This window comes from Ranitomeya imitator, chromosome 5 (genome assembly GCF_032444005.1).
Source record: "Ranitomeya imitator isolate aRanImi1 chromosome 5, aRanImi1.pri, whole genome shotgun sequence".
Taxonomy (NCBI): Eukaryota; Metazoa; Chordata; class Amphibia; order Anura; family Dendrobatidae; genus Ranitomeya; species Ranitomeya imitator.
This window is the reverse complement of record NC_091286.1, coordinates 674105714-674249892: the sequence shown is the minus strand read 5'-3', so window position 1 is coordinate 674249892 and position 144179 is coordinate 674105714. Positions and strand designations below refer to the sequence as shown.

At 47.7% G+C, this 144179-nt stretch overlaps 1 protein-coding gene across 1 annotated transcript; it reads left to right on the top strand.

Moving 5' to 3' along the window:
* Positions 1-41185: 41185 nt before the first annotated feature.
* LOC138638766 (cytochrome P450 2K1-like) lies at positions 41186-117818 on the top strand. Its single transcript, XM_069728334.1, has 11 exons — positions 41186-41301; positions 74865-74960; positions 76596-76791; positions 88614-88776; positions 100044-100193; positions 107584-107744; positions 110366-110542; positions 113146-113287; positions 115146-115330; positions 115834-115975; positions 117388-117818. Exons 1-11 carry the CDS (start codon positions 41198-41200, stop codon positions 117564-117566), a joined length of 1695 nt encoding a protein of 564 aa, XP_069584435.1. The 5' UTR covers positions 41186-41197; the 3' UTR covers positions 117567-117818.
* Positions 117819-144179: the final 26361 nt, after the last annotated feature.

Genomic DNA, 144179 nt, shown 5'->3' with positions numbered 1-144179 from the left:
CATTGCTTCAATCTTAATGCTCTCGTTTAGTAGTTGTTGGAAACTACACTGCATTAGGCCTACACATTTGGTATGGGGTGCAGAGACGGTGTGTTCCACTCCAAGGTGTTCCCCAGGTTTCCTCTCCATTGCTTCAATCTTAATGCTCTCGTTTAGTAGTTTTTGGAAACTACACTGCATTAGGCCTACAAATTGGGTATGGGGTGTAGAGAGACGGTGTGTTCCACTCCAAGGTGTTCCCCAGGTTTCCTCTCCATTGCTTCAATCTTAATGCTCTCGTTTAGTAGTTGTTGGAAACTACACTTCATTAGGCCTACACATTTGGTATGGGGTGTAGAGACGGTGTGTTCCACTCCAAGGTGTTCCCCAGGTTTCCTCGCCATTGCTTCAATCTTAATGCTCTCGTTTAGTAGTTGTTGGAAACTACACTGCATTAGGCCTACAAATTGGGTATGGGGTGTAGAGAGACGGTGTGTTCCACTCCAAGGTGTTCCCCAGGTTTCCTCTCCATTGCTTCAATCTTAATGCTCTCGTTTAGTAGTTGTTGGAAACTACACTGCATTAGGCCTACACATTTGGTATGGGGTGTAGAGAGACGGTGTGTTCCACTCCAAGGTGTTCCCCAGGTTTCCTCTCCATTGCTTCAATCTTAATGTTCTCATTTTGTAGTTGTTGGAAACTACACTGCATTAGGCCTACACATTTGGTATGGGGTGTAGAGACGGTGTGTTCCACTCCAAGGTGTTCCCCAGGTTTCCTCGCCATTGCTTCAATCTTAATGCTCTCGTTTAGTAGTTGTTGGAAACTACACTGCATTAGGCCTACACATTTGGTATGGGGTGTAGAGAGACGGTGTGTTCCACTCCAAGGTGTTCCCCAGGTTTCCTCTCCATTGCTTCAATCTTAATGTTCTCATTTTGTAGTTGTTGGAAACTACACTGCATTAGGCCTACACATTTGGTATGGGGTGTAGAGACGGTGTGTTCCACTCCAAGGTGTTCCCCAGGTTTCCTCTCCATTGCTTCAATCTTAATGCTCTCGTTTAGTAGTTGTTGGAAACTACACTGCATTAGGCTTACACATTTGGTATGGGGTGCAGAGACGGTGTGTTCCACTCCAAGGTGTTCCCCAGGTTTCCTCTCCATTGCTTCAATCTTAATGCTCTCGTTTAGTAGTTGTTGGAAACTACACTGCATTAGTCCTACACATTTGGTATGGGGTGTAGAGACGGTGTGTTCCACTCCAAGGTGTTCCCCAGGTTTCCTCTCCATTGCTTCAATCTTAATGCTCTCGTTTAGTAGTTGTTGGAAACTACACTGCATTAGGCCTACACATTTGGTATGGGGTGCAGAGACGGTGTGTTCCACTCCAAGGTGTTCCCCAGGTTTCCTCTCCATTGCTTCAATCTTAATGCTCTCATTTAGTAGTTGTTGGAAACTACACTGCATTAGGCCTACACATTTGGTATGGGGTGTAGAGACGGTGTGTTCCACTCCAAGATGTTCCCCAGGTTTCCTCTCCATTGCTTCAATCTTAAAGCTCTCGTTTAGTAGTTGTTGGAAACTACACTGCATTAGGCCTACAAATTGGGTATGGGGTGTAGAGAGACGGTGTGTTCCACTCCAAGGTGTTCCCCAGGTTTCCTCTCCATTGCTTCAATCTTAATGCTCTCGTTTAGTAGTTGTTGGAAACTACACTGCATTAGGCCTACACATTTGGTATGGGGTGCAGAGACGGTGTGTTCCACTCCAAGGTGTTCCCCAGGTTTCCTCTCCATTGCTTCAATCTTAATGCTCTCATTTAGTAGTTGTTGGAAACTACACTGCATTAGGCCTACACATTTGGTATGGGGTGCAGAGACGGTGTGTTCCACTCCAAGGTGTTCCCCAGGTTTCCTCTCCATTGCTTCAATCTTAATGCTCTCGTTTAGTAGTTGTTGGAAACTACACTGCATTAGGCCTACAAATTGGGTATGGGGTGTAGAGAGACGGTGTGTTCCACTCCAAGGTATTCCCCAGGTTTCCTCTCCATTGCTTCAATCTTAATGCTCTCGTTTAGTAGTTGTTGGAAACTACACTGCATTAGTCCTACACATTTGGTATGGGGTGTAGAGACGGTGTGTTCCACTCCAAGGTGTTCCCCAGGTTTCCTCTCCATTGCTTCAATCTTAATGCTCTCATTTAGTAGTTGTTGGAAACTACACTGCATTAGGCCTACACATTTGGTATGGGGTGCAGAGACGGTGTGTTCCACTCCAAGGTGTTCCCCAGGTTTCCTCTCCATTGCTTCAATCTTAATGCTCTCGTTTAGTAGTTGTTGGAAACTACACTGCATTAGGCCTACAAATTGGGTATGGGGTGTAGAGAGACGGTGTGTTCCACTCCAAGGTATTCCCCAGGTTTCCTCTCCATTGCTTCAATCTTAATGCTCTCGTTTAGTAGTTGTTGGAAACTACACTGCATTAGGACTACAAATTGGGTATGGGGTGTAGAGAGACGGTGTGTTCCACTCCAAGGTGTTCCCCAGGTTTCCTCCCCATTGCTTCAATCTTAATGCTCTCGTTTAGTAGTTGTTGGAAACTACACTGCATTAGGCCTACACATTTGGTATGGGGTGCAGAGACGGTGTGTTCCACTCCAAGGTGTTCCCCAGGTTTCCTCGCCATTGCTTTAATCTTAATGCTCTCGTTTAGTAGTTGTTGGAAACTACACTGCATTAGGCCTACACATTTGGTATGGGGTGTAGAGACGGTGTGTTCCACTCCAAGGTGTTCTCCAGGTTGCCTTTCCTGAGCTTCTATCTTAAGGCTCTTGTTAAATAGTGGTTAAATGGAACAACTGCATTTGGCGTACTAGTTGGTTTGGGGCCTACTAACAGTGTCTGCCGCTCCTTGCTGTTCTCCTGGTTTCCTGTCCTGAAATTCCATTTTCAGGCTCTCGTTAAGTAGTTATTAATGTTAGACTGCATTTGGCCTACTAGTTGGTTTGGGGCCTACTCTCGGTGTCTGCCACTCCTTGCTGTTCTCCTCCACTGAACAAAGCTGTGCTGCCTGTTTACTACGGTTGCCAATTTTGAACTGCATTTCGACTACTTACTGATTTGGGCCTACTCTCTGTGTCAGCCTCTCATTCCAGTTGTCCTCTTCTGCAATGCCCCCTGGTTAGTCCTGTGTTACCAATTTGTAACTGCATTTAGCCAACTTTATTCTTTGGGCCTATATCTGTGTTTCCTCCTCATCCTGCCCATTGCACAGCCAGTGATAGATGAGTCTGCTGGTACATTGACCCATAACGCAACATTCCCCGTGCACGCTACACAACAAGATTGTGACCCTGCTGAAAGTCAGGTTCCTCTTCCCGCATACCATACCACCTTACACGGGGACAAAGAGGAAGGTGCAGATGAAAGTGCAGGTTCCTTCATCAGGTGGGGGGAGGAATACTAGTTGGCGACGTCACTGGCACAGGGCCTCTCAGTACGCAAAAGTGTTGCTGCCGGTGGGAGGCGCCCCCGCCGTGCAAACACACCGCTGTACTTTGAGGGGCCCTGTGCCAGTGCCAATGCCAACGAGTGGGCCCCCCTGCTTGCTCAGGATCACAGCACTTGCAAAGTTGAAATACTTACCTCTCCCTGTTCCACTGCCATGACGTGGTCCAGATTTCCTGGGCCCACTAATTACTTGAACCAGCCCTACCCACCACAACTTTAGCCAAATGACCCCCAATTTCAAATGCCTTCCAATTATTATAAGGTAAATTACGATTGACAAGCTTCTGTAACAAGAATGGATGTTTTTGCCATTAAAATGGGCAGTGTAGGTGTTTTCCTGGCCTCCACTCACTGCCGACTATGCTCCCCCATTGACTTGCATTGGGTTTCGTGTTTCGGTCGATACCCGACTTTTCGCGATAATCGGCCGATTCCACTCGAATCGACTTCTAAGATAGTCGGGTTTCGCGAAACACGGCTCGACTCTAAAAAGGTCAAGGTCGCTCAACCCTAGTGGAGGAGTAAAAGGAGGAGGAGACACAGATATAGGCATGTCATGCCCTTCTAAAATCAAGAAAGGCTGGAGTAAAAATCTAAACTCACTCTACCAACACTCAAACGTCTTGAAAAATAAAAATAAAAAAAGAAATATCTTTAGGTAGAATGGCGGCGGGTCCATTCAGAACACTTTCCTTAGAAGACGTAGTGGTACACCCGTTGAGAGTTGTGACAAAGATTGAACGCAATACATTCGGACTAATCCACCATTTGTCATATGCAAGGGGCAGGTCAGTAAATAACAACATCGACGCGGAACCAAGTACAGTACTATGTACTGTACCTCCTTTGACGAGGCAATCAGGTGGGTCAAGAAGTTGGTAAGGGGCACCCTAATGGCCAAAACAGACCTTGAGGGGGAGTTCCGGTTATTACCTGTGCCTCCGAATAGTGTCCTTCCATTCGGCTGCTTCAGTGAAGGAGCATACTACATAGATCGCTGATTGCCCATGGGGTGCTCCTTATCCTGCTCACTATTTGAGGCGTTTAGTTGCTTCCTCGAATGTGTTGTCCTGGACGTTTGTAAAGCGGCACATATTATCCATTACCTTGATGACTTCTTATGCCTGGGCCCAAAAGATTCGCCACAGTATGAAAACATGCGGTAGTCCACCTGTGAGAAGGAGAGAGCTGGAGGGAGAGTGGACACCCCAGAGCCAAGGGGTTAGATTGAGAAAGAAAGAAGGCGGTGTAGCTTGCTTCATGGGTGGGGTACTCTGCTGAGTAGCAGAAATTTCTGCTAGGCCCAAAAGGATTTCCTGGGCCAAATGCCGTTAAAAACAGTACTAAGGTAAACAGGCAGTGTAGCTTGCTTCATGGGTGGGGTACGCTGCTGAGTAGCACCAAATTCTACTAGGCCCAAAAGGAATGCGTGAATTGGTAGTCAAGGCTGGTTCTGTAGTGCCAGTAGGCCAAGCTCCCCCTGTAGGACTGTTGGGGTTCGGTAACTGCGGCTGCCTCGCGGCCTAGCTGTTCTCTCCTGTGGACCTTCGGTTCCACCACCTGGTTCCAGCACCGTCAGCTGGTTCCGGGCCGAGCCTTTGGCTTAGGTGCCTCCTCCTGGGTATCCGAGTTCCGCCAACGCCAGGCGGTCCTTGGTAGTGCTTTTAAGCGCGGGCACCTACAGCTTAGTAACCGGGTTCCAGCACCGTCAGCTCGTCCTCGGTCGTGCCATTGGCTCTTGCACACTGGGGCAACGCATCCGGGTTCCAGCACCGCCAGCTGGTTCTCGGCAGTGTTTTTGTCACAGGTACTCCCTCGTGCCAAGCCTGGTTCCAGCACCGTCAGCTGTTTCCGGGTAGTGTCAAGGTCACTGCGATGCCTATGCTTGCCCCGTCGTGTTGCGGTCGGGTTAGCCAACTCCAGGGTGCCTCCAGTTTAAGATCTTCCTATGTGGGCTGCGTGAATTGGTAGTCAAGGCTGGTTCTGTAGTGCCAGTAGGCCCAGCTCCCCCTGTAGGACTGTTGGGGTTCGGTAACTGCGGCTGCCTCGCGGCCTAGCTGTTCTCTCCTCTCCTGTGGGCCTTCGGGTACACCACCTGGTTCCAGCACCGTCAGCTGGTTCTCGGCAGTGTCTTTTGCTCTTGTACCTTCTGCTCCCCATCCTGGTTCCAGTACCGTCAGCTGGTTCCGGGCAGAGCCTATGGCTTATGTGCCTCTTTCTGGGTATCCAAGTTCCACCAACGTCAGGTGGTCCTTGGTAGTGCTTTCAGGCACGGGTACCTCCTGCTTAATAACCGGGTTCCAGTAACGTCATTTGGTCCTCGGTAGTTCCATTGGCTCTTGGACCTTCGGCTACCCATCCGGGTTCCAGTACCGTCAGCTGGCTCTCGGCAGTGTCTTTTGCTCCTGTACCTTCTGCTCCCCATCCTGGTTCCAGTAACGTCAGCTGGTTCCGGGCAGAGCCTTTGGCTTAGGTGCCTCCTTCTGGGTATCCGAGTTCCGCCAACGTCAGGCGGTCCTTGGTAGTGCTTTTTAGCACGGGTACCTCCTGCTTAGTAACCGGGTTCCAGTAACGTCAGCTCGTCCTCGGTAGTTCCATAGGCTCTTCATGAGACGACTATGTTGCCCTGTCACGAACGCTATACCACCGACCGACACGGTGACACAGACGAAGTTGCACACGAGCTGGAAGAGGAGGTAATAGATGACCCAGTTGTTGACCCCGATTGGCAGCCATTGGGGGAACAGGGTGCAGGCGGCAGTAGTTCTGAAGCGGAGGTGGAGGAGGGGCCGCAGCAGGCATCAACATCGCAACAGGTTCCATCTGCCGGGCCCGTATCTGGCCCAAAACGCGTGGCAAAGCCAAAACCTGTTGGAGGACAGTGTGGCCATCCGGTTAAAGCTCAGTCTGCAATCCCTGAAAAGGGATCCGATGCTAGGAAGAGTGCAGTCTGGCATTTTTTTAAACAACATCCAATTGATCAGCGCAAAGTCATCTGTCAAAAATGTTCAACTAGCTTAAGCAGAGGTCAGAATCTGAAAAGTCTCAATACAAGTTGCATGCATAGACATTTAACCACCATGCATTTTCAAGCCTGGACTAACTACTAGTGTTGAGCGATACCTTCCGATATCGGAAAGTATCGGTATCGGTTAGGATTGGCCGATATTCAAAAAATATCGGATATCGCCGATACCGATACCCGATCCCAATGCAAGTCAATGGGACCAAAATATCGGAATTAAAATAAACCCTTTCTTTCCTTGTAGGTTCATTCTACATGAAGGAAAACAACTAAGAATAATGTAGGATGTATGGGGGAGGTGGCGGAGACATTAAAGGCAATGAGGATTAGTCCAATCAAATAGAATAGCATGATTTTTTTTTTTTTTTAAAGACGTTCGGATTGAAAAAGATATTGACTATGTAAATTTTTTTTATTTTGTCAGATATTGATGTTTCACTATTCCACGACCTTCCCCTTCTTTTTTTTCCTTTTCCCACACTTTCATCTTCATCATCATCAGCATCTTTGACATCAACTTCTTCACCTTATTCATCTTCTTCTTCATCTTCTACCTATATTTTTTTTTTATTACATTCTTCATATTCATTTTCTTCAACTATTATTATTCTTCCTATTCTACATATTCTTTTTATTCCACTGTTATTATTCTTCCTATTCTACTTCTTCATCATATTCTCATTTGTGACAGGCATTCCCGTAGTTGTTATCTATAAAAGTTGGAAGATTACACCTTCCGTTCTGCCAGTCACAAAAGTTACATTTGTCCGCGTTCAGTTTGGCCTGCAGCATCAGGCTTTATCCAGGGGCACCACGAGGAGGAACGGACTCACCCCCATACACTGCTTAGTCTTCTTCTGCATATAATTGAGATAATATCTTTTGCTCTGATATTAAGTCTTATGCTTAATGTTCTTCTGCTCTTTGTTCTGCAGCCTCTTGTTCTTCTGCTTCTCGGTCTTCCATGTTGTCGTCTCCAGGGTCGTCGTCTCCAGTGTCGTCATCTCCGCCGTCGTCGTCTCAGCCGTCGTCGTCTCCGCCGTCGTCGTCTCCGCCGTCGTCGTCATCGGGGTGGTCTTCCGGGTCGTCGTCATCGGGGTGGTCTTCCGGGTCGTCGACGTTAGGGTCTTCAACTTGGAAATGTAGCAGAAGGTACAAGAAGGCTGAGAAAATGCCAAGAACCAGCTGATGGAACTGGAACTCGGATGGCTACCCGAAGGTTCAAGAGCCTATGGAACTACCGAGGACCAGCTGACGTTACTGGAACCCGGTTACTAAGCAGGAGGTACCCGTGCTAAAAAGCACTACCAAGGACCGCCTGACGTTGGCGGAACTCGGATACCCAGAAGGAGGCACCTAAGCCAAAGGCTCTGCCCGGAACCAGCTGACGTTACTGGAACCAGGATGGGGAGCAGAAGGTACAAGAGCAAAAGACACTGCCGAGAACCAGCTGACGGTACTGGAACCCGGATGGGTAGCCGAAGGTCCAAGAGCCAATGGAACTACCCAGGACCAGCTGACGTTACTGGAACCCGGTTACTAAGCAGGAGGTACCCGTGCCTGAAAGCACTACCAAGGACCACCTGACGTTGGTGGAACTTGGATACCCAGAAGGAGGCACCTAAGCCAAAGGCTCTGCCCGGAACCAGCTGACGGTACTGGAACCAGGATGGGGAACAGAAGGTACAAGAGCAAAAGACACTGCCGAGAACCAGCTGACGGTGCTGGAACCAGGTGGTGGACCCGAAGGCCCACAGGAGAGGAGAGAACAGCTAGGCCGCGAGGCAGCCGCAGTTACCGAACCCCAACAGTCCTACAGGGGGAGCTGGGCCTACTGGCACTACAGAACCAGCCTTGACTACCAGTTCACGCAGCCCACATAGGAAGCTCCTAAACTGGAGGCACCCTGGAGTTGGCTAACTCGACCGCACCACGACGGGGCAAGCATAGGCGTCTCAGTGAAGTTGACACAACCCGGAAACAGCTGACGGTGCTGAAACCAGGCTTGGCACGAGGGAGTACCTGTGACAAGAACACTGCCGAGAACCAGCTGGCGGTGCTGGAACCCGGATGCGTTGCCCCAGTGTGCAAGAGCCAATGGCACGACCGAGGACTAGCTGACGGTGCTGGAACCCGGTTACTAAGCTGTAGGTGCCCGCGCTTAAAAGCACTACCAAAGACCGCCTGGCGTTGGCGGAACTCGGATACCCAGGAGGAGGCACCTAAGCCAAAGGCTCGGCCCGGAACCAGCTGACGGTGCTGGAACCAGGTGGTGGACCCCAAGGCCCACAGGAGAGGAGAGAACAGCTAGGCCGCGAGGCAGCCGCAGTTACCGAACCCCAACAGTCCTACAGGGGGAGCTGGGCCTACTGGCACTACAGAACCAGCCTTGACTACCAGTTCACGCAGCCCACATAGGAAGCTCCTAAACTGGAGGCACCCTGGAGTTGGCTAACCCGACCGCACCACGACGAGGCAAGCATAGGTGTCTCAGTGAGCTTGACACAACCCGGAAACAGCTGACGGTGCTGAAACCAGGTTTGGCACGAGGGAGTACCTGTGACAAAAACACTGCCGAGAACCAGCTGGCGGTGCTGGAACCCGGATGCGTTGCCCCAGTGTGCAAGAGCCAATGGCACGACCGAGGACTAGCTGACAGTGCTGGAACCCGGTTACTAAGCTGTAGGTGCCCGCGCTTAAAAGCACTACCAAGGACCGCCTGGCGTTGGCGGAACTCGGATACCCAGGAGGAGGCACCTAAGCCAAAGGCTCGGCCCGGAACCAGCTGACGGTGCTGGAACCAGGTGGTGGACCCCAAGGCCCACAGGAGAGGAGAGAACAGCTAGGCCGCGAGGCAGCCGCAGTTACCGAACCCCAACAGTCCTACAGGGGGAGCTGGGCCTACTGGCACTACAGAACCAGCCTTGACTACCAGTTCACGCAGCCCACATAGGAAGCTCCTAAACTGGAGGCACCCTGGAGTTGGCTAACCCGACCGCACCACGACGAGGCAAGCATAGGTGTCTCAGTGAGCTTGACACAACCCGGAAACAGCTGACGGTGCTGAAACCAGGTTTGGCACGAGGGAGTACCTGTGACAAAAACACTGCCGAGAACCAGCTGGCGGTGCTGGAACCCGGATGCGTTGCCCCAGTGTGCAAGAGCCAATGGCACGACCGAGGACTAGCTGACGGTGCTGGAACCCGGTTACTAAGCTGTAGGTGCCCGCGCTTAAAAGCACTACCAAGGACCGCCTGGCGTTGGCGGAACTCGGATACCCAGGAGGAGGCACCTAAGCCAAAGGCTCGGCCCAGAACCAGCTGACGGTGCTGGAACCAGGTGGTGGACCGCAAGGCCCACAGGAGAGGAGAGAACAGCTAGGCCACGAGGCAGCCGCAGTTACCGAACCCCAACAGTCCTACAGGGGGAGCTGGGCCTACTGGCACTACAGAACCAGCCTTGACTACCAGTTCACGCAGCCCACATAGGAAGCTCCTAAACTGGAGGCACCCTGGAGTTGGCTAACTCGACCGCACCACGACGGGGCAAGCATAGGCGTCTCAGTGAAGTTGACACAACCCGGAAACAGCTGACGGTGCTGAAACCAGGCTTGGCACGAGGGAGTACCTGTGACAAGAACACTGCCGAGAACCAGCTGGCGGTGCTGGAACCCAGATGCGTTGCCTTGCCTATTAAAGATTGTCTTCCTAGAGCCCCAACTAGCGGTGTTGGAGCAAAGGGTAAGCAGGGGGAGATGAGTGTAGGCCGAAGCCTGCACTGGAGGCAGCTTTGTGTCTGCGTTGCGTTTGCAGGACACTTTGCCGGCTACACACTGGGGGAACAGCTGGCGTTGCTGAACCCCACTAACACAATGGCATGTGTTTTTCTCTGTGCAGCTAGCACTTGCGGGCAAAAACTAGCGATGTTAGAGCCCGTATTGAAGCAGGAGGAGGAGGAGAGGAGCAGATTGTAGGCCGAAGCCTAGTTGAACCAATTTCAAAGGAAACCTTTAACCCCCCCCTCAGGTGTTACAAAGTACAAGAGACACACCTTGTGCAGTATTAATGCTGCACAAGTGAAAGGTTGCTCTATTAATTTGTCTACTTGCACACGCTGAATGAAAGACATACACAATTTACCCCATTCTACAGTCAAACTGTAGTGGATGCGTGACTTGGTTTTTTGATGAGACGCAGCACAGGTGTCCAAAATAACGCCTTGGTGCTTGGCGCAGCTTCCTGAGCGTTGTTATTTGCTGTACAGGAGTCTGCGCTCTTGTGTTATCCCTTGGCAATGCCCTGTTAGCGCTGCCCATCTTATGACATCATTTCATGTTGGCCCGTGCGGTTAACGATGGCCATAAATCTCAGACCCCCAGTGTCTTTTCATAAAGCCACACTGCGGTGCTGGGATTCGTGGCCTTGAGCAGTAAATATTTTGGCCGCTCACACACGTCCTTACACCTGCTTCAGACTGGGCGGCCTCTGCTGATCCCTTCTCGCATGCCGCGGCCATGAGGCTGCACAGTCTGAAGAAGGCGGAAGGAGATGAGTTAAGACAGGCGAAGATATGCACTGCTCGTGCCCATCAATCACACCCTCGCAGTCAAAATAATTAAGACAACGAGGAGCATTTTATTCAGGCAGGGCGGACGAACAGGCGCAAGTAGCCAACCAATGATGTCAGAAGACGGGAAGCGCTACCAAGGGGGGTGCTGCGTATCATTAGAAAGGAAAGTCACACCTCAGGGACAGTGGAATGGTCTCAAAGAGACACATTTTGTACGTGTTGAGTTCCACGTGGGCAAGGAGAAAACATCAGCCACCTTGTACAAATGCAGCAGTACTGCTGTACAAGGTGGCTGTTATACATAGAAACACCTGGGGGTGGGGGCCAGGCTCCCTTCAATTTCAGTTCATGTGCCTGCGTGGCGTTTGCAGGTCACGTTGCAAGCTGCACAGCAGGGGAACAGCTGGCGGTGCTGAACCCCACTAACACATTGGCTGGTGTTTTTCTCTGTGCAGCTAGCATTTCCGGGCAAAAACTAGCGGTGTTTGAGCCCAAGGTCAGCAGGAGGAGGAGCAGAGGAGCAAAGTGTAGGCCGAAGCCTGCACTGGTGGCAGCTTTTGGTCGGTTGTGCCAGCGTGGCTTGTGCTGGACACGATGCCGGCTACACAGCGGGGGAACAGCTGGCGGTGCTGAACCCCACTAACACATTGGCTGGTGTTTTTCTCTGTGCAGCTAGCATTTCCGGGCAAAAACTAGCGTTGTTAGAGCCCAGGGTCAGCAGGAGGAGGAGAGGAGCAGAGTGTAGGCCGAAGCCTAGTTGAACCAATTTCAAAGGTTACCTTTAACCCCCCCCTCAGGTGTTACAAAGTACAAGAGCCACTCCTTCTGCAGCATTAATGCTGCACAAGTAAAAGGTTGCTCTATTAATTTTTCTACTTGCACAAGCTGAATGCAACACGTAGACTATTTAGCCCATTATACTGTTAAACAGTAGTGGAGGCGTGACTTGTCTTTTTAAAGAAAAGCAGCACAGGTGTCGAAAACAACACCTTTTTGCATGGGCGCAGCTTCCTGAGCGTTGTTAGTTGCTGTACAGGAGTCTGCGCTCTTGTGATCCTTTGGCCATGCGCTGTGAGCGCTTCCTGTCTTCTGACCTCATTTCATGTTGGCCGTTGCGGTTAGCGATGGACATGAATCCCAGACCCACAGTGTGTTTTTAAAAAATCACACTACGGTGCTGGGATTCGTGCCCTGGTGCACTAAATATGTTTGCCGCTCACACATGTCCTTACACCTGCTTCAGACTGGGCGGCCTCATCTGATCCCTTATCGCCTGCCGCGGCCATGAGGACACCCAGTCTGAAGAAGGCGGAAGGAGATGAGTGAACACAGGCAAACATATGCACTGCACATGCCCATCAATCACACCCTCGCTGTCCAAAAAAATAAGACACCGAGGGGCGTTGTTTCGAGCAGGGGAGATGCACAGGCGCAGCCAGCTAACCAATGATGTAAAAAGACGGGCAGCGCTAACAAGGGTGGTGCTGCGTGTCATTACAAAGGAAAGTCACACCTCAGGGACATTGTAATGGTCTCTAATGAGACACATTTTGTACGTGTTGAGTTCCACGTGGGCAAGGAGAAAAAGTCAGCCACCTTGTACAAATGCAGCAGTACTGCTGTACAAGGTGGCTGTTATACATAGAAACACCTGTGGGTGGGGGGCAGGCTCCCTTCAATTTCAGTTCATGTGCCTGCGTGGCGTTTGCAGGTCACGTTGCAAGCTACACAGCAGGGGAACAGCTGGCGTTGCTGAACCCCACTGACACATTGACTGGTGTTTTTCTCTGTGCAGATTGCATGTCCGGGCAAAAACTAGCGGTGTTAGAGCCCAGGGTCAGCAGGAGGAGGAGGAGAGGAGCAAAGTGTAGGCCGAAGCCTGCACTGGTGGCAGCTTTTGGTCGGTTGTGCCAGCGTGGCTTGTGCTGGACACGATGCCGGCTACACAGCGGGGGAACAGCTGGCGGTGCTGAACCCCACTAACACATTGGCTGGTGTTTTTCTCTGTGCAGCTAGCATTTCCGGGCAAAAACTAGCGTTGTTAGAGCCCAGGGTCAGCAGGAGGAGGAGAGGAGCAGAGTGTAGGCCGAAGCCTAGTTGAACCAATTTCAAAGGTTACCTTTAACCCCCCCTCAGGTGTTACAAAGTACAAGAGCCACTCCTTCTGCAGCATTAATGCTGCACAAGTAAAAGGTTGCTCTATTAATTTTTCTACTTGCACAAGCTGAATGCAACACGTAGACTATTTAGCCCATTATACTGTTAAACAGTAGTGGAGGCGTGACTTGTCTTTTTAAAGAAAAGCAGCACAGGTGTCGAAAACAACACCTTTTTGCATGGGCGCAGCTTCCTGAGCGTTGTTAGTTGCTGTACAGGAGTCTGCGCTCTTGTGATCCTTTGGCCATGCGCTGTGAGCGCTTCCTGTCTTCTGACCTCATTTCATGTTGGCCGTTGCGGTTAGCGATGGACATGAATCCCAGACCCACAGTGTGTTTTTAAAAAATCACACTGCGGTGCTGGGATTCGTGCCCTGGTGCACTAAATATGTTTGCCGCTCACACATGTCCTTACACCTGCTTCAGACTGGGCGGCCTCATCTGATCCCTTATCGCCTGCCGCGGCCATGAGGACACCCAGTCTGAAGAAGGCGGAAGGAGATGAGTGAACACAGGCAAACATATGCACTGCACATGCCCATCAATCACACCCTCGCTGTCCAAAAAAATAAGACACCGAGGGGCGTTGTTTCGAGCAGGGGAGATGCACAGGCGCAGCCAGCTAACCAATGATGTAAAAAGACGGGCAGCGCTAACAAGGGTGGTGCTGCGTGTCATTACAAAGGAAAGTCACACCTCAGGGACATTGTAATGGTCTCTAATGAGACACATTTTGTACGTGTTGAGTTCCACGTGGGCAAGGAGAAAAAGTCAGCCACCTTGTACAAATGCAGCAGTACTGCTGTACAAGGTGGCTGTTATACATAGAAACACCTGTGGGTGGGGGGCAGGCTCCCTTCAATTTCAGTTCATGTGCCTGCGTGGCGTTTGCAGGTCACGTTGCAAGCTACACAGCAGGGGAACAGCTGGCGTTGCTGAACCCCACTGACACATTGACTGGTGTTTTTCTCTGTGCAGATTGCATGTCCGGGCAAAAACTAGCGGTGTTAGAGCCCAGGGTCAGCAGGAGGAGGAGGAGAGGAGCAAAGTGTAGGCCGAAGCCTGCACTGGTGGCAGCTTTTGGTCGGTTGTGCCAGCGTGGCTTGTGCTGGACACGATGCCGGCTACACAGCGGGGGAACAGCTGGCGGTGCTGAACCCCACTAACACATTGGCTGGTGTTTTTCTCTGTGCAGCTAGCAGTTCCGGGCAAAAACTAGCGGTGTTTGAGCCCAGGGTCAGCAGGAGGAGGAGGAGAGGAGCAAAGTGTAGGCCGAAGCCTGCACTGGTGGCAGCTTTTGTTCTGTTGTGCCAGCGTGGCTTGTGCTGGACACGTTGCCGACTACACAGCAGGGGAACAGCTGGCGTTGCTGAACCCCACTAACACATTGGCTGGTGTTTTTCTCTGTGCAGCTAGCATTTCCGGGCAAAAACTAGCGGTGTTTGAGCCCAGGGTCAGCAGGAGGAGTAGAGGAGCAGAGTGTAGGCCGAAGCCTAGTTGAACCAATTTCAAAGGTTACCTTTAACCCCCCCTCAGGTGTTGCAAGGTACAAGAGCCACACCTTGAACAGCATTAATGATGCACAAGTCAAAGGTTGCTCTATTTAATTTTGCTCCTTGCACACGCTGAATTAAACACGTACACTATTTAGCCCATTATACTGTCAAACAGTAGTGGAGGCGTGACTACTAGTCTTTTTAAGGAGACGCAGCACAGGTGTACAAATTTACACCTAGGTGCTGTGCGCAGATTCCTTACCGTTGTTATTTGCAGTACAGGAAACTGCGCTCTTGTGTTATCCCTTGGCAATACCCTGTTAGTGCAGGCCGTCTCATGACCTCATTTCATGTTGGCCGGTGCGGTTAACGATGGCCATAAATCCCAGACCCACAGTGGCTTTTCCTAAAGTCACACTGCGGTGCTGGGATTCGTGGCCTTGTGCAGTAAATATGTTCGCCGCTCACACATGTCCTTACACCTGCTTCAGACTGGGCGGCCTCAGCTGATCCCTTATCGCATGCCGCGGCCATGAGGCCGCACAGTCAGAAGAAGGCGGAAGGAGGGGAGTGAAAACAGGGGAACATATGCACTGCTCGTGCCCATCAATCACACCCTCGCAGTCAAAATATATGAGACAACGGGGGGCGTTGTGTCGGGCAGGGGGGACGCACAGGCACAGCCAGCCAACCAATGATGTCAGGAGACGGGCAGCGCTAACAATGGGGGTGCTGCGTGTCATTAAAAAGGAAAGTCACACCTCAGGGACATTGTAATGGTCTGTAATGAGACACATTTTGTACTTGTTGAGTTCCACGTGTGCAAGGAGAAAAAGTCAGCCACCTTGTACAAATGCAGCAGTACTGCTGTACAAGGTGGCTGTTATACATAGAAACACCTGGGGGGGTGGGGGGCAGGCTCCCTTCAATTTCAGTTCATGTTCCTGCGTGGCGTTTGCAGGAAACGTTGCCAGCTACACAGCAGGGGAACAGCTGGCGGTGCTGAACCCCACTAACACATTGGCTGGTGTTTTTCTCTGTGCAGCTAGCATGTCCGGGCAGAAACTGGCGTTGTTTGAGCCCAGGGTCAGCAGGAGGAGGAGAGGAGCAAAGTGTAGGCCGAAGCCTGCACTGGTGGCAGCTTTTGTTCTGTTGTGCCAGCGTGGCTTGTGCTGGACACGTTGCCGACTACACAGCAGGGGAACAGCTGGCGGTGCTGAACCCCACTAACACATTGGCTGGTGTTTTTCTCTGTGCAGCTAGCAGTTCCGGGCAAAAACTAGCGGTGTTTGAGCCCAGGGTCAGCAGGAGGAGTAGAGGAGCAGAGTGTAGGCCGAAGCCTAGTTGAACCAATTTCAAAGGTTACCTTTAACCCCCCTCAGGTGTTGCAAGGTACAAGAGCCACACCTTGTGCAGCATTAATGCTGCACAAGTAAAAGGTTGCTCTATTTGTTTTGCTCCTTGCACACGCTGACTAAAACACGTACACTATTTAGCCCATTATACTGTCAAACAGTTGTGGAGGCGTGACTTGTCTTTTTAATGAGACGCAGCACAGGTGTCAAAATTTTCACCTAGGTACTGGGCGCAGATTCCTGAGCGTTGTTATTTGCTGTACAGGAGTCTGCGCTATTGTGATCCCTTGGCCATGCGCTGTGAGCGCTTCCTGTCTTCTGACCTCATTTCATGTCGGCCGTTGCGGTTAGCGATGGACATGAATCCCAGACCCACAGTGTGTTTTCAAAAAATCACACTGCGGTGCTGGGATTCGTGGCCTTGTGCAGTAAATAGGTTTGCCGCTTACACATGTCCTTACACCTGCTCCAGACTGGGCGGCCTCAGCTGATCCCTTATCGCCTACCACGGCCAGGAGGCCGCACAGTCTGAAGAAGGCGGAAGGAGATGAGTTAAGACAGGCGAACATATGCACTGCTCGTGCCCATAAACCACACCCTCGCTGACAAAATAAATATGACAACGAGGGGCGTTGTTTCTAGCAGGGCGGATGCACAGGCGCAGCCAGCTAACCATGATGACAAAAGACGGGAAACGCTACCAAGGGGGGTGCTGCGTATCATTACAAAGGAAAGTCACACCTCAGGGACAGTGGAATGGTCTCAATGAGACACATTTTGTACGTGTTGAGTTCCACGTGGGCAAGGAGAAAAAGTCAGCCACCTTGTACAAATGCAGCAGTACTGCTGTACTAGGTGGCTGTTATACATAGAAACACCTGGGGGGTGGGGCCAGGTTCCCTTTTAATTTCAGTTCCTGTGCCTGCATGGCGTTTGCAGGTCACGTTGCCGGCTACACAGCAGGGGAACAGCTGGCGTTGCTGAACCCCACTAACACATTGGCTGGTGTTTTTCTCTGTGCAGCTAGCACTTCCGGGCAAAAACTAGCGGTGTTTGAGCCCAGGGTCAGCAGGAGGAGGAGAGGAGCAGAGTGTAGGCCGAAGCCTGCACTGGTGGCAGCTTTTGTTCTGTTGTGCCAGCGTGGCTTGTGCTGGACACGTTGCCGACTACACAGCAGGGGAACAGCTGGCGGTGCTGAACCCCACTGACACATCACCTAGTGTTTTTTCTGTGTAGACAACACTTCCAGGTGGCAACTGACAGTGTTGAAACCCAGGGAATCAAAGAGGAGCAGAGTGTAGGCCGAAGCCTGCAGTGGAGCAAGTTGAAAGGGAACCTTTAACCCCCCCCCCAGGCATTTGTTGCTGAAAGAGCCATCTTGTACAGCAGTAATACTGCACATGGAAAATGGTTGTTCCGAAAATTATGCTCCTTGCAAACGCTGAAGTACACACTCATATAATGTGTCCCCTCACACCGTCAAACCATCCCGGAAGTGGGACTTTCCTTTGTAATGTGACACAGCACAGCCGTCATTCCAACCCCCTTGGTGCCGGGCGCCACCTCCTCAACGTTGTTTGGTTCTGTCACGGAGCCCGCGCTGTAATGTTATCCCTTGGCCATGCACAGTTAGCGGTGCCCGTCTTCTGACATCATGTAGGTGTCAGGCTGGCAGTGCCTGTGCGTCCAAGCTGCCCGAGATCCAACCTTGCAGTGTCATCTAATGTAGTCCCACTGCGGGCCAGGGATCCATGGGCATGCGCAGTGCATATCATCGCCTCTCACTCACCTCCTTCCTGCTTCTTCAGACTGTGCGGCGTCACGGCCGTGGCATGCTATTAGGGATCAGCTGACGCCGCCTAGTCTGAAGAAGCGTGAAGAAGGGGAGTGAGAGGCTAGTATATGCACTGCGCATGGCCATGGATACCAGGCCCACTGTGGGATCACATTAGACGACACTGCGAGGTGTGATTTTGGGCAGCGTGGACGCACAGGCGCAGCCAGGACGACAACAAATGATGTCAGAGGACGGGCAGCGCAAACTGTGCATGGCCAAGGGATAACATAACAGCGCAGGGACCATGACGGAATCAAACAACGCTAAGGAGGCAGCGCACGGTGCCAAGGGGGTAGCAATGACGGCTGTGCTGCGTCACATTACAAAGGAAAGTCCCACCTCCGGGACGGTTGGACGGTGTGAGGGGACACATTACATGAGTGTGTAGTTCAGCGTTTGCAAGGAGCATAATTTCAAGAGCGACCTTTCCCTTGTGCAGTATTAGTGCTGCACATGGTGGCTCTTTCAGTAACAAACGCCTAGGGGGGGGGGGGACAGGTCCCCTTACATTTTAGTTGTGCCAGCATGGCGGTCGCATGACACGTTGCCGGATACACAGCTGGGGATCAGCTGACGTTACTGAACCCCAATAACAGAGGAGCGACTGTTGACTGTGCACACAGCACTTCCAGGCACCAACTGGCGGTGTTAGAGCCCAGGGACAGCAGGAGGAGCAGATTGGAGGTATTGCCGCACACACAGCTGGGGATCAGCTGACGTTACTGAACCCCAATAACAGAGGAGCGACTGTTGACTGTGCACACAGCACTTCCAGGCACCAACTGGCGGTGTTAGAGCCCAGGGACAGCAGGAGGAGCAGATTGGAGGTATTGCCGCACACACAGCTGGGGATCAGCTGACGTTACTGAACCCCAATAACAGAGGAGCGACTGTTGACTGTGCACACAGCACTTCCAGGCACCAACTGGCGGTGTTAGAGCCCAGGGACAGCAGGAGGAGCAGAGGAACAGAGTGTAGGCCGAAGCCTGATTGGAGCAAGTTGAAAGGAAACCTTTAACCCCCCCCCCAAGACGTTTGTAGCTGAAAGAGCCATGTTGTGCAGCACTAAGGATGCAAAAGGAAAAGGTTGCTCTTTTAATTATGCTCCTTGCAAACACCGAAGTAAACACTAAAAATGTGTCCCTTTATACCGTTAAACCGTTCCGGAGGTGCGAATTTCCTTCGTAATGGGACACAGCACAGCTGTCATTCCTATCCCCTTGATGCCGTGCGCTGCCTCCTCAGCGTTGTTTTAAGCTGTCACGGAGCCTGCGCTGTTCTGTTAGCCCTTGGCCATGCCCAATTAGCGCTGCCTGTCTTCTGACATAATTTGGTGTCAGGCTGTCAGTGCCTGTGCGTCCACGCTGCTCCAGATCCCACCTCGCAGTCTCATCTAACGTAATCCCACTGCGGGCCTTGGAACCATGGGCATGCACAGTGCATAACCTCGACTCTCACTCCCCTCCTTGCCTCTTCTTCAGACTGTGCGGTGTCACGGCCGTGGCATGCTAGGGATCAGCTGACGGCGCACAGTCTAAAGAAGGCGGAGGGAAATGAGCGAGAGCCCGAGGGGAAGATATGCACTGCGCATGCCCATGGATCCCAGGCCCGCAGTGTGACTCAATCAGAAGACACTGCGAGGCGGGATCTCGGGCACCGCGGCCGCACAGGCGCAGCCAGCCTGACACCAAATTATGTCAGAAGACAGGCAGCGCAAATAGGGCATGCCCAAGGGATAACAGAACAGCGCAGGCTCCGTGACAGCTTAAAACAACGCTGAGGAGGCAGCGCATGGCACCAAGGGGGTAGGAATGACGGCTGTGCTGCGTCACATTACGAAGGAAAGTCCCAGCTCCGGGACGGTATAACGGTATCAGTGAACACATTTTATAAGTGTTAAGTTCTGCGTGTGCAAAGAGCTAAAAAAAAAAAAGCTACCTTTTCCTTGTGCAGCATTACTGCTGCACAAGATGGCTCTTTCAGTAACAAACGACGGGGGGGGGGGGACAGGTTCCCTTACATTTAGGTTGTTGTGCCAGCGTGGCGGTCGCAGGACACATTGCCGGCTACACAGCTGGGGATCAGCTGACGTTACTGAAACCCAATAACACTGGGTCGTATGTTTTTACTGTGCAGCCTGCACTTCTGAGCCGCAACTGGCGGTGTTGGAGCCCAGGAATAGCAGTTCAGGTGGTAGAAAGATGAACACAGCAGGAGACCTGGATGACACCCAATTACTTAATCAGGCAGAGGAGTGGAAAATTCCTGCGAGATCCAGGCCTGGTTCATTTTCAGGAAAGTAAGCCGGTCAACGTTATCGGAGGATAGTCGCATGCGACGGTCTGTTAGTACACCACCTGCGGCACTAAAGACACGTTCCGATAAGACACTAGCCGCAGGGCAAGCCAGCACCTCCAATGCATACTGGCTTAGCTCTGGCCATGTATCCAGCTTAGAGACCCAAAACTTGAACGGGGAAGAGCCGTCTGGGAGTACAGTAAGAGGGCAAGCCATGTAGTCTGTCACCATCTGACGGAACCGTTGCCTCCTGCTGACTGGAGCCGCCGGTGATGGTGTAGACATTTGGGGCGGGCACACAAAAGTGTGCCAGAGTTGTGCCATACTGGGCTTGCCTTGGGCAGAGGCACTGCTTCTGCTCCCTCTTTGGGCAGAGCCTCCCCCACTGCCTCGACGCACTGAGCTGCTTTGTAAAGCACTAGCAGCACTCCTCTCAGTTGGACAGGAGAAGATGATGGAATTCACCAGTGTGTCGTGGTACTCCCGCAATTTACGCTCCCGGGTCAACGCAGGGATGAGGTTTTGGACGTTGTCCCGGTAGCGAGGATCGAGGAGGGTGAACACCCAATAATCAGGCATGTTGAGAATGTGGTCGATGCGGCGGTCGTTTCTCAGGCACTGCAGCATGAAATCCACCATGTGCTGCAGAGTGCCAACTGGCCCAGAAACGCTGTCCCCTGCTTGAGACATGATCTCTGCCCGCTCGTCATCACCCCACCCTCGCTGTACACACTGACCACTGGACAATTGTGTCGCTCCCTCCTCTGGACGGAGCTCTTCCTCCTCCATTGACTCCTCCTCATCCTCCTCACAAATTGGCCCCTGCGTACCCCTTTGTGAGGAACCACGTGGCGCTGACTCTCCAGAAGCTGATGGAAAAGGTGACTCCTCATCCTCCACCTCTTCCACCACATCATCCCTTAACCCTTGCAAAGTTTGCTGAAGCAGGCAGATAAGGGGGACAGTCATTCTGACTAGTGCATCATCTGCACTTGCCATCCGCGTGGAATAATCAAAAGGACGCAAAACCTGGCAGACGTCCTTCATAGTGGCCCACTCTGTGGTTGTGAAGTCTGATCGGCGCTGACTGCGACTTCTTTGCGCCTGATGCAGCTGGTACTCCATAACTGCTTGCTGCTGCTCACACAACCGCTCCAACATATGTAACGTGGAATTCCACCGGGTAGGTAGGTCACATATGATGCGGTGTTCCGGAAGGCGGAATCGGCGCTGCAGAGCAGCAATGCGGGATCTGGCCAAGCTGGAACGCCGCAAGTGAGCACACTCTAGGCGGACCTTGTGCAGCAGGGCATCAAGATCCGGATAGTCCCTCAGAAAACTCTGCACAACCAAATTGAGCACATGTGCCAGACATGGGATGTGAGTGAGGTTGCCAAGGGCCAAAGCTGCCACCAGATTTCGGCCATTGTCACACACTACCATGCCTGGCTGGAGATTCGCTGGCAGTAACCACACATCGCTCTCCTGCTTTATGGCATTCCAGAGCTCCTGCGCTGTGTGGCTTTGATGCCCCAATGAAACTAGTTTCAAGACGGCCTGCTGACGTTTGGCCACGGCTGTGCTCATGTCGGTCATAGGTAAACGTTCACGGGTCCATGTGGGGGTGGACTGTGACGGATCCTGCAGAGAGGAATCAGAGGAACTGGTGTAAGAGGAGGAGTCGATGCGTACAGACTGGATTCCTGCAATCCTTGGAGTGGGCAGGACACGTCCTGCGCCACTCGCACGATCTGTACCTGGCTCAACAACATTAACCCAATGGGCAGTGAGGGAAACATATCGCCCCTGTCCATGCTGACTGGTCCACGCATCGGTGGTGAGGTGGACCTTGCTACTGACGGCATTCAGTAGCGCATGTTTTATGTTTGCCTCAACATGCCTGTGCAGGGCAGGGACAGCCTGCCTGCTGAAGTAAAAGCGGCTGGGCACCTTGTACTGTGGGACTGCCAATGCCATCAAGTCACGGAAGCTGTCAGTCTCCACCAGCCTGAACGAGAGCATTTCCAGGGACAACAGTTTGGCAATGCCTGCATTCAGAGCCTGTGCTCGGGGGTGGTTGGCCGAGAATGCCCGCCTTTTCTCCCATGCCTGTACTACCGATGGCTGTAGAGTAGACTGGGAGTGTGAGGATGACTGGGAAGGTGGTGCTGTGGGTGGAATTATACAAGGTCTCTGGGAGGAAGCCAAACCAGCTGTGCGTGAGCTGGAGGAAGAGGCAACACGAGCTGAAGAGGTGGTAGCTGCCGCTGTTGGTTGGCCTACATCTTCAGTGTGTTTCTGTAACTCCACCGCGTGCCTGGTCCGCACATGTTTCCACATATTTGTGGTATTGAGGTTGCTGACATTTTTCCCTCTTTTTACTTTATGATGACACAGCTTGCATTTGACAAAACAAATGTCATCTGCAACTGTGTCAAAAAAGGACCAGGCACTGCAAGTCTTGGGAGCGCCCTTTTTGGCTTTGGAAAGAGACAGGCTCCTAACGGGTGCCAAAGTGGAGGCTACAGGCTCCGCAGTCTTCCCCCTCCCTCTCCCTCTTTGGCCCGTAAGAGGAAGCTCTTCCTCTGAGCTGCTCCCACCACCTTCCTGTTCCTCACTCCACGATGGGTCAAGGACCTCATCATCTCCACTACCCTCTGCCACCAACTGCTCCTCCTGGGTAGTCTCAGCAGCACAGTACGCACGAGAAAGCGGCACCTGAGTTTCATCATCAGATGCGTACTGCGCTGTGGTCACCGGAGGCACTGGCCCACCTGCCTCTTCAGAGTCAGAGAGAAAAAGGTGTTGGGCATCACTGCACACTGCCTCTTCTTCCATTTCTCCAATGCTGCTTGGCTGGCCCCCTGTTTCCAAGCCAAGAGATTCAGAGAACAGAAGTAGAGACGGCTCCTGTCCTGGGCTCTCTGACTGCCTGGCCAATTTGGCAGGTGGTGAAGAGACAGATGGCTGCTCTCCAGTGCTCTGTGCCTGAGAGGATGTGGCACTAACTGAAGTCGATGCCGAGGCATTAGCTGCCATCCACCCGACAACGGCTTCAATTTGGTCTTCACGCAGCAGCGGTGCACGGCGCTCTCCGACAAAGCTGCGCATGAAGGACTGTTCCCTGCTGAAACTGAGTGACGACGAGTCACCGGCGCCCGCAGCAGGCACAGAATCACCACATCCTCTCCCTGCTCCTCTCCCTGCTCCGCGCCCACGCCCACGTGCCTTACTCCCTGCCCTCTTCATCTTGGTTGACAGATAAAGATAAGCAGAAAAGTACTAAGGCCTTAGTGTGCTTATTCCTGTAATGCTCCTCCTAACAGGTGTAAGAAACACTAATGTTGTAAATTGTGGACTAAACTTTATTATTTTTCAAATGTGGCCTACACAAGTGTTAAGTTGTGTTTGGTGAACTTAACTTTTTTTTTGGTGCAGATCGGGCTACAGAGCTAGTTTAAATCACACGGAGACCGTGCAGACAGCCGTAAACGGCGCTGCAAGGCCAAAAAACCCTCCTCTAGGTTATCCTATATAGTGTTTTTCCACTATTTAGCTGGATACAAGTGGAAAGACACTAATAGGAATTTTTTTTTTCAAATTTTAAACTGGCTGCACTATTTGAAAAAAAGGAAATTGTTTTTCAAGGTATGAGGCAGTAACGCACCCTGAGCTGAATCCAACCGGCTATGGCTGCACACAGACTACAGGGCGAGCTGCGCTCACACAGAGACCGTGCAGACAGCCGTAAACGGCGCTGCAAGGCCCCCAAAAAAACCTCTAGGTTATCCTATGTAGTGTTTTTCCACAATTGAGCTGGAGACTGGTGGAAAGACACTAATAGGAATTTTTTTTTTTTTAAATTTTAAACAGGCTGCACTATTTCAAAAAAAAGGAAAATTTTTCTCAAGGTATGAGCCAGTAACGAACCCTGAGCTGAATCCAACCGGCTATGGCTGCACACAGACTACAGGGCGAGCTGGGCTCACACGGAGACCGTGCAGAGAGCCGTAAACGGCGCTGCAAGGCCAAAAAACCCTCCTCTAGGTTATCCTATATAGTGTTTTTCCACTATTTAGCTGGATACGAGTGGAAAGACACTTATAGGATTTTTTTTGGTCAAATTTTAAACAGGCTGCACTATTTGAAAAAAAAGGAAAATTTTTCGCAAGGTATGAGCCAGTAACGAACCCTGAGCTGAATCCAACCGGCTATAGCTGCACACAGACTACAGGGCGAGCTGGGCTCACACGGAGACCGTGCAGACAGCCGTAAACGGCGCTGCAAGGCCAAAAAACCCTCCTCTAGGTTATCCTATATAGTGTTTTTCCACTATTTAGCTGGATACGAGTGGAAAGACACTAATAGGAATTTTTTTTTTCAAATTTTAAACAGGCTGCACTATTTGAAAAAAAGGAAAATTTTTCTCAAGGTATGAGCCAGTAACGAACCCTGAGCTGAATCCAACCGGCTATGGCTGCACACAGACTACAGGGCGAGCTGGGCTCACACGGAGACCGTGCAGACAGCCGTAAACGGCGCTGCAAGGCCCAAAAACCCCCCTCTAGGTTATCCTATGTAGTGTTTTTCCACAATAGAGCTGGAGACTGGTGGAAAAACACTAATAGGAAATTTGAGAAAAAATGTGCAGCAGGCTGCACTAAGAGCAAAAAAGAACAACTGTGTGAGGCAGTGTGAACCCCCCCTGAGCTGAATACAACCGGGTATATGGCTGCACACAGACTACAGAGTGAGCTGCACACACACACACACACACACAGAGACCTTGCAGAACGCTGTTAAAACAGCGCTGCAAGGCAAGAGCAAGGTGAACAGTGAAGAACACACAGCGTTTTGCTAAATTAGCCTTTGGAAAGGAAAATAAAGCAATTAGCAAGCTCAACTGGCCCTCAGTTAGAACACAGCGTCCTGTCCCTAACTGAAATCACAGCAGAGTGAGCGCAAAATGGCGGCAGCGCTTTTTTATAGTGCAGAGTGACATCATTTCAGCAGCCAATCCCAGCCTTGCCAGTACTTACATGCCCACCATGCTAAACAGGATGTGCCCACACTTTCATTCATTCCTCATTGGCTGCTGCGTTCAATTTGAATTCTGGGAACTTCCGATTCCGGTATCCGATACGCGGGAAGTATCGGAATTCAGTATCGGAATTCCGATACCGCAAATATCGGCCGATACCCGATACTTGCGGTATCGGAATGCTCAACACTACTAACTACCAAACGTCCCTTAAGGTTGTAGCACCCTCGGCCAATGAAGCTAGTCAGCAACGCAACATCCCTTCCGTCACTGTAAGGCCACCATTTTCCGCACCACCGGCAGTATCTGTGCAGGTTTCTTTGCCAGCCAAAAGCAGTCAGGGTCAGGGAATCACCAGTTTTGTAGGAGGAAATATTGCATCTAGGGCACCGGCTGAAACAATACCGTCTCCAACGGTCTCTCAGTCTGCCATGTCCACCGGCACACCCGCTAGTTCCACGATCTCCAGCTCTCCAGTCCAGCTCACCCTACATGAGACTCTGGTTAGAAAAAGGAAGTACTTATCCTCGCATCCGCGTACACAGGGTTTTAACGCCCACATAGCTAGACTAATCTCGTTAGAGATGATGCCCTACCGGTTAGTTGAAAGCGAAGCTTTCAAAGCCCTGATGGAGTACGCTGAACCACGCTACGAGCTACCCAGTCGACACTTTTTTTCCAGAAAAGCCATCCCAGCCCTGCACCAGTATGTTAAACAGCGCATCGTCCATGCACTCAGGCAATCTGTGAGTACAAAGGTGCACCTGACTACAGATGCATGGACCAGTAGGCATGGCCAGGGACGTTACGTGTCCATCACGGCACACTGGGTGAATGTGGTGGATGCAGGGTCCACAGGGGACATCAATTTCAGGACAATTGTGCCTAGCCCACGGTCTAGGAAACAGTTGGCTGTAGGCGTTCGCACCCCCTCCTCCTCCTCCTCCTCGTCCTCCTGCAGAAGCGAGAGCTCTTCCACAGACCGCAGTCGCCCAACCACTCCATCGGCAGCAGACACTGTTGCACACCAGTTGTCCCATTATGGGCCAGCTACTGGCAAGCGTCAGCAGGCTGTATTGGCTATGAAGTGTTTGGGCGACAACAGACACACCGCGGAGGTTCTGTCCGAGTTCTTGCAGCAAGAAACGCAGTCGTGGCTGGGCACAGTAGATCTTGAGGCAGGCAAGGTAGTGAGTGATAACGGAAGGAATTTCATGGCTGCCATCTCCCTTTCCCAACTGAAACACATTCCTTGCCTGGCTCACACCTTAAACCTGGTGGTGCAGTTTTATTGAAAACTTATCCTGGGTTCTCCGACCTGCTCCTCAAAGTGCGTGGACTTTGCTCACATATCCGCCGTTCGCCTGTACACTCCAGCCGTATGCAGTCCTATCAGCGGTCTTTGAACCTTCCCCAGCATCGCCTAATCATAGACGTTGCAACAAGGTGGAACTCAACACTGCACATGCTTCAGAGACTGTGCGAACAGAGGCAGGCTGTTATGTTTTTGTGGGAGGATACAAATACACGGGCAGGCAGTAGGATGGCAGACATGGAGTTGTCAGGTGTGCAGTGGTCGAAGATACAAGACATGTGTCAAGTCCTTCAGTGTTTTGAGGAATGCACACGGCTGGTTAGTGCAGACAACGCCATAATAAGCATGAGCATCCCCCTAATGCGTCTGCTGATGCAAAGTTTGACGCACATAAAGGATCAGGCGTCTGCACTAAAGGAAGAGGAAAGCCTTGATGACAGTCAGCCATTGTCTGGTCAGGGCAGTGTACAGGACGAGGTAGCGGGCGAAGAGGAGGTGGAGGACGAGGAGGATGATGGGGATGAGTATATTGTTAATGAGGAAGCTTTCCCGGGGGCACTGGAAATTGGTTGCGTGGCAAGGCCGGGTTCTGGTTTTTTGAGGGACACAAGTGACGTAGATTTGCCTGAAACTGCCCCTCAACCAATCACAACCGCAGATTTGACAACTGGAACTTTGGCCCACATGGCGGATTATGCCTTACGTATCCTCAAAAGGGACACACGCATTACGAAAATGATGAACGATGACGATTACTGGTTGGCCTGCCTCCTTGATCTTCGCTATAAAGGCAAATTGCAAAATATTATGCCACATGAGAACTTGGAACTAATATTAGCAACCAAACAATCAACTCTTGTTGACCGTTTGCTTCAGGCATTCCCAGCACACAGCGCCCGTGATCGTTCTCACACGAGCAGCAGGGGGCAGCAGAACAGAAGTGTTAGAGGTGCAGAAATCTGAAGTGGCGTTGGACAGAGGGGTTTTCTGACCAGGTTGTGGAGTGATTTTGCTATGACCGCAGACAGGACAGGTACTGCTGCATCAATTCAAAGTGACAGGTGACAACATTTGTCCAGTATGGTTACTAACTATTTTTCATCACTTATCGATGTTCTACCTCAACCGTCATTCCCATTTGATTACTGGGCATCCAAATTAGACACCAGACCAGAATTGGCAGAATATGCATTGCAGGAGCTTGCTTGCCCGGCAGCTAGTGTCCTAACAGAAAGAGTATTCAGTGCTGCAGGTTCAATATTAACCAAAAAAAGGACTCGTCTGGCTACCCAAAATGTTGATGATCTAACATTCATTAAAATGAACCACAACTGGATTTCGAATTCTTTTGCCCCACCTTGCCCGGCCGACACCTAGCTTTCCTATGAAAAGCTCTTGCCTGTGGACTACTGTGAATTACTTTTCTAATGTCTTAATTTGCTGCAGCTGATTGTCCATCATACGACATGTTTACACCTCCCTAAATGGCCAAACTCCCCACACGGGGCCGTGGTATCGCGACTTGGCGCAAGCACCCGTGAAAGTGCTGTTTGTCTGAAGAGGTGGGTGTGCCCGCTTTTGGTCGACAGCACTGCCACTGGGTCCCTCATAGTACAATAAAGTGTCTCTGGCGGTGGTGGTGCGCACCCAACGTCAGACACACTGTTGTAACATGAGGGGCCCTGGGCCTGTACCGCCGGCCACAAGAGAGTTCACCCACCCCCAGGTCAAACATTGCTCTACCACTTCCACATTTATCTCTCACACTTCCACCAATGTTTAGTCTATGCGCTGACATCCTTCCATTCCTGCCACTGACAATACCATTGTGTTGACATGTATGATGGTACTTAACATAGTCATGGGCAGTGTCCTCTATTTACCACAGTAAATACTTTGCGTTAAATTAGTAGGTCTGAAACTACGCAGAGGATCCCACCCCTGTACCTAATGATTGCACCCTTTAGTGTTTTCGTTTTGTTTTAATGCGAGACATTCACATTTATTTATTGTTTTGGACTACTAACTGGCAGACACTCATTACAATCGGCCTCCGCTGACCTGACCACTGCTGCCCGTGTACCCCTGGAACCAATTATAAAGTGCCTACAGCCAGTCTAATATTATTATGTTAGGCCTTCGAAGCCTGTCTGCGGTCCCTCCTTCCACTAGGCCTCCACTGACCAGACCACTGCTGCCCGTGTACCCCTGGAACCAATTTTAAATTGCCTAAAGCCAGCCCAATTTATTATGTTAGGCCTTCGAAGCCTGTCTGCGGTCCCTCCTTCCACTAGGCCTCCACTGACCTGTCTACTGCTGCCCGTGTACCCCTGGAACCAATTTTAAATTGCCTACAGCCAGCCCAATTTATTATGTTAGGCCTTCGAAGCCTGTCTGCGGTCCCTCCTTCCACTAGGCCTCCACTGACCTGTCTACTGCTGCCCGTGTACCCCTGGAACCAATTTTAAATTGCCTACAGCCAGCCCAATTTATTATGTTATGCCTTTGAAGCCTGTCTGCGGTCCCTCCTTCCACTAGGCCTCCACTGACCAGACCACTGCTGCCCGTGTACCCCTGGAACCAATTTTACATTGCCTACAGCCAGCCCAATTTATTATGTTAGGCCTTCGAAGCCAGTCTGCGGTCCCTCCTTCCACTAGGCCTCCACTGACCTGTCTACTGCTGCCCGTGTACCCCTGGAACCAATTTTAAATTGCCTACAGCCAGCCCAATTTATTATGTTAGGCCTTCGAAGCCTGTCTGCGGTCCCTCCTTCCACTAGGCCTCCACTGACCAGACCACTGCTGCCCGAGTACCCCTGGAACCAATTTTAATTTGCCTACAGCCAGCCCAATTTATTATATTAGGCCTTTGAAGCCTGTCTGCGGTCCCTCCTTCCACTAGGCCTCCACTGACCTGTCTACTGCTGCCCGTGTACCCCTGGAACCAATTTTAAATTGCCTACAGCCAGCCCAATTTATTATGTTAGGCCTTCGAAGCCTGTCTGCGGTCCCTCCTTCCACTAGGCCTCCACTGACCTGTCTACTGCTGCCCGTGTACCCCTGGAACCAATTTTAAATTGCCTACAGCCAGCCCAATTTATTATGTTAGGCCTTTGAAGCCTGTCTGCGGTCCCTCCTTCCACTTGGCCTCCACTGACCAGACCACTGCTGCCCGTGTACCCCTGGAACCAATTTTACATTGCCTACAGCCAGCCCAATTTATTATGTTAGGCCTTTGAAGCCTGTCTGCGGTCCCTCCTTCCACTAGGCCTCCACTGACCTGTCTACTGCTGCCCGTATACCCCTGGACCCAATTTTAAATTGCCTACAGCCAGCCCAATTTATTATGTTAGGCCTTCGAAGCCTGTCTGCGGTCCCTCCTTCCACTAGGCCTCCATTGACTTGTCTACTGCTGCCCGTGTACCCCTGGAACCAATTTTAATTTGCCAACAGCCAGCCCAATTTATTATGTTAGGCCTTCGAAGCCTGTCTGCGGTTCCTCCTTTCACTAGGCCTCCACTGACCTGTCTACTGCTGCCCGTGTACCACTGGAACCAATTTTAAATTGCCTACAGCCAGCCCAATTTATTATGTTAGGCCTTTGAAGCCTGTCTGCGGTCCCTCCTTCCACTAGGCCTCCACTTACCAGACAACTGCTGCCCTTGTACCCCTGGAACCAATTTTACATTGCCTACAGCCAGCCCAATTTATTATGTTAGGCCTTCGAAGCCTGTCTGCGGTCCCTCCTTCCACTAGGCCTCCACTGACCTGTCTACTGCTGCCCGTGTACCCCTGGAACCAATTTTACATTGCCTACAGCCAGCCCAATTTATTATGTTAGGCCTTCGAAGCCAGTTTGCGGTCCCTCCTTCCACTAGGCCTCCACTGACCTGTCTACTGCTGCTCGTGTACCCCTGGAACCAATTTTAAATTGCCTACAGCCAGCCCAATTTATTATGTTAGGACTTTGAAGCCTGTCTGCGGTCCCTCCTTCCACTAGGCCTCCACTTACCAGACCACTGCTGCCCTTGTACCACTGGAACCAATTTTACATTGCCTACAGCCAGCCCAATTTATTATGTTAGGCCTTCGAAGCCTGTCTGCGGTCCCTCCTTCCACTAGGCCTCCACTGACCTGTCTACTGCTGCCCGTGTACCCCTGGAACCAATTTTAAATTGCCTACAGCCAGCCAAATTTATTATATTAGGCCTTTGAAGCCTGTCTGCGGTCCCTCCTTCCACTAGGCCTCCACTGACCTGTCTACTGCTGCTCGTGTACCCCTGGAACCAATTATAAATTGCCTACAGCCAGCCCAATTTATTATGTTAGGCCTTCGAAGCCTGTCTGCGGTCCCTCCTTCCACTAGGCCTCCACTGACCTGTCTACTGCTGCCCGTGTACCCCTGGAACCAATTTTAAATTGCCTACAGCCAGCCCAATTTATTATGTTAGGCCTTCGAAGCCTGTCTGCGGTCCCTCCTTCCACTAGGCCTCCACTGACCTGTCTACTGCTGCCCGTGTACCCCTGGAACCAATTTTAAATTGCCTACAGCCAGCCCAATTTATTATGTTAGGCCTTTGAAGCCTGTCTGCGGTCCCTCCTTCCACTAGGCCTCCACTGACCAGACCACTGCTGCCCGTGTACCCCTGGAACCAATTTTACATTGCCTACAGCCAGCCCAATTTATTATGTTAGGCCTTCGAAGCCTGTCTGCGGTCCCTTCTTCCACTAGGCCTCCATTGACTTGTCTACTGCTGCCCGTGTACCCCTGGAACCAATTTTAATTTGCCTACAGCCAGCCCAATTTATTCTGTTAGGCCTTCGAAGCCTGTCTGCGGTCCCTCCTTCCACTAGGCCTCCACTGACCTGTCTACTGCTGCCGTGTACCACTGGAACCAATTTTAAATTGCCTACAGCCAGCCCAATTTAATATGTTAGGCCTTTGAAGCCTGTCTGCGGTCCCTCCTTCCACTAGGCCTCCACTTACCAGACCACTGCTGCCCTTGTACCACTGGAACCAATTTTACATTGCCTACAGCCAGCCCAATTTATTATGTTAGGCCTTCGAAGCCTGTCTGCGGTCCCTCCTTCCACTAGGCCTCCACTGACCTGTCTACTGCTGCCCGTGTACCCCTGGAACCAATTTTAAATTGCCTACAGCCAGCCCAATTTATTATGTTAGGCCTTCGAAGCCTGTCTGCGGTCCCTCCTTCCACTAGGCCTCCACTGACCTGTCTACTGCTGCCCGTGTACCCCTGGAACCAATTTTAAATTGCCTACAGCCTGTCCAATTTTATTATGTTAAGCCTTCGAAGCCTGTCTGTGGCTCGTTCTTTCTACTACTCCTACACTGACCAGACTACTGCTGCCCATGTACCCCTGGAACCTATTTAAAAGTGCCTACAGCCCAATATTTTATTATGTTAAGCCTTCGAAGCCTGTCTGCGGCCCGTTCTTTCTACTACTACTACTACACTGACCAGACCACTGCTGCCCGTGTACCCCTTGAACCAATGTTAAAGTGCCTACAGCCCAATATTTTTTTATGTCAGGCCTTCGAAGCCTGTCTGCGGCCCGTTCTTTCTACTACTACTACACTGACCAGTCTACTGCTGCCCGTGTACCCCTGGAACCAATGTTAAAGTGCCTACAGTCCAATATTTTTTTATGTTAGGCCTTCTAAGCCTGTCTGCGGCCCATTCTTTCTACTACTCCTACACTGACCAGACCACTGCTGCCCGTGTACCCCTGGAACCTATTTAAAAGTGCCTACAGCCCAATATTTTTTTATGTTAGGCCTTCGAAGCCTGTCTGCGGCCCGTTCTTTCTACTACTACTACACTGACCAGTCTACTGCTGCCCGTGTACCCCTTGAACCAATGTTAAAGTGCCTACAGCCCAATTTTTTTTATGTTAGGCCTTCGAAGCCTGTCTGCGGCCCGTTCTTTCAACTACTACTACACTGACCAGTCAACTGCTGCCCGTGTACCCCTGGAACCTATTTAAAAGTGCCTACAGCCCAATATTTTTTTATGTTGGGCCTTCGAAGCCTGTCTGCGGCCCGTTCTTTCTACTACTACTACACTGACCAGTCAACTGCTGCCCGTGTACCCCTTGAACCAATGTTAAAGTGCCTACAGCCCAATATTTTTTATGTTAGGCCTTCGAAGCCTGTCTGCGGCCCGTTCTTTCTACTACTCCTCCACTGACCAGACCACAGCTGCCCGTGTACCCCTGGAACCTATTTTTAATTGCATAGAGCATCCTTTTTTTAATAGTAGGCGTACAAAGTCTGTCTGCGGTCCACTATTGAAATTGTCCTCCACTGCCCAGAGCAATGCTGCCTGTGTACCCCTGTAACCTTTTTTAAGCTGCAGTGAGCCACATTTTTGGTTTAAGGCCTACTACCTGTGTCTGTCTGCGCCACTCAATACAGCTGTGTTCCTTTGAAAAAAGCTGAGCGTCAATAGTCTTGTTTTCAGCCTCTAGGAATTTTAAAACTGCATTGGGGCTACAACTTTGGTAGGGCCTACTAACGGTGTCTGCCGCCACAAGGTGTGCCCCAGGTTTCGTCCACATTGCTTCGATCTTCCTACTCTCGTTTAGTAGTTGGTGAAAACTACACTGCTTTAGGCCTACAAATTGGGTATGGGGTGTAGAGAGACGGTGTGTTACACTCCAAGGTGTTCCTCAGGTTTCGTCCACATTGCTTCGATCTTCCGACTCTCGTTTAGTAGTTGTTGAAAACTACACTGCATTAGGCCTACAAATTGGGTATGGGGTGTAGAGAGACGGTGTGTGACACTCCAAGGTGTTCCCCAGGTTTCCTCTCCATTGCTTCAATCTTAATGCTCTCGTTTAGTAGTTGTTGGAAACTACACTGCATTAGGCCTACAAATTGGGTATGGGGTGTAGAGAGACGGTTTGTTACACTCCAAGGTGTTCCCCAGGTTTCCTCGCCATTGCTTCAATCTTAATGCTCTCATTTAGTAGTTGTTGGAAACTACACTGCATTAGGCCTACACATTTGGTATGGGGTGTAGAGACGGTGTGTTCCACTCCAAGGTGTTCTCCAGGTTGCCTTTCCTGAGCTTCTATCTTCAGGCTCTTGTTAAATAGTGGTTAAATGGAACAACTGCATTTGGCGTACTAGTTGGTTTGGGGCCTACTAACAGTGTCTGCCGCTCCTTGCTGTTCTCCTGGTTTCCTGTCCTGAAATTCCATTTTCAGGCTCTCGTTAAGTAGTTGTTAATGTTAGACTGCATTTGGCCTACTAGTTGGGTTGGGGCCTACTCTCGGTGTCTGCCACTCCTTGCTGTTCTCCTCCACTGAACAAAGCTGTGCCGCCTGTTTACTACGGTTGCCAATTTTGAACTGCATTTCGACTACTTACTGATTTGGGCCTACTCTGTGTGTCAGCCTCTCATTCCAGTTGTCCTCCACTGCAATGCCCCCTGGTTAGTCCTGTGTTACCAATTTGGAACTGCATTTAGCCAACTTTATTCTTTGGGCCTATATCTGTGTTTCCTCCTCATCCTGCCCATTGCACAGCCAGTGATAGATGAGTCTGCTGGTACATTGACCCATAACGCAACATTCCCCGTGCACGCTACACAACAAGATTGTGACCCTGCTGAAAGTCAGGTTCCTCTTCCTGCATACCATACCACCTTACACGGGGACAAAGAGGAAGGTGCAGATGAAAGTGCAGGTTCCTTCATCAGGTGGGGGGAGGAATACTAGTTGGCGACGTCACTGGCACAGGGCCTCTCATAGTACGCAAATGTGTTGCTACCGGTGGGAGGCGCCCTGGCCGTGCAAACACACCGCTGTACTTTGAGGGGCCATGTGCCAGTGCCAATGCCAACGAGTGGGCCCCCCCTGCTTGCTCAGGATCACAGCACTTGCAAAGTTGAAATACTTACCTCTCCCTGCTCCACTGCCGTGACGTGGTCCAGATTTCCTGGGCCCACTAATTACTTGAACCAGCCCTACCCACCACAACTTTAGCCAAATGACCCCCAATTTCAAATGCCTTCCAATTATTATAAGGTAAATTACGATTGACAAGCTTCTGTAACAAGAATGGATGTTTTTGCCATTAAAATGGGCAGTGTAGGTGTTTTCCTGGCCTCCACTCACTGCCGACTATGCTCCCCCATTGACTTGCATTGGGTTTCGTGTTTCGGTCGATACCCGACTTTTCGCGATAATTGGCCGATTCCACTCGACTCGACTTCTAAGATAGTCGGGTTTCGCGAAACACAGCTCGACTCTAAAAAGGTCAAGGTCGCTCAACCCTAGTGGAGGAGTAAAAGGAGGAGGAGACACAGATATAGGCATGTCATGCCCTTCTAAAATCAAGAAAGGCTGGAGTAAAAATCTAAACTCACTCTACCAACACTCAGACGTCTTGAAAAATAAAAATAAAAAAATAAATATTTTTAGGTAGAATGGCGGCGGGTCCATTCAGAACACTTTCCTTAGAAGACGTAGTGGTACCCCCGTTGAGAGTTGTGACAAAGAATGAACCCAATACATTCAGACTAATCCACCATTTGTCATATTCAAGGGGCAGGTCAGTAAACGACAACATCGATGCGGAACCAAGTACAGTACTATGTACTGTACCTCCTTTGACGAGGCAATCAGGCGGGTCAAGAAGTTGGTAAGGGGCACCCTAATGGCCAAAACAGACATTGAGGGGGCGTTCCGATTACTACCTGTGCCTCCGAATAGTGTCCTTCCATTCGGCTGCTTCAGTGAGGGAGCATATTACATAGATCGCTGATTGCCCATGGGGTGCTCCATATCCTGCTCACTATTTGAGGCGTTTAGTTGCTTCCTCGAATGTGTTGTCCTGGACGTTTGTAAAGCGGCACATATTATTCATTACCTTGATGACTTCTTATGCCTGGGCCCAAAAGATTCGCCACAGTATGAAAACACGCGGTAGTCCACCTGTGAGAAGGAGAGAGCTGGAGGGAGAGTGGACACCCCAGAGCCAAGGGGTTAGATTGAGAAAGAAAGAAGGCGGTGTAGCTTGCTTCATGGGTGGGGTACTCTGCTGAGTAGCAGAAATTTCTGCAAGGCCCAAAAGGATTTCCTGGGCCAAATGCCGTTAAAAACAGTACTAAGGTAAACAGGCAGTGTAGCTTGCTTCATGTGTGGGGTACGCTGCTGAGTAGCACCAAATTCTACTAGGCCCAAAAGGATTTACTGGGCCAGATGCCATTAAAAATAGTACTTAGGTAAACAGGTGGTGGGTGGCTGGGATACTCTACTGACTAGCAGACACTGAAGCTTTGGAGCAGACCTCTTAATCCCAGGCCATAGTATAAGTAAACAACTCTGCAGACGACCCCACCCACCAGGAATTGACGATGGCAACGTCATGTAAAACTCAGCAAAGGGACTAAATAAAAGAGTGTCCATTTTTTCCAAAAATTCAGCCACAGACACCACTTAAGTGGCATCAATTTTGCCAGAGTTTTTTAAAATGGTTGGTGAGGTAATTTTCAAAAATCATCAAACTTTTAGCCTCCCCAAGATGACACAGGGGTAGAAAAGTCCTTGCGGATCCAGGAGGATTTGTTCATCTTGACGAACGTTAGTCTGTCTGCATTGTCACTGGACAGCCGCATGCGCTTATCTGTCAGCACACCACCAGCAGCGCTGAACACACATTCAGAGAGAACGCTGGCTGCGGTGCACGACAAGATCTCCAAGGCGTGAGTGGCGAGCTCAGGCCATTTTTCAAGATTGGAAGCCCAAAATGAGCGAGGGCCCAGTTCCACGGTCATGGCATCGATGTTAACTTGGAGAAACTCTTGTACCATCCTCTCTAGGCGTTGGCTATGCGTCAGACTTCTTGTCTCCTGTGGCCTTGCAAAGGATGGTCTAAAAAAAAATCTTGAAACGATTGGAAAAAATTACCACCAGATATGATGTTACTGTTACAGTTTGAGTGATGACTAGATAGTCCCACGAATGGCAAGGTAGAACTCAGAGATTCACTACATGCACCACTGGTGTTTTGTGGAAAAGCAGATGTTAGATTCTGTAACAGTCTCTGCTGATACTCCTGCATGCGTGAATCCCTTTCTATGGCAGGAATCTAAGAGTGTGGCAACCCAGTAGTCGGCATTACTTCAGATTCTAACAATCCGAGGGTCATGCTGCAGGTAGTGCAGCAAGAAGGCGCTCATGTGTCTTGCGCATCTAGGAGGACCAAGTCCTTGTTGTCTTGGTGGTGGCGAGGTGAGAATCATGCTTCCTTCATCTGCTCTCTCCCTCCAACCTCGCACACAGAAATTTGATCAAGGTCTCCCTCATCTGATGAGTCTTCCATGCCCAGCGCCAGTTCGTCCTCCACTTCTTCCTCACCTCTCGCACCTTCCTCAACAGTTTGGCTGCTACCATGCACCCTCGGTAATCCCCAGCCTTCAATGCCAGCCGACTTGGTGCTGCCAACCTTCTTGACCTTGGAGATATGATCCCTTCCGCATACGACTCCTCCTGTTCCTCCTCCTCCTCCTCTTGTTCCACCACCTGACTCCGAACACTGTGTTAGGTGTGCTCCAGCATGTAAATCACTGGAATGGTCATGCTGATAATGGCATCGTCAGCACTAAACATCTTTGTTGCTATTTCAAAACTGCAGAAGGGTGCATAGGTCCCTGATCTGAGACCACTCCTGCAGCGTGATTAGCCCCACCTCTTGATCTCGTTGGCCCAGGCTATACGTCATAACGTATTGCACCAGGGCTCGTCAGTGCTGGCACAGTTGCTGCAACATGTGCAGAGTTGAATTCCACCGTGTGGGCACATCGCATTTCAGACGGTGAACTGGCAGGCCCAACGACTTCTGTAGAGATGCAAGTCGTTGAGCTGTGGGATGCGAACGGCAGAAGTGAGCACACAACAAACGTGCCCTCTGCAAAAGCCCATCTGGACAACCAGGTTCAAAATGTGAGCCATACAAGGCACATGTGTGACATTGCCCCGGCGAAGGGCCGCACCCAGGTTTGCAGCATTGTCACACACAGCCTTCCCTGGCTGCAGGTTGAGTGGAGACAACCATTGATAGAACTCGGTCTCCAGAGCTGACCACAACTCCTCAGCTGTGTGACTCACATTTCCCAGACATTTCAATGTAAACACTGCCTGATGCCATTGAGCCCAGGTGAGAGCATAGTGAGGAGGTGTGCAGGATTCCTTCTGCGCAGTTACAACATGGGTGGCATTACCAGACAGGCTTTGGGTGCAGGTGGAGGACCGAGAGGAGGTTGAGGAGGCAGAAGCAGTGGAGGAACTTCTAGATACAGAGGATCAATGAGCAACTCGTGGGGACGGCAAGACTTGGACAGCAGCCCCTTATCCTGATGTCGCCGTAGTTACCCAGTGCCCAGTCACCGACATGTAACGCCCCTTTCCATGTCTACTCGTCCAAGTGTCTGTGGTGAAATGCACCCTGTCACACATAGAGTTTCTCAAGGAAGCAGTGATGTTGTGTGCGACATGCTGGTGTAGCGCAGGCACAGCTTTCTTTGAGAAGTAGTGGCGACTGGGCATCTGGTACTGGGGCACTGCGACGGACATAAGGTCTCGAAAATCCTCTGTGTCCACCAGGTGGAAAGGCAGCATTTCTGTAGCCAACAGCTTGCAGATGGAGAAATTCAACCTCTTAGCTTTGTCATGGCTAGGAGGAAATGGTCTTTTACTTGTCCACATCCAAGGGACTGAGGGCTGGTTGCTGTGCTTAGACGGAGTTGAGTAGGGTGTCCCCGGAAAACTGCTGGTCTGTGAGGAAGGTGCAGGCAGAGATGTTATATTGCCTTGATCAAAATGTGGTGTCGATGTCGGAGAGCGCTCAACACCAGCAGGTGTTTCCACTTGCAAATGTCCTGACGACCTGCCAATCACACTGGCTGTTGCGGTAAAGAGGTGGAAGGTCTGCATCCAAAACCATGTGCGACTGCTGCCCCCAAAGTCACAGAGGAAGAAGAGGACGTGGATGCACTTGATGGGGCAGACGGTGGTTGAGCCAGCCCACTAGGCCGCATTGTAGCACAGTGAGCTTCCCACTGCAACTTATGCCTCATATCCATGTGACGGTTCATGCATGAAGTACACAAGCTAGTGATTTTTTGGCCTCTACTGAGATTTTGTTGACAAATCTTACAGACAACATGAGTTGGTTCATCCTTTGCGATGTCAAAAAATGCCCAGGTTATGCAAGGCTTAGAGCCCGTGCGACCTGAAGAGCCACCATGACTTCTGGTCTGAGGCACAGTTGGTGTTGAGGATGCAGTTGTTGACATGCTTCCAGTACTCCGTCTCTGTCCAGGAATGCAAACCATTACCTCATCGTCAGACTCGTCACTAGCATCCCCCTCCACCTCCTCTGCTGGCCTCATGGACTGGCGGACTGGGGGTCGACAGTAAGTGGGGTCTACATCCTCGTCATCATCATCCTGTGTGTTCTCACACCCGTCGTCCTCAGAGCTAACCTCTTCCTGCCCCGACCAAAAAGTCAAGTTTTTTTCCAATCAGGTATCTCAGTCTCATCATCATCTTCCTCATTGTCTCCACCAACAGGAGTTGCAGTTTTGGAACGAGGGTCTACATTATGCTCAGAACCTTCTTCATCTGGGCCTGGATCTGACTCACAAAGATTCTGGGCTTCAGTGCAGATTATTTCCTCATCTGGACTCACAGAAGCTCTGGAGCTGACCTCTGATTCCCAGGCTATAGTATGCATGAACAGCTCTACAGACTCAACCATGTGTGTTACCCCATGCTCTGATGGGCGGCTGGAGACTTGGGAGCTGTGAGGAAGCAAGTGCGATTGGGGTGACAACTCTGATGACTGGAGTAGTTGTGATGTTGAAGTTGACATGGAAGAGAGCCCACATGAACGAGCACTTGATATCTGTTCAAGCACCTGCTGTTTTTGTGCCTCATCTAGAATTTTTGGCGATGCTTGTAGCGATGGTCGTAAGAAAGGGATCATATCAGATTGTCCACAAAAAGAAGTAGACATCTTACTTTAGCTGAAAGATGGTCTTTCTTCTACAGATGTTACTGTTGCTTGACCACCTACCCCACAGACGCAACCTTTTTTTCCCTTTCCAACACGCCTAATCCCCTTTCCACCAGCAGCAGGCCTTTAGCCACTCATTTTAGTGCTTAACCAATTGGCAACTCTGTATCTGTAGTTGTTGGCACAACAACTAATGGATGAAAACCAAGCAGAACTGAGTGCCCAAACGATGGTACTAGGCCCAAAACTATTAACTGGATTAGATGCAGTGAAAATTGAGATACACAGGCGGTGTAGTTAGTTTCACTGGCGGGCTACTCTGCTGATGTGCAGACACTGCTCCTATGCCCAAAACTAATAACTGGATTAGATGCAGTGAATATTGAGATACACAGGCGGTATAGTTTGTTTCAAAGGCAGGCTACTCTGCTGACGTGCAGACAATGCTCCTAGGCCCAAAACTAATAACTGGATTAGATGCAGTGAAAATTGAGATACACAGGCGGTATAGTTTGTTTCACAGGCAGGCTACTCTCCTGACGTGCAGACAATGCTCCTAGGCCCAAAACTATTAACTGGATTAGATGCAGTGAAAATAGAGGTACACAGGCATACCGTAATTATCCTAACCATTGAGTTCCTTCTGAAGGAAATCAAGGATTTAGAGGAACAGATTAATTCCACAAAGCAGAAACTGAGCAGCAGCCTTATGGCGGAGACGTTAGAGAGATTTTTTCTGAAAATGGATAAAACCATAGAGGATGTCCGGATTTAACTTCAGGAAAGGAATAGATAAAAATTTCTCCGTGACACTGAGAACTATCATCGGAACCAAGTTTATAAATGGCGCGATGCCAGTTATCCAAGGGAGAGACATGGCTATAGTCGCGGGTTTTCCTCTACCTCCTCTGGTTCCAGTTTTTGTACCCCCCCCCCCTCCCTTTCTTAGAGCAGATGTGAGGCAAAACATCTAGAGGCCGACAGGGATGGGCAGTAGACAACATTCCAACCAACAACACTCGAATACGTACACGGTCACAGGTAGGGAAATCAACTGGCATATAATCCTGACAATGACATTTGTTTCAATGGTGCAGCGGCAATATTCAAGTATAACCCTTCCTAGATGCCTCTAAAGCAGATAACAGCGCTTTTACTATAGAGAGGAAAATATTTGGCCCTGAAAATATCTCTGCTCTCCCTCCTATATCAACTCTTCATGGAACTGATTCCTGAACACAGTGTGACTCCATGACACAGAACGACCGGCCAACCACCGTAATGCTAGCATCCAACATGGCTACGTATTACCTGGTATGGTGGGCAATCCTACATGTTGATTGGTTGTCACGAATATATACAATATTTAGTGCAGAGCTTTTCTAGTTGAGCTCTAGTCGAGAGGGCTCCTTCTCCACGTGCGATATGTCTACCCCTGCCTGTCCAGGTGCAAAATACATTACAAAACAAAAAGACTTTGAAAACACCTTGGTGTTAGGGAACAGGAAACAAGAGTGGTTACACAACTTATGTTTCAGCATTCCCCTACAATGTGCTGTATTCTGTAACATGAGAGCCAGGGAGGAGTTGTATAACTTATCTGCGCACAGTGCAAAGTGCTGGAAACAGATTCACCTACAGCGAGGAGCAAGGATTCATTTTTTTCAGAGCCGGTAAGTGACTGCGCCAGAGGAACAGGATGAGTTCTGTATCCGTAACTTGGTGTTTTAGGCTCGGATGGGCAAATGTTGCAGAGCTGTTTGATTTGGTATCTGTAGCACTCACAATATACACACAGTAATATCTTAGATAAGATCATAAAGTTTATAACCCTCAATCTGTGACAAATCACTCAAACTGAGCTTTACGATATCAGACCATCTCGGGTCTAGTACGCAGCTGCTAACGAGTATATTAAGATATAGTTGATGTACCAGCAGGATTTTTTTTTTACAATTAGTCTTTGTCTCATTTATATTTGTTCTGCTTTTTGGTAAAGTGCTTTTGCTTCTTGGTTAAGAAAAAAAATGTACAAAAAAAAAAAATCTTAAAACAAATCAGCATGTGTGATCTATGTAAATAGGGAACACGCTCTTCTAAATTGTACCCATTGCTACCCATAAACTATCAATATGGATCCAATAAGCTGCATTCTGAAAGTAAAAAAAAAATACATGTCTAAGTAAAACTGAGCTTTAAAAAAAGATTTGAAAATTTATTATAAACCTCATACTCTTTAAGAAAAAAAAAGCGGAATTAGTGTGGATCCGTATGACACAATAAGGCCGGGGTCACACTAGACCGTAATACGGATGAGTGCAATGCGATAAAAAATCGCATAGCACTCGTCCCAATGTTAATCAATGGGGCAGCTCCCATCATCCGATATTTTCTCGGCCGTATTCAGGATCCGAGTGAAATCGCAGCATGCTGCGATTGTCAGCGTTTCTCGGCCGAGAATCACCAATGAAAGTCTATGGAAGCCCCAAAAATACGGATTACACACGGACCAGCAGTGTGACTTGCGAGAAATACGCAGCGCTGTTACAGAGAAAAGCCGGCAATTCAGTGCGGTGTACAGTAAAATCACACTGACATCTTACAGTAGAATAGGTAGAATAAATATGTACACATAGAATATGTATATATATATATATATATATGTCAGTGAGACACATATATGTATATATATTCTTACTTCATACAGCCGCGAAATAGCAAAAAGCCGGTAATTCAATTACCGGCTTTTGCTTTCTCCTTCCTAAAACCCGACATGATATGAGACATGGTTTACATACAGTAAACAATCTCATATCACCATTTTTTTTTGCATAATCCACACTACTAATGTTAGTAGTGTGTATGTGCAAAATTTGGCCGTTCTAGCTATTAAAATAAAGGGTTAAATGGCGAAAATGGGCTCCCGCGCAATTTTCTCCGCCAGAGTAGTAAAGCCAGTGACTGAGGGCAGATATTAATAGCCTGGAGAGGGTCCATGGTTATTGCCCCCCCCCCCCGGCTAAAAACACCTGTCCACAGCCACCCCAGAAAAGGCACATCTGGAAGATGCGCCTATTCTGGCACTTGGCCACTCTCTTCCCATTCCCGTGTAGCGGTGGGATATGGGGTAATGAAGGGTTAATGCCACCTTGCTATTGTAAGGTGACATTAAGCCTAATTAACCCCTTCATGACCCAGCCTATTTTGACCTTAAAGACCTTGCCGTTTTTTGCAATTCTGACCAGTGTCCCTTTATGAGGTAATAACTCAGGAACGCTTCAACGGATCCTAGCGGTTCTGAGATTGTTTTTTCGTGACATATTGGGCTTCATGTTAGTGGTAAATTTAGGTCAATAAATTCTGCGTTTATTTGTGATAAAAACGGAAATTTGGCGAAAATTTTGAAAATTTCGCAATTTTCACATTTTGAATTTTTATTCTGTTAAACCAGAGACATATGTGACACAAAATAGTTAATAAATAACATTTCCCACATGTTTACTTTACATCAGCACAATTTTGGAAACAAAATTTTTTTTTGTTAGGAAGTTATAAGGGTTAAAATTTGACCAGCGATTTGTCATTTTTACAACGAAATTTACAAAACCATTTTTTTTAGGGACCACCTCACATTTGAAGTCAGTTTGAGGGGTCTATATGGCTGAAAATACCCAAAAGTGACACCATTCCAAAAACTGCACCCCTCAAGGTACTCAAAACCACATTCAAGAAGTTTATTAACCCTTCAGGTGCTTCACAGCAGCAGAAGCAACATGGAAGGAAAAAATGAACATTTAACTTTTTAGTCACAAAAATTATCTTTTAGCAACAATTTTTTTATTTTCCCAATGGTAAAAGGAGAAACTGAACCACGAAAGTTGTTGTGCAATTTGTCCTGAGTACGCTGATACCTCATATGTGGGGGTAAACCACTGTTTGGGCGCACGGCAGGGCTTGGAAGGGAAGGAGCGCCATTTGACTTTTTGAATCAAAAATTGGCTCCACTCTTTAGCGGACACCATGTCACGTTTGGAGAGCCCCCGTGTGCCTAAAAATTGGAGCTCCCCCACAAGTGACCCCATTTTGGAAACTAGACGCCCCAAGGAACTTATCTAGATGCATAGTGAGCACTTTGAACTCCCAGGTGCTTCACAAATTGATCCGTAAAAATGAAAAAGTACTTTTTTTTCACAAAAAAATTCTTTTAGCCTCAATTTTTTCATTTTCACATGGGCAACAGGATAAAATGGATCCTAAAATGTGTTGGGCAATTTCTCCTGAGTACGCCGATACCTCATATGTGGGGGTAAACCACTGTTTGGGCACATGGTAAGGCTCGGAAGGGAAGGAGCGCCATTTGACTTTTTGAATGAAAAATTATTTCCATCGTTAGCGGACACCATGTCGCGTTTGGAGAGCTCCTGTGTGCTTAAACATTGGCGCTCCCCCACAAGTGACCCCATTTTGGAAACTAGACCCCCCAAGGAACTTATTTAGATGCCTAGTGAGCACTTTAAACCCTCAGGTGCTTCACAAATTGATCTGTAAAAATGAAAAAGTACTTTTTTTTCACAAAAAAATTCTTTTCGCCTCAATTTTTCCATTTTCACATGGGCAGTAGGATAAAATGGATCATAAAATTTGTTGGGCAATTTCTCCCGAGTATGTCGATACCTCATATGTGGGGGTAAACCACTGTTTGGGCACACGGCAGGGCTCGGAAGGGAAGGCGCGCCATTTGACTTTTTGAATGGAAAATTAGCTCCAATTGTTAGCGGACACCATGTCGCGTTTGGAGAGCCCCTGTGTGCCTATGCATTGGAGCTCCCCCACAAGTGACCCCATTTTGGAAACTAGACCCCCCAAGGAACTTATCTAGATGCATATTGAGCACTTTAAACCCCCAGGTGCTTTACAGAAGTTTATAACGCAGAGCCATGAAAATAAAAAATAATTTTTCTTTCCTCAAAAATGATTTTTTAGCCTGGAATTTCCTATTTTGCCAAGGATAATAGGAGAAATTGGACCACAAATATTGTTGTCCAGTTTGTCCTGAGTACGCTGATACCCCATATGTGGGGGTAAACCACTGTTTGGGCGCACGGCAGGGCTCGGAAGGGATGGCACGCCATTTGGCTTTTTAAATGGAAAATTAGCTCCAATCATTAGCGGACACCATGTCACGTTTGGAGAGCCCCTGTGTGCCTAAACATTGGAGATACCCCAGAAATGACCCCATTTTGGAAACTAGACCCCCAAAGGAACTAATCGAGATGTGTGGTGAGGACTTTGAACCCCCAAGTGCTTCACAGAAGTTTATAACGCAGAGCCATGAAAATAAAAAAAAAAAATTATTTTCTCAAAAATGATCTTTTAGCCTGCAATTTTTTATTTTACAAAGGGTAACAGGAGAAATTTGACCCCAAAAGTTGTTGTCCAGTTTCTCCTGAGTACAATGATACCCCATATGTGGGGTTAAACCACTGTTTGGGCACATGCCGGGGCTCGGAAGTGAAGTAGTGACATTTTGAAATGCAGACTTTGATGGAATGCTCTGTGGGCGTCACGTTGCGTTTGCAGAGCCCCTGATGTGCCTAAACAGTAGAAACCCCCCACAAGTGACCCCATTTTGGAAACTAGACCCCGAAAGGAACTTATCTAGATGTGTGGTGAGCACTTTGAACCCCCAAGTGCTTCATAGAAGTTTATAATGCAGAGCCGTGAAAATAATAAATACGTTTTCTTTCCTCAAAAATAATTATTTAGCCCAGAATTTTTTAATTTTCCCAAGGGTAACAGGAGAAATTTGACCCCAATATTTGTTGTCCAGTTTCTCCTGAGTACGGTGATACCCCATATGTGGGGGTAAACTACTGTTTGGGCACATGCCGGGGCTCGGAATTGAAGTAGTGACGTTTTGAAATGCAGACTTTGATGGAATGCTCTGCGGGCGTCACGTTGCGTTTGCAGAGCCCCTGATGTGCCTAAACAGTAGAAACCCCCCACAAGTGACCCCATTTTGGAAACTAGACCCCGAAAGGAACTTATCTAGATGTGTGGTGAGCACTTTGAACCCCCAAGTGCTTCATAGAAGTTTATAATGCAGAGCCGTGAAAATAATAAATACGTTTTCTTTCCTCAAAAATAATTATTTAGCCCAGAATTTTTTATTTTCCCAAGGGTTACAGGAGAAATTGGACCCCAAAAGATGTTGTCCAGTTTCTCCTGAGTACGCTGATACCCCATGTGTGGGGGTAAACCACTGTTTGGGCACACGTCGGGGCTCAGAAGGGAAGTAGTGACTTTTGAAATGCAGACTTTGATGGAATGGTCTTCGGGCGTCACATTGCGTTTGCAGAGCCCCTGGTGTGCCTAAACAGTAGAAACCCCCCACAAGTGACCCCATTTTAGAAACTAGACCCCCCAAGGAACTTATCTAGATATGTGGTGAGCACTTTGAACCCCCAAGTGCTTCACAGACGTTTACAACGCAGAGCCGTGAAAATAAAAAATCATTTTTCTTTCCTCAAAAATGATGTTTTAGCAAGCATTTTTTTAGATTCACAAGGGTAACAGGAGAAATTGGACCCCAGTAATTGTTGCGCAGTTTATCCTGAGTACACTGATACCCCATATGTGGGGGTAAACCACTGTTTGGGCACACTTCAGGGCTCGGAAGTGAGGGAGCACCATTTGACTTTTTGAATACGAGATTGGCTGGAATCAATGGTGGCGCCATGTTGCGTTTGGAGACCCCTGATGTGCCTAAACAGTGGTAACCCCTCAATTCTACCTCCAACACTAACCCCCCCACACCCCTAACCCTAATCCCAACTGTAGCCATAACCCTAATCACAACCCTAACCACAACCCTAATTCCAACCCTAACCCTAAGGCTATGTGCCCACGTTGCGGATTCGTGTGAGATATTTCCGCACCATTTTTGAAAAATCCGCGGGTAAAAGGCACTGCGTTTTACCTGCGGATTTTCCGCGGATTTCCAGTGTTTTTTGTGCGGATTTCACCTGCGGATTCCTATTGAGGAACAGGTGTAAAAAGCCGCGGAATCCGCACAAAGAATTGACATGCGGAAAATACAACGCAGCGTTTCCGCGCGGTATTTTCTGCACCATGGGCACAGCGGATTTGGTTTTTCATATGTTTACATGGTACTGTAAACCTGATGGAATACTGCTGCGAATCCGCAGCGGCCAATCGGCAGTGTGGGCACATAGCCTAATTCTAAAGGTATGTGCACACGCTGCGGAAAACACTGCGGATCCGCAGCAGTTTCCCATGAGTTTACAGTTCAATGTAAACCTACGGGAAACAAAAATCGCTGTACACATGCTGCGGAAAAACTGCACGGAAACGCAGCGGTTTACATTCCGCACCATGTCACTTCTTTGTGCGGATTCCGCAGCGGTTTTACAACTGCTCAAATAGAAAATCGCAATTGTAAAACCGCAGTGAAATGCGCAGAAAAAAACGCGGTAAATCCGCAGCGGTTTAGCACTGCGGATTTATCAAATCCGCAGCGGAAAAATCCGCAGAGGACCAGAATACGTGTGCACATACCGAAACCCTAACCCTAGCCCTAACCCTACCCCTAACCCTAGCCCTACCCCTAACCCTAGCCCTAACCCTAGCCCTAACCCTAGCCCTAGCCCTACCCCTAACCCTACCCCTAACCCTACCCCTAGCCCTAACCCTAGCCCTAACCCTAACCCTAACCCTACCCCTAACCCTAACCCTATTCTAACATTAGTGGAAAAAAAAAATTTCTTTATTTTTTTATTGTCCCTACCTATGGGGGTGACAAAGGGGGGGGTCATTTATTATTTTTTTTATTTTGATCACTGAGATATAATCTATCTCAGTGATCAAAATGCACTTTGGAACGAATCTGCCGGCCGGCAGATTCGGCGGGCGCACTGCGCATGCGCCCGCCATTTTGGAAGATGGCGGCGCCCAGGGAGAAGACGGACGGGACCCCGGCTGGATCGGTAAGTATGATGGGGTGGGGGGGGACCACAGGGGGGGGGGATCGGAGCACGGGGGGGGGAATCGGAGCGCGGCAGGCGTGGAACGGAGCACGGGGGGCATGGAACGGAGCACGGGGGGGCTGGAACGGAGCATGGGGGGGGTGGAACGGAGCACAGGGGGGGTGGATCTGAATGCAGGGGGGGGTGATTGGAGCACGGGGGGAGCGGACAAGAGCACGGGGGGAGCGGAGCACTGGATGGAGGGGAGCCGGAGCAGTGTACCGGCCAGATCGGGGGCTGGGGGGGCGATCGGTGGGGTGGGGGCACACTAGTATTTCCAGCCATGGCCGATGATATTGCAGCATCGGCCATGGCTGGATTGTAATATTTCACCCGTTATAATGGGTGAAATATTACAAATCGCTCTGATTGGCAGTTTCACTTTCAACAGCCAATCAGAGCGATCGTAGCCACGAGGGGGTGAAGCCACCCCCCCTGGGCTAAACTACCACTCCCCCTGTCCCTGCAGATCGGGTGAAATGGGAGTTAACCCTTTCACCGGATCTGCAGGGACGCGATCTTTCTGTGACACAGCATATGCGTCACAGGTCGGATTGGCACCGACTTTCATGACGCATACGCTGTGTCACAGGTCGGGAAGGGGTTAATAATGGAGAGGCGTCAATTATGACACCTATCCATTATTAATCCAATTGAATGAAAGGGTTAAAAAAAACACACACACATTATTATAAATTATTTTAATGAAATAAAAACAAAGGTTGTTGTAATATTTTTTTTAACGCCCAATCCAATCACTGAAGACCCTCGTTCTGTAAAAGAAAAAACATAATAAACCAACAATATACTTACCTTCCACAGATCTGTAAAGTCCAACGATGTAAATCCTTCTGAAGGGGTTAAAACATTTTGCAGCAAGGAGTTCCGCTAATGCAGGCTGCTCCTTGCTGCAAAACCCCGGGGAATGAGGCTAAATATAGATCAATGATCTATATTTAGCTTCATTTGCGGTGAGGCGCCCTCTGCTGGCTGTTCATAGATCGTGGGAACTTACCTAGAAAGCTCCCACATCTTCCAGATGTGCCTTTTCTGGGGTGGCTGGGGGCAGGTATTTTTAGCCAGGGGGGGCCAATAACCATGGACCCTCTCCAGGCTATTAATATCTGCCCTCAGTCACTGGCTTTACTACTCTGGCGGAGAAAATTGCGCGGGAGCCCACGCCAATTTTTTCCGCAATTTAACCCTTTATTTTAAGAGCTAGAACGGCCAAATTTTGCAGATACATACTACTAACATTAGTAGTGTGGATTATGCAAAAAAAATGGTGATATGAGATGGTTTACTGTATGTAAACCATGTCTCATATCTAGTGTTGAGCATTCCGATACCGCAAGTATCGGGTATCGGCCGATATTTGCGGTATCGGAATTCCGATACTGAATTCCGATACTTCCCGCGTATCGGATACCGGAATCGGAAGTTCCCAGAATTCAAATTGAACGCAGCAGCCAATGAGGAATGAATGAAAGTGTGGGCACATCCTGTTTAGCATGGTGGGCATGTAAGTACTGGCAAGGCTGGGATTGGCTGCTGAAATGATGTCACTCTGCACTATAAAAAAGCGCTGCCGCCATTTTGCGCTCACTCTGCTGTGATTTCAGTTAGGGACAGGACGCTGTGTTCTAACTGAGGGCCAGTCGAGCTAGCTAATTGCTTTATTTTCCTTTCCAAAGGCTAATTTAGCAAAACGCTGTGTGTTCTTCACTGTTCACCTTGCTCTTGCCTTGCAGCGCTGTTTTAACAGCGTTCTGCAAGGTCTCTGTGTGTGTGTGTGTGTGCAGCTCACTCTGTAGTCTGTGTGCAGCCATATACCCGGTTGTATTCAGCTCAGGGGGGGTTCACACTGCCTCACACAGTTGTTCTTTTTTGCTCTTAGTGCAGCCTGCTGCACATTTTTTCTCAAATTTCCTATTAGTGTTTTTCCACCAGTCTCCAGCTCTATTGTGGAAAAACACTACATAGGATAACCTAGAGGGGGGTTTTTGGGCCTTGCAGCGCCGTTTACGGCTGTCTGCACGGTCTCCGTGTGAGCCCAGCTCGCCCTGTAGTCTGTGTGCAGCCATAGCCGGTTGGATTCAGCTCAGGGTTCGTTACTGGCTCATACCTTGAGAAAAATTTTCCTTTTTTTCAAATAGTGCAGCCTGTTTAAAATTTGAAAAAAAAAATTCCTATTAGTGTCTTTCCACTCGTATCCAGCTAAATAGTGGAAAAACACTATATAGGATAACCTAGAGGAGGGTTTTTTGGCCTTGCAGCGCCGTTTACGGCTGTCTGCACGGTCTCCGTGTGAGCCCAGCTCGCCCTGTAGTCTGTGTGCAGCCATAGCCGGTTGGATTCAGCTCAGGGTTCGTTACTGGCTCATACCTTGAGAAAAATTTCCCTTTTTTTCAAATAGTGCAGCCTGTTTAAAATCTGAAAAAAAAAATTCCTATTAGTGTCTTTCCACTCGTATCCAGCTAAATAGTGGAAAAACACTATATAGGATAACCGAGAGGAGGGTTTTTTGGCCTTGCAGCGCCGTTTACGGCTGTCTGCACGGTCTCCGTGTGAGCCCAGCTCGCCCTGTAGTCTGTGTGCAGCCATAGCCGGTTGGATTCAGCTCAGGGTTCGTTACTGGCTCATACCTTGAGAAAAATTTTCCTTTTTTTCAAATAGTGCAGCCTGTTTAAAATTTGAAAAAAAAAATTCCTATTAGTGTCTTTCCACTCGTATCCAGCTAAATAGTGGAAAAACACTATATAGGATAACCTAGAGGAGGGTTTTTTGGCCTTGCAGCGCCGTTTACGGCTGTCTGCACGGTCTCTGTGTGAGCGCAGCTCGCCCTGTAGTCTGTGTGCAGCCATAGCCGGTTGGATTCAGCTCAGGGTGCGTTACTGCCTCATACCTTGAAAAACAATTTCCTTTTTTTCAAATAGTGCAGCCAGTTTAAAATTTGAAAAAAAAAATTCCTATTAGTGTCTTTCCACTCGTATCCAGCTAAATAGTGGAAAAACACTATATAGGATAACCGAGAGGAGGGTTTCTTGGCCTTGCAGCGCCGTTTACGGCTGTCTGCACGGTCTCCGTGTGATTTAAACTAGCTCTGTAGCCCGATCTGCACCAAAAAAAAGGTTAAGTTCACCAAACACAACTTACACTTGTGTAGGCCACATTTGCAAAATAATAAAGTTTAGTCCACAATTTACAACATTAGTGTTTCTTACACCTGTTAGGAGGAGCATTACAGGAATAAGCACACTAAGGCCTTAGTACTTTTCTGCTTATCTTTATCTGTCAACCAAGATGAAGAGGGCAGGGAGTAAGGCACGTGGGCGTGGGCGCGGAGCAGGGAGAGGAGCAGGGAGAGGACGTGGTGATTCTGTGCCTGCTGCGGGCGCCGGTGACTCGTCGTCACTCAGTTTCAGCAGGGAACAGTCCTTCATGCGCAGCTTTGTCGGAGAGCGCCGTGCACCGCTGCTGCGTGAAGACCAAATTGAAGCCGTTGTCGGGTGGATGGCAGCTAACGCCTCGGCATCGACTTCAGTTAGTGCCACATCCTCTCAGGCACAGAGCACTGGAGAGCAGCCATCTGTCTCTTCACCACCTGCCAAATTGGCCAGGCAGTCAGAGAGCCCAGGACAGGAGCCGTCTCTACTTCTGTTCTCTGAATCTCTTGGCTTGGAAACAGGGGGCCAGCCAAGCAGCATTGGAGAAATGGAAGAAGAGGCAGTGTGCAGTGATGCCCAACACCTTTTTCTCTCTGACTCTGAAGAGGCAGGTGGGCCAGTGCCTCCGGTGACCACAGCGCAGTACGCATCTGATGATGAAACTCAGGTGCCGCTTTCTCGTGCGTACTGTGCTGCTGAGACTACCCAGGAGGAGCAGTTGGTGGCAGAGGGTAGTGGAGATGATGAGGTCCTTGACCCATCGTGGCGTGAGGAACAGGAAGGTGGTGGGAGCAGCTCAGAGGAAGAGCTTCCTCTTACGGGCCAAAGAGGGAGAGGGAGGGGGAAGACTGCGGAGCCTGTAGCCTCCACTTTGGCACCCGTTAGGAGCCTGTCTCTTTCCAAAGCCAAAAAGGGCGCTCCCAAGACTTGCAGTGCCTGGTCCTTTTTTGACACAGTTGCAGATGACATTTGTTTTGTCAAATGCAAGCTGTGTCATCATAAAGTAAAAAGAGGGAAAAATGTCAGCAACCTCAATACCACAAATATGTGGAAACATGTGCGGACCAGGCACGCGGTGGAGTTACAGAAACACACTGAAGATGTAGGCCAACCAACAGCGGCAGCTACCACCTCTTCAGCTCGTGTTGCCTCTTCCTCCAGCTCACGCACAGCTGGTTTGGCTTCCTCCCAGAGACCTTGTGTAATTCCACCCACAGCACCACCTTCCCAATCATCCTCACACTCCCAGTCTACTCTACAGCCATCGGTAGTACAGGCATGGGAGAAAAGGCGGGCATTCTCGGCCAACCACCCCCGAGCACAGGCTCTGAATGCAGGCATTGCCAAACTGTTGTCCCTGGAAATGCTCTCGTTCAGGCTGGTGGAGACTGACAGCTTCCGTGACTTGATGGCATTGGCAGTCCCACAGTACAAGGTGCCCAGCCGCTTTTACTTCAGCAGGCAGGCTGTCCCTGCCCTGCACAGGCATGTTGAGGCAAACATAAAACATGCGCTACTGAACGCCGTCAGTAGCAAGGTCCACCTCACCACCGATGCGTGGACCAGTCAGCATGGACAGGGGCGATATGTTTCCCTCACTGCCCATTGGGTTAATGTTGTTGAGCCAGGTACAGATCGTGCGAGTGGCGCAGGACGTGTCCTGCCCACTCCAAGGATTGCAGGAATCCAGTCTGTACGCATCGACTCCTCCTCTTACACCAGTTCCTCTGATTCCTCTCTGCAGGATCCGTCACAGTCCACCCCCACATGGACCCGTGAACGTTTACCTATGACCGACATGAGCACAGCCGTGGCCAAACGTCAGCAGGCCGTCTTGAAACTAGTTTCATTGGGGCATCGAAGCCACACAGCGCAGGAGCTCTGGAATGCTATAAAGCAGGAGAGCGATGTGTGGTTACTGCCAGCGAATCTCCAGCCAGGCATGGTAGTGTGTGACAATGGCCGAAATCTGGTGGCAGCTTTGGCCCTTGGCAACCTCACTCACATCCCATGTCTGGCACATGTGCTCAATTTGGTTGTGCAGAGTTTTCTGAGGGACTATCCGGATCTTGATGCCCTGCTGCACAAGGTCCGCCTAGAGTGTGCTCACTTGCGGCGTTCCAGCTTGGCCAGATCCCGCATTGCTGCTCTGCAGCGCCGATTCCGCCTTCCGGAACACCGCATCATATGTGACCTACCTACCCGGTGGAATTCCACGTTACATATGTTGGAGCGGTTGTGTGAGCAGCAGCAAGCAGTTATGGAGTACCAGCTGCATCAGGCGCAAAGAAGTCGCAGTCAGCGCCGATCAGACTTCACAACCACAGAGTGGGCCACTATGAAGGACGTCTGCCAGGTTTTGCGTCCTTTTGATTATTCCACGCGGATGGCAAGTGCAGATGATGCACTAGTCAGCATGACTGTCCCCCTTATCTGCCTGCTTCAGCAAACTTTGCAAGGGTTAAGGGATGATGTGGTGGAAGAGGTGGAGGATGAGGAGTCACCTTTTCCATCAGCTTCTGGAGAGTCAGCGCCACGTGGTTCCTCACAAAGGGGTACGCAGGGGCCAATTTGTGAGGAGGATGAGGAGGAGTCAATGGAGGAGGAAGAGCTCCGTCCAGAGGAGGGAGCGACACAATTGTCCAGTGGTCAGTGTGTACAGCGAGGGTGGGGTGATGACGAGCGGGCAGAGATCATGTCTCAAGCAGGGGACAGCGTTTCTGGGCCGGTTGGCACTCTGCAGCACATGGTGGATTTCATGCTGCAGTGCCTGAGAAACGACCGCCGCATCGACCACATTCTCAACATGCCTGATTATTGGGTGTTCACCCTCCTCGATCCTCGCTACCGGGACAACGTCCAAAACCTCATCCCTGCGTTGACCCGGGAGCGTAAATTGCGGGAGTACCACGACACACTGGTGAATTCCATCATCTTCTCCTGTCCAACTGAGAGGAGTGCTGCTAGTGCTTTACAAAGCAGCTCAGTGCGTCGAGGCAGTGGGGGAGGCTCTGCCCAAAGAGGGAGCAGAAGCAGTGCCTCTGCCCAAGGCAAGCCCAGTATGGCACAACTCTGGCACACTTTTGTGTGCCCGCCCCAAATGTCTACACCATCACCGGCGGCTCCAGTCAGCAGGAGGCAACGGTTCCGTCAGATGGTGACAGACTACATGGCTTGCCCTCTTACTGTACTCCCAGACGGCTCTTCCCCGTTCAAGTTTTGGGTCTCTAAGCTGGATACATGGCCAGAGCTAAGCCAGTATGCATTGGAGGTGCTGGCTTGCCCTGCGGCTAGTGTCTTATCGGAACGTGTCTTTAGTGCCGCAGGTGGTGTACTAACAGACCGTCGCATGCGACTATCCTCCGATAACGTTGACCGGCTTACTTTCCTGAAAATGAACCAGGCCTGGATCTCGCAGGAATTTGCCACTCCTCTGCCTGATTAAGTAATTGGGTGTCATCCAGGTCTCCTGCTGTGTTCATCTTTCTACCACCTGAACTGCTATTCCTGGGCTCCAACACCGCCAGTTGCGGCTCAGAAGTGCAGGCTGCACAGTAAAAACATACGACCCAGTGTTATTGGGTTTCAGTAACGTCAGCTGATCCCCAGCTGTGTAGCCGGCAATGTGTCCTGCGACCGCCACGCTGGCACAACAACCTAAATGTAAGGGAACCTGTCCCCCCCCCCCCCCCGTCGTTTGTTACTGAAAGAGCCATCTTGTGCAGCAGTAATGCTGCACAAGGAAAAGGTAGCTCTTTTTTTTTAGCTCTTTGCACACGCAGAACTTAACACTTATAAAATGTGTTCACTGATACCGTTATACCGTCCCGGAGCTGGGACTTTCCTTCGTAATGTGACGCAGCACAGCCGTCATTCCTACCCCCTTGGTGCCATGCGCTGCCTCCTCAGCGTTGTTTTAAGCTGTCACGGAGCCTGCGCTGTTCTGTTATCCCTTGGGCATGCCCTATTTGCGCTGCCTGTCTTCTGACATAATTTGGTGTCAGGCTGGCTGCGCCTGTGCGGCCGCGGTGCCCGAGATCCCGCCTCGCAGTGTCTTCTGATTGAGTCACACTGCGGGCCTGGGATCCATGGGCATGCGCAGTGCATATCTTCCCCTCGGGCTCTCGCTCATTTCCCTCCGCCTTCTTTAGACTGTGCGCCGTCAGCTGATCCCTAGCATGCCACGGCCGTGACACCGCACAGTCTGAAGAAGAGGGAAGGAGGGGAGTGAGAGTCATGGTTCCAAGGCCCGCAGTGGGATTACGTTAGATGAGACTGCGAGGTGGGATCTGGAGCAGCGTGGACGCACAGGCACTGACAGCCTGACACCAAATTATGTCAGAAGACAGGCAGCGCTAATTGGGCATGGCCAAGGGCTAACAGAACAGCGCAGGCTCCGTGGCAGCTTAAAACAACGCTGAGGAGGCAGCGCACGGCATCAAGGGGATAGGAATGACAGCTGTGCTGTGTCCCATTACGAAGGAAATTCGCACCTCCGGAACGGTTTAACGGTATAAAGGGACACATTTTTAGTGTTTACTTCGGTGTTTGCAAGGAGCATAATTAAAAGAGCAACCTTTTCCTTTTGCATCCTTAGTGCTGCACAACATGGCTCTTTCAGCTACAAACGTCTTGGGGGGGGGGGGGTTAAAGGTTTCCTTTCAACTTGCTCCAATCAGGCTTCGGCCTACACTCTGTTCCTCTGCTCCTCCTGCTGTCCCTGGGCTCTAACACCGCCAGTTGGTGCCTGGAAGTGCTGTGTGCACAGTCAACAGTCGCTCCTCTGTTATTGGGGTTCAGTAACGTCAGCTGATCCCCAGCTGTGTGTGCGGCAATACCTCCAATCTGCTCCTCCTGCTGTCCCTGGGCTCTAACACCGCCAGTTGGTGCCTGGAAGTGCTGTGTGCACAGTCAACAGTCGCTCCTCTGTTATTGGGGTTCAGTAACGTCAGCTGATCCCCAGCTGTGTATCCGGCAACGTGTCATGCGACCGCCACGCTGGCACAACTAAAATGTAAGGGGACCTGTCCCCCCCCCCCCCTAGGCGTTTGTTACTGAAAGAGCCACCATGTGCAGCACTAATACTGCACAAGGGAAAGGTCGCTCTTGAAATTATGCTCCTTGCAAACGCTGAACTACACACTCATGTAATGTGTCCCCTCACACCGTCCAACCGTCCTGGAGGTGGGACTTTCCTTTGTAATGTGACGCAGCACAGCCGTCATTGCTACCCCCTTGGCACCGTGCGCTGCCTCCTTAGCGTTGTTTGATTCCGTCATGGACCCTGCGCTGTTATGTTATCCCTTGGCCATGCACAGTTTGCGCTGCCCGTCCTCTGACATCATTTGTTGTCGTCCTGGCTGCGCCTGTGCGTCCACGCTGCCCGAAATCACACCTCGCAGTGTCGTCTAATGTGATCCCACAGTGGGCCTGGTATCCATGGCCATGCGCAGTGCATATACTAGCCTCTCACTCCCCTTCTTCACGCTTCTTCAGACTAGGCGGCGTCAGCTGATCCCTAATAGCATGCCACGGCCGTGACGCCGCACAGTCTGAAGAAGCAGGAAGGAGGTGAGTGAGAGGCGATGATATGCACTGCGCATGCCCATGGATCCCTGGCCCGCAGTGGGACTACATTAGATGACACTGCAAGGTTGGATCTCGGGCAGCTTGGACGCACAGGCACTGCCAGCCTGACACCTACATGATGTCAGAAGACGGGCACCGCTAACTGTGCATGGCCAAGGGATAACATTACAGTGCGGGCTCCGTGACAGAACCAAACAACGTTGAGGAGGTGGTGCCCGGCACCAAGGGGGTTGGAATGACGGCTGTGCTGTGTCACATTACAAAGGAAAGTCCCACTTCCGGGATGGTTTGACGGTGTGAGGGGACACATTATATGAGTGTGTACTTCAGCGTTTGCAAGGAGCATAATTTTCGGAGCCACCATTTTCCATGTGCAGTATTACTGCTGTACAAGATGGCTCTTTCAGCAACAAATGCCTGGGGGGGGGGGGTTAAAGGTTCCCTTTCAACTTGCTCCACTGCAGGCTTCGGCCTACACTCTGCTCCTCTTTGATTCCCTGGGTTTCAACACTGTCAGTTGCCACCTGGAAGTGTTGTCTACACAGAAAAAAACACTAGGTGATGTGTCAGTGGGGTTCAGCACCGCCAGCTGTTCCCCTGCTGTGTAGTCGGCAACGTGTCCAGCACAAGCCACGCTGGCACAACAGAACAAAAGCTGCCACCAGTGCAGGCTTCGGCCTACACTCTGCTCCTCTCCTCCTCCTGCTGACCCTGGGCTCAAACACCGCTAGTTTTTGCCCGGAAGTGCTAGCTGCACAGAGAAAAACACCAGCCAATGTGTTAGTGGGGTTCAGCAACGCCAGCTGTTCCCCTGCTGTGTAGCCGGCAACGTGACCTGCAAACGCCATGCAGGCACAGGAACTGAAATTAAAAGGGAACCTGGCCCCACCCCCCCAGGTGTTTCTATGTATAACAGCCACCTAGTACAGCAGTACTGCTGCATTTGTACAAGGTGGCTGACTTTTTCTCCTTGCCCACGTGGAACTCAACACGTACAAAATGTGTCTCATTGAGACCATTCCACTGTCCCTGAGGTGTGACTTTCCTTTGTAATGATACGCAGCACCCCCCTTGGTAGCGTTTCCCGTCTTTTGTCATCATGGTTAGCTGGCTGCGCCTGTGCATCCGCCCTGCTAGAAACAACGCCCCTCGTTGTCATATTTATTTTGTCAGCGAGGGTGTGGTTTATGGGCACGAGCAGTGCATATGTTCGCCTGTCTTAACTCATCTCCTTCCGCCTTCTTCAGACTGTGCGGCCTCCTGGCCGTGGTAGGCGATAAGGGATCAGCTGAGGCCGCCCAGTCTGGAGCAGGTGTAAGGACATGTGTAAGCGGCAAACCTATTTACTGCACAAGGCCACGAATCCCAGCCACGCAGTGTGATTTTTGTGAAAACACACTGTGGGTCTGGGATTCATGTCCATCGCTAACCGCAACGGCCGACATGAAATGAGGTCAGAAGACAGGAAGCGCTCACAGCGCATGGCCAAGGGATCACAATAGCGCAGACTCCTGTACAGCAAATAACAACGCTCAGGAATCTGCGCCCAGTACCTAGGTGCAAATTTTGACACCTGTGCTGCGTCTCGTTAAAAAGACAAGTCACGCCTCCACAACTGTTTGACAGTATAATGGGCTAAATAGTGTACGTGTTTAATTCAGCGTGTGCAAGGAGCAAAATTAAATAGAGCAACCTTTGACTTGTGCATCATTAATGCTGCACAAGGTGTGGCTCTTGTACCTTGCAACACCTGAGGGGGGGGTTAAAGGTAACCTTTGAAATTGGTTCAACTAGGCTTCGGCCTACACTCTGCTCCTCTCCTCCTCCTGCTGACCCTGGGCTCAAACACCGCTAGTTTTTGCCCGGAAATGCTAGCTGCACAGAGAAAAACACCAGCCAATGTGTTAGTGGGGTTCAGCACCGCCAGCTGTTCCCCTGCTGTGTAGTCGGCAACGTGTCCAGCACAAGCCACGCTGGCACAACCGACCAAAAGCTGCCACCAGTGCAGGCTTCGGCCTACACTTTGCTCCTCTCCTCCTCCTCCTGCTGACCCTGGGCTCTAACACCGCTAGTTTTTGCCCGGACATGCAATCTGCACAGAGAAAAACACCAGTCAATGTGTCAGTGGGGTTCAGCAACGCCAGCTGTTCCCCTGCTGTGTAGCTTGCAACGTGACCTGCAAACGCCACGCAGGCACATGAACTGAAATTGAAGGGAGCCTGCCCCCCACCCACAGGTGTTTCTATGTATATCAGCCACCTTGTACAGCAGTACTGCTGCATTTGTACGAGGTGGCTGACTTTTTCTCCTTGCCCACGTGGAACTCAACACGTACAAAATGTGTCTCATTAGAGACCATTACAATGTCCCTGAGGTGTGACTTTCCTTTGTAATGACACGCAGCACCACCCTTGTTAGCGCTGCCCGTCTTTTGACATCATTGGTTAGCTGGCTGCGCCTGTGCATCTCCCCTGCTCGAAACAGCGGCCCTCGGTGTCTTATTTTTTTGGACAGCGAGGGTGTGATTGATGGGCATGTGCAGTGCATATGTTTGCCTGTGTTCACTCATCTCCTTCCGCCTTCTTCAGACTGGGTGTCCTCATGGCTGCGGCAGGCGATAAGGGATCAGATGAGGCCGCCCAGTCTGAAGCAGGTGTAAGGACATGTGTGAGCGGCAAACCTATTTAGTGCACCAGGGCACGAATCCCAGCACCGCAGTGTGATTTTTTAAAAACACACTGTGGGTCTGGGATTCATGTCCATCGCTAACCGCAACGGCCGACATGAAATGAGGTCAGAAGACAGGAAGCGCTCACAGCGCATGGCCAAGGGATCACAATAGCGCAGACTCCTGTACAGCAAATAACAACGCTCAGGAATCTGCGCCCAGTACCTAGGTGCAAATTTTGACACCTGTGCTGCGTCTCGTTAAAAAGACAAGTCACGCCTCCACAACTGTTTGACCGTATAATGGGCTAAATAGTGTACGTGTTTAATTCAGCGTGTGCAAGGAGCAAAATTAAATAGAGCAACCTTTGACTTGTGCATCATTAATGCTGTTCAAGGTGTGGCTCTTGTACCTTGCAACACCTGAGGGGGGGGTTAAAGGTAACCTTTGAAATTGGTTCAACTAGGCTTCGGCCTACACTCTGCTCCTCTCCTCCTCCTGCTGACCCTGGGCTCAAACACCGCTAGTTTTTGCCCGGAAATGCTAGCTGCACAGAGAAAAACACCAGCCAATGTGTTAGTGGGGTTCAGCACCGCCAGCTGTTCCCCTGCTGTGTAGTCGGCAACGTGTCCAGCACAAGCCACGCTGGCACAACCGACCAAAAGCTGCCACCAGTGCAGGCTTCGGCCTACACTTTGCTCCTCTCCTCCTCCTGCTGACCCTGGGCTCAAACAACGCCAGTTTCTGCCCGGACATGCTAGCTGCACAGAGAAAAACACCAGTCAATGTGTCAGTGGGGTTCAGCAACGCCAGCTGTTCCTCTGCTGTGTAGCTTGCAACGTGACCTGCAAACGCCACGCAGGCACATGAACTGAAATTGAAGGGAGCCTGCCCCCCACCCACAGGTGTTTCTATGTATATCAGCCACCTTGTACAGCAGTACTGCTGCATTTGTACGAGGTGGCTGACTTTTTCTCCTTGCCCACGTGGAACTCAACACGTACAAAATGTGTCTCATTAGAGACCATTACAATGTCCCTGAGGTGTGACTTTCCTTTGTAATGACACGCAGCACCACCCTTGTTAGCGCTGCCCGTCTTTTGACATCATTGGTTAGCTGGCTGCGCCTGTGCATCTCCCCTGCTCGAAACAACGGCCCTCGGTGTCTTATTTTTTTGGACAGCGAGGGTGTGATTGATGGGCATGTGCAGTGCATATGTTTGCCTGTGTTCACTCATCTCCTTCCGCCTTCTTCAGACTGGGTGTCCTCATGGCCGCGGCAGGCGATAAGGGATCAGATGAGGCCGCCCAGTCTGAAGCAGGTGTAAGGACATGTGTGAGCGGCAAACCTATTTAGTGCACCAGGGCACGAATCCCAGCACCGCAGTGTGATTTTTTAAAAACACACTGTGGGTCTGGGATTCATGTCCATCGCTAACCGCAACGGCCGACATGAAATGAGGTCAGAAGACAGGAAGCGCTCACAGCGCATGGCCAAGGGATCACAATAGCGCAGACTCCTGTACAGCAAATAACAACGCTCAGGAATCTGCGCCCAGTACCTAGGTGCAAATTTTGACACCTGTGCTGCGTCTCGTTAAAAAGACAAGTCACGCCTCCACAACTGTTTGACAGTATAATGGGCTAAATAGTGTACGTGTTTAATTCAGCGTGTGCAAGGAGCAAAATTAAATAGAGCAACCTTTGACTTGTGCATCATTAATGCTGTTCAAGGTGTGGCTCTTGTACCTTGCAACACCTGAGGGGGGGGTTAAAGGTAACCTTTGAAATTGGTTCAACTAGGCTTCGGCCTACACTCTGCTCCTCTCCTCCTCCTGCTGACCCTGGGCTCAAACACCGCTAGTTTTTGCCCGGAAATGCTAGCTGCACAGAGAAAAACACCAGCCAATGTGTTAGTGGGGTTCAGCACCGCCAGCTGTTCCCCTGCTGTGTAGTCGGCAACGTGTCCAGCACAAGCCACGCTGGCACAACCGACCAAAAGCTGCCACCAGTGCAGGCTTCGGCCTACACTTTGCTCCTCTCCTCCTCCTGCTGACCCTGGGCTCAAACAACGCCAGTTTCTGCCCGGACATGCTAGCTGCACAGAGAAAAACACCAGCCAATGTGTTAGTGTGGTTCAGCACCGCCAGCTGTTCCCCCGCTGTGTAGCCGGCATCGTGTCCAGCACAAGCCACGCTGGCACAACCGACCAAAAGCTGCCACCAGTGCAGGCTTCGGCCTACACTTTGCTCCTCTCCTCCTCCTCCTGCTGACCCTGGGCTCTAACACCGCTAGTTTTTGCCCGGACATGCAATCTGCACAGAGAAAAACACCAGTCAATGTGTCAGTGGGGTTCAGCAACACCAGCTGTTCCCCTGCTGTGTAGCTTGCAACGTGACCTGCAAACGCCACGCAGGCACATGAACTGAAATTGAAGGGAGCCTGCCCCCCACCCCCCCAGGTGTTTCTATGTATAACAGCCACCTTGTACAGCAGTACTGCTGCATTTGGACAAGGTGGCTGACTTTTTCTCCTTGCACACGTGGAACTCAACAAGTACAAAATGTGTCTCATTACAGACCATTACAATGTCCCTGAGGTGTGACTTTCCTTTTTAATGACACGCAGCACCCCCATTGTTAGCGCTGCCCGTCTCCTGACATCATTGGTTGGCTGGCTGTGCCTGTGCGTCCCCCCTGCCCGACACAACGCCCCCCGTTGTCTCATATATTTTGACTGCGAGGGTGTGATTGATGGGCACGAGCAGTGCATATGTTCCCCTGTTTTCACTCCCCTCCTTCCGCCTTCTTCTGACTGTGCGGCCTCATGGCCGCGGCATGCGATAAGGGATCAGCTGAGGCCGCCCAGTCTGAAGCAGGTGTAAGGACATGTGTGAGCGGCGAACATATTTACTGCACAAGGCCACGAATCCCAGCACCGCAGTGTGACTTTAGGAAAAGCCACTGTGGGTCTGGGATTTATGGCCATCGTTAACCGCACCGGCCAACATGAAATGAGGTCATGAGACGGCCTGCACTAACAGGGTATTGCCAAGGGATAACACAAGAGCGCAGTTTCCTGTACTGGAAATAACAACGGTAAGGAATCTGCGCACAGCACCTAGGTGTAAATTTGTACACCTGTGCTGCGTCTCCTTAAAAAGACTAGTAGTCACGCCTCCACTACTGTTTGACAGTATAATGGGCTAAATAGTGTACGTGTTTAATTCAGCGTGTGCAAGGAGCAAAATTAAATAGAGCAACCTTTGACTTGTGCATCAATAATGCTGTTCAAGGTGTGGCTCTTGTACCTTGCAACACCTGAGGGGGGGGTTAAAGGTAACCTTTGAAATTGGTTCAACTAGGCTTTGGCCAACACTCTGCTCCTCTACTCCTCCTGCTGACCCTGGGCTCAAACACCGCTAGTTTTTGCCCGGAAATGCTAGCTGCACAGAGAAAAACACCAGCCAATGTGTTAGTGGGGTTCAGCACCGCCAGCTGTTCCCCTGCTGTGTAGTCGGCAACGTGTCCAGCACAAGCCACGCTGGCACAACAGAACAAAAGCTGCCACCAGTGCAGGCTTCGGCCTACACTTTGCTCCTCTCCTCCTCCTGCTGACCCTGGGCTCAAACAACGCCAGTTTCTGCCCGGACATGCTAGCTGCACAGAGAAAAACACCAGCCAATGTGTTAGTGGGGTTCAGCACCGCCAGCTGTTCCCCTGCTGTGCAGCTTGCAACGTGACCTGCAAACGCCACGCAGGCACATGAACTGAAATTGAAGGGAGCCTGCCCCCCACCCACAGGTGTTTCTATGTATATCAGCCACCTTGTACAGCAGTACTGCTGCATTTGTACGAGGTGGCTGACTTTTTCTCCTTGCCCACGTGGAACTCAACACGTAAAAAATGTGTCTCATTAGAGACCATTACAATGTCCCTGAGGTGTGACTTTCCTTTGTAATGACACGCAGCACCCCCATTGTTAGCGCTGCCCGTCTCCTGACATCATTGGTTGGCTGGCTGTGCCTGTGCGTCCCCCCTGCCCGACACAACGCCCCCCGTTGTCTCATATATTTTGACTGCGAGGGTGTGATTGATGGGCACGAGCAGTGCATATGTTCCCCTGTTTTCACTCCCCTCCTTCCGCCTTCTTCTGACTGTGCGGCCTCATGGCCGCGGCATGCGATAAGGGATCAGCTGAGGCCGCCCAGTCTGAAGCAGGTGTAAGGACATGTGTGAGCGGCGAACATATTTACTGCACAAGGCCACGAATCCCAGCACCGCAGTGTGACTTTAGGAAAAGCCACTGTGGGTCTGGGATTTATGGCCATCGTTAACCGCACCGGCCAACATGAAATGAGGTCATGAGACGGCCTGCACTAACAGGGTATTGCCAAGGGATAACACAAGAGCGCAGACTCCTGTACAGCAAATAACAACGCTCAGAAATCTGCGCCCAGTACCTAGGTGCAAATTTTGACACCTGTGCTGCGTCTCGTTAAAAAGACAAGTCACGCCTCCACAACTGTTTGACAGTATAATGGGCTAAATAGTGTACGTGTTTAATTCAGCGTGTGCAAGGAGCAAAATTAAATAGAGCAACCTTTGACTTGTGCATCATTAATGCTGTTCAAGGTGTGGCTCTTGTACCTTGCAACACCTGAGGGGGGGGTTAAAGGTAACCTTTGAAATTGGTTCAACTAGGCTTCGGCCTACACTCTGCTCCTCTACTCCTCCTGCTGACCCTGGGCTCAAACACCGCTAGTTTTTGCCCGGAAATGCTAGCTGCACAGAGAAAAACACCAGCCAATGTGTTAGTGGGGTTCAGCACCGCCAGCTGTTCCCCTGCTGTGTAGTCGGCAACGTGTCCAGCACAAGCCACGCTGGCACAACAGAACAAAAGCTGCCACCAGTGCAGGCTTCGGCCTACACTTTGCTCCTCTCCTCCTCCTGCTGACCCTGGGCTCAAACAACGCCAGTTTCTGCCCGGACATGCTAGCTGCACAGAGAAAAACACCAGCCAATGTGTTAGTGTGGTTCAGCACCGCCAGCTGTTCCCCCGCTGTGTAGCCGGCATCGTGTCCAGCACAAGCCACGCTGGCACAACCGACCAAAAGCTGCCACCAGTGCAGGCTTCGGCCTACACTTTGCTCCTCTCCTCCTCCTCCTGCTGACCCTGGGCTCTAACACCGCTAGTTTTTGCCCGGACATGCAATCTGCACAGAGAAAAACACCAGTCAATGTGTCAGTGGGGTTCAGCAACGCCAGCTGTTCCCCTGCTGTGTAGCTTGCAACGTGACCTGCAAACGCCACGCAGGAACATGAACTGAAATTGAAGGGAGCCTGCCCCCCACCCCCCCAGGTGTTTCTATGTATAACAGCCACCTTGTACAGCAGTACTGCTGCATTTGTACAAGGTGGCTGACGTTTTCTCCTTGCCCACGTGGAACTCAACACGTACAAAATGTGTCTCTTTGAGACCATTCCACTGTCCCTGAGGTGTGACTTTCCTTTCTAATGATACGCAGCACCCCCCTTGGTAGCGCTTCCCGTCTTCTGACATCATTGGTTGGCTACTTGCGCCTGTTCGTCCGCCCTGCCTGAATAAAATGCTCCTCGTTGTCTTAATTATTTTGACTGCGAGGGTGTGATTGATGGGCACGAGCAGTGCATATCTTCGCCTGTCTTAACTCATCTCCTTCCGCCTTCTTCAGACTGTGCAGCCTCATGGCCGCGGCATGCGAGAAGGGATCAGCAGAGGCCGCCCAGTCTGAAGCAGGTGTAAGGACGTGTGTGAGCGGCCAAAATATTTACTGCTCATGGCCACGAATCCCAGCACCGCAGTGTGACTTTAGGAAAAGCCACTGTGGGTCTGGGATTTATGGCCATCGTTAACCGCACCGGCCAACATGAAATGAGGTCATAAGATGGGCAGCGCTAACAGGGCATTGCCAAGGGATAACACAAGAGCGCAGACTCCTGTACAGCAAATAACAACGCTCAGGAAGCTGCGCCAAGCACCAAGGCGTTATTTTGGACACCTGTGCTGCGTCTCATCAAAAAACCAAGTCACGCATCCACTACAGTTTTACTGTAGAATGGGGTAAATTGTGTATGTCTTTCATTCAGCGTGTGCAAGTAGAATGAAATAGAGCAACCTTTCACTTGTGCAGCATTAATACTGCACAAGGTGTGTCTCTTGTACTTTGTAACACCTGAGGGGGGGGTTAAAGGTTTCCTTTGAAATTGGTTCAACTAGGCTTCGGCCTACACTCTGCTCCTCTCCTCCTCCTCCTGCTTCAACACGGGCTCTAACATCGCAAGTTTTTGCCCGCAAGTGCTAGCTGCACAGATAAAAACACACGCCATTGTGTTAGTGGGGTTCAGCAACGCCAGCTGTTCCCCCAGTGTGTAGCCGGCAAAGTGTCCTGCAAACGCAACGCAGACACAAAGCTGCCTCCAGTGCAGGCTTCGGCCTACACTCATCTCCCCCTGCTTACCCTTTGCTCCAACACCGCTAGTTGGGGCTCTAGGAAGACAATCTTTAATAGGCAAGGCAACGCATCCGGGTTCCAGCACCGCCAGCTGGTTCTCGGCAGTGTTCTTGTCACAGGTACTCCCTCGTGCCAAGCCTGGTTTCAGCACCGTCAGCTGTTTCCGGGTTGTGTCAACTTCACTGAGACGCCTATGCTTGCCCCGTCGTGGGGCGGTCGAGTTAGCCAACTCCAGGGTGCCTCCAGTTTAGGAGCTTCCTATGTGGGCTGCGTGAACTGGTAGTCAAGGCTGGTTCTGTAGTGCCAGTAGGCCCAGCTCCCCCTGTAGGACTGTTGGGGTTCGGTAACTGCGGCTGCCTCGCGGCCTAGCTGTTCTCTCCTCTCCTGTGGGCCTTGGGGTCCACCACCTGGTTCCAGCACCGTCAGCTGGTTCCGGGCCGAGCCTTTGGCTTAGGTGCCTCCTCCTGGGTATCCGAGTTCCGCCAACGCCAGGCGGTCCTTGGTAGTGCTTTTAAGCGCGGGCACCTACAGCTTAGTAACCGGGTTCCAGCACCGTCAGCTGGTCCTCGGTCGTGCCATTGGCTCTTGCACACTGGGGCAACGCATCCGGGTTCCAGCACCGCCAGCTGGTTCTCGGCAGTGTTCTTGTCACAGGTACTCCCTCGTGCCAAGCCTGGTTTCAGCACCGTCAGCTGTTTCCGGGTTGTGTCAACTTCACTGAGACGCCTATGCTTGCCCCGTCGTGGGGCGGTCGAGTTAGCCAACTCCAGGGTGCCTCCAGTTTAGGAGCTTCCTATGTGGGCTGCGTGAACTGGTAGTCAAGGCTGGTTCTGTAGTGCCAGTAGGCCCAGCTCCCCCTGTAGGACTGTTGGGGTTCGGTAACTGCGGCTGCCTCGCGGCCTAGCTGTTCTCTCCTCTCCTGTGGGCCTTCGGGTCCACCACCTGGTTCCAGCACCGTCAGCTGGTTCCGGGCCGAGCCTTTGGCTAAGGTGCCTCCTCCTGGGTATCCGAGTTCCGCCAACGCCAGGCGGTCCTTGGTAGTGCTTTTAAGCGCGGGCACCTACAGCTTAGTAACCGGGTTCCAGCACCGTCAGCTGGTCCTCGGTCGTGCCATTGGCTCTTGCACACTGGGGCAACGCATCCGGGTTCCAGCACCGCCAGCTGGTTCTCGGCAGTGTTCTTGTCACAGGTACTCCCTCGTGCCAAGCCTGGTTTCAGCACCGTCAGCTGTTTCCGGGTTGTGTCAACTTCACTGAGACGCCTATGCTTGCCCCGTCGTGGTGCGGTCGGGTTAGCCAACTCCAGGGTGCCTCCAGTTTAGGAGCTTCCTATGTGGGCTGCGTGAACTGGTAGTCAAGGCTGGTTCTGTAGTGCCAGTAGGCCCAGCTCCCCCTGTAGGACTGTTGGGGTTCGGTAACTGCGGCTGCCTCGCGGCCTAGCTGTTCTCTCCTCTCCTGTGGGCCTTGGGGTCCACCACCTGGTTCCAGCACCGTCAGCTGGTTCCGGGCCGAGCCTTTGGCTAAGGTGCCTCCTCCTGGGTATCCGAGTTCCGCCAACGCCAGGCGGTCCTTGGTAGTGCTTTTAAGCGCGGGCACCTACAGCTTAGTAACCGGGTTCCAGCACCGTCAGCTGGTCCTCGGTCGTGCCATTGGCTCTTGCACACTGGGGCAACGCATCCGGGTTCCAGCACCGCCAGCTGGTTCTCGGCAGTGTTCTTGTCACAGGTACTCCCTCGTGCCAAGCCTGGTTTCAGCACCGTCAGCTGTTTCCGGGTTGTGTCAACTTCACTGAGACGCCTATGCTTGCCCCGTCGTGGGGCGGTCGAGTTAGCCAACTCCAGGGTGCCTCCAGTTTAGGAGCTTCCTATGTGGGCTGCGTGAACTGGTAGTCAAGGCTGGTTCTGTAGTGCCAGTAGGCCCAGCTCCCCCTGTAGGACTGTTGGGGTTCGGTAACTGCGGCTGCCTCGCGGCCTAGCTGTTCTCTCCTCTCCTGTGGGCCTTCGGGTCCACCACCTGGTTCCAGCACCGTCAGCTGGTTCCGGGCCGAGCCTTTGGCTAAGGTGCCTCCTCCTGGGTATCCGAGTTCCGCCAACGCCAGGCGGTCCTTGGTAGTGCTTTTAAGCGCGGGCACCTACAGCTTAGTAACCGGGTTCCAGCACCGTCAGCTGGTCCTCGGTCGTGCCATTGGCTCTTGCACACTGGGGCAACGCATCCGGGTTCCAGCACCGCCAGCTGGTTCTCGGCAGTGTTCTTGTCACAGGTACTCCCTCGTGCCAAGCCTGGTTTCAGCACCGTCAGCTGTTTCCGGGTTGTGTCAACTTCACTGAGACGCCTATGCTTGCCCCGTCGTGGGGCGGTCGAGTTAGCCAACTCCAGGGTGCCTCCAGTTTAGGAGCTTCCTATGTGGGCTGCGTGAACTGGTAGTCAAGGCTGGTTCTGTAGTGCCAGTAGGCCCAGCTCCCCCTGTAGGACTGTTGGGGTTCGGTAACTGCGGCTGCCTCGCGGCCTAGCTGTTCTCTCCTCTCCTGTGGGCCTTGGGGTCCACCACCTGGTTCCAGCACCGTCAGCTGGTTCCGGGCCGAGCCTTTGGCTAAGGTGCCTCCTCCTGGGTATCCGAGTTCCGCCAACGCCAGGCGGTCCTTGGTAGTGCTTTTAAGCGCGGGCACCTACAGCTTAGTAACCGGGTTCCAGCACCGTCAGCTGGTCCTCGGTCGTGCCATTGGCTCTTGCACACTGGGGCAACGCATCCGGGTTCCAGCACCGCCAGCTGGTTCTCGGCAGTGTTCTTGTCACAGGTACTCCCTCGTGCCAAGCCTGGTTTCAGCACCGTCAGCTGTTTCCGGGTTGTGTCAACTTCACTGAGACGCCTATGCTTGCCCCGTCGTGGGGCGGTCGAGTTAGCCAACTCCAGGGTGCCTCCAGTTTAGGAGCTTCCTATGTGGGCTGCGTGAACTGGTAGTCAAGGCTGGTTCTGTAGTGCCAGTAGGCCCAGCTCCCCCTGTAGGACTGTTGGGGTTCGGTAACTGCGGCTGCCTCGCGGCCTAGCTGTTCTCTCCTCTCCTGTGGGCCTTGGGGTCCACCACCTGGTTCCAGCACCGTCAGCTGGTTCCGGGCCGAGCCTTTGGCTAAGGTGCCTCCTCCTGGGTATCCGAGTTCCGCCAACGCCAGGCGGTCCTTGGTAGTGCTTTTAAGCGCGGGCACCTACAGCTTAGTAACCGGGTTCCAGCACCGTCAGCTGGTCCTCGGTCGTGCCATTGGCTCTTGCACACTGGGGCAACGCATCCGGGTTCCAGCACCGCCAGCTGGTTCTCGGCAGTGTTCTTGTCACAGGTACTCCCTCGTGCCAAGCCTGGTTTCAGCACCGTCAGCTGTTTCCGGGTTGTGTCAACTTCACTGAGACGCCTATGCTTGCCCCGTCGTGGGGCGGTCGAGTTAGCCAACTCCAGGGTGCCTCCAGTTTAGGAGCTTCCTATGTGGGCTGCGTGAACTGGTAGTCAAGGCTGGTTCTGTAGTGCCAGTAGGCCCAGCTCCCCCTGTAGGACTGTTGGGGTTCGGTAACTGCGGCTGCCTCGCGGCCTAGCTGTTCTCTCCTCTCCTGTGGGCCTTCGGGTCCACCACCTGGTTCCAGCACCGTCAGCTGGTTCCGGGCCGAGCCTTTGGCTAAGGTGCCTCCTCCTGGGTATCCGAGTTCCGCCAACGCCAGGCGGTCCTTGGTAGTGCTTTTAAGCGCGGGCACCTACAGCTTAGTAACCGGGTTCCAGCACCGTCAGCTGGTCCTCGGTCGTGCCATTGGCTCTTGCACACTGGGGCAACGCATCCGGGTTCCAGCACCGCCAGCTGGTTCTCGGCAGTGTTCTTGTCACAGGTACTCCCTCGTGCCAAGCCTGGTTTCAGCACCGTCAGCTGTTTCCGGGTTGTGTCAACTTCACTGAGACGCCTATGCTTGCCCCGTCGTGGGGCGGTCGAGTTAGCCAACTCCAGGGTGCCTCCAGTTTAGGAGCTTCCTATGTGGGCTGCGTGAACTGGTAGTCAAGGCTGGTTCTGTAGTGCCAGTAGGCCCAGCTCCCCCTGTAGGACTGTTGGGGTTCGGTAACTGCGGCTGCCTCGCGGCCTAGCTGTTCTCTCCTCTCCTGTGGGCCTTCGGGTCCACCACCTGGTTCCAGCACCGTCAGCTGGTTCTCGGCAGTGTCTTTTGCTCTTGTACCTTCTGCTCCCCATCCTGGTTCCAGTACCGTCAGCTGGTTCCGGGCAGAGCCTTTGGCTTAGGTGCCTCCTTCTGGGTATCCAAGTTCCACCAATGTCAGGTGGTCCTTGGTAGTGCTTTCAGGCACGGGTACCTCCTGCTTAGTAACCGGGTTCCAGTAACGTCAGCTGGTCCTTGGTAGTTCCATTGGCTCTTGGACATTCGGCTACCCATCCGGGTTCCAGTACCGTCAGCTGGTTCTCGGCAGTGTCTTTTGCTCTTGTACCTTCTGCTCCCCATCCTGGTTCCAGTAACGTCATCTGGTTCCGGGCAGAGCCTTTGGCTTAGGTGCCTCCTTCTGGGTATCCGAGTTCCGCCAACGTCAGGCGGTCCTTGGTAGTGCTTTTTAGCACGGGTACCTCCTGCTTAGTAACCGGGTTCCAGTAACGTCAGCTGGTCCTCGGTAGTTCCATAGGCTCTTGAACCTTCGGGTAGCCATCCGAGTTCCAGTTCCATCAGCTGGTTCTTGGCATTTTCTCAGCCTTCTTGTACCTTCTGCTACATTTCCAAGTTGAAGACCCTAACGTCGACAACCCGGAAGACCACCCCGATGACGACGACCCGGAAGACCACCCCGATGACGACGACGACGACGACGGCGGAGACGACGACGGCTGAGACGACGACGGCGGAGATGACGACACTGGAGACGAAGACCCTGGAGACGACAACATGGAAGACCGAGAAGCAGAAGAACAAGAGGCTGCAGAACAAAGAGCAGAAGAACATTAAGCATAAGACTTAATATCAGAGCAAAAGATATTATCTAAATTATATGCAGAAGAAGACTAAGCAGTGTATGGGGGTGAGTCCGTTCCTCCTCGTGGTGCCCCTGGATAAAGCCTGATGCTGCAGGCCAAACTGAACGCGGACAAATGTAACTTTTGTGACTGGCAGAACGGAAGGTGTAATCTTCCAACTTTTATAGATAACAACTACGGGAATGCCTGTCACAAATGAGAATATGATGAAGAAGTAGAATAGGAAGAATAATAACAGTGGAATAAAAAGAATATGTAGAATAGGAAGAATAATAATAGTTGAAGAAAATGAATATGAAGAATGTAATAAAAAAAAAAATAGGTAGAAGATGAAGAAGAAGATGAATAAGGTGAAGAAGTTGATGTCAAGGATGCTGATGATGATGAAGATGAAAGTGTGGGAAAAGAAAAAAAAAAAAAAGAAAAAAAAGAAGGGGAAGGGCGTGGAATAGTGAAACATCAATATCTGACAAAATAAAAAAAATTTACATACTCAATATCTTTTTCAATCCGAACTTCTTTAAAAAAAAAAAAAAAACATGCTATTCTATTTGATTGGACTAATCCTCATTGCCTTTAATGTCTCCGCCACCTCCCCCATACATCCTACATTATTCTTAGTTGTTTTCCTTCAGGTAGAATGAACCTACAAGGAAAGAAAGGGTTTATTTTAATTCCGATATTTTGGTCCCATTGACTTGCATTGGGATCGGGTATCGGTATCGGCGATATCCGATATTTTTTGAATATCGGCCGATCCAAACCGATACCGATACTTTCCGATATCGGAAGGTATCGCTCAACACTACTCATATCATGTCGGGTTTAGGAAGGAGAAAGCAAAAGCCGGTAATTGAATTACCGGCTTTTTGCTATCTCGCGCTAGATGAAATATTAATATATATACATATATGTGTCTACTGACATATATATATATATATTGACAGTATATATGTTTTTTTTTTGGTCACATGGATCCCTTGTATTGCCGGATGTCGATTTTGCAAGCCTGCGATAAAAACATGCAGTAGGGATGCCATACGGATGTCACACGGATGTCACACGGATCATTTGATGCGAGAAAATCGCATCCTCGCACTGCACACGGATCAATGTTTTGGTAACATTTGTGCGATTCTCGTCCATCAAAAACGGTCCGTTTTTTTATACGTTGTGTGTGTCCCCGGCCTAAAACAGTGTTCCACAAGTCCAGTCCTCAAGAGCGACCAACAGGTCATGTTTTCAGGATTTCCGTAGTATTGCCAAGGTGATAATTGCATCCCCTGGACAGGCAAGCATTCACTGACCTGTGTAATACTAAGGAAATCCTCAAAAGATGACCTGTTGGTGGCTCTTGAGGACCAGATTTGGGGAACACTGCAATAAGCCCATTTTGAGCTCTTATGCATCTGACTAAATCATCTAATTGGGACATCAGCATCATTATTGTCGGTGGGTACTAACATGGCGTTGGCTGACTCCTCTGGGGGAGGGTATTGTGATGGGGGTATTACTGGGGATAGACTTTAACGTCACTATTGTGTAAACAGCAATGTTGGTACTGGGGGGTGCTGATCGAGGGCGGACATGTCATTGGTGCATCCTATGTAGCCCCCAAGAGACAAGGGGCCCACATCAGCTCCAAAACAAGGGCCCGTATACTGTTCTTGCACAGCACCCTCTTCTGTCTGTGTCCACTAGTGGTGCTAGTACTATGTGCAACCCCCCAAAAATACTTGATTATTATTTATTAGTCCAAAGTTTGGCACGGTTACTGTTGTAGGACATAAAGGTCCTCATTGTCTTCCGAGTCTCCACAGTAAAATCAAAACCACATAAAAAAAAATACCCGCCCCAAAAAAACAACAACTATATTTACCAACACAGGTCAGACAACCAATGCACTTACAGCGGGCACTAGTGTAAAATATTGATGGAAACCACTCACACTCCTACCAATTCACAGAGGGGGTGGTCCCGCTAGTAGTAGAATTGCCCACGGATATTTTTTTTATAGAACACTGGTCACACAGATGTTGTGTGCAGTGTCAGGCTTATAGACTATTAGTGGTGCCCATACTAATAAATCAGGCAGCTGCCCAGCAGTAAATAAGTGCACCCCACTGGGACAGGCACCCTAGTTTACAACCCAATACTGATGATCTTGGCTGCATTCCGAATAAAAAAAAAACACAGTTAAATAAAAATAATATGCAGTAAAATACTAAATATGCATGAAGTATTTTGTCCAAAATATGAACGCTCGCAACTCATGCTAAGAACACGTTCACTATTTGGTCAGTATTTCATATCAGTACTTGTTGCCAAAACCAGGAGTGGGTCAAACATGCAGAATTGGTTCACTTGCTTCTAATATACCATTTTTTCTGATTGGTCAGTATTTTTTCTTAGTGTTTGTAAGGCAAGATCAGATGTGGAACAGATGCTGATACTGTGACTGTAGCCTAAGGCTACTTTCACACTAGCGTTTTTTTCCAATACGTCGCAATGCGTCGTTTAGGGGAAAAAACGCATCCTGCAAAGTTATCTGCAGGATGCGTTTTTGCCCCATAGACTAACATTAGCGACGCATTGACACACGTCGCAACTGTCGTGCGACGGTTGCGCCGTGTTGTGGCGGACCGCCGGGAGCAAAAAACCTTACATGTAACGTTTTTTGCTTCCGACGGTCCGCCATTTCCGACCGCGCATGCGCGGCCGGAACTCCTCCCCCACCTGCCTGCACCTCACAATGGGGCAGCGGATGTGCTGGAAAAATGCATCCGCTGCCCCCGTTGTGCGGCGCATTCACTGCTTGCGTCGGTACCTCGGCCCGACGCACTGTGACAGGCCGAGTACGACGCTAGTGTGAAAGTAGCCTAAGGCCAGGGTCACACTAGACCGTAATACGGATGAGTGCAATGCGATAAAAAATCGCATAGCACTCGTCCCAATGTTAATCTATGGGGCAGCTCCCATCATCCGATATTTTCTCGGCCGTATTCAGGATCCGAGTGAAATCGCAGCATGCTGCGATTGTCAGCGTATCTCGGCCGAGAATCGCCAATGAAAGTCTATGGGGGTGAGAAAAAATAGCACAGCACACGGACCATCAGTGTGACTTGCGAGAAATTCTCAGGCATTGGGCAGGTGACAGGAAAGGCTCAGCCATTATTTGCTCATTTTGCAAGTGTGTGAGAAAATCTCACCATACGGATGCCATACGGATGTCACACGGATGTCACACGGATCATTTGATGAGAGAAAATCGCATCCTCGCACTGCACACGGATCACTGTTTTGGTAACATTTCTGCGATTCTCGTCTGTCAAAAACGGACCGTTTTTTTATACGTTGTGTGTGTCCCCGGCCTAAGGGTCCGTATTGTCTTTTGAGCTCCTAGGAGCAAAAACACAGCAAAGAGGACATAAAAAAAGTATCAAAAACCATAGCAGGAAAAAGGCCGCTGTATTTATGAAACACACGTGAGAAAACAAAGGGGCTCACAGGATGCAGCGGGTCCCCCTTCATAAAGGTGGAGGCAACACAGGTGCAAAATACTGATGATGCAACCACTAGGGTGACTATACTGGTGGGGTGCACTTATATAGTGCTGGGCAGCTCCCCCTGATCTAATAGTATGGGCACCACTGATGTGCTGGAAGCCAGACACAGTGAACTACTTTTATGTGTGACTTCAACCATACTCAAGATTCATCCGTGAGCAATTGTAACACAAGGAACCATCCCCCAAATTGATTGGCAAGTTGTTTGCACCTGTGTTGCCCCTACCTATACCAGAGGGGCTGCTGCTTCCTGTAACGCATTAGTTTCCTGACCGGTTTTGGTAAGTATGGTTGTCTTTTATTCTGCTATTCTTTTTGAAATTCTGATGTCCTTTTGCTGTATACTATTATTGTGGGGGTGACACTATAACATTGTAAGTTACAATCTGTATGACACTATTAATTTAGAGACAATAACTGTGTGGCAATATCTTCCATCAGTAGTGAAGCTTCACATGTGGAAATATTAGTAAATAATGCCTTACTGACATACGACATACTGGTATGTCATATGCCAGGTCCCTGATGTGAGCTTGAACTTTTCCTAGCACATGATGGCTGATTTAATGAGCCATCATGGGCCTCTAACAGCTGTGGGTAGAGTAGAGCTCTGTCCACGGCTGATAACCTATGAAGTGCCCCTATCTATCAATGACTGCGACAAATTCACTCCATGATTTTTTTTTATTTTTTTTTCTTTTTCAGGCTCTCTTGCTATATCCAGGGTGCGGAGCAGCAGCCGGCAGGAGTTTCTTATTCACCTTTTCTCAGTGTTGTGCCCGGACCACACAACTCGCCCAGGTGAGTACGTTCACTACTGAGATTTTGATTTGGTCTAGTTGATCTGCGCAATATATATCTAATGCATGACGGCATTCTACGTGCCCAACGGTGCACCCATGATGTGATGGTGGGGTGCTAATGGGTTATGACACATGGGGAGGGGGTCTGTTAAACGACTCTTTGCCTGTCATTACAACACTCCTGTGAAAGCTGGCCTGTCACTGGCGTCCATACAAAAATTGTGATTTTTTTTTTTTTTTTTTTTTAAATCTGTACATATCTGTGCTGAAGCTCCTGTGTATTGCACAAGCAATCAGATTATACCAGCTTTGTGGACTATTAAGTACAGTGAAATTAAAAAAAAAAAAAAAAAAAAAAATTCACCCACCTTTAGCCTCATTAAAAATAAAACAATTAAAAAATACATAAAAAAAAACACATTTGATACCACTGTTTGTTTAAATTCTGTCATAACATAAAATAAGTGTTAGATCTTGGAAAATGGTGACACAACAAAAGTTTTTTTTTTATTTATTTATTTATTTTTTTCCCAACTTCCCCCCCCCCCCCCACCCACTTAGTTTGAAAAAAAAAAATTAAATAAATAAAAAAAATGTATGTTTGATATACGGTAATCTAGGTAATCGTACCGAACAAGAGAATCACATTGTTGGGGCAATTTTACCATGTAATGAGCATGGTAAGAGAGTGTTGCACTATTTTCAACAGAACATTTTTGCTCTGTGATTCCAGTGCATCGTATGATAAAATGAATAGAGGAAAAAAGGCAAAAGACAAAAATAACAAATAGCCCTAGGGGTGATGAGGTTAAAGATGTGTGGATGACAACCTTCAGAGATAGAGTTTGTGTTTGGGAGAAACTCGTTCTACTGGTCTGGGTTGGATGGAGAGAATGGGGAAAGTTCAGAACTACAGAGAAGTCATCACTGGCTTTAATTGATTTAATTGCAGTGCGTTCCTAGTTTCATTGTTATCTACATAATGACTGTTGAGAACTGGTTGGGGCCACTATATGGACAGTTGCACTACTGTTTCTAGAAGATAGCCTTCATATTTTCATAACTTTTTTATGAATGAAAAAAATGAATGAAGAATAGAATTTAACAGATCACTTTAACCCTGCTGTTATCTTCGGTCAAAAATGACCGACCTTGAACTTCAATATTCTTTAAAATATTCAAGATGCGGCTCTGAGACCCGTGGCCGGCCGACCGACCCATCCTCATTTAAGTCAATCAACCACAAGTTTCAGAACCGCATCTTGAACACCCCAAAAAATACCAAAGTTAAAAATCGGTCTCCCCAGACCGAAAACAACAGCAGGGTTAAGCAAAAGGATTCCCCAGTCAGTTCTTTGGCCGTTGACGGGAGCGAAGTGAATTTCTTTATCTTCCAGGAGTCCTGACTCAGTTTATGACTAGCTGGGCCGTAGAGATGTCAACTGTGTCCCACATAGATGACGTTTTGCCAAGCCAGCAAATCAAAAGCCGGGAACCTAGAAGCCAATGGGACTTTCACACAGCTCCTGTCCACAGCCAGAGAGCACAGACATGGCTTAGGGTTGCTCAAAGCGATCCATTCATCTCTAGTGAAGAAATTATGGATTGGTTAATATTTTTTTTTTTTTTTCAGGACTGACTCCACCATGTTGGCTATTGATCCTTTCACGGTTCTTGTAGCGATTTTTGTGGGTCTCTATTTAATAAAAATGTTCAAAGGGTCAAACGGCAATAGTTACAAAAATTTCCCACCTGGACCCAAACCCTTGCCGATCATTGGTAACATGCACATCTTAAACCTGAAGAGGCCGTACAAGACTTTCCTAGAGGTATTATAATATTAATATGTAATGTATATGTAAATTTATATTACACAAACATGGCAAATAAGTTTGGACTGTAATCTACAGGTTTAAAAAAAAAAAAATAGATCTGCTTATGCTTCTGAAGTTTTGAGTATACTTCAACATTTTTACTAAATATTTTGTACAGTAAGTTTATTTTATAGTCATGTCATCTCCCATTCCATGTATGAACCTGATGGACTTGTGAACCATACTTACTATGTAACTATATGCACTGTATATGTCTAATTACATAATCCGACAAAATATTCCCTCTCCTATCCCGGTAGTACTGATGTTCTTTTTAACCCTTTCCTGATATTCGCCATACATGTAAGGTACCCATTTATGAAGCCAGTAGAATTCCGCCAACCTCTGGCAGTGACACATATGGTGCACAATCTTGGATTACAGCAGCCATCACCCCACCCCTTTCTAACGTGATTTTAGGATGCCTATGGGTTGCCACAGTAGCCAGGGGCATAAAAAAAAGCTCCCCCCACTCTCCAAAAGAAGGCCATGATGTACTCGTATGTTCAAGTCCCTTTAAGGCCTGTTTCACACGTCAGTGTCTCCGGTATGTGTGAGGTGACAGTTTCCTCACGTACCGGAGACACTGACACACGTAGACACATTAAAATCAATGCATCTGTTCAGATGTCATTGATTTTTTGCGGACATTGTCTCCGTGTGCCAAACACGGAGACATGTCAGTGTTCGTGGGAGCGCACGTATTACACGGACCCATTAAAGTCAATGGGTCCATGTAAAACACGTACCGCACACGGACGTTGTCCGTGTGCAGTCCATGTGCCGTGCAGGAGACAGCGCTACATTAAGCGCTGTCCCCCCCCCACTGGTGCTGAAGCTGCCATTGATATCTTCTCTGCAGCAGCGTTTGCTGTAGAGAAGGTATGAATAATCGTGTTTAAAATAAAGATCTATGCGCCCCCCCGCTGTTCTGAAAATACTCACCCTGCTTCCTGTTCTGGCCACATCTTCTTCTGCTGTTTCAGCGGTCACGTGGTGCCGCCGATTAGTCATGAATATGCGGCTCCACCTCCCATAGGGGTGGAGCCGCATATTCATTACTGTAAATGAGCGGCCCCATGTGACCGCATACAGGAGAAGATGCGGCCAGAACAGGAAGCAGCGCCAGCCAGCGAGGGAGCTGGGTAAGTATATTCAGAACAGCAGGGGGGGCGCACAGGGGGTGGGAGGGCGGGGGGCACATAGATCTTTATTTTAAACACAATTATTCATATCTTCTCTACAGCAAACGCTGCTGCAGGGAAGATATGAATCGCGGCTTCAGCACCAGATGCTGGTACGTGTGGTACCCAGCACGGTGCGTGTGGTACCCAGTGGGCACACGGGCTGCACACGTGTGCCACACTGATGTGCCACAGAAACGTAGGGGCCCACGGACACGGATAATTCCGGTACCAATTTTTTTTTTTTTTTTTTTCCGATACGGGTATTATCTGGACGTGTGAAACCGGCCTAAAAGGACAACATAAAGTTTTTGAAACTCTAAGCAAAAAATGTAAAAGTTAGATTATTCCTCTTTACCCTCATTAAAAAATTAAAAATGAAGATGAACATGAAAAAGAGCATCTTCAAAATATAAAATTATTTAAATTGCATGCTGAATGACATGACAAAAAAAAACACTTGCTGTTTTTATTTGTGAGATCTGCTAAAAGTGCAAAAAAAAATGCGAGAAAAACATTGCAGGCACCCCAAAATAATCTATACATTAGAGATGAGCTGATCAATCCGTGAAGGATCGACTTTAATTTCATGAAATTTTCAGGTTCAAGTGAATTCGAACACTCTGACTTGATTCTTGGGTATTGCCAAAATAAATGCTAGGCGTATTTTTGCATACTGCTGAAGAGTCAGAGCAAGCTGATGAGATCAAGCTCAGCCAAGTGGGCTTCCTTACAGTTCCCGGCAGCTATTCCATTACATGGTCTAGCCCAGCCAACCAGGGTAGGCAATTGTTTTCTCATTCTGTGAACACTTATACAAGGATTCAAGTGATAGGCAAGTGCTATAATTTTATAGTCACTCAGTGTGAATGTTCATTGACCAATTTGTGATACATTGCTGGAACTGGACCTTCATAGCTGCATTTTTTTTTAAATTTATTCACACATTAAACAAGGAGGAGCAGTATTCAACCCCTCATTACTAATTGTGCTGCTTAAACCAAATCTTAAATCCAAGCCTTTTGTCACAGAAAATATTTTCTGTTTTGCACATTTTCCCCTCCCCCCCCCCCCCCCCACCCCCCCCCATGACAGCACAAAGAGAGGGAGTTTGCCCTTCAGAGAAAGGAAGCTTACAGATACAAAGGGAGGTACCTCTCCCTTACATCAGTTGCTTTCCTGTCCCTTACAGAGAGACTTCAGTATGGCGTACTTGAGGAAAAGAAGGCAAGAAGAGACGGTGTCCAGGCCAGACCAGTACTGGCAGCGGGGATCCCCTGCTATGGCTAGTGTGCTGTCCTTAATCCGCGACCGCTGGGCCAAGTGGTCATTCAGGTTATCTGGGGGGGGAGGGGAAAGCAGCTGCCACACCGTATTCCTGTGTCGAGCTTCCAGACTGCGAATGCGCAGCACGCTGATGACGAGGCCGGCAGGTCATATGACCGAAGGAGGAACTTCCGGTAATGGAACCGGTAGAGGCACAGGAGACACGGCAAGAGTGTCATTTAAAAAGGGAGCGGGGCAAGACACTCCCTGCAGTAGAGGTGGTCCTCTGTAGCAATGGAGGTGCAGGATGAACTGCAGCAGCAGCCAGGAAGGAGATGGAACAACCAGGTGGCATTGGATGTTCAAGCAGCCATTCTACCCAGCAGAGCAGGAGCTCCAGCACAGTGGACAAGTCTCCAGCCTCAAAAGGCCCATCTGTGGACCCTATTCCTCTTTCAAAACCGGTACTCGCGGCTGCTTCTGATGAGTGGTGATCATGAAAGTTCACTTTGTAATTGGGGTCCACTTTCTCTTTCATTTATCCAGGGAGGAGAAAGCTTAACTAAAACCAAGCATAGAAGCTGCTCCATGTCTAAAGAGAATTTGCCTGTCACCTGGGATAAAAGACTCTGCCATTCATGCATAGAGCAGGTGCTATGTGAGGCGACTCCCAAATTTTGCCTCTGATTTAAGATGAGAAATTAAAATGGTGGTTGAAATCACCTTTAAATCCCTCACAAGCAGGTAGAATAAAGAAACAAAAGGCTAGCAGGCGCCCTGAATCTGAATCCGCTACTTCCAAGGAGAGAGACTTGGGTTCATCAGATGCTTCCTCATCCTCAGAGGAAGAAATGGGGGGGGGGGGGAGGTCTCCATTGTTTCCCAGTAGAGGAGATAGAGGGTCTAGTTAAAGCAGTGAGATCCACTATGGGAGTAATGGACCCTTCCCAGAAAGGACAGTACAGGATGTTTGGGGAACTGGGACAGAAAAAGCATAAGTCATTTTCCCTAATTGAAAATATACAGGCCCTAATTAAAAAGGAGTGGGATAAACCAGATAGGAAAAACTCCTTTTGTACCGTCCCTCGAGAGGAAATAATCTTTTGAAGATTCATCATCCACATCCTGGGATAAAGCCCTAAAATTAGATGCAGCAGTAGCAAAGGCTTCCAAGAAATTTGCTCCCCCCTTTTGAGGACATGAGTCTTGAAAAACCCGCTGGACAAAAAGGCAGATTCCCTCCTTTAAAGATGCATGGGAAAAATCAGGAGGCAGTTTAAGACCTGCTATAGCAGCAACCTGCACCTCCAGATTTCTAATATGGCTAGACCAATTGGAAAAAAAACAGCTCCGGGATAGGGTATCCAGAGAAAGGCTAATGGTCCATTCCCTTAATGTAGGGAGCTGTGGCTTTTCTGGCTGACTCATCAGCCAACTCTGTTCGACTGGCGGCCAAGTCCTCAGCTTTCTCTTATCAAGCCCATAGAGCACTTTGCTTAAATGCTGGCCTGGGGACATACAGATGAAGCCAAAATTATGTTCCATCCACTGTAAAGGAAATTTTCTATTTGGAGCAATACTCAATGATATCCTTCAAAAGCAAGGGATAATATAAAGGGGTTCCTAAACCTGTTCATCCCTACATAAAAGATCGTTATGGTGTAAAAAAAATTTCTGCAGGAGGCCTCCTAGTGAGCAAAATAGATGAGAAGAGGGGAAAAAAAGAAAGGCAGAGGGTTTCTTTTTGGGAGTTCCTCTCATGATGGATATCCCTCCAATTGATGGTACTTCCCAGGTGGGGGTCAAACTGACCCTCTTCCTTCCGGCCTCGAAAAAAAAGATTTCCAGCAGTCCCTGGATTCTAAGCCTAATCAAGTCAGACCTAAGGATAGACTTACGTTCGTTTCCACTCCCAAATTTTGTAGTAATTCCTCCTCTACTGTCCTCTCCAGAGGATGAACGGGCCTTGGAACAAGAGTTCTTGATTTCTAGTGAACAAATCTGTCCTCCAGGAGGTGCCCCAGATTCCCACTCCCTTACCCCTGGGAAAGAATGGGAGAATTCCACTTGCCATTTTTTGTTGTGTACAAACCAGACGGATCCTTCCAAAAAATTATAAACTTGAAAAAACTGAGCAAGTATGTGATATTCGGACATTCAAGATGGAATCAATAAAATCAGCCATCAGAATATTGTTTCCTGATTGTTTATGACAGTCCTGGACCTGAGGGATGCACACTATCAAATCCCCATATAGCAAAGACTATCAAAAGTTCCTCAGGGTTGCAGTCTTCATAGGGGAGAAATAAAATTCTTCCCCTTGGCTTGTTAGTGGCCCCTCGCCTATTTACCACGCCGATTGCGGAAGAAATGGCACATCTGAGGGAACAGGACATCTCGATCATCCCTTATTTAAATGATTTCCTAGTGATGGGTAACTCGGTCCAACACTAGAGGGTTAAACTTGACCTCTTTAGTGAACCTAGGTTGGCTTTTCAATCTAAAACAATCAAAGAGAGAGCCAAAGATGATACAGGAGTTCCTGGGGCTTACGTTGGACTCCCAGAAACAAGTGTCGCCTTCCAGAAGACAAAGAGGAAAAGCTTGCAAGGCAGGTATTGAAGGCATCACAATAACCATCCATGACTTTGAGAAAAGCCATGTCCCTCTTAGGTTCCCTAACCTCCTCTTTGCCAGCAGTTCGGTGGACCCAAATACTGTCTACAAAAACTTTGCCCATTTCTTTCCACAAACCCAGGGAACAATCTGACCAAAGGGGTCCCTTGGGTGACCACAGTGTCTCGAATAGTCACCATGGATGCAAGCTCCACAGTGGGGGGCTCATCTGACAACAGGGTTACTCAGGGGGTCTGGATGATTCAGCAGGTGTCTTTTTTTTTTTTTTTTTTTTCCTTGAACCAGAAAGCTATTAGCAGTCAGTCGCGCCATGATAGTTCATAAATGCCCTTTAGGGTCGACACAGTAGCCTATCTGAACCATCAGGGGAGAACTAGGTCACGGGCCTTGATCGACATAACTCAGTTACTCCAATTGCCGGAGAGCAATCTCCTCTCTGATGGCGCTCCACATTCGGGAGTAGAAAACCACAACGCAGACTCTTGGCTGCACTCAGTTGAAACAGGGTGAATGGGTACAAAGACTCCATTTTCAGCCAAATTGTGTGAATATGGGATGTCCCAATCATTGATCACTTCGCCAGCATCGACAACAGGAAGATAAAATCATTTTGCTTCATAGATCGTAGAGGGAACCCTCATGCACTAGATGCCTTTTTATGATTCCGTGGAATCCTAGCCAGGCCTATGCCTTCTCACAGTCATCTTGATCCCAGCAGTTCTAGGGAAGATCAGGGAAGACAGGGCAAGAGTAATCTGTATAGCCCCTTTTTGGCCAAGAAGAATTAGGTTTTCCTGGCTGAGGATGATGTCATCACCTACCGGAAGTTCCAGATCTTCGCTCTCTGGGATCGGTGAATTATCCTCAGGCAGTGAATTTACACCTAACGGCATGGAATTTAAAAGTGCGTGCTTTTGAGAGACTGTTTCTTTTTTTTTTTTTTTTTTCCCTGAACTTTGGTTTCCACCTTACTTCAGAGTAAGAAAATGGTCACTACCAAAACCTATGGTAAAACTTGGAAAAAATTCCTATCTACCTCAGGAGCCAGAGTCCAGGATGGAGTTCCATTTACGGCCTTACTGGAGTTTTTGCAAAAGGGTTAGAGCAAGGCCTTGCTACTAGCACCTTTTGAAGGTTCAGGTGGCTGCTTTGGGGTTCCTGAATAATTATGATGTAGCAGGAAATCTTTGGATAGCAAGATTCATTATAGCCTCCGCAAGCTCTAGGCCCATCACCAACCAGAAATTGCCACCATGGGATTTAAATTTGGTCTTATCAGCCCTAATGGATCACCCCTTTCAACCCCTGATGGAGTTGCCCGCTCCGAAACGCGCATCGGGGTCGGGTCCGGTCACCGATCCATCCTGCTTTACCTGCACTCATTGGGTATGTACTTATGCTGATTTGACATCTATTATTTCCCATGCTATGGCACTGTTCCAGTATCACTTTCAGTAATCATGGGTATACATTAGAGTGAGGTTTATTGTTACATTTAAGTAGGTTATGGTTTGGTGCCCTGGCCCGTTATTTATGGCCATTAGGAATACACGTCTGTTTCCCTGTATTGCATCATTGTATCTTATCTGGCGGTTTTAATGCTGTTTAATAAAATTTATTTTTTTATTGGACTTCATGGCTCCTTGGTTCTCATTATTCTTTTGATTTCATGTTTGGTAGCTGGCCCCTATATGTCCTTGATGCATATTTATCATTAATGTCTATTATAGCATACTTGCAAACTCTACACATATCTTGCTAATATGCTTGCTTCAATATTATTATATTATAAACCCTTAGATTACGCCTCACTCAAGAATCTGTCCTTCAAAATGGCCCTTCTAGTGGCTGACATAGGGCCTGAATGTCGCTCACCCCACGGACTAATCTGCAAACCCTCCCTTCACCAAAATCCTAGAAGTCAGTTATTTTAAAACCTGACCCTGCTTACTTGCCCAAGGTAACATCTTGGTTCCATAGGCCCCATGAGGTAGTCCTTCCTTTTTGCTCCGACCCAAAAAATGCAAGAGAACAGAATTTCCATTAGACTTAAAAAGGTGTTTGGTTCAGTACCTAGTGTCCACCCAGGGGTGTAGGAATGATGGGTCTCTGTTTGCATGCTTTCAGGGGCCTAGGAAGGGGCTCAAGGCCTCAAAAAAGTACATGGGCAAGATGGATAAGAAATGTGATTTCGTTGGCCTAATTATCTAGTAGGAATGAGAGCTTATTCCATGAGAGCAGTGGCAACCTCCTGGGTGGAAAGGTCTTGGCTATCAATAGATCAAATCTGTAAGGCTGCCACTTGGTCATCACTTTCTACCTGTTATATTCACTATCAGCTGTTCCTAGCCTCTCCATCTGATCTAACCTTTGGGAGAAGAGTTCTACAGGCTGTGGTCCCTCCCTAAGATACAATTCTCTGTAATTCTTTCCGTAGTGGTGTCATGGGGGAAGGAGAAGGGTATAGTTACTTACGGTAATGGGATTTCTCATAATGCATGACAGCACCCTTATATTCCCTCCCTTCACAAGTGGGTGAGCACGCTCTTGTTAGTTTGTGTGATTTATGTATAGGTCACGATGTGCTGCTTATAAGAATTACGGTTAAAATGCTTTAATTTTTTTGGCAGTAGCCTAGAGGTACTGCTATACTCAGTAATCCAACTGAAGCGAGGGAGAGGTACTGCCCTTTTTATTTGTAGGTTTCCTGTCCTTGAAAGGCGGATCCTCTCTCCGTGGTGCTGTCATGGGCTCAGAGAAATCCCGTTACTGGTAAGTAACGAAGTCCTTCTTGCTGCAGTAATTCAATATTGGTCCAACACATGCCACCCAATACAGCTGTTTGTCACCAATTTTATTTTCCAGTTTATCCTAGCCAAAAAAACTTGAGATCATTCGAACATTATTAAAGGGAAGCTGTCACCCTCCCCCCCCCCCCCCAGGTATTTGTAACTAAAAGAGCCACCTTGTGCAGCACTAATGCTGCATTCTGACAAGGTGGCTCTTTTAGTTATTGGTGCTGTAACTTCAGAAATAATCCATTTTATAATTTGTCCCAAATACCTTGAACCAGTCTTGGAGGCAGATCTTCCCTCCCCTGCTGCAAACGCAGCACTGCCGTCACTCATGTCCTCTTGGTGCTGGGCGCTGCCTCCTCATCTCTGTTTTCAAATGAGCCCGCGCCTGCGCTCTTTTCTCATGCCTTGGGCATGCGTAGTGAGTGCTGCCCATCCTGTCCTCATGTGCAGTCTAGCTGACTGCACCTGTGCGGCCACCCTGCCTGAGATCCCGCCCCGCAGTGTCTTCTGATTTATTCTCACTGCGGGGCTGGGATTCCTGGGCATGCACAATGCATATCTAAGCCTCCCACTCATCTCCCTCCACCTTCTGCAGAGTGTTCAGTGCATGCCCAGGAATCCCAGCCCCGCAGTGAGAATAAGGCTGCCGTCACACTAACAGTATTTGGTCAGAATTTTACATGAGTATTTATGGAGCACCCGCCGCTCCAGTAGGGCAGTGGGGTACTTGGAGCTGGGCCCTTCGGTTCTCAAGGGGGATGTCATGGTGGCTGACCCGGTCCGTGGCCCTAGGGGATGTCTGTTAGTAAATGGGGGGGGGGGGGGGAAGTCTTTAAAGGGATAATGTTCATGACGCCACCTGTGGTATTCGGTCAGGGTGACCGACGCTGCTTAGGGGTCCACTGGGGTGATGTTATGGCAGCTAGATGGTATACCTTCCTACAGGTGAAGTGTATCCCCCGGGCTTCCCAGAGTTTAGATGGTGGATGATGTAAGGCGCAGTGAATAACGTGGACACAAGGTTGCAGTCTCTTTACCTTTACTGAAGGCTTCAGCATCCACAACCCAGGGGAGGGACCACGGGGTAGGCAGAGTCCGGCCGGTCTGAATGCAAATCCAGAGTCCCCTTATCCAGGTGGAATTCAATAGCCTTCCTCTCGCACCTGGGCATTGTAGTACCTCCCTGCTGAGCAACTCGGTAAGGTCCTCACAACTATTGTAGATGTTAAGTCTCTTCTATCTGTCCCCCTGACGGATAGGACAAACCCGTATGACTGGTGGCCTGAGGCTTTTTATAGGGACCCTAGAGACGCCCCGGCCCCCACAAGTTGCCACCCTGCCTTCTGGGTATATGGTCGGACAGCCAACGTGGAATTAACTGTCCTGCCAGTCTCTGAAGTAACAGCATAGAGATCCTTACTCCCTCGGTGTTCTGGCTACCGGTAGTGTGCTTCAGAAGGAGGCAGCCTGCTTCTAGCTGGTCTCCCTCTGATGTTCCTCTCCATTTGCTATGACTTGTTTGCTCACTCACTGCAACACATTTCCTTTCATGCCCTCTTAGGATGCTGCCGCATGGGATGCAGGCCCAGCTCTGTGTACCTTTTGTCTTCCACAGGCCGCAGTCTGGAGCTGGCTGGAATCCACTCCAACCAGCCTCTGCCAGACTGTCGGGACTCACTGACTATCTCCTACTCCCTACAGTCAGCTCCTGCCTCACTTCCTAACCAACCCACCAGTTTTACCTAAGTGTGAGGAGTGCCCTAATAGATAGAAGCATGGCTCCCCTGTTATGACCTGGTGGTCAGGACAATAATGGACCTGGTGGTTAAGAGCACACGGAATGACCTGATAGTTACTAATAATATAGGACAAGCTCTGAGACGTGGGCACTCTGCTGACCGCAATCCTTAATCCTATCACACACACTAGAAATAGCCGTGGAGCGCTCCTGACGCTCTCTAGGCGCCTCGTCACAGCCTAAGGAACTAGCTAGCCCTAAAGATAGAAAAATAAAGCCTACCTTGCCTCAGAGAAATTCCCCAAAGGAAAAGGCAGCCCCCCACATATGACTGTGAGTAAAGATGAAAATTACAAGCACAGAGATGAAATAGATTTAGCAAAGTGAGGCCCGACTTACTGAACAGACAGAGGATAGGAAAGGTAGCTTTGCGGTCAGCACAAAAAACTACAAAAAGACCACGCAGAGGGCGCAAAAAGACCCTCCGCACCGACTCACGGTGCGGAGGCACTCCCTCTGCATCCCAGAGCTTCCAGCAAGCAAGACAACAATCAAAATAGCAAGCTGGACAGAAAAATAGCAAACCAGAGAAAAACAAGCAGGAACTTAGCTTCTGCTGGGAAGACAGGTCACAAGAACGATCCAGGAGTGAACTAGACCAATACTGGAACATTGACAGGTGGCATGGAGCAATGATCTAGGTGGAGTTAAATAGAGCAGCCAGCTAACGAATTAACCTTGTCACCTGCGGAAGGAACCTCAGAAGCCGCAGCCCCACTCACAACCACCAGAGGAAGCCCATGGACAGAACCAGCCGAAGTACCATTCATGACCACAGGAGGGAGCTTGACAACAGAATTCACAACACTCCCCCTGGCGGACTGGAGTGTGATGTGTTTTGTGGCTGTGATACCTGGACAGAAGATCTCCTTCATTGCCTTCAGACGTAACATCACTCCCCTTGGTGGAAGAATAACATTACTGCAACGAACCAGGACTCTGGGCGCGCTGCATTTGTAAGCCAAAACCAGGAGTGGATGATAAATGCAGAAGTGGTGCATATGTTTCTATTATACTTTTCCTCTAATTGTTCCACTCCTGGTTTTAGCTTACAAATACTGATGTAAAATACTGACTAAATACTGCTAGTGTGACGGCAGCCTAAATCAGAAGACTCTGCGGGGCGGGATCTCAGGCAGGGCGGCCGCACAGGCGCTGTCAGCTAGACTGCAAATGAGGACAGAGGACGGGCAGCGCTCACTGCGCATGCCCAAGGCATGAGAAAAGAGCGCAGGCTCCGGCTCATTTGAAAACAGCGCTGAGGAGGCGGCGCCCAGAGCCAAGAGGACATGAGTGACGGCGGTGCTGCGTTTGCAGCAGGGGGGGAAAGACCTGCCTCCAGGACTGATTCAAGATATTTGGGACAAATTATAAAATGGATTATTTCTGAAGTTACAGCACCAATAACTAAAAGAGCCACCTTGTCAGAATGCAGCATTAGTGCTGCACAAGATGGCTCTTTTAGTTACAAACGCCGGGGCGAGTAACAGGTTCCTTTTAATGTAGTATTTACCTTAAAGAGATAAAAACTGGTTCGATACAGTTCTGAGAGTGCTGCGAGTGTTAAACACATTTTCTGGTTAGAGGTTTTTCATTGTTAATTCAAATGCAAATAAATCAATTTAAATTTTGGGCAAATCTGGTGAATTTGAAACACTCGATCGCAATCTGGTATCAATTAAAAAAAAAACCCTCAGACACTAAAATGAAAAAAGTTGCAAGTCTCAGAAAATAACAATACATTTTGGTTTTGATGTAATCATACTGATCTGATGTCATGTTGTCAGGTCATTTTTACCATGAAATGATGCAGTTAAAACAAAACCTGAAAAAACATGTCAGACTTGCATTGCTTTAGCAATTTAACAACATTTTGAAGTGTTTCTCTGATTTTTCTAATACAATGAATGGTAAAGAACGAATTAGAAATTACAACTCTTCCCAAAAAAAGCAAGTCCTCATACAACTAAGCATAGAAAAGTACAATTATGTAATTGTGTCTTGGTGGGAAGGGAAGGAAATTAGTTAAAATGCCAAAATGAAAATTGGCTGCAGTGGCAAATGCTAACTAGTACATTCCCATTCTATTCCCAGCTCTCCAAGAAGTATGGCCCAGTGTTCAGTGTACAGATTGGAAGTGAGAAGATTGTTATACTTTGTGGATATGAGACTGTGAAGGACGCTCTTGTCAACTATGCAGAAGAATTCTCTGATCGACCCTATATCCCCATATTCCAAGACCTAACAAGGGGATATGGTAACTTATATTTTCTGCTTTGTTTGCAAATCTTAATTTGCCATCCTGCATGCCATGCACTTAAAATGCAAACTTACTAATTTACAAGCAGCATGAATCTACAGCATTATAATGAAGGGGTAATCTTTAAAAAAAAAAAAAAAAAAAAAAAAACATGTCTATTGGGCACATGGACATCAAAGATAGAAGTCCCCCTATACTCCTGACATTTATGCTTTCCTGGAATCTGATCAAAGTAGAGACTGTCCCAGATGCATAATTTATTTTATTTATTTTTTTTTTCTTTTAGATCACTAATATTTTAACCAATTTCTGCCATCTGACATACTGTCCCTTCGAGGTGACCTAGGACTTAATTCCCAGGGACGGGATAGTACGTCATGTGCGATCAGCCACGCTCACGGGGGGAGTGCAGCCGGGTGTCAGCTGATTATTACACGGACCGCTCCCAGCACATTAACCCCCGGGACACTGTGATCAAACATGATTGCATCATTCCGGCAGCATAGGGAAGCATCGTGCAGGGAGGGGGCTCCCTGTGTGCTTCCCTGAGACCCGCAATGTGTTCTGAGCATCTCCTCCGTCCTCCTGCCTGCAGGCCCCGGATCCAATGAGAGCAGGTGCTGGCCAGCCTCCTGCACTGCCTGTCAGATCGCTGATCTGATGCAGTGCTTGGCAAAGTGTCAGATCAGCGATCTGACACTACTCAATGATAACCCACCCTGGGACACAGTGAAAAATAATAAAAATAAAATATGCTGGTTTTTGCTCATTCTGCCTAACAAAAATCGGAATAAAAAGCGATAAAAAAAATGTGCCCAAAATTGTACCAATAAAAACGACAACTCGTCCCGCAAAAAACAAGACCTCACATGACTCTGTAGACCATAATATGGAAAATGTATTGCTCTCAAAATGTGGTGATGCAAAAAACTATTTTTTGCAATAAAAAGCATCTCTTAGTGTGTGACAGCTGCCAAACATAAAAGCCCACCATAAATAGTAAGTTGGGATTAGGGTTAGGGGTGTGGTGGAGTTAGAATTGGGAGGGTTCCACTATCTGGACACATCAGGGGCTCTCCAAATGTGACATGGCATCCAATCTCAATTCCAGCCAATTCTGCATTGAAAAAGTAAAACAGTGCTCCTTCCCTTCCGAGCTCTCCTGTACACCCAAAAAGGGGTTTACCCCAACATATAATAGGGGTCACTGCATCACACAGCGTTCAGGACAAATTGCACAACAACTTTTGTGGTCCATTTTCTCCTGTTGCCCTTGGGAAAATGCAAAACTAGGGCTAAAAAAATCATTTTTGTGGGGGAAAAGATTTTTATTTTCACGGCTCCATTTTATAAACTGTAGTGAAACACTTGGGGGCTCAAAGTTCTAACAACACATCTGGATAAGTTCCATGGGGGGGTCTAGTTTCCAATATGAGGTCACTTGTGAGGGTTCCTGCTGTTTAGGTACATCAGGGGCTCTGCAAACACAACGTGATGCCTGCAGACCATTCCATCTAAGTCTGCATTCCAAACGGTGCTCCTTCCCTCCCGAGCTCTGCGAAGCGCCCAAATTGTGGTTCCCCCCCACATATGGGGTATCAGCTGTCACATTGCACTCACTAAAACGTCTGGGAATACACGCTTGGCAACAGGATAAGTGCACACTGGTACGATTTTTCACTTAAACAGCGTATGTGGGTTTATTTTCTTACAGCATAAACCACCAAAACCAACAACAGATGGACAGTCTTTACATCAGGCTTCAAATCATTAGCTTGTGACACTAAACACTCTGATCCTTATCTGACCAGTTGCAATGGATGACCAAACAGTTCATAGAGTATCATAAGCACCAACAGTCTATGGTACCTTTACGGGTGCTCCTGCTCCACCTGCTGACTGTCAGTCCTCTCTTCTGGGAAAGCTGCCTTACGGGGATCACCAACTTGCCTGGCAGGCACACATCGGTCAGTCCAGAGCCACCAAAGGACGGTAGCTTCCCCAACACACACCGTCCAGGTCCATGGTCTCTCAGGAAGTCTCCACTCACTGGAGTTTCCAACACAGACGATCCAGGACCACAGTCTCTGTACTCTTCAGGGATCCAGTCCTACTTCCAGGACCTCCCAACACAGAAGCTTTCCAAGGTGCGCTATTCAGGACATCTGTCCCCACCTGGGACCATCCAACACACAGGCGTGTGGCCTGTCCAGGTGCTATTCAAGACGTTCGGCCAGGCCAACAGTGGGCTATTCCTGACGTCTGTCCCCACCTGGGACCATCCAACACACAGGCATGTGGCCTGTCCAGGAGCTATTAAGGATTTTTGTCCAACACCCCAGGCCACCAGGTCTAAAGCCCTACTATGTGCTATTCAGGGAGGTAGGATCTTTCAGGACCTTCAGTAGACTATTCAGATCCATACTCAGACCATGTGACCAGACCTCAGTCACATTATATGGTTGTAACCACTCCCCTAGATGGGAATGTGTGTGGCTAGTTCAACCCGCCCATCTTTCATAACTAGCCCTGCCAGCCTCCCGTTATAATTATACCAACAACTATACTTGTGGGACTATAAGTCCCAGAACAACAACATTGCTTTAAGCTGACAGCGCAGAGTATCTTCCTCTGTGACACCCATACCTGCCATTCACAACAATGCGGGACTTTGTCTCACCATCATGTTTATGCGTGCAACTGCCATGCACTCTCATGATCTTAACCCCTATCTGACCTCGGACGGGATAGTACGTCCGAGGTCAGATCCCCTGCTTTGATGCAGGGCTCCGCGGTGAGCCCGCATCAAAGCCGGGACATGTCAGCTGTTTTGAACAGCTGACATGTGCCCGCAATAGGTGCAGGCAGAATCGCGATCTGCCCGCACCTATTAACTAGTTAAATGCTGCTGTCAATCGCAGACAGCGGCATTTAACTACCGCATCCGGCCGGGTGGCCGGAAATGACGTCATCGCCGACCCCCGTCACATGATCGGGGGTCGGCGATGCATCTCCATTGTAACCATAGAGGTCCTTGAGACCTCTATGGTTACTGATGACCGGTGGCTGTGAGCGCCACTCTGTGGTCGGCGCTCACAGCACACCTGCATTTCTGCTACATAGCAGCGATCAGCAGATCGCTGCTATGTAGCAGAGCCGATCGCGTTGTGCCTGCTTCTAGCCTCCCATGGAGGCTATTGAAGCATGGCAAAAGTGAAAAAAAAAAGTTGAAAAAAATGTTAAAAAAATAAAAAAAATATAAAAGTTTAAATCACCCCCCTTTTGCCCCAATCAAAATAAATCAATAAAAAAAATATAAAATATACACATATTTGGTATCGCCGCGCTCAGAATCGCCCAATCTATCAACTAAAAAAAAAGTATTAACCTGACCGCTAAACGGCGTAGCGGGAAAAAAATTCAAAACGCCAGAATTACGTTTTTTTGGTTGCCGCGACATTGCATTAAAATGCAATAACGGGCGATCAAAAGAACGTATCTGCACTGAAATGCTATCATTAAAAACATAATCTCGGCATGCAAAAAATAAGCCCTCAACCGACCCCAGATCACAAAAAATGGAGACGCTACCGGTATCGGAAAATGGCGCAATTTTTTTTTTTTTTTTTTTTTTAGCAAAGTTTGGAATTTTTTTTCACCACTTAGATAAAAAATAACCTAGTCATGTTAGGTGTCTATGAACTCGTACTGACGTGGAGAATCATAACGGCAGGTCAGTTTTAGCATTTAGTGAACCTAGCAAAAAAGCCAAACAAAAAACAAGTGTGGGATTGCACTTTTTTTGCAATTTCACCGCACTTGGAATTTTTTTCTCGTTTTCTAGTACACGACATGCTAAAACCAATGATGTCGTTCAAAAGTACAACTCGTCCCGCAAAAAATAAGCCCTCACATGGCCAAATTCACAGAAAAATAAAAAAGTTATGGCTCTGGGAAGGAGGGGAGTGAAAAACGAACATGGAAAAATGAAAAATCCCAAGGTCATGAAGGGGTTAATACACCTCCGTGCGTATCCTGGGAAGACCATGCAGCGCCCCCTACCTGTAACAGGGGTTACTGCATCACACAACATACTCAGGACAAATTTCACAATAACGTTTGGGGTCCAATTTCTCCTGTTACCCTTGGGAAAATGCAAAACTGGGGGCTGAAAAAATAATTTTTGTGGGGGGGAAAAAGGATTTTATTTTCATGGCTCTGCGTTATAAACTGTCGTGAAACACTTGGGGGTTAAAAGTTCTCACAACACATCTAGATAAGTTCCTTAGGGGGTCTACTTTCCTAAATGGTGTCACTTGTGGGGAGTTTCCACAGTTTTGGCACATCAGTGGCTCTCCAAACGCGTTATGGCTTCCTATCTCAATTCCAGTCAATTTTCCATTGAAAAGTCAAAATGTGCTCCTTCCCTTCCGAGCTCTGCCATGCACCCAAACGGTGGTTTACCCCCATATATGGGGTATCTGCGTACTCGGGACGAATTTTACAACAACTAATGGGGTCCAATTTTTCCTGTTACCCTTGGTAAAATAAAACAAATTTGGAGCTGAAGTAAATTTTTTGTGGGGAAAAAAAAATAAAATTATTCATATTTTTTTCGTGTTTTTTTAAACATTCCAAAAATTTCTGTGAAGCACCTGAAGGGTTAATAAACTTCTTGAATGTGGTTTTGATCACCTTGAGGGGTGCAGTTTTTAGAATGGTGTCACACTTGGTTATTTTTCTATCGCTTAGTGACTTCAAATGTGATGTTGTACCTAAGGAAAAAAAATGGTGTTGTAAAAAAGAGAAATTGCTGGTTAACTTTTAACCCTTATAACTCTCTAACAAAAAAAATGTGGTTCCAAAATTGTGCTGATGTAAAGTAGACATGTGGCAAATGTTACTTATTAAGTATTTTGTGTGACACATCTCTGTGATTTAAGGGCATGAAAATTCAAAGTTGGAAAATACAAAATTTTCACAAAATTTCCATTTTTTTTTTTTTTTTTTTTTCACAAATTTCCGCAAGTAATGTGAAGGAAATTTTACCACTAACATGAAACGCAATATGTCACGAGAGAGCAGTGTCAGAATCACCGGGATCCATTCTAGCTTTCCAGAGTTATAACCTCCCGGTCATTATGTCCCGGTCATTAACATGCAAACAACCCTTGGGGGTTAAGGGGTTAAAATAACTACCATAAATTTTATTTTTGCATAACTTACAAACCTGTTGACAGGGTGTACATTGGGGTGCATATCGAAACTGCATCAGCCTTCTCTACTACAGGGGCACCATGGTTGACCTGATGCCTGAGGCTTCAGACCACTCTGAAGTCTCTCCCTAGTGTCCCTATTTTAAATCCAAATTTTTCTATGCTCCTCATGTGTCCTTTTTAACTCGACAAAAAGTATTCATAAAAATACATTCACTATAAACTTACCTGGAGCAGCCAGTGCCAGGCAGCAGCTGCCAAGGCAAACAGGATCATGGGGTGCATTAAAAGAGGTCTGGATACACATGATGAGAGCATTATACTGCCTCTGTACAAATCCCTAGTTAGACCGCACATGGAGTACTGTGTCCAGTTTTGGGCACCGGTGCTCAGGAAGGATATAATGGAACTAGAGAGAGTACAAAGGAGGGCAACAAAATTAATAAAGGGGATGGGAGAACTACAATACCCAGATAGATTAGCGAAATTAGGATTATTTAGTCTAGAAAAAAGACGACTGAGGGGCGATCTAATAACCATGTATAAGTATATAAGGGGACAATACAAATATCTCGCTGAGGATCTGTTTATACCAAGGAAGGTGACGGGCACAAGGGGGCATTCTTTGCGTCTGGAGGAGAGAAGGTTTTTCCACCAACATAGAAGAGGATTCTTTACTGTTAGGGCAGTGAGAATCTGGAATTGCTTGCCTGAGGAGGTGGTGATGGCGAACTCAGTCGAGGCGTTCAAGAGAGGCCTGGATGTCTTCCTGGAGCAGAACAATATTGTATCATACAATTATTAGGTTCTGTAGAAGGACGTAGATCTGGGTATTTATTATGATGGAATATAGGCTGAACTGGATGGACAAATGTCTTTTTTCGGCCTTACTAACTATGTTACTATGTTACTATGTTACTATATTGATCACTAGGTTTTGATTTTTTTTTTTTTATTAATTTGTTCTGAAATGTAGATTAATGTTCTGCTTGAAAATTAAATTGAATTGAGGGAACTTTAACCTTCCTTTCTTGGTAATGAGGTATGTTGTCACCAAACTCTAAGTAATTTGATAACAAAGTCTTTACTTTCCAGCAGGAATGTAGTTAAAAGCAGGATAGCGGTAATATAATACCAACGGATTTGTGCTTGCAGAGGTCTTGTTACACATAAGGGAGTAATAGATGAATAGACAATGTGGTATCTGGCTTGCAAAGTTATGATATAATAATAATATTTAGTTATATAGCGCCAACATATTTCGCAGTGCTTTACAGTTTACCAGTTCATACACAAGTCATCAGTAACATCATTAAAGATAATTAAAGCAAAATAAGATGACCCTGCTCGTGAGAGATTACAATCTACAATGAGGTGGGGGAGACACAAAGTGCAGGTGCACATTTACAGGTGATGGTCCAGCTATCTTCAGGGAGATGGGGATAGATAAAGGCTGCATGAGATGGTCACCAGCCAGTATTTGTGGTGCTGTTGGGTGCGGTGGAGTTTGGTGGACTTTGATTAGGGAATGTGATAGGCCGCTCTGAACAGATGTGTTTTGAGGGAGCACCTAAAACTGTGAAAGTTTTGGATAGTCCTAATTTCTTGGGGTAGAGCAGACCAGAAGATTGGCACAATGCGGGAGGAGTCTTGGAGCTGGGAGGGGGAGGTACGGATTAGTGCATATGTTAAGTCAAAAGTCGCTTGCAGAGCATAACGAGCAGGTAGACCGATAAACAGAAATGAGGGCGGGGATGTAGGGGGTGCCACACTATGGAGAGCTTTGTCAGTGAGAACAAGCAGTGTAAATTGGATCCTATAATGAATGGGCAGCCAGTGCAATGACTGGCACAGGGCGCATGCATCCGAGTACCAATTGGTCAAATAGATGACCCTGGCTGCTGCATTAAGGATGAACTGGAGAGGGAAAAGTCTAATTTAGGGTAAGTGCACACGTCCGGATTTTTAGCGTTTTTTGCAGAATTTCGCAATAAAAACGCTATAAAATCGCTAAAAAAAAATGCAAACATTATGCATCCTATCATTTAGAATGCATTCCTGCATTTTTTGTGCATATGTTTGCATTTTTTTTCCGCAAAAAAAAACGCATACCGCAAAAAATCCAGACATGTTCATTATTTTTGCGGATTTTTTGCGGATTTCCCATCAAATTGGAGTGTCCGTAAAAAAAAACGCAAAAAATCCGCACTAAAACGCGTCAAAAACGCAAAAAATCCGCACTAAAAAAGCATGCGGATTTCTGGCAGAATTCTCAGGATTTTGTCAGGAAGAAATCATGACGTGTGCACATACCCTTATATAGCACACAAGTATGTAAATTGGAATTTGTAGCAAAGAATTGTTTAACTGCAGAACAGCATAAAAGTAATTCCAACAGGTTCTTACAAGCAAAGTTGAGGTACACATCTAAATTGCTGAAATATATAGGCAAACTGAAAACTAGCTTGCTGTGTTGTGTTGTTTTGATTGCAGCAACTGAGCTGTGAACAGTGCAGAAGACGGTTAGCTATTTGGATTACACCTGGGTGAGGCCTCCTTCACATGTCCATATTTAACCCCTTAATGCCCGCCAATAAACCTATTAATGGCGGCAGTTAAAGGTACTTATTCCTCAGTGCTGCTTTTTAACTGCTCTGAGAAATAAGTGTATAGCGCCCCCAGAGTAGGAATTTCTCGGGAGTCTCGGCTACCGCAAAAAGTCAGATTTTTTTCCATTTAATTTCTCCTCTATCATCCCACATTCCCTATCCCCTGTACCTCGTATCCCTGGACCCTCCTTCAGCCTGCCATGATATCCCCTGGATGGCATCTTCTTCCGGGAAGAAAATGGTGGGCCCATGCGCAGTGCACCTGCCGAGATCTGCCAGCCGGCAACAATGGGAACATTTTCCTATTGGTTCATTTTCACCACTTTGATGTAAATAAATCTAACCTTTTATCACCTCCTTAGTTAGGTAAAAATAATAAAATAAAAAATGTCTTTTGGTTGTGGTTAGGGATATGGTTGGGATTGGGGTTAGGGATGAGTTAAGGTTATGGTTGGAGTTGGAAATGGGAGGGTTCAACTGTTTAGGTACATCATGGGGTTTCCAAATGCAATATGACGCCGCCATTGATTCCAGCCAATTTTGTGTTCAAAAAGTTAAACTGTGCTCTTTCCCTTTTGAGCCCTGCCCTGTGCCCAAATAGCGGCTTTTCTCCACATATGGGGCATTGATGTACTCAGGAGAAATTGCACAACAAATATTGTGGTCCATTTTCTCCTGATACCCTTCTAAAAATAAAAAAAAAAATTTTGTTACATTCGTGTGCTCTGTTTTTTTTAATTGACGCATAGACTTGGATTGGCCCGTGAGCAAAAATAAATACTTATATAGCACACTCTACCAGCACATATTGACTGTTCCAGCTAAGTAGAGAAGCTCGGCATTTCAGTCCAATAATTTTAAATATCTGCTTGTTTTCCATCTCTCTCTCTGGCTCTATGAAACCAGAGCTGTCAATCAAAGAAATGGAGGTAGAGGGAAAACAAGCATGTTGGCAGGTGTATTGAAATGATAGTCCCGCCGCTCAGTGCTTCTCAGGGAGATCCATAGTTGACCATGTCGTGTTTGCCAGGTGTAGACTAGAACACAAGGAATGATTTATGGGGGAAGAAAACAAGTCAGTGACGGAGTGAATGACATTAGGAATTCATTCAGATTCCATTTTTTTTTAAAGGGACACTGTCACCTGAATTTGGAGGGAACAATCTTCAGCCATGGAGGCGGGGTTTTTGGGTGTTTGATTCACCCTTTCCTTACCCGCTGGCTGCATGCTGGCTGCAATATTGGATTGAAGTTCATTCTCTGTCCTCCGTAGTACATGCCTGCGCAATGCAAGATTATCTTGTGCAGGCATGTACTACGGAGGACAGAGAATGAACTTCAATCCAATATTGCAGCCAGCATGCAGCCAGCGGGTAAGGAAAGGGTGAATCAAACACCCAAAAACCCCGCCTCCATGGCTGAAGATTGTTCCCTCCAAATTCAGGTGACAGTGTCCCTTTAATTATATGAGAGAAATGGACGACGTGTCATTGGCGCTTTGTTTCACAGAGGGGAAAAAAAAATTCTCCACCATCTCCTTGTTTAAAAATGGATAGAACAGATGGCATCCATGAGCCACTGACCCATGGACTTGTATTGCCGATTTTGGTCCATGATCTTATCCCAGAGGCCGTCATGCAGTTAAAGTGTCATGAGTGTCCGTGTCTGTCAAATCAAACACCACTTTCTATTGTGTGAGTGTCTTTGTGATGATGATTTTCTATATATGAGCAGAATAACAGAAAATAACCCTGTTTTTAATTGTTTTGTTTTTTTATTTCCATGACATGAGAACACATGACCTTGCACAGTAGAACATTTGATGTGGAAACGTGTCCTTGATCTGAGGTATGATCATGTCCATGTGTAAATGATTTTCATTGATGCACTACAGTAACACTAATTTGCAGCAACATTTTTTTTTTTTTAAATGGGATATATATACTCGAAATCCAGTATTAGGCCATGCTCACACATTCAGTATTTGGTCAGTATTTTACCTTCGTATATTCAAGTCAAAACCAGAAGTGGGTGAAAAATGTAGAAGTGGTGACGTTGTTCTATTACACTTTTCCTCTGTCTCGCGTCTAATTTTAGCTTACAAATGCTGCCTAAAATATGGACCAAATACTGAACGTGTGAACGTAGCTTTAAAGTACTGAATCTGAGACATATTATGTATCCTTTAATGCTCAAGGGTTATTTTCTTAAAAGCACACTGAGGTTAAACATGCTTTTACCCAAAAAATATACCAATGGCATGAATGACTCGGTAGGTCTTTTAACATGCGTTACTATAAAAAAAATATAATTATTTAGCAGCCTTCGGCTCAATCTCGTATCATGGCGACTTGATGGATGAACGCTCTATAGGAAAATCGGTCTTGTGCCAGCCTAGATTGGTCCACTTGGGTCGTTCTCTGCCGTTATCTTGTATAACAGCAAACCGATACCTTGACATTGTCTTCATTGCCTTGTTCCTTCTATTCTTCTGACCATTATGTCCTTCTCTCTTCGCATGATGTGTCCAAATTAGGCAAATCTTAGACTGGGGATCTTGCTTTCAGTGACATGTCTGGCTTGATTTGTTACAACATTGATTTTTAGTTCTTCATGCCATCCATGGTATTGATAACCTCTTTTCCCTTCATCTCATTTCAAAGTTTTCGATTCTTCGGCTGTCTTGTTTCTTCATCTTCCAGGTTTCACATCCAAATGTTCCACAAAAAAAGACCAAACTATATACAAGCCTTAACTTTGTCACCAGTGAAATGTTCCTTGATTTTGAAAACCTTATCCAGTGACTTCATTGTTGATTTTCCTACCCATAGTTTTTCTTCTATTGACTTCCGGTGTCATTGCTGCATCTTGAGTTGACTTCAATCTACTCGGATCGATGCTATTTGCAACGTTCATTTAGTTGCCGTCCTTATGAAATGTGGTACCTGGCAGTAGTCAATTTCTTTGCTCTTTGTGTTGAGCAGCAGTCCCATGTTTGAGCTTTTCATTTTGACACCATAATAAATTCTTAATTCCATTTACGCTTAATGTCTAGTAGAGACACTCAAGATCATCAAAGAAAGTTTAAAGGCAAAAGGAAACAAGTAGGACACTGACTAAGATGGATAGATATGTATCTATATTTATAAATTATTTTTTATATATATTTTTTTTCTTTAGGTTATGGAGCTATAGGTTGAACCAAAAGGGTAATCTGATAAATGTTTTGAAATTGTACCTTTCATACCCGATTTTTACTTTATTAAAAAGCTACTCGACTAATATAAGGGCATGCCACAAAAAGTCCAAGATTTCATTAAATTGTGTAGACATGTGAATGCCCAGTATAGCATGTCATAAAATTTTTTTGTTTGTTTCATTGAATTATTCATTTATTTTTTGTTTTTCTTTACTTGCCATCAAGTTTTTTTTTTTCTAGGTGTTATTTTTTCTCATGGTGAGAACTGGAAAGTGATGAGAAGATTTACAATTTCGACTCTAAGAGATCTGGGGATGGGGAGGAAAACTGTAGAAAACCAGATAAATGAAGAATGTGATTTCTTAATAAAGAAGTTTAAATCATATGGAGGTTAGTGGTGGAATTCTGTCCTTTTCCAGACATAATCCTAAAAAAAAAAATGGTGATAACATCTGTTTTAAGATACTGTCAGGAGATGGGTTTTGTTACATGAGCATATATTTAGCCACCCAAGAGTTTCAGCCTGGGGTGTATTTGTTAGGAATTAGTGAGAGAGGTTTAATTTTTGCCTTTAACCCCTTTCTGCCATTGGACGTACTATTCCATCCATGTGGGGTGGGCCCTAATTCCCAAGGACAGAATAGTACGTCCAGAGTGATCAGCAGCGCTCACGGGGGGAGCGCGGCCGGGTGTCAGCTGACTATCGCAGCTGACATCCGGCACTATGTGCCAGGAGCGGACCGACCCCAACACATTAACCCCCGGCACATGATCGCAGTGTTCTGGCGGTATAGGAAAGCATCGCGCAGAGAGGGGGCTCCCTGTGGGCTTCCCTGAGACCCCGGAGCAACGCGATGTGATCGCATTGCTGCGAGGGTCTCTTACCTCCTCCTCCCTACAGCAGGCCCGGATCAAAGATGGCCACGGCATCCGGGTCCTGCAGGGAGGTGGCTTCACAGCGCCTGCTCAGAGCAGGCGCTGGGAAGCCTCACTGCTGTGTGCATGTCAGATCGCTGATCTGACACAGTGCACAGCAAAGTGTCAGATCCATGATCTGACCCTATAACATGATGCCCCTCCCACCGGGGCAATGTTAGTGTTAAAAAAAAAAAAAAAAAAATTCCTAAATTAATTCCCCCAAAAAATATTGTTCCTATAAATACATTTCTTTATCTAAATAAAAAACAATAAAAGTACACATATTTAGTATTGTCGTGTCCGTAATGACCTGACCTATAAAACTGTCCCACTAGTTAACCCCTTCAGTGAACACCGTAAAAAAAGGCAAAAAAAACCACTTTACTATCATACCGCCAAACAAAAGTGGAATAACACACGATCAAAAAGATGGATATAAATAACCATGGTACCGCTGAAAACGTCATCTTGTCCCGCAAAAAATGAGCTGCCATACAGCGTCATCAAAGAAAAAAGAAAAAAGTTATAGTCCTCAGAATAAAGCGATGCAAAAATAATTTTTTCTATAAAATAGTTTTTATCGTATAAAAGCGCCAAAACATAAAAAAAGATATAAATGAGGTATCGCTGTAATCGTACTGACCCGAAGAATAAAACGGCCGTATCCATTTTACCAAACGCGGAACGGTATAATCGCCTCCCCCAAAAGAAATTTGTGAATAGCTGGTTTTTGGTCATTCTGCCTCACAAAAATCGGAATAAAAAGCGATCAAAAACTGTCACGTGCCCAAAAATGTTATTACGAATAAAAACGTCAACTCGTCCTGCAAAAAACAAGACCTAACATGACTCTGTGGATCCAAATATGGAAAAATTATAGCTCTCAAAATGTGGTAACGCAAAAAATAATTTTTGCAATAAAAGGCGTCTTTCAGTGTGACTGCTGCCAATCATAAAAGTCCGCTAAAAAACCCGCTATAAAAGTAAATCAAACCCCCCTTTAATCACCCTCTTAATTAGGGAAAAATAAAAAAATTTAAATGTATTTATTTCCATTTTCCCGTTGGGGTTGGGGTTAGTGCTAGGGATAGGGCAATGGGTTAGTGCTAGGGTTAGGGCAAGCGGTTAGGGTTAGGGTTAGGGCTAGGGTTGGGGCTAAAGTTAGAGTTAGGGTTTGGATTACATTTACGGTTGGGAATAGGGTTGGGATTAGGGTTAGGGGTGTGTCTGGGTTAGGTGTGGTTAGGGTTACCATTGGGAATAGGGTTAGGGGTGTGTTTGGATTAGGGTTGCAGTTATAATTGGAGGTTTCCACTGTTTAGGCACATCAGGGGCTCTCCAAACGCGACATGGCGTGAGATCTCGATTCCAGCCAATTCTGCGTTGAAAAAGTAAAACAGTGCTCCTTCCCTTCCGAGCTCTCCCATGCACCTAAACAGGGGTTTACTACAACATATGGGGTATACCATACTCAGGACACATTGGACAACAACTTTTGGGGTCAAATTTCTCCTGTTACATTTGGGAAAATACAAAACTGGGGGATAAAAAATAATTTTTGTGGGGAAAAAAAGATATTTTATTTTCACGGCTCTGCGTTATAAACTGTAGCGAAACACTTGGTGGTTCAAAGTTCTCACAACACATCTAGATAAGTTCCTTGGGGGGTCTAGTTTCCAATATGGGGTCACTTGTGGGGGGTTTCTACTGTTTAGGTACATTAGGGGCTCTGCAAATGCAATGCGACGCCTGCAGACCAATCCATCTAAGTCTGCATTCCAAATGATGTTCTTTCCCTTCCAAGCTCTGCCATGCGCTCAAACGGTGGTCCCCCCCACATATTGTGTATCAGCGTACTCAGGACAACAACTTTTGGGGTCCAATTTCAACAGTTACCCTTGGAAAAATACAAAACTGGGGGCTAAAAAAATTAGTTTTGTGGAAAAAAAAAATGATTTTTTTATTTTCACGGCTCTGCGCTATAAACTGTAGTGAAACACTTGGGGGTTCAAAGCTCTCACAACACATCTATATGAGTTCCTTAGGGGGTCTACTTTTCAAAATGGTGTCACTTGTGGGGGTTTCCATGTTTAGGCACATCAGTGGCTCTCCAAACTCAACATGGCGTCCCATCTCAATTCCTGTCAATTTTGCATTGAAAAGTCAAATGGCGCTCCTTTGCTTCCGAGCTCTGTCATGCGCCCAAACAGTGGTTTAACCTTCACATATGGGGTATCAGCGTACTCAGGACAAATTGTACAACAACTTTTGGGGTCCAATTTCTTCTCTTACCCTTGGGGAAAATAAAAAATTGGGGGTGATAATATTTTTTTTATGAAAAAATTATTTTTTATTTTTACTGCTGTGCATTATAAACTTCTGTGAATCACTTAATGGGTCAAAGTGCTCACCACACATCTAGATAAGTTCCTTAGGGGTCTACTTTCCAAAATGGTGTCACTTGTGGGGGGTTTCAATGTTTAGGCACATCAGGGGCTCTCCAAACGCAACATGGCGTCCCATCTCGATTCCAGTCAATTTTGCATTGAAAAGTCAAATGGCGCTTCTTCGCTTCCGATCTCAGCCATGCGCCCAAACAGTGGTTTACCCCCACATATGGGGTATTGGCATACTCAGGAGAAAATGGACCCCAAAAGTTGTTACACAATTTGTTCTGTTACCCTTGGTAAAATAAAACAAATTGGAGCTGAAGTAAATTTTTTGTGAAAAAAAAGTTAAATGTTCATTTTTATTTAAACATTCCAAAAAATTCCTGTGAGACACCTGAAGGGTTGATATACTTCTTGAATGTGGTTTTGAGTACCTTGAGGGGTGCAGTTTTTAGAATGGTGTCACACTTGGTTATTTTCAATCCTTTAGATCCCTCAAAATGACTTCAAATGTGATGTGGTCCCTAAAAAAAAAAAATAAAAATGGTGTTGGAAAAATGAGAAATTGCTGGTCAACTTTTAACCCTTATAACTCCCTAAAAAAAAAAAAAGTTGGTTCCAAAATTGTGCTGATGTAGAGTAGACATGTGGGAAATGTTACTTATTAAGTATTTTGTGACATATCGCTGTGATTTAATTGCATAAAAATTCAAATTGTGAAATTTTTCAAAATTTTCGCCAAATTTCCATTTTTTTTTCACAAATAAACGCAGGTTAAGAAATTTTACCACTATCATGAAGTACAATATGTCACAAGAAAACAATGTAAGAATCACCAGGATCCGTTGAAGCGTTCCAGAGTTATAACCTCATAAATGGACAGTGGTCAGAATTGTAAAAATTGGCCCGGTCATTAACGTGCAAATCACCCTTGGGGGTAAAGGGGTTAAATATTTTGAGTTCATATTACAAATTTTCAGAAATGTAAGGGGTGACCTCTGTGTGATGTAAAACTAAATCTTAACAAATGCATGTAGTCCCAGATCCAGTCCTACTACAATACTCAGCTTAATGAAGACATTTAAAGCTAAACCTTACATTAAAAGAACTGTAATTGAGGAATGAAAGGGTTACACAGGCAGATTTCTGCCTAACAAATACTGATTGACTATTTTAAAACTGTGTTCGACACTTGTTTAAAGGCCTTTTTATAACGACCAATACAAAATGCATGGAGACAGATCGATTAATATCATCACTCTGCCCCCATATACAGGTCCTTCTCAAAAAATTAGCATATAGTGTTAAATTTCATTATTTACCATAATGTAATGATTACAATTAAACTTTCATATATTATAGATTCATTATCCACCAACTGAAATTTGTCAGGTCTTTTATTGTTTTAATACTGATGATTTTGGCATACAACTCCTGATAACCCAAAAAACCTGTCTCAATAAATTAGCATATCAAGAAAAGGTTCTCTAAACGACCTATTACCCTAATCTTCTGAATCAACTAATTAACTCTAAACACATGCAAAAGATACCTGAGGCATTTATAAACTCCCTGCCTGGTTCATTACTCAAAACCCCCATCATGGGTAAGACTAGCGACCTGACAGATGTCAAGAAGGCCATCATTGACACCCTCAAGCAAGAGGGTAAGACCCAGAAAGAAATTTCTCAACAAATAGGCTGTTCCCAGAGTGCTGTATCAAGGCACCTCAATGGTAAGTCTGTTGGAAGGAAACAATGTGGCAGAAAACGCTGTACAACGAGAAGAGGAGACCGGACCCTGATCAAGATTGTGGAGAAGGACCGATTCCAGACCTTGGGGAACCTGAGGAAGCAGTGGACTGAGTCTGGTGTGGAAACATCCAGAGCCACCGTGCACAGGCGTGTGCAGGAAATGGGCTACAGGTGCCGCATTCCCCAGGTAAAGCCACTTTTGAACCATAAACAGCGGCAGAGGCGCCTGACCTGGGCTACAGAGAAGCAGCACTGGACTGTTGCTAAGTGGTCCCAAGTACTTTTTTCTGATGAAAGCAAATTTTGCATGTCATTCGGAAATCAAGGTGCCAGAGTCTGGAGGAAGACTGGGGAGAAGGAAATGCCAAAATGCCTGAAGTCCAGTGTCAAGTACCCACAGTCAGTGATGGTGTGGGGTGCCATGTCAGCTGCTGGTGTTGGTCCACTGTGTTTCATCAAGGGCAGGGTCAATGCAGCTAGCTATCAGGAGATTTTGGAGCACTTCATGCTTCCATCGGCTGAAATGCTTTATGGAGATGAAGATTTCATTTTTCAGCACGACCTGGCACCTGCTCACAGTGCCAAAACCACTGGTAAATGGTTTACTGACCATGGTATTACTGTGCTCAATTGGCCTGCCAACTCTCCTGACCTGAACCCCATAGAGAATCTGTGGGATATTGTGAAGAGAAAGTTGAGAGACGCAAGACCCAACACTCTGGATGAGCTTAAGGCCGCTATTGAAGCATCCTGGGCCTCCATAACATCTCAGCAGTGTCACAGGCTGATTGCCTCCATGCCACGCCGCATTGAAGCAGTCATTTCTGCCAAAGGATTCCCGACCAAGTATTGAGTGCATAACTGAACATTATTATTTGTTGGTTTTTTTGTTTGTTATTAAAAAACACTTTTATTTGATTGGATGGGTGAAATATGCTAATTTATTGAGACAGGTTTTTTGGGTTATCAGGAGTTGTATGCCAAAATCATCAGTATTAAAACAATAAAAGACCTGACAAATTTCAGTTGGTGGATAATGACTCTATAATATATGAAAGTTTAATTGTAATCATTACATTATGGTAAATAATGAAATTTAACACTATATACTAATTTTTTGAGAAGGACCTGTAGTGTATTTTATTTTCACAGGGAGATGTAATCTCAACAATGATGAGTGTTGAATTGGGCATCCCATTCCTTTTAAGCCAGTCCTTAGCCCTTCTCCCCTGCAGTGCCATTAGTCCACTCTACACCCTCTCCCCCCATTATCATGCTCCTGCTTCTTATACACTCTCTTGACTCCTGGTCTTGTCCTTGTCTTGGGCTGTTTGATAGGTTCTCCCTTGGTTTCACCTATATCAACTTATAATCCAGTTCATTTCTTTCAGTTTTGCTTTAGTTTTTTTCACTCCATATAGGCAAGGGCACAAACTCCCTTTCTTTCATTTGAACATTATGTTTAAATAGCTTCCCATATCTTTGTGTCTACAATCGGACCCCAATCCTGCCCGGCTTTTATTCACATTGAGGTAATTTTTCACACATGATAAGGTTCTAATACTAGAGGTTTCGACCGTCCTAACTGGGTACAGCTTGGCATTGTGGGATGGCTTTTGCAAAACAGTGTTGGCTAAGTACTTTGTTAATTATATGAACTATTGCTGTCTATTTACTTATTTACAGCAGGGTAGGTTAGGGGTCGAGTTCCCGCCTCTGCACAGGGGGAATCTCGGGCCATCTCCCATTCTTCTCCTTCTACAGTGAAGCCTGCTCAGCGGAGACGTCAGTCCCAGCGTCTCGCTCTGTCTGACTCTGTACAAAGAGTTACTGCTGCTTCTCCTGCTTCTGCCATTGGAGTCAGTGCTGGGCAGCGGCGAGCAGACGCTTCTGGGACTAAGTCCTGCTTTTCTCGTTCTGAGCATGCCCAGAGTAAGATCTTTCAGTGGAGATCGAGAGTCACATGATCAGATACTGCAGCTAAGGCCATTGGTCCTTCAGGAAGGTCCTGTAGGTGCTCACGCTCTGTGGCAGCCTCTCATTTGTCCTTCTAGGAAGGTCTTGTACGTGCTGCAACTATTTAGGGTATGTGCCCACGCTGCAGATTTTCCTGCAGTGCAAAACCACTGCGGATTTTCATTCAGTTTGTTCTGCAGATTCTTCTGCGGGTTTTCACCAACACTTTCCTATTTGTGCTGGTTGAAACCCGCTGCGGAATCCGCACAAACAATTGACATGCTGCGGAAAATAATCTGCAGCGTTTCCGCGCGGCTTTTTCCGCAGCATGTGCACAGCGGTTTTTTTTCCCCATAGGTTTACATTGTACTGTAAACTTTGGGAAAACTGCTGCGGATCCGCAGCGGCCAAATCCGCTGCGGACCCGCAGCAAAATCCGCAGCGTGTGAACACAGCATTAAGGCTCACATGGCAGCACGGCCATGCGCTAGTATTGTCTTTTGTTATGTTCTTTGCGCCAGTGTGGTCACGTGAGAGTGTGTTCAGGGACCCGGCTGAAATAAGCCCCTAGAATGCTGGAGCGAATGTATCACTTTTAACGGACACCTGACCTGTTGTACATTCAATACTATATGTGGATAGCATGGTTTAGAGAAGAAACTGAGCAGAAAGATACATGCGTTTGTTGGAAAAGATTCAGTAGAAATTCTCATTAATTCATTGAAATGTATACTTTATACTTTCTCTTTCTATAATTTCCAGGAAAACCATTTGAGAACACAACGATAATGAATGCAGCTGCCGCCAATATCATTGTCTCCATATTACTGGGTCATCGCTTTGATTATGATGATCCGGTGTTTTTAAGGCTAATGGGTTTTATAAATGAGAACGTAAGACTGGTGGGAACCCCAATGGTCATGGTAAGTTCTTGTACATCACCGATAACCATTTCTATTCATCTTCACCATAGAGTACTGTAAATATATCTTTATTTTTTTTTCTTTATTTTTTTTATATAGCGCTAACATATTCCGCAGCGCTTTACAGTTTTTGCACACATTATCATCACTGTCCCCGATGGGGCTCACAATCTAGATTCCCTATCAGTATGTCTTTGGAATGTGGGAGGAAACCGGAGTGCCCGGAGGAAACCCACGCAAACACGGAGAGAACATACAAACTCTTTGCAGATGTTGTCCTGGGTGGGATTCGAACCCAGGACCCCAGCGCTGCAAGGCTGCAGTGCTATCCACTGAGCCACCGTGCTGTATACACCATAAACAGGCGAGGACTGCCGATGCTCTTGCTTCAGCCATTCATCTGTAAACCAGTCCCGAAGAAGGAGCCTCTGTGCTCTAAAGCTGCAAATATTTCTGGTTAGCCAATATAGGTATCACTCATAGAATAGTTTAGTATTTTGGTGACATAACATTATTTATTTACATTGATCTTGCTCACTTATTACAAAATGTGTTTTTTTTTTTTTTTTTTACTTTTTTTTTTTGTGAATGGTTGGTTATTGGTGCATTGTAGCCTTTAGTCACTCTTGCCTTCACTGTGATATATGGTGGTTGTGCTTTGCTGATTCACTGGGCTGCTATATGACCAGTACAAAACGCCCTTTTGGGGATTGTCACTGCCGTAAATTGAAATTTATGTATAATTCTGTTTGTCTCACTGTGAGACTTACAGAATTATTTCCATCTTGGCAAGTTATGAACTATTCTCAGGATAGATGATAACTTGCTGATCATGTTGGGTCCTCTGACCAATAATCTATCAACAATCTCTAAAACAGGGTTCTGAAGTGCTTTCTATTCAATGGGGCGATGGCCATTCCAGTTGCAAAGTGCTGTACTCTTCTATCCTGAGAATCCAACCAGTGGGACTCTTATTCCAGTTGCACTTTCAAAGTTGAAAATCTTTAGAGTGAAAATGTTAAGCTCCTTATGCACAACATTAGACTGTCAGCCGAGCTTTCCAATATCAATGGGTGTTTGGACACTGGTATACCGTGTATTGAGGCAACTGATGGTCTGGAGAGATGTCAATCTCACATGTCTGAATTTGGACTGCTGATCACATTGTTCTGCTGGACACAAGCCTTCGTCTGATGTGTTAGCCAGTAGCTTTCTCCCAGAGAATACAGGAGTGCTCAGCTGAACAAGCACTACTGTGGATCGGAGTGTTGATTGAGAAGGCTGTCGGCTGAATGCTAGACCAAAGCATCGCTCAGCCGAAAGCTATCTAGTGTGAATGGCCGGATTTAGCATTTTAGAATACTAGTAGACCAAAGAGAGAACTTGTCATATAAGAGATAAACTGGTCACATCCATTGTTGATATATTGGTCAAACCCATCACTGAGGGTGACCCATGAAGTGGATCAGGCTGTCATGACAGGTGCTGAGTTATCCTTCAATTCAAGTCTTCAAACAGAGACTGAACAGACATCTGTCGGGGATGGTTTAATGCAGGGGTGTCAAACTGCATTCCTCGAGGGCCGCAAACCATGCGTGTTTTCAAGATTTCCTAAGCATTGCACAAGGTGCTGCAATCATTATGTGTGTAGGTGATTAAACTATCACCTGTGCAGTACAAGGAAATCCTGAAAACATGACCTGGTTGCAGCCCTCGAGGAATGCAGTTTTGACACCCCTGGTTTAATGAATCCTGCATTAAGCAGGGGGTTGGATACGGTGACCCTGAAGCTTCCTTCCCGCTCTAACATTCTGTGATTCTATGATCAATTTTAGCTGAATTTACCAACAATATAATGGTAATATAGAGTTCAGGCCAGCCTTCTTCTGAGCCAAAGATTTAATTCTTTCCAAGACTTGTATCTCAAGATCACAAACCGCCAATTCTGTCCTGCCAAGTACTTCAAATGTCCAATAATAACAGCCCACTCAATAATCATACATGCTAGGTGAATCTGGATCTGTGTGTTTTTGGTAAATTTAGACTCCATAACATGTGTATGTGCAGCCTAAGTATTTCCAGATTTTGTGAGCTGCTTCATGCTGAGCTTGTTGTTGGACAATGTTTGTGGCTACTGTCTAGTAGAGATAATTGAATTAAATCATAGTGAATCAAAATTGTTGCAAATTTCCCCCAAATTTGCCTGAACTCAAACTACCTAGACTTTGATTTGTACGACTAAAGCAAAATGGCAGCCAGTTGTGTAGTGAGTACATCAACCATGCTCAGGCCTAATAGTACCAGAAGACACATTCACAACTCAAAGATGACAAGGGAGTGACAAGTGTACTGAGTGGGGAGCTGTTACTGGAGGACTGGTGGGAAGCAGGCCAATGACGGGTGAGTGTAATCTTAGAATATTTTCAAACCCTTCTTTGCCCTCTAATTCAAACTTAAAGCTTCAGGATCAACTCTAATCTGCCGGTTGATTTGAATGAACCAGCTTGAAATAATTTTCGGGAGATTTGCTCCTGTCAACTGTCTAGCAAAAACAAGACATAACAATTATGGGAAAGGATTCATATGAAGTAAAGGTTTAATTTTGTGTTTGTCCAATACAGTTATACAACACTTTTACATCTCTGATTCGCTGGTTGCCGGGAGGTCACAGAAAAATCAATCAAAATGCTGTTGAAGCCCAAAAGTTTATTACCGAGACCTTCACCAAGCACAAGGAGCAGCTGGACATAAACGATCAGAGGACTCTGATAGACACTTTTCTCGTCAAGCAACAAGAGGTATTTAACATAGGACATTCTTAAAGACTCACTAGTACATACAAAAAAAAATGTTTGTTTCATCCACGTTTTTCCTGAATAAAACACGCACCCATTGTAGTATAGGAGTCCATGAAAAAATTGTGGAGACCGGTCAGCCACTAATTGGAGATACTGATCAAAATCGCACATTCAAGTGGAAAAGTACTTTTACAAAACTTTTCACATGCGACGGAGACTTGCCATAAGGTTTGATTAGTGGGGGTGCTATTGCTGAAATAATTGCTGATTGTTTAAAACAATGGGTCATAAGGGCTCAGCTTGGTGTTGTGCCATTTTGTATCTGATCTTTTCTACTCTCCTCCGAGATGTCTTGTATTTTTAAGATAATTTATAACTGTTTAACTGTTGTAAAATGTATTTTTCTTTATTACTTTAGGCACTGGAGGGCTGCTATTTTTATTTACTGGTGTGTGTGTATATGTTAGAGCATGACACTTAGGCCGGGGACACACATACGCGAGATACGGCCGAGACTCGCAGGTGAAAACCCAGCTCTAGCGTCGGCACTCCGGAGCGGAGCGTGCAGCTCCATGTATTGCTGTGCGGCTGCACGCTCCGCTCCGGAGTGCCGGCGCCAGAGCTGGGTTTTCACCTGCGAGTCTCGGCCGTATCTCGCGTATGTGTGATCCCGGCCTAAGTGTCATGCTCTAACATATACACACACCAGTAAATGAAAATAGCAGCCCTCCAGTGCCTAAAGTAATAAAGAAAAATACATTTTACAACAGTTAAACAGTTATAAATTATCTTAAAAATGCATCTCGCGTATGTGTGATCCCGGCCTTACAGGAAATACGGCACACACTGGCAATGGGAAACTGGGGTCAGATTCTGACCACAATGTCCTATGTGTGTGGTTTCCTCAGCTGTGAACTGAGCATACCCAGTTCACAGCTGCAGTTGTAGCTCGGTGCCAACTTATTGAGCCCAGCGCCGTGCCCTGGACTGCAATTTCTCATTACGACCACTACTTACTGTGGTCCGTGACTCTTCGATCACAGTAATTACAGATGTGCAGTGATTACATGTCCAAGCACCAGAACTGCAGTAGTGACTTAACACAGCGGTAAGTATCGGTCACTAGCCGATATTACTGCCACAGCATTCATACCCAAACTTGTGAGCAATGTACACTGGCAAGTACTGTGATCTGAGCGCTACAGTTGTCAATGACATGACTGCTCCACTCTGATCACTTTAAGGATCAATGAGTGGTGACATGGGCTGGCATTATTCCTCCCTCTAGCAACTCAGTGTTATGTTATTTTGGATTTATAACTGCTGTTAGTTGCATCTGTTCCTGGGAAAGCTTGGTAACAATCTTTCCCAGAAACCGCTTTCCCAAGACCAGATACAACGGACAGTGGCAGAAGGACCTAGCTCTTCCTGGGAAAACTCGATGTCAAGATTTCCAAAGAAAAGCTTTTCCAAAGGGCCCAACTTTCCCATTAACACATACAATTTATAGTGACCGAAGAACCTAATAACATTAGAAAAGGCATTACATGGCAATTTTTAGTTTGCTCCTCATGGCATCCAGAACCAGTCCTGTTGGCTGTTCACCGCTAAGAAAAATAAATAAACGCCTCCTCCCGACCTCTGTATTCTAACCACTGAATAGTAATAATAATTAAAAAAAAAACTAATTGGTATTGCTACATTCCGTCTATCAATATATCAAAAATCAAGTAAATCTTCATTGATGGAGAATTAAAAACAAACAAAAAAAAATTAACAAGCTTTTTACTTTTTTGTTTTCCAATGTTGCAATAAAAAAAAAATTATACAAGTTTGCTATCGTTGAAATCCTACTGACCCAGAGAATCAAGTTACCAGGTAATTTTTACCATAAACTGGACACTGTAAAATCCCATAAAACAATAGAGGAATTGCATTGACCAATATTTGCTACATGCTTATTCTGCACTGTAGGGCGGGACACCATTTTTTAATTTCATCCTAGGTGACACTGTCCACATGTCAGTATCACATTGAAGTCATCAACAAAATAGCTCCTTGCTGTGATCCTAAACTTTATCCCACACCCCTCCTGTTCCAAAGGGAAGGAATAATATCCGCCACATGAGCGGGTCCCTCCCACTTTTACTGCAGTCATAAAGGAGAACACTTGGTTTTCACATCAAATGTGGAAGCTGTTTCCCTTAGTGTTTAAAAAAAGAAAATATTTTTAGCTTTCAATAATTTTTCTTTTTTTTTTATAAAATGATTTTTTTCAAATTTGTTTTGATATGTTAACATTAATACTTTCCTTATTTATTTTTAAAATACCTACACTTTAAGTCTCAAAGAAGAGCATGCACTCTTGGTCTTTTTTACTTTAGCAATCTGAAGGCTTTAGCACCTGTATTCCCACCACCACCAAAATTCAGTCATGTCTCCAAAAGATGTGAAGGTTTTTTAAAAGTGTAGTAGTAAATATCCCACGGTGTTTGCTATCTGAAGATTCTTTTGAAGATTTTGATATTCCCATTGCTTAATATCTGTTCACTCATATCGTAGGTACGACCTTCATGATCCACCTGTTTTTGCATTTGCTTTAGGACAAATCTGAATTTTCTTCATATTTCCACAATGATAATTTAGTAATACTCGTCAGCAACCTGTTTGCTGCTGGAATGGAGACAACCTCGTCAACTCTACAATGGGGTCTTCTACTAATGATGAAATATCCAGAGATACAAAGTAAGAAACTGTCTCCATAGAATTCCACAATAAAAATCCTTTTTTTTTCCCCAGAATTGTCTTGCCTAAATTAAATTTTAATGGTGAACCTCATATTTAACCATTGTATGACACAGAATAAGTGTTTATGGGCAGCACAGAGGCACAGTGGTTAGCACCGTTGATTTGCAGTGCTGGTGTCCTGGGTTTAAATCCCACCATGGACCATATCTGCAAGGAGTTTGTATGTTCTCACCATGTTTGCTTGGGTTTCCTGTCACACTCCAAAGACCTCCTGATAGGACATTTAGATTGTGAGCACCAAACAGTCAACTTTTTTAAGGGCTGTTTAAGCTGTAAGATATTTGAGAACCAGCTTTGTTTAAAACCACTTGTTTCACAGTTCTTTCCATGTCTGGCGATCTGCCAATCACCCGATGAACTAGCAAATCGCTTGTTATCAGGTGAAAGTCTGTTCTACAAAACAAAAGATCACCGTACTCTGCAACGCATTGTTCCGTTCAAACAGGACTTGCTCTACCAAGAACTATGTAAGCTTTGTGCACTGAGCGATCTAGTACAAGTTGCTTAATATGCATCGATTTCTTTGGTATGCATTCAAACTACCTCCGATCATTAAAAGTTTACCAATTGGCGGCTGTATCATGCCACCAGTCAGTATACGTAAACGGACCTTTATTTTTACTCTTGGATTCACATATCCTGATAAGAGTGGCATGAGAACCCTCTTTGGAAAAAAAAAAAAAAAGCCCATGCTTTTGCAATACTATATACCAGGGGTCCCCAACTCCAGGCCTCGAGGGCCTCCAACAGTGCAGGTTTTCAGGATTTCTTTAGTATTGCATCGGTGGTAATGTGATCATCTGCACAGATGATGATTCCAACCCCTGTCCAATACTAAGGAAATCCTGAAAACCTGCACTGTTGGTGGCCCTCGAGGCCTGGAGTTGGGGACCACTGCTATATACTAACATATATTCTACAATGCCCAAAAATACTGTCTCCTTCCCTACTATCCTGTAGACCAGTGTTCCCCAACTCCAGTCTTCAAGAGCCACCAACAGGTCATGTTTTCAGGGTTTCCTTAGTATGGCCCAGGTGATGGAATTGTTGCCTCTCTAGATGATGGAATTCTCACCTTGGCAATACTAAGGAAATCCTGAAAACATGACCCGTTGGTGGCTCTTGAGGACCGAACTTGGGGAATGCTGCTGTAGACTGTAAGACCAAAAGAGCAGGGCTTCCTCCTTTCTGTACCAGTCTTCCACTTAGTTTTTTTCACCATATGATATATTTGTATTCGGTTTATAACCATTTTTCACGTACAGCACCATGGAATCAATGGTGCTCTTAAAATAGTGTATTCCAAATCTGCGTATATGTGGCCAAACATTTGCTATAGTGTGAATTGAAGTGAGCTTCCCAAAAATTCATTCCAGCCATCACTTCTAATGCTGTAGCATAACTAGCTAAGATTGACTATCATATCCTGTATGAAAGCAGAGGCAGGGAATGCAGCAGCCATTTAATCGTGAATCTGGATAGTGAGAGGCTGTCACAGCTTGGCCATAGGGATATTATGAAAAAGCTGTGATATAGTACAGATCAAGTCTGTGACAGCACAGCAGTGACGAAGATTTATATGTGAGAAAAGAGACTGGTTTCATACAGGTTTTTCAGGGCAATTAGAGGCTTTGAAGTACTTTTTTATTTTCAGTAACTTGAATCTCATGGAAAAGCTTTGCAAGTCTGACAAATTTGTATTTCAAGATTGACTCATTTCTAGATATAATATTTAAAAACTACCATTATTTAATCCCTAGTGAGAATGTATAAAATAATTGGCCCTTTTCTCCAGAAAATGTACAAAATGAAATAGAAAAAGTAATTGGGTCATCTGAACCTCAATCGGAGCACCGGAAGTTAATGCCCTACACAGACGCCGTCATTCACGAAGTGCAAAGATTTGCCAATATCGTTCCTACCAATCTCCCCCATGCCACTACCCAGGATGTCACATTCAAGGGATATTTCATACCAAAAGTAAGTCAATTATGTTTAATTACTTATAACTTGTAATAAAAATTATTGATTATTACTCTCTGACTATTTTAATTTTTTTTATTTTTTTTTTTGTCCAGAGTGGAAATTTATGAAACTTTTATATACTTTAGGAGATCTGTATTTATTCTTGGAAAATGAAATAGAAATGTTATATGCGGCCTCCAAACTATTACTTGGTTTTCGTTTGGAGTACAGATGATGGCAGTGATTGGTCAGCTCCTGTTTCCTCATCATAGTGCTCTTTTTATCAAAACAACCTTCTGTAGCACTTCCACCTCCCCCATCCCAAAGATGGTGAGACCCAAGTTCTAGAACTTTCAACTAGAGCTGCTCTAGGCAGTAGGATGTTCGCAGGGCCCTCATCTCGGTACTTGGCCACTGAACCAAAGTTAATATTTTTTTTGCTCAACTCTACATTATCATTGGTTAGTATATTTTTACAACATGTATGAAGATTACAATCTGTGTTTTTCTTTTTATAGGGCACATACGTTATACCCCTGTTGACTTCCGTCCTTCGAGATGAGGCCCACTTTGAGAAACCAAATGAGTTTCACCCTGGGCATTTCCTTGACTCCAAGGGGAATTTTGTGCGGAATGAAGCATTTTTGCCATTTTCAGCAGGTAAGCCAAGAAGCTTTAGGAAATACCTGGATGTACAATGTGTGTACTGGAAGGCTGTACTTTTCTTATAACTCTCCCTTCTGGTACTAAATTAAGGTAACGCCATTTATTAACCTGGATGGCCCTGCTTCAATAAGATGTAAATATTTTGATAATTTACAGACTCTGGCCCCAATTCATGAAGTCACTTTCCTTTTTCTCTTGTGGTATTAGTTCATTTCTATATGCAAATTCTTCAAACTGTCTCACGCCAAAACAACAACTTTTTTTTTTTTCAACTTTTGACGCCAAAAATTCACACTGAAAGCCAAAAGTTGGAAACATTTTTGCCAAATTTTTGATGTATTTAAAATTACACAATGAGGTGGCGACTACTGGGGTGAAGTAGCGTCAAACTTTGATGTTTAAGTCACAATTGATAAATAATGCTAAAACATCTGGAATCGTTGAACTCCAACAAAGTGAAGAACAAAAAAAAAAAACAGGCGAGTATAAAACTGGCTTCAAAATGGGAGCAAATAGAATAATGGATTGTCTGCAAGCAAACAAAAGCACAAAATTAAACTAAAACAGCGAAAAGGCAATGATTGTATCAAACTAAATCATAGTACCCTATTTTTGCTCGCGGATTATTGTGGGATTGTGTACAGCATCACAATGCGTAATACAAGCATAACCCCTCCAAATTGCAAAACCGTTTTTTTTTTCCTACTTTCACATTCAAAAATTATATTTTCAACCCATTATTTTGACAAATTAGTTGTACTTCAATTTCACTGAAAACAAGCATCCTTAATTGGTTTAAGACGTAAGCATGCACTACTTATATGTGAAAGGGAAATGGTGAGGTGACAGGTGGAGCTTTCTCCCTCTGCCTCATTAGATGACCATGTAACTCTCTGGGGTCAGAAGTTTCTTTACAATAAGAGCCAGGCAGACAACTACTCCTTACATTAACCCTTTCGGTGATTCCATAAAATGGAATCTTCGTGAAAATTATGTCTGAATCAGATAGTGTAAAGTAATAGTGTGATCCCATAAACTGCTGGCCACAGTGTGCCCTTACGCAATTTTAGTCAGTGTTTTCCCATAAACTAGTCACAAAGCCATCTAGGATCAGCCGCAATGCCCAGTGCATACCCCAGTCAGCCGCCATATGATGTGCGCCACGTTTCCAAAGTTTCTACCACATTGGCCACAGAGACAACTGAAGCTCAGAAAAATATTTCAAAATCCCACCATGCGTTTCCCTCCTCCTTATCCTCCTAGTAGTCATCTTGTAATGTCTTTCTTGTACTGCCAGTGAGGATAAGAGAAGACGCTGGTGAGGAGAAGCCTTTTTAACATGTTACTTCTGTTGTTGCATAATAATTCACACATATCTACTGTGGCATCATTTTTATTTTTTCTAGGAAAGAGAAGTTGTGCAGGTGAGAACTTGGCAAAAATGGAGCTGTTCCTCTTCTTTACAAGATTGCTTCAGAATTTCACATTTCAGGCTCTGCCTGGTGCTGAATTGGACCTCACCCCAGCTCTTGGGTTCACAACACCTCCTATGACGTATTTGACTCGGGCCATACCCCGTTCTTAAGGACAAGTCTATAATGAAGCAGTCAATAGTGTGGAAAACAGATGAAGAGATGTTCTAGTGAAGCAGTTTTTGGGGTATATGCGTATTGTAGACTAATCTTCACCAGGCACGCAGGGATTGTAAGCTGAAACCCAACTAGAGGACCAAGGTTGGAGACTCCTTCTATAGTCCAGAACTGAGCTAGTGATCATAAACACAGCTTTTGAAAATTGAATATCTAGATTACTTATATAATTAAAATGAATACCTAAATCTTTTTTCCTACTTTAGTATTTCTTATTTGGTGACTCGAGCCTGGCTGCAGTCCAGTGGGAGCCCATAGTAGTCTTAAATTCACTTCCTGTTTTATCAGACACTGAAGCTACTGCCTCTTTCAAATACAGATTGGTACATATCAAATGTGAGGATCTGAGGTTATGGGTTATAATAATCACTTAGGCAGGTTAGCGATGCAACGATGTTTTCTTTCTCACATCCATGGTTTACAAGAAATCCAGGTAGATTGGATTTTGGCAATGTCCTCCATACACAAGATCCCTTTCCCAAAACAAATAGTCCCACTGCCACCGTACCAGACAATACTCATTGACTTTCAACTTGGCCCACAGATTTCGTATATCCCACCAGTATATTCAGGCTCCTCCAAATGACAAGTAACGCAATTAAAGCCCATGTATCCTGCAGCCACAGTTCCAGTTAAAAATCACCATGTGGAAAAGGAGGAATTGGCACTCACCATCCCATAAAAATTGTCCTTTTATTGTGAAATCAAAGCAGGCAGGCATACAATTGGAAAACGTGCTGGAAGACTGCCGTTTCACACTACATTGTGCTTCTACCGGTGGAGCTGTAGACCATTTTTGTGGGATGGTGAATGCCAATTCCTCCTTTTTCCACATGGTGATTTTGGACATTTTCTCCAGTCTTCATTTGAATTTATCACCCGTGTCTCTGGAGTTTGCCTTGCCTCATTATCTCGGAGCTGAGCAGCTGTTTCTGTCTTGTTGCTCTTTCTCAACAGTTCCAGTTAATACAGTTCCTGAAATCCAGATGACAAATCCTTCAACAGTACCACGTGTGTTCAGCCCAGTCGGCAACCTATCTCCAAACTCCATAGTCCATCCAGACATGTCCTCCAGGATGTTGTTTTTGATCTTAAATGTTTAACGTTACTCCAACAACTCCCTGACTAAACCAGAGGCATTTTTTTTCTCCATCCCCTTTTCCTTTAGCTCACAGAATGAAGCATATTCCATAAACCCATCACCTGGGCTTGTATGCGAGACCCCCTGTAGTGACGGCTCCCCTGCGTCTACAATCCCCAAGTGACCTTGAGATACAGATGATATTGATAGAAGGATTGCTTTACATTTACCTATGGCAATCCCCTGTCTGGCCTTAGGTTTACATAAGATCCAGTCTGCACGCCTTCCTCTGCTTTGTCACTGAATGGAAACATTGGTTCTTGAGGATGAACTGACGAGCAAGCAAGCAAATAACTAATAAAACACAGTGATCTCTAATCTCTAATAAAATACAACAATTTCTATGCTAGAAAAGTCTACATCCCGTAGAGCAGTGGACTCCACTCTATGGGCATTGGTCCAATAGTCATTAGTCCTTTGCCAGCTCCTCACATCAAACAGTAAGGCCTCAAATATATTTATTAGGCAGAGGCACCAATTAAAACCTCTGAACCTCAATGTAAAATCTGTACTGGATCCCCAATTATTATGTTATGTGCTCTGGCCGTGATGTCACCACGCTGCAGCAATGATTGACAGGTGTCTTGTTTAGAATTACCATAATTGTTCTGGGAAGAACAAAGAGTTGACACAAAGTTATGGGTCTAAAGGTACCGTTACACTAAACGACTTACCAACGATCACGACCAGCGATACGACCTGGCCGTGATCGTTGGTAAGTCGTTGTGTGGTCGCTGGGGAGCTGTCACACAGACAGCTCTCTCCAGCAACCAACAATCAGGGGAACGACTTCAGCATCGTTGAAACTGTCTTCAACGATGCCGAAGTCCTCGGGTAACCAAGGTAAACATCGGGTTACTAAGTGCAGGGCCGCGCTTAGTACCCCGATATTTACCCTGGTTACCATTGTAAAAAAAAAAAAAAAAAAAAAAAAACAGTACATACTCACATTCCGATGTCTGTCACGTCCCCCGCCTTCAGCTTCCCGCACTGACTGTGTCAGCGCTGGCCGTAAAGCAGAGCTCAGCGGTGACATCACCGCTGTGCTCTGCTTTACGGCCGGCGCTGACAGTCAGTGCAGGGAAGCTGACAGCGGGGGACGTGACAGACATCGGAATGTGAGTATATACTGTTTTACTTTTACAATGGTAACCAGGGTAAATATCGGGTTACTAAGCGCGGCCCTGCACTTAGTAACCCGATATTAACCCTGCTTACAAGTGAACACATCGCTGGATCGGCGTCACACACGCCGATCCAGCGATGACAGCGGGTGATCAGCGACCAAAAAAGGTCCTGATCATTCCCCAGCGACCAACGATCTCCCAGCAGGGGCCTGATCGCTGGTCGCTGTCACACATGATGAGATCGTTAGCGGGATTGTTGCTACGTCACGAAAAGCGTGACGTTGCAACGATATCGTTAACGAAATCGTTATGTGTGAAGGTACCTTAAGAAAAAAGAGAAGATACAACATTATCTTTAATACTAAAAAAATACCAAAACAAACAAACAACTATGCTCAGGCGTTAATGCAGACCTGTCACCTGAAAAAATATTAACCTGTAGATATGGGGTTAATCTGCAGGCTAATAGTGTTGTCAACCGGTATTTAGATCCACGCTACCAGAAGGAAATTAAACTTCTTGCCCCTGGCAGTGTTAAGGTTTCAGTCATAAGGGCGTTCTGGAGTGGATTCAGTCACTACTCTGTATAGAACGTTGGCTGCAAACCGTGCCACCTGAACTGACTGACAGCCAGATGTAATGCTGAGCTGCTGTCAGTCAGTGCTGGGGGTGAGGTAACAGCAACTTGTCTCCAAGCACCAAGCTATAACTGAACCTGCATTGGCGACTCCCCTATGACTGGAACCCAAATGCTGCCGGATGGAATAAAGTTAATCCCCTCTCAACAGCATGGGTCTATGTTCCAGGCAGGTTCACAATGCTATTTATCTACAGATTAACCCCATATTTACAGGTTAATATATATATATTTTTTTCTTGGGGGTTGTGCAGAAGTTTGGACACAACACCTTCTTTTAACACCGAAAACTTTACTCCAGTTCCGATGCTCTCATTCAAGAAAATCCGTCTGCTTATGCTAATCACACTATGGTCAGTTTAAATAGTGTGCTCCGATGTTCAATTTTTGATATGAATAATAATAATAAAAAAAATTATCCAGTCAGTCTGTTAATGAAAATAGGACTGCACTTGGATGTTATTTGCTCTCTTTCTACGGACCCATAGACATAAATGGCCAAGTGCGATCCGACAATCAGATGCAACTCGTGCGCGCTACTATTTTTTTTTTTTTTTTTTTTCCCCTTGGATAGACTTGGTTGAGGAAAAAATGTTCAATTGCTTATCAGCTACAGATCCAAAGACCACCTTTCCCTACGACATGCAGCATAACCTTGAATAGGAGTCAACAGTACTGAATTTTTTTTCAGGACTGTCACTAACGTTCAGAAACTATCCTTGGCAATATTGGGCATGTTTCAAGAAAAGAGGGCTGGGTTTTATGGAAACTTTATCCAAAAAGTGGATAAATCCTTGGTGTCTGTAGCGTTTAAAGGTTATAAAATTTTGGTATGGTTAAGGACTCAAAAACTGGTCAATATCAGAAATTTGGGGAATTAATATGTGGCGAAGAGCTACTGGGTGGGTATACTAATATATAGTATATTAGTAACATGAAGAAGCCGAAACATCTGCGGTAGATAGTTTGAGTTCAGGACTTCAACATAGTGTCCAAGCCAGCAAGCACTTATCAGTAAAGAATGTGACATACAGAGATTTGACCATGATAATTTGGTAGAACAGGTTTATCATGGACTGTTTGACTGTGAAATAATCATTTACAAGCAAATTCCTTTATGGAACAGAATGTAGGACCATGTACTATTACAGTGAGAAATGTGTGGGACATGGTGCATGCAATTAGGACTTGAATGGTTCAGAAGAAGTGAAGAAAATAGTCTGGTTTAGAAGACTGATATTCAAAAACCCAGTTAGAACAATAATAGACGAAAGTCTCTTAGCTAAAGAGAAGCTACAAAGACCAGCTATCTTGAGGCCGAGACATCAATTCATTACATTGATCACCTATTAATTGCATTGTTGTGTTCTGCTTCATTTACCCAGTAGAAGAAAAAATGTAATCACTTCCTTGCAAATTAAAAATTATCCACTTTGGATCCAGATGCAAAATGTTAAGTTTAACATGGACAGTTTATTTGTAGAGTTCACCCATCACAGAAAATCACTTTAACAATATCAAGTGATAAACTCCGCGGTTATAAGTGAAAGAAAGTGTGACGCCCCAGGGTCCTGGTCCTCACAGTGGCATTACTTTCCTCATGGGGAGAGTCATGTCACGCTTGGAAGCAACGAAGGATAACTCATCAGTAGTGTTGAGCATTCCGATACCGCAAGTATCGGGTATCGGCCGATACTTGTGGTATCGGAATTCCGATACCGAATTCCGATACTTCCCGCGTATCGGATACCGGAATAGGAAGTTCCCAGAATTCAAACTGAACGCAGCAGCCAATGAGGAATGAATGGAAGTGTGGGCACATCCTGTTTAGCATGGTGGGCATGTAAGTACTGGCAAGGCTGTGATTGGCTGCTGAAATGATGTCACTCTGCACTATAAAAAAAAACTGCCGCCATTTTGCGCTCACGCTGCTGTGATTTCAGTTAGGGACAGGATGCTGTGTTCTAACTGAGGGCCAGTTGAGAGAGCCTTGGAAAAGCAGAATGAAGCAATTAGCTAATTTAGTAAACGCTGTGTTCACTGTTCAGTTCACCTTGCTCTTGCAGCGCTGTTTTAACAGCAATCTGCAAGGTCTGTGTGTGTGTGTGTGTGTGCAGCTCCCTCTGTAGTCTGTGTGCAGCCATATACCCGGTTGTATTCAGCTCAGGGGGGGTTCACACTGCCTCACACAGTTCTATCCATTGTCCATTTTTGCTCATAGTGCAGCCTGCTGCACATTTTTTCTAAAATTTCCTATTAGTGTCTTTCCACCCGTCTCCAGCCAAATAGTGGAAAAACACTAGATAGGATAACCTAGAGGGGGGGTTTTGGGAATTGCAGCACCGTTTACGGCTGTCTGCACGGTCTCCGTGTGAGCGTAGCTCGCCCTGTAGTCTGTGTGCAGCCACAGCCGGTTGTAATCAGCTCAGGGTTTTGTCACTGCCTCATACTGTAAAATAACTTGTCCTTTTTTCAAATAGTGCAGCCTGCTGCACATTTTTTCTAAAATTTCCTATTAGTGTCTTTCCACCCGTCTCCAGCAAAATAGTGGAAAAACACTACATAGGATAACCTAGAGGAGGGTTTTTGGGCCTTGCAGCGCCGTTTACGGCTGTCTGCACGGTCTCCGTGTGAGTTAAAGTCGCTCTGTAGCCCGATCTGCAGAAGAAAAAAGTAAAGTTCACCAAACACCACTTAACACTTGTGTAGGCCACATTTTATCAATAATAAAGTCTAGTCCACACTTTACAACATTAGTGTTTCTTACACCTGTTAGGAGGAGCATTTCAGGAATAAGCACACTAAGGCCTTAGTACTTTTCTGCTTATCTTTATCTGTCAACCAAGATGAAGAGGGCAGGGAGTAAGGGGCGTGGGCGTGGAGCAGGGAGAGGACGTGGTGATTCTGTGCCTGCTGCGGGCACGGGTGACTCACCATCACCAAGTTTCAGCAGGGAAAAGTCCTTCATGCGCAGCTTTGTCGGAGAGCGCCGTGCACCGCTGCTGCATGAAGATCAAATTGAAGCCGTTTTCGGATGGATGGCAGCTAACGCATCGACTTCAATTAGTGCCACATCCTCTCAGGCACAGACCACTGGAGAGCAGCCATCTGTCTCTTCACCACCTGCCAAATTGGCCAGGCAGTCAGAGAGCCCAGGACAGGAGCCGTCTCTACTTCTGTTCTCTGAATCTCTTGGCTTGGAAACAGGGGGCCAGCCAAGCAGCATTGGAGAAATGGAAGAAGAGGCAGTGTGCAGTGATGCCCAACAGCTTTGTCTCTCTGACTCTGAAGAGGCGGGTGGGTCAGTGCCTGCGGTGACCACAGCGCAGTACGCATCTGATGATGAAACTCAGGTGCCGCTTTCTGATGCGTACTGTGCTGCCGAGACTACCCAGGAGGAGCAGTTGGTGGCAGAGGGTAGTGGAGATGATTAGGTCCTTGACCCATCGTGGCGTAAGGAACAGGAAGGTGGTGGGAGCAGCTCAGAGGAAGAGATTGCCCTAACGGGCCAAAGAGGGAGAGGGAGGGGGAAGACTGCGGAGCCTGTAGCCTCCACTTTGGCACCAGTTAGGAGCCTGTCTCTTTCAAAAGCCAAAAAGGGCGCTCCCAAGACTTGCAGTGCCTGGTCCTTTTTTGACACAGTTGCAGATGACATTTGTTTTGTCAAATACAAGCTGTGTCATCAGAAAGTAAAAAGAGGTAAGTGTCAGCAACCTCAATACCACAAATATGTGGAAACATGTGCGGACCAGGCACGCGGTGGAGTTCCAAAAACACACTGAAGAGCCAACCAACAGAGGCAGCTACCACCTCTTCAGCTCGTGTTGCTTCTTCCTCCAGCTCACGCACAGCTGGTTCGGCTTCCTCCTTGGATCGCCATGGAAGAACCTCTGGCACTGTTGTCCAGAGACCTAGTGTAATTCCACCCACAGCACCACGTTCCCAGTCATCCTCACACTCCCAGCCTAGTCTACAGCCATCGGTAGTACAGGCATGGGAGAAAAGGCGGGCATTCTCGGCAAACCACCCCCGAGCACAGGCTCTGAATGCAGGCATTGCCAAACTTCTGTCCCTGGAAATGCTCTCATTCAGGCTGGTGGAGACTGACAGCTTCCGTGACTTGATGGCATTGGCAGTCCCACAGTACCAGGTGCCCAGCCGCTTTTACTTCAGCAGGCAAGCTGTCCCTGCCCTGCACAAGCATGTGGAGGGACAAATAAAACATGCGCTACTGAACGCCGTCAGTAGCAAGGTCCACCTCACCACCGATGCGTGGACCAGTCAACATGGACAGGGGCGATACCTTTCCGTCACTGCCCATTGGGTTAATGTTGTTGAGCCGGGTACAGACCGTGCGAGTGGCGCAGGATGTGTCCTGCCCACTCCAAGGATTGCAGGAATCCAGTCTGTACGCATTGACTCCTCCTCTTACACCAGTTCCTCAGATTCCTCGCTGCAGGATCCGTCACAGTCCACCTCCACATGGACCCGTGACCGTTTACCTGTTACGACTGACATGAGCACAGCCGTGGCCAAACGTCAGCAGGCCGTCTTGAAATTAGTTTATTTGGGGAATCGAAGCCACACAGCGCAGGAGCTCTGTAATGCCCTAAAGCAGGAGAGCGATGTGTGGTTTGTGCCAGTGAATCTCCAGCCAGGCATGGTAGTGTGTGACAATGGCTCAATTTGGTTGTGCAGAGTTTTCTGAGGGACTATCCGGATCTTGATGCACTTCTGCACAAGGCCCGCCTAGAGTGTGCTCACTTGCGGCGTTCCAGCTTGGCAAGATCCCACATTGCTGCTCTGCAGCGTCGGTTTCGCCTTCCTGAACATCGCATCATATGTGACCTACCTACCAGGTGGAATTCCACATTACATATGTTGGAGTGGTTGTGTGAGCAGCCGCAAGCAGTAATGGAGTGCCAGCTGCATCAGGCGCAAAAAAGTCGCAGTCAGCGCCGCTCAGACTTCACAACCACAGAGTGGGCCACTATGAAGGACGTCTGCCAGGTTTTGCGTCCTTTTGATTATTCCACGCGGATGGCAAGTGCAGATGATGCACTAGTCAGCATGACTGTCCCCCTTATCTGCTTGCTTCAAGAAACCCTGCAAGGGATAAGGGATGATGTGGAAGAGGTGGAGGATGAGGAGTCACCTTTTCCATCAGGTTCGGGACAGTCAGCGCCACGTGGTTCCTCACAAAGGGGTCGGCAGGGGACCCTTTGTGAGGAGGATGAGGAGGAGTCAATGGACGAGGAAGAGCTACGTCCAGAGGAGGGAGTTCCACCATTGTCCAGTGGTCAGTGTGTACAGCGAGGGTGGGGTGATGAAGAGCGGGCAGAGATCATGTCTCAAGCAGGGGACAGCGTTTCTGGGCCAGTTGGTAGTCTGCAGCACATGATTGAGTTCATGTTGCAGTGCCTGAGAGACGACCGCCGCATCAACCACATTCTCAACGTGCCTGATTATTGGGTGTACGTCCTCCTCGATCCTCGCTACCGTGACAATGTCCAAAACCTCATCCCGGCGTTGACACGGGAGCGTAAAATGCGGGAGTACCACGACACACTGGTGAATTCCATCATCTTCTCCAGTCCAACTGAGAGGAGTGCTGCTAGTGCTTTACAAAGCAGCTCAGTGCGTCGAGGCAGTGGAGGAGCAGGCTCTGCATAAAAGAGGGAGCAGAAGCAGTGCCTCTGCCCAAGGCAAGCCAAGTATGGCACAACTGTGGAAAACTTTTGTGTGCCCGCCCCAAATGTCTACACCATCACCGGCGGCTCCAGTCAGCAGGAGGCAACGGTTCCGTCAGATGGTGACAGACTACATGGCTTGCCCTCTTAGTAGGTCCCCTTACATTTTAGTTGTGCCAGCGTGGCGGTCGCATGACACGTTGCTGGGGATCAGCTGATGTTACTGAACCCCAATAACAGAGGAGCGACTGTTGACTGTGCAGAGAGCACTTCCAGGCACCAACTGGCGGTGTTAGAGCCCAGGGACAGCAGGAGGAGCAGATTGGAGTTATTGCCGCACACACAGCTGGGGATCAGCTGACGTTACTGAACCCCAATAACAGAGGACCGACTTTTGACTGTGCAGAGAGCACTTCCAGGCACCAACTGGCGGTGTTAGAGCCCAGGGACAGCAGGAGGAGCAGAGGAACAGAGTGTAGGCCTAAGCCTGATTGGAGCAAGTTGGAAGAGAACCTTTAACCCCCCCCCCAAGACGTTTGTAGCTGAAAGAGCCATCTTGTGCAGCACTAAGGATGCAAAAGGAAAAGGTTGCTCTTTTAATTATGCTCCTTGCAAACACAGAAGTAAACTCTAAAAATGTGTCCCCTTATACCGTAAAACCGTCCCGGAGGTGGGAATTTCCTTCGTAATGGGATGCAGCACAGCTGTCATTCCTATCCCCTTGGTGCCGTGCGCTGCCTCCTCAGCGTTGTTTTAAGCTGTCACGGAGCCTGCGCTGTTCTGTTATCCCTTGGCCATGCCCAATTTGCGATGCACTAATACTGCACAAGGAAAAGGTTGCTCTTGAAATTATGCTCCTTGCAAACGCTGAACTACACACTCATGTAATGTGTCCCCTCACACCGTCCAACCGTCCCGGAGGTGGGACTTTCCTTTGTAATGTGACGCAGCACAGCCGTCATTGCTACCCCCTTGGCACCGTGCGCTGCCTCCTTAGCATTGTTTGATTCCGTCATGGACCCTACGCTGTCATTTGTTGTCGTCCTGGCTGCACCTGTGCGTCCACGCTGCCCGAAATCCCACCTCGCAGTGTCGTCTAATGTGATCCCACAGTGGGCCTGGTATCCATGGCCATGCGCAGTGCATATACTAGCCTCTCACTCCCCTTCTTCACGCTTCTTCAGACTAGGCGTCGTCAGCTGATCCCTAATAGCATGCCACGGCCGTGACGCCGCACAGTCTGAAGAAGCAGGAAGGAGGTGAGTGAGAGGCGATGATATGCACTGCGCATGCCCATGGATCCCTGGCCCGCAGTGGGAATACATTAGATGACACTGCGAGGTTGGATCTCTGGCAGCTTGGACGCACAGGCACTGCCAGCCTGACACCTAAATGATGTCAGAAGACGGGCACCGCTAACTGTGCATGGCCAAGGGATAACATTACAACGTGGGCTCTGTGACAGAACCAAACAACGTTGAGGAGGTGGCGCACGGCACCAAGGGGGTTGGAATGACTGCTGTGCTGTGTCACATTACAAAGGAAAGTCCCACTTCCGGGACGGTTTGACGGTGTGAGGGGACACATTATATGAGTGTGTACTTCAGCGTTTGCAAGGAGCATAATTTTAGGAGCCACCATTTTCCATGTGCAGTATTACTGCTGTACAAGATGGCTCTTTCAGCAACAAATGCCTGGTGGGGGGGGTAAAGGTTCCCTTTCAACTTGCTCCACTGCAGGCTTTGGCCTACACTCTGCTCCTCTTTGATTCCCTGGGTTTCAACACTGTCAGTTGCCACCTGGAAGTGTTGTCTACACAGAAAAAACACTAGCTGATGTGTCAGTGGGGTTCAGCACCGCCAGCTGTTCCCCTGCTGTGTAGTCGGCAACGTGTCCAGCACAAGCCACGCTGGCACAACAGAACAAAAGCTGCCACCAGTGCAGGCTTCGGCCTACACTCTGCTCCTCTCCTCCTCCTGCTGACCCTGGGCTCAAACACCGCTAGTTTTTGCCCAGAAGTGCTAGCTGCACAGAGAAAAACACCAGTCAATGTGTCAGTGGGGTTCAGCACCGCCAGCTGTTCCCCTGCTGTGTAGCTGGCAACGTGTCCTGCAAACGCCATGCAGGCACCTGAACTGAAATTAAAGGGAACCAGCCCCCACCCCCCCAGGTGTTTCTATGTATAACAGCCACCTTGTACAGCAGTACTGCTGCATTTGTACAAGGTGGCTGACTTTTTCTCCTTGCCCACGTTTAATTAAACACGTACTAAATGTGTCTCATTGAGACCATTCCACTGTCCCTGAGGTGTGACTTTCCTTTCTAATGATACGCAGCACCACCCTTGGTAGCGCTGCCCGTCTTTTGACATCATTGGTTAGCTGGCTGCGCCTGTGCGTCTGTCCTGCTCGAAACAACGCCCCTCGGTGTCTTATTTTTTTGGACAGCGAGGGTGTGATTGATGGGCATGTGCAGTGCATATGTTTGCCTGTGTTCACTCATCTCCTTCCGCCTTCTTCAGACTGGGTGGCCTCATGGCCGCGGCATGCAATAAGGGATCAGATGAGGCCGCCCAGTCTGAAGCAGGTGTAAGGACATGTGTGAGCGGCAAACATATTTACTGCACAAGGCCACGAATCCCAGCCACGCAGTATGATTTTTAGAAAACACACTGCGGGCCTGGGATTCATGGCCATTGCTAACCGCACCGTCCAACATGAAATGAGGTTAGAAGACAGGCAGCGCTCACAGCGCATGGCCAAGGGATCACAATAGCGCAGACTCCTGTACAGCAAATAACAACGCTCAGGAATCTGCGCCCAGCACCTAGGTGTAAATTTTGACACCTGTGCTGCGTCTCCTTAAAAAGACAAGTCACGCCTCCAGTACTGTTTGACAGTATAATGGGCTAAATAGTGTACGTGTTTTATTCAGCGTGTGCAAGGAGCAAAATTAATAGAGCAACCTTTTACTTGTGCAGCATTAATTAATTAAAGGTTACCTTTGAAATTGGTTCAACTAGGCTTCGGCCTACACTCTGCTCCTCTCCTCCTCCTGCTGACCCTGGGCTATAACACCGCTAGTTTTTGCCCGGAAGTGCTAGCTGCACAGAGAAAAACAACAGCCAATGTGTTAGTGGGGTTCAGCACCGCCAGCTGTTCCCCTGCTGTGTAGCCGGCATCGTGTCCAGCACAAGCCACGCTGGCACAACAGACCTAAAGCTGCCACCAGTGCAGGCTTCGGCCTACACTCTGCTCCTCTCCTCCTCCTGCTGACCCTGGGCTCTAACACCGCCAGTTTTTGCCCGGACATGCTAGCTGCACAGAGAAAAACACCAGTCAATGTGTCAGTGGGGTTCAGCACCGCCAGCTGTTCCCCTGCTGTGTAGCTGGCAACGTGTCCTGCAAACGTCATGCAGGCACCTGAACTGAAATTAAAGGGAACCAGCCCCCACCCCCCCAGGTGTTTCTATGTATAACAGCCACCTTGTACAGCAGTACTGCTGCATTTGTACAAGGTGGCTGACTTTTTCTACTTGCCCACGTGGAACTCAACACGTACAAAATGTGTCTCATTGAGACCATTCCACTGTCCCTGAGGTGTGACTTTCCTTTCTAATGATACGCAGCACCACCCTTGGTAGCGCTTTCCGTCTTTTGACATCATTGGTTAGCTGGCTGCGCCTGTGCGTCCGCCCTGCTCGAAACAACGCCCCTCGGTTTCTTATTTATTTTGTCAGCGAGGGTGTGGTTTATGGGCACGAGCAGTGCATATGTTTGCCTGTCTTCACTCATCTCCTTCCGCCTTCTTCAGACTGTGCAGCCTCATGGCCGCGGCATGCGAGAAGGGATCAGCAGAGGCCGCCCAGTCTGAAGCAGGTGTAAGGACGTGTGTGAGCGGCGAAAATATATACTGCTCAAGGCCACGAATCCCAGCACCGCAGCGTGACTTTATGATAAGGCACTGTGCGTCTGGGATTTATGGCCATTGTTAACCTCACCGGCCAACATGAAATGAGGTCAGAAGACGGGCAGCGCTAACAGGGCATTGCCAAGGGATAACACAAGAGCGCAGACTCCTGTACAGCAAATAACAACACTCAGGAAGCTGCGCCAAGCACCAAGGCGTTATTTGGGACACCTGTGCTGCATCTCCTTAAAAAGACAAGTCACGCATCCACTACAGTTTGACTGTAGAATGGGCTAAATTGTGTACGTCTTTCATTCAGCGTGTGCAAGTAGACAAATTAATAGAGCAACCTTTGACTTGTGCAGCATTAATACTGCACAAGGTGTGTCTCTTGTACTTTGTAACACCTGAGGGGGGGTTAAAGGTTTCCTTTGAAATTGGTTCAACTAGGCTTCGGCCTACACTCTGCTGCTCTCCTCCTCCTGCTGACCCTGGGCTCTAACACCGCTAGTTTTGGCCCGGAAGTGCTACCTGCACAGAGAAAAACACCCGCCATTGTGTCAGTGGGGTTCAGCAACGCCAGCTGTTCCCCCACTGTGTAGCCGGCAAAGTGTCCTGCAAACGCAACGCAGACACAAAGCTGCCTCCAGTGCAGGCTTCGGCCTACACTCTGCTCCCCCTGCTTACCCTTTGCTCCAACACCGCTAGTTGGGGCTCTAGGAAGACAATGTTTAATAGGCAACGCATCCGGGTTCCAGCACCGCCAGCTGGTTCTCGGCAGTGTTTTTGTCACGGGTACTCCCTCGTGCCCAGCCTGGTTCCAGCATCGTCAGCTGTTTCCGGGTAGTGTCAAGCTCACTGAGACGCCTATGCTTGCCCCGTCGTGTTGCGGTCGGGTTAGCCAACTCCAGGGTGCCTCCAGTTTAGGAGCTTCCTATGTGGGCTGCATGAATTGGTAGTCAAGGCTGGTTCTGTAGTGCCAGTAGGCCAAGCTCCCCCTGTAGGACTGTTGGGGTTCGGTAACTGCGGCTGCCTCGCGGCCTAGCTGCTCTCTCCTCTCCTGTGGACCTTCGGGTCCACCACCTGGTTCCAGCACCGTCAGCTGCTTCTGGGCCGAGCCTTTGGATTAGGTGCCTCCTCCTGGGTATCCGAGTTCCGCCAACGTCAGGCGGTCCTTGGTAGTGCTTTTAAGCGCAGGCACCTACAGCTTAGTAACCGGGTTCCAGCACCGTCAGCTGGTCCTCGGTCGTGCCATTGGCTCTTGCACACTGGGGCAACGCATCCGGGTTCCAGCACCGCCAGCTGGTTCTCGGCAGTGTTTTTGTCACGGGTACTCCCTCGTGCCCAGCCTGGTTCCAGCACCGTCAGCTGTTTCCGGGTAGTGTCAAGCTCACTGAGACGCCTATGCTTGCCCCGTCGTGTTGCGGTCGGGTTAGCCAACTCCAGGGTGCCTCCAGTTTAGGAGCTTCCTATGTGTTCTGCATGAATTGGTAGTCAAGGCTGGTTCTGTAGTGCCAGTAGGCCAAGCTTCCCCTGTAGGAATGTTGGGGTTCGGTAACTGCGGCTGCCTCGCGGCCTAGCTGTTCTCTCCTCTCCTGTGGACCTTCGGGTCCACCACCTGGTTCCAGCACCATCAGCTGGTTCTCGGCAGTGTCTTTTGCTCTTGTACCTTCTGCTCCCCATCCTGGTTCCAGTACCGTCAGCTGGTTCCGGGCAGAGCCTTTGGCTTAGGTGCCTCCTTCTGGGTATCCGAGTTCCGCCAACGTCAGGCGGTCCTTGGTAGTGCTTTTTAGCACGGGTACCTCCTGCTTAGTAACCGGGTTCCAGTAACGTCAGCTGGTCCTCGGTAGTTCCATAGGCTCTTGAACCTTCGGGTAGCCATCCGAGTTCCAGTTCCATCAGCTGGTTCTTGGCATTTTCTCAGCCTTCTTGTACCTTCTGCTACATTTCCAAGTTGAAGACCCTAAAGTCGACGACCCGGAAGACCACCCCGATGATGATGACGACGACGACGGCGTAAACAACGACCCTGGAGATGACGAATCTGGAGACGACGACATGGAAGACCGAGAAGCAGAAGAACAAGAGGCTGCAGAACAAAGAGCAGAAGAACATTAAGCATAACACTTAATATCAGAGCAAAAGATATTATCTAAATTATATGCAGAAGAAGACTAAGCAGTCTATGGGGGTGAGTCCGTTCCTCCTCGTGGTGCCCCTGGATAAAGCCTGATGCTGCAGGCCAAACTGAACGCGGACAAATGTAACTTTTGTGACTGGCAGAAAGGAAGGTGTAATCTTCAAACTTTTATAGATAACAACTACGGTAATGCCTGTCACAAATGAGAATATGATGAAGAAGTAGAATAGGAAGAATAATAATAGTTGAATAAAATGAATATGTAGAATAGGAAGAATAATAATAGTTGAATAAAATGAATATGAAGAATGTAATTAAAAAAAAATAGGTAGAAGATGAAGAAGAAGATGAATAAGGTGAAGAAGTTGATGTCAAAGATGCTGATGATAATGAAGATGAAAGTGTGGGAAAAGTAAAAAAAAAAAAGGGGAAGGGCGTGGAATAGTGAAACATCAATATCTGACAAAATAAAAAAAAATTACATAGTCAATATCTTTGTCACTCCAAACGTCTTTAATAAAAAAAAAAAGGCTATTCTATTTGATTGCGCTATACCTCTATGACTTTAATGTCTCCGCCACCTCCCCAAATACATCCTGCATTATTCTTTGTTGTTTTCCTTCATGTAGAATGAACCTACAAGGAAAGAAAGGGTTTATTTTAATTCCGATATTTTGGTCCCATTGACTTGCATTGGGTTTAGGTATCGGTATCGGCGATATCCGATATTTTTTGAATATCGGCCGATCCAATCCGATACTTTCCGATATCGGAAGGTATCGCTCAACACTACTCATCAGGTAATCGCAAACATGCAACATGTTCACACTCTAGGCCACAAGGAGGATCTTTTGATCCTATTTCTAGGTGATATATATATATTATATTATATTGTGGCTTGGAGGGAAAGTTAGCCAGATAGTGCCAGACAGCTGACTGTAGCAGCCTGAGGCAAGAAGAATGTATGAGGAGCCGTGCAGCTACGAGAAAGTGCTGCAGCTCCTTGACAGAGATTGTAGTGAGCATGTGGAAGAGCGAAGCATAGAAGAAGAAACACCAGTGGAGCAGAACAGTGAATTAGCTACCTCCCTGGCTGGGGCAGATTACCAATAGCCGGAACACCGAGGCTGTGAGGGACTCTAAGACTGACAGCAGAAACCGTCACGACAGTTGGATTACACAACACCTGTCCATGCTAATACTCAGGAGGCACAGTGGCACATAGAGCCTGGGTTATGACAGAGATCCTGTAAAAAGGCTCAAGTCACCAGCCATACGGGTCTATGTCCCACCTTTATGTCAGACAGAGAAGAACTGTGAGAACCTTATGAGAAGCCATAGGCAGTAAGGGACTACAACACCACCTCGCTATGAGGCAGGCTTTTAACTCATCTGGTAAAGGGGACTCTGAATTTGCTTCCAAGCTGGCCGAACCCTGATTGTCCTGTGATCTGATGCCCTGGACTGTGGCTGCTTGAAGTCTTCTGTAAACCAGGTAAAGAGACTGCAAACCGGTTTCCTCGTTCTTTACTGCACTATTCACCATCTTCCATCTACATACCGGGAGCCCTGGGGATATACTTCACCTGTGGGAAGTTATACCATATAGCTGCCATAACATCACCCCAGGGGACCCCTTAAAGCAGCGTCGGTCCTCAGTGACCGAATACCATAGGTGGCGTCACGAGCATAAACTTTATTCAATTTTCCTTTTGCATGGGCGCCCAGAGCCACGGACCGGGTCGCCACTATGACATCCCCCTGTGAATACCGGACCCGGTCCCGGGTACCCCACTGCCCAGGTGAGCGACTCACGTGCAGCATTGTGCAGTTTCCCGCCGGCAGTGACAGAGGCAAGGTGCATGAGCAGCGGGCTCCAAGGGGTGCGCAGCCGGGCCTCAACGATACCCAGCCAATCCGATGCCGGGACGCTGCTGGAGCCCACCACAGTAATACGGAAATAGCTGGGCGCCCTGTTCAGTTAAGCGCCGCACGTCAGCCTAAGATCCAGGGCAGAGTTCCAGACTGTTCGTTGCTGCTCTCGTCGTTGGACCGTGTTTTTCAGTACACCCGCCAGAGAAGCAGCGCGCCAGTGGTTGTTGGCACTTCAGTCTTGGCAGGAACAGGCAGCACGCAGCCTAGAGTGAAAAGTGCAGTGCACCCAGTAGCTGGCAGAGATCGAGGTGCTATGTGCTTCGTGAGCATGTGCTGCAAAGAGAGAACAGAGTACTGGATAGACTTGTGTAACCCACCTTACCAGCATATACTTTCCCGCTCACGGGAGACCCTGATTGTGCTGCGGCCTTGTTTTCTCTGGCCATATATGTTCATGGACCAGGGGCTCAGCGGAAGATACCGGAGACCGACCGCTGCTGCAAGGAGACGAACCACTGTTACCAGTTGTACCTTCTTGTACCAGCACCGTGCCAGCCGTTGTTGGCGCTATTGACATCCTAGCAGAATTCACGCTCTGAGGAATTACTGCCACGTTAAGTGATTTACAGGAACTGCCATTACCTGATTCATTCTTCAACTCACAATATCCTTTGCCATTTGAACTGTTTAATCCCCTATGTAACCCTTTACCTCCATGCGTGGAGTATTCCCCTGTTATTAAACCAGTTAACCCTTGCTCTGCCTCCTGTCTGTCACCGCATCTCGCGACCTGCTCACAGATGCATACTGTATATTGGTGCCTGTGCACTTATACTTATACTTTCCTTCCCTGAGTGTCATGGTGTATGCCAGCTAATATTCTGCAGAAATAAAGCAAAAACTGGAGCTTATTCTGATCCAGGCGGTTGATCCCCTTTAGATACTGTGGTCAAAAGGGACAGAGACTTTGGACGTGGGGCTCATTTCGTCATCGCATCAATATGATCAGTCTGCCTGTAGATTTCAGTGCCTACTTAATACTACTGTAGGTAAAGGCTTTACCACAATGATCGCCCAATCTGAGCTCAATGTTGCTTTAAGCTTCAGAACAATTGTGGGATTACGGGATTTTCTCTTGTACATTCCACGTCCATTCTTCACTCAGCAACAATGGAGAAAGTAGGGCCACGTCTAAGGCTGATTCATTACCGTCTTACTTAATGATCATTTGTCATGGATAGTGTTGAGCGATACCTTCCGATATTTGAAAGTATCGGATGGGATCGGCCGATATCCAAAAAATATCAGATATCGCCGATACCGATACCCGATATCAATACAAGTCAATGGGACACAAATATCGGAAGTGATCCTGGATGGTTCCCAGGGTCTGAAGGAGAGGAAACTCTCCTTCAGGCCCTGGGATCCATATTCATGTAAAAAATAAAGAATAAAAATAAAAAAATATGGATATACTCACCCCTCCGACGAACCCTGGCTGTCACCGCTGCAAGCGTCTGCCTCCGTTCCTAAGAATGCAGAGAGTGAAGGACCTTCGATGATGTTGCGGTCACGTGACCGAGTCTCCTCTCCTCCAGACCCTGGGAACCATACGCACCGCACACTTCCGATTCCGATATCGCAAAAATATCGGAACTCGGTATCGGAATTCCGATACAGCAAATATCGTCCGATACCCGATACTTGCGGTATCGGAATGTTCAACACTAGTCATGGATGACAGAAGATATAGAAGAGATAAAATTTGTTAGTTAACTCTCTGGGGTTGCATTATTCCTGCGTTTTCAGATCTTTCTACAAGATTACAACCATTACGTGACCAATTTTATTAAATGAAGACTGATCAGCTGTAATATTATACTTGGTACATCTTTATATATATATTTCTACACAAACTATCACATCTCCTGATAATTATATAAATATTAAGAACTGAAATGTCTAATTATAAAAAGATAATACATTATTGCATGATGCAAATGAAAGAGTCCACAGCTCCACGAACTATGATTTATTATTCAGCAAATCAGAGGCCATACAGTCATAGATAAAAAAGCACACAACCCAAATCAACACGTTTCACGTGTCTGCATTTTCCACGTCTTGAAAAGGCGCTTCCGGGCTCTGAACACCCTCAAGATGCAATCATGATGAGCTGGGTTTTGTTTGATCATTATTGCGTGATGTCTGCACCTGGTATATCCATACGTATATAGTTCGCTGCAAATTGGTAAACGCGATTCCTACAAAATTATAATATCTAAATTTGACTAATCCAAGACGAAGTCTATAATTATAAAATTTCTAAAAATATAGCACTTGTGGATACTAAGTGACTGTATTAAATATTGGTAATGTTGTTATCTAAAAGCAGATTAAGAGTATTTGCCTGATACCTATCGTCCATAATCTTTTATTATTAAGTCAGCTGTGCTATAAAGTTATGCCACTCCTACTGGCTGGTATGTGTACACAGACTAAATTATTTAGTATTATTATTATAGCGCCATTTATTCCATGGCGCTTTACATGTGAGGAGGGGTGTACATAATAAAAACAAGTACCATAATCTTAAACAATACAGGTCACAACTGGTACAGGAGGAGAGAGGACCCTGCCCGCGAAGGCTCACAATCTACAAGGGATGGGTGAGGATACAGTAGGCGAGGATAGAGCTGGTCGTACAGCGGTTTGGTCGATCGGTGGTTACTGCAGGTTGTAGGCTTGTCGGAAGAGGTGGGTCTTCAGGTTCTTTTTGAAGGTTTCGATGGTAGGCGAGAGTCTGATGTGTTGTGGTAGAGAGTTCTAGAGTAGGGGTGATACGCGAGAGAAATCTTGTATGCGATTGTGGGAAGAGGAGATAAGAGGGGAGTAGAGAAGGAGATCTTGTGAGGATCGGAGGTTGCGTGCAGGAAAGTACCGGGAGACGAGGTCACAGATGTGATATGCTGCATTTATAGCTGTGCTAATCATAGCAAAGATATAGAGCACTATCAGGATCGGTAGTTGTAGCACTCTCCTGCATATTAGAGCATGGGAATAAGCAGCCAGCATCCATGCTGATACGTTTGACTTAAAAACTATCATACCTAAGATTGAATTATTAATACATAACATACATAGCCCCTGAAGATCCTAGCAATCACAAACTATGATGAAACACGTAGGGCTTGATTGATATATATGGGCTTGATGTACTCTTGTGTAGTGGGAGAATCTAGCTGTGTCATGCAAAAAATGTGAAGCTAGCTCCTTAGGGTATTAGCAATCAATAAACTCTGACTGCTTTCATAGCACAGACCTGTTGCTCCCGCAAGTGCTTATTGTCATGCACTATCATGCAGGAGAGTAGTACAACTACCAGATCCTGATCGCATTCTATAGCTGTGCCAATCATAGTAAAGATATAACGCAGCACATCACATCACTGCTGACTTAGTCTGCAGGCACATTCCAGCGGATAGGAGCGGCATACTCCCTCAATACTACTTGTCCGATTAATAGAACACAACTTTTAAAGCACAGCTTGCTGCTGCTAGGAGAGCTTATTGTCATGCACTAATATGCTGGAGAGTGGTATCACGACCTGATCCTGACAGCACTCTATAGCTGTGCCAATCGTAGCAAATATATACACAATACAGCACACTACATTGCTGCTGATGAGTCTGCTGACTAGTGTTGAGCATTCCGATACCGCAAGTATCGGGTATCGGCCGATACTTGCGGTATCGGAATTCCGATACCGAGATCCGATATTTTTGTGATATCGGGTATCGGTATCGGAAGTGTAAAATAAAGAATTAAAATAAAAAATATTGTTATATTCACCTCTCCGGCGGCCCCTGGACATCAGCGGGAGGATCCGGCGTCCGGCACGGCTTCTTTCTTCAAAATGCGCGCCTTCAGGACCTGTGGAATGACGTCCCGGCTTCTGATTGGTCGCGTGCCGCCCATGTGACCGCCACGCGACCAATCAGAAGCCGCGACGTCATTCCTCAGCTAAAGTCCTAGAATGAGCGCCTTCTAGGACCTGAGGAATGACGTCGCGGCTTCTGATTGGTCGCGTGGCGGTCACATGGGCGGCACGCGACCAATCAGAAGCCGGGACGTCATTCCACAGGTCCTGAAGGCGCGCATTTTGAAGAAAGAAGCCGTGCCGGACGCCGGATCCTCCCGCTGATGTCCAGGGGCCGCCGGAGAGGTGAATATAACAATATTTTTTATTTTAATTCTTTATTTTACACTTTAATATGGATCCCAGGGCCTGAAGGAGAGTTTCCTCTCCTTCAGACCCTGGGATCCATGAGGATACATTCCGATACTTGATGTCCCATTGACTTGTATTGGTATCGGATATCGGTATCGGCGATATCCGATATTTTTCGGGTATCGGCCGATACTATCCGATACCGATACTTTCAAGTATCGGACGGTATCGCTCAACACTACTGCTGACACATACTGGCCAATCGGAGAGTGGCATTCTTTCCCAACTTTACGTAACTTAATAATAAAAGATAAGAGTATTTGCCTGATACCTACCCTCTTTAATTGGCCTTTTTTATAACATAATTCCAAATATTTAATATGGTCACTTACTACCTATATACAAGCGCTATACCTCAATAGACACAACACCATTTGTTTGGTTTGACACAATTGCGCTGTTTTAGGAAATTTAGAGTAGTAATAATCATTGACTTAGTAATCACTTCCTATTTTAAAGAGAACCGGTCACCTGAATTTGGCGGGAACGGTTTTTGGTCATATGGGCGGAGTTTTCAGGTGTTTGATTCACCCTTTCCTTACCCGCTGGCTGCATGCTTGCTGCAATATTGGATTGAAGTTCATTCTCTGTCCTCGGTAGTACACGCCTGCGCAAGGAAAGATTGCACCTTGCGCAGGCATGTACTACGGAGGACAGAGAATGAACTTCAATCAAATATTGCGGCCAGCATTCAGCCAGCGGGTAAAGAAAGGGTGAATCAAACACCCCAAAACCCCGCCTCCATGGCTGAAGATTGTTCCCTCCAAATTCAGGTGACAGTGTCCCTTTAACAGTTGTTGTAGAGATGTGGCTGCTGCTAGAACTCTGTGTGGCATTGACCTGGTCTCTAATCTGAGCTGCTATTAACCTGCAATTTCTGAGGCTGGTGACACGGATAAACTTATCCTCAGAAGCAGAGGTGACTCTTGTTCTTCCTTTCCTGGGGCGGTCCTCGTATGAGCCAGTTTCTTTGTAGCGCTTGATGGTTTTTGCCACTGCACTTGGGGACACTTTCAAAGTTTTCCCAATTTTTCGGACTGACCTTCATGTCTTAAAGTAATGATGGCCACTCGTTTTTCTTTACTTAGCTGCTTTTTTCTTGCCATAATACAAATTCTAACAGTCTATCCAGTAGGACTATCAGCTGTGTATCCACCAGACATCTGCACAACACAACTGATGGTCCCAGCCCCATTTATAAGGCAAGAAATCCCACCTATTAAAGGGACTCTGTCACCCCCTCCAGCCGTTAGAAACTAAAAGAGCCACCTTGTGCAGCAGTAATGCTGCATTCTGACAAGGTGGCTCTTTTAGTTATTGGTGCTGTAAATGCCGAAATGTGTTTTGAAATTTCTCCAAAATACCTGTCTTTAGTCCTGAAAGCAGGCCTTTCCCCCCCCCCTGCTGCACATGCCACACAGCCGTCACTCAACTGTCTTCTCGGCGCCGCCTCCTCAGCGCTGTTTTCAAATCATCCGGCGCCTTCGCTCTTCTGTCCTGCCTGGGGCAGGCGCAGTGAGCGCTGCCCGTCTGACCTCATATGCAGTCTCACTGACTCCGCCTGTGCGGCCGCCCTGCTTGTGAATCCCAGCCCCACAGTGTCTTATGATTTATTCACATTGAGGGTCTTGGATTCACAAGCAGGGCGGCTGCACAGGCGGAGTCAGTGAGACTGCATATGAGGTCAGACGGGCAGCGCTCACTGCGCCTGCCCCAGGCAGGACAAAAGAGCGAAGGCGCTGGATGATTTTAAGACAGCGCTGAGGAGGTGGCGCCCGGCGCCGAGAAGACAGTTGAGTGATGGCTGTGTAGCATGTGCAGCGGGGGGGGGGGGGGAAGGAAGGCCTGCCTTCAGGACTAAAGACAGGTATTTTGGAGAAATTACAAAACGCATTATTTCGGCATTTACAGCACCAATAACTAAAAGAGCCACCTTGTCAGAATGCAGCATTACTGCTGCACAAGGTGGCTCTTTTAGTTTCTAATGGCTGGAGGGGGTGACAGAGTCCCTTTAAACCTGACAGGGCACACCTGTGAAGTGAAAACCATTCCCGGTGACTACCTCTTGAAGCTCATCAAGAGAATGCCAAGAGTGTAAAAAAGAAGTCATCAAAGCAAAAGGTGGCTACTTTGAAGAACCTAGAATATAAGACATAATTTCAGTTGTTTCACTCTTTTTTGTTAAGTATATAATTCCACATGTGTTAATTCATCATTTTGACGCCTTCAGTGTGAATGTACAATTTTCATAGTCATGAAAATACAGAAAAACCTTTAAATCAGACGGTGTGGGGGCGTGTCCGGATGCCGAGCTGAGCAGACGTGTGGTGAGGGAGCTCCTGCCATCTTCCAGCTATAAATAGCATAATATCACCCTGCATCACCGGGTTCCACAGTCAGCATGGGGCCTAGGAAACCTAGAAACACACAGCAACCAGCGGTGGACCAGCCAGCGCAGCGGACAGCTCTGGACACCTTCCTGGGCCTTGAACAGGTCCAGGGAGATACTCAGGCACCATCTTTACAGAGGCAGGTCGGTGAGGAGGGGGTTTCCCGGCGTGACACTCTGCATCAGGACAGCATTCAGGAGGCAGATGGCTGCGGGGAGGAGGAGGAGATCTCCCCCTCTACATCGGGGGAAGAGCCGTGCACAGAAGGAGCTGAACTTCATGGAGACCAGACCAGCACCGCTGCTGACAGCAGCCACGAGGTGAGGGGGAGGAGGGATGTGGGGCCCCCCCTTCCTACACCCGTCTTATCAGCTCACACAAACAAACAGCTCCTCTTCACATCAGGAGGCCCATGGACGGAATATTACACAGGACACTGCCTATATCCAACCCCATCAGGGACACTACTCCTCTCATCATCCACATTCTTCAGTTAACTATCCTCCTAACTCACAGCCTGTTGGCAGCTTCAGGGGGCCTCCCCCTCCCTCCCAAGACTGGCAGTCTATTCTGGCATCCCTACCATCTAAAGAGGACTTTAAGATCCTTATCAGTGAGGTCAAAGACATATGCAGGGCAGAAATAGCCAATGTAAGACAAGATTTACAACACTTAAATGGGAGGATAGAAGCCCTGAAAGAGGAACATGACTCCACAAGAAAACACATGACAGAAATTCACCAGCTAGTGTCCTCACAACAAAAAGTGATGGAGGAAATGCAGTCCCACTTAGAGGATTTGGACAATAGAGGACGCAGATGCAACATTCGTGTGAGAGGAGTGCCTGAGGTAGAGGACTCTGAATCTCCTGATCTGATCCTGCAGGACATCTTTAATAACATTCTGGGTGCACCTTCAACCAATATAACTAAGTTGGACAGAGCACATAGGGCGCTACAGCCTAAGAACATGTCTACTCAACCCCGAGATATTATATGCTGTGTTCACGACTTTACTACTAAAGAATTGATCATGTCCAAAGCCAGGACCCGGAACCAGATCCCCTCATTTCGGGGAACAGAGGTTCAGCTCTTTCCAGATCTCTCCCGCATTACCCTGCAGAAGCGGAGACACCTCAGGCCCCTGTTGTTAATACTCCAGGAACACCAAATTAAATATAGATGGGGGTTCCCATTTGCCCTGACAGCCAGGAAGGATGGAAAGTCTGCGTCTCTGCGCACCCCTGCTGATGTGACATCCTTCTGTACAACCCTAGAGATCCCAGCGTTTGACATTCCGCCATGGGTCCTGCATGTCCCTGGGGCTCCCCCTCCGCCGGTGTGGACCAAGATGGGGAGAGGAAGGCGCGGGGCGCGTGGGGGAGGTGGGGGGAGGGGTGGCTGCGCCCCGTCTTCCCCCCGTGCCCGTTGACTTGACTCTTAGTTTAGGCTTGTTTAGAACGGGCCGCGTACTCTCTTTTTCCCTAAGTCCCCCTTTCTGATTGGCCCCTCTGCTTTTTGGCCTGCGACGCTGGAAATGGGACATCCAAACCCCGCCGAGGGATGGATACAGTGCTGCCCCTGTGTGTCTGGAGCCGCATCATTTATTGAAACAATTGAAGCAGGTCACCCGGGAAGGCGGGTGGCGGGGGCTCCACCAGGGCCACTTCGGTTGCTTCTCAGTTGCCCCTTTCTTCACGTTGGAGGGGCGGCTGGCTGGTGATGGACTGGCTCTCTCGGATTCGGAGACTTCCACCTATCCTAGGGCTTCCCTGGGATTGATATTGAGACCTACTATTTCTACCACTCTGGCCCTCCGAGCCAAGAGTGGGTTTCCTCAGGGGATCCCTCTCCGGATTAAACCCCGGGTATTGTTCTCAATTGTTCTTCTATGTTTTTTCACTTTTTGGATATGTAATTTACTAACTGAGTGTCTATGTCTTCCCTTTTCCCTGCTGTTTTTATCCTACCCAACCATCCAAATTTCGTTTTCACCCTCGGTTCGAACCTTGACAGCCTTCATCTGGTGGACCAGCCGCGCTGAGATAACCTCTATGTTAACCTACACCTTCAAAGGTAACGGTTCCGACACCTGCACTACATTCCACTCAATACAACTAAGATGACACGTATTGTATCTATTAACGTGCGGGGTCTTAATTCTCCCCGCAAGAGGAAATTGCTGTTACAGGAGCTGCGCTCCACTAGGGCAGATGTGGCCTTTATCCAAGAGACCCACTTTGACTCTACAGGCTCATTTAAGTTTGCCGCCCACTTATTTCCCCAACAATACCTAGCAAGCACGAATTCTAAAAAAGGGGGGGTTGCAATCCTGATTGCAAAAAACTGCCCCATACAAGTCACTGGAAATCACTCTGACCCTAAGTGACATTACGTGATCCTAGAGGCACAGGTGGGGGGCTCTCCTCATATTCTCGCTAACATTTATGCCCCGAATGAGGGACAGATTCGCTTTTTGAGGGGGGTATTCTTACTAGTGGGGGGGCTTTCCCGCGCGGCAACGATAGTGGGTGGGGATTTCAATCTTCCATTCTCTGAAACATTTGACAGGCTCTCTCTCGGGGAGTTGCCGCCCTCTGACTCTGTAAAGAAGCTGTCTTTGGGCTTCCGGAGGATTATAAGATCTGAGGCTCTCTTTGGCGCATGGAGGGTGGCACACCCTGGAGAGAGGGCCTTCACCTTCTTTTCGCACCCACACCGGACCCATACCAGGATCGATTACTTCTTTGTAAACTCTGCTATTCTTAAGAGGCTGGGGGGGGTGGAACTGGGCTCCATTACTTGGTCAGATCATGCTCCTGTGATCATGGAACTTGAGGGAACCCACTCACGACCTAGATTTGGCCACTGGCGCTTAAATGAATCTCTACTCAAGGACCCGGAAGTTAGGGCCTCACTGCATAAGCAACTGGAGGAATTCTTCCAGCTCAATACGGGCTCGGTCTCCTCCCTGGGAGTTCTGTGGGAAGCACATAAGGCGGTGATGAGGGGCCATTGTATTAGGGAGGGCGCCAGGGCCAAGAGATCCGCAGGGGTCCAGAGGGCACATTTGACTTCTCAATTAAAGCTTCATGAGAGGAAACTCGCTGAATCTCCCTCTCTGGCCGCTTTGAAAGAGGTGGTCAGACTAAGGGAAAAATTAAAAGATCTGGCGGTGGCGGGGGCGGGGAAGCTGCTAACTTTCTCTAGACAGAAATTCTATGAAAGGGGCAATAAGGCACATACCCTCCTGGCACGCCAGCTGAAGGAACGCTCCGCGGCTTCATGTCCTCAGGCCTTACGGGACGCTGCAGGGGTGACGCACTATCACCCTGATGCCATAGCTGACA

Bases quoted from the DNA above. Each gene is read 5' to 3' on its own strand.
- LOC138638766 (XM_069728334.1), top strand. From the start codon at position 41,198: ATGAGAGCCAGGGAGGAGTTGTATAACTTATCTGCGCACAGTGCAAAG. The intron at 110,543-113,145 runs GTATTTAACATA...CATTTGCTTTAG, and splicing joins TTCTCGTCAAGCAACAAGAG to GACAAATCTGAATTTTCTTC. The intron at 115,976-117,387 runs GTAAGCCAAGAA...TATTTTTTCTAG, and splicing joins ATTTTTGCCATTTTCAGCAG to GAAAGAGAAGTTGTGCAGGT.